Below are 118605 nucleotides of genomic sequence, written 5' to 3' on the forward strand. Positions count from 1 at the left end.
TCGAAGTTCGCAAATTGCGGGCATCTTTCTCTGTCACTCTAATTACGCCTTCATTGGAGTAAAAGAGAAAGATCCCCGTAATTTGCGAATTTCGAGTTTGCTGATCCGTTACTTTTGATGCCGACTTGACTGAAAGGAAATTTCGTACAAAACCGAAGTTTAACAGCGGTTCAGGGTCGCATCATGCTGTCTCTTTCTAATATATGGCACTATCCCTTTCGGTTATTTAGGGTTGTCAAAATTCAAGCCATTATCTTATCTGGTCATGCACGCAAAGGGACGTAAAGTTATGTCAACCCTAATAATTGCTCGGAGCAATGCTGGGCCGAACGGATCCAGGCGTGTCTCACTCCGCGATTTCGTCGCTTTGCTACAGGTAGCTAAAAGTACATCCGTTCAGCCCCAATTTTGGGGTTTGCCATAAGCCGCGCGTGGCGCTGTCGCCACCAAGCGGCCATATCTGTGCTGATCGTAACAGACGCGTTTTGTTAGAGAGTGAGTCTTCTCTACCTAGTACTATTATTTATTCTGTGACGGAGCGGAGTTTGCCCGAAGGGAGGAGTTTTGCACCCCTGTACGGTTACCATCAGTTTGTCACTGACATAAACGCCGTCGAGAACGTAATTTACTTTCTATACATCTCGCTCGCACTCGCATATTAGTGCAAACGGGATGTATAGAAAGTAAATTACGTTCTCGACGGCGTTTATGTCAGTGACAAACTGATGGTAACCGTACTGCTGTAGTAAACTGTTATTCTATGGAACTTGCTATCTATGTAAACAAAAGTCACTAGTAAAGTTCATAATTCAGAGACAATTTCAATATGGCGGTTTGTTTACATAGTTAGCAAGTTCCAGAGAAGGACACTTTAGCCGTGAAGTTATCAAATTGTGTAAATAAAACTAAGTGTTGTGAGAGTCTATTCATGTTTATTAATCATAACTTTGGTGTGTTTATTATACTACAAATAATGAGTACCTACTACGTATTATACAAATCGCAATAAACAAATGTGACTCGAATTCAAACAATGAACAACAATCAAGATAAACTACAAATTGTATTATTACATCCCTCTATGGAAAATTTGCTATAAAATTGTCTAGTTTTAACATTCAATATTACGGGTACATGGAACATGCAGCTAGCCATCTTGCAACTGTCAAATAACAACAGAATTACAGGGACTAAAAAACCGTCTTTGACTTTGACAATCCTAATTTTCAATCAAATCAAATTTATCAACTACCTTATTTCAATCAATTTTTCACTTCACTAGAGTTAATTTTTAGACTCAACGTGGAGTATTCGTATTGGAATTATTTAAAATGGAATATTACTTTCGAAAACTTATTCGATTATAAAAATAGTTATAAAATTATGACTCTGGGCAGTGTTAATTTGGATTTCGTACCTTATTTTTATATCTATCGGTTATACAATCCAGCAATTCACGTTAACATGAGCAAAAGTAAATTTTATCAGCCCTAGTATATCGCATACAACTTCGTCACACATAGGTCAGATCGGGTAAATGTGCCTTGTACATACATAGAAATAAAGAGTCGTGGTTAGCTAGGCGCTTAAACCATGGATTTTTACGAGAAAGGTAAGGAAAGTGCGCCTATAAGTGACAGTACCTCTTCATAAGATCTTCTCTATTCAAGTGTTTCTAAGGCAGACCTGACCTTAAGTGACAAGTGAAATGCTTGTGTATAAGCAGAAATACAATAAAATCTACTTTTACACAGCACTATATTTTATAGATCGATCAATTCCTAACAGTAAATGCAATTTAAAGTATCCACAAGATACATTCGACTTCGCAAGCAACAGTCACAAGTATTAATAAAGATTTACACATTCCAACAGAGATACTTTAATCAAGGAGTAATAAAGATTGTGCTCACTGTGCGAAGAAAGTTTTATTACCTAATTAATTGTTATTTTATAAATACGATAAGAATCCTTTGATATACATGCTTTATTTGACAATCTTGAGGCCAATTCGTCTCGAGGCCAATTTACATTTTGAAGTCATAATGATATCTACAGCGTGGCATAAAAGAGTAAAAATTAAAGAGTGGCAACACTGTAGTGTCGTCCCTTTCAAATCAATTTATATAAAGCTATGCGCGCACGAGCGACTTTGTCGCCGCAACTTTGTGTTTTGTCTCTGTCGCACTCAAGTGCCTAAAGATACAGAGTATAAATTATGTCATTTAGCTATGATTCGTGCGTGAATTTCGCTCGTACATTTATCTAATTTACGAGTGTTAGAGCGAGCGAGACGAACGGGCGAATGGCGACAAAATTACATTTGATTACAATTGCCAATTTGACGACATGAACGCTAGATGCAAGTCAAAGGATCCTTAACCTAAGTAAAATATCATAAAACGTTGTGCCAATTGTTAAACCACTACAATTAAATTCGATTGTTTACCGTAAATTATGGTTTAATACATTTCCAATGAGATCCTAGGAAGAAAGGTACGAGTAAACATTTTTTTTTAATAAGGTAAACGTACTGCTACTTGACGCGGTCCCAGTACATGTCATCTTGAAACTTAAGTCATTGTCAATAGAGGTGATAGCAAGGTGTCATCGTTTGGGCATTAGCATGTCGAGCACTAGTAAGTTTACCTTATAGGACAGAAATTCACAACTCACGAAATGTGGCTTTGATTTGAGCATATAACAGCGGCTTTATATATTTCAAAACATGTATAATGTTTAACTTACGATAATAGAATTGAATGACAAACATAGTAAATATTCCTAATAATTATAAAAACTTGTAAACAAGTAGGACATATTACCTATGTTACGTTTTTTACATAATTATCAATGGTGAAACATATTATAAAAAATCCTTTTAAAATTACTATGATAGATAACATCAAGGCAGTGGTAGGTATATGCATAAATTTAACATTGTTAACATCTATATTAATTCAAGAAAGGCATTTCCCGACCATTATAATAGTTAATCATATCTTGTTCAAATATCACGTTTTTTTAACATGATTCAAAATTAGTCGATATTCATAATAATGCCATAAGATTAGTTTTTCACATTCACGTTTCAATTAGAAACGAACTATACGACTAATAAAAGTACATAGATATTAATAAGAACTTTGTGTCAATAAATCTATAAAATGCCTTTGAATATTATGCGATAGGAATTGTCTTGTGAGAATTTACATTTCAGTCTTAAATACAATAAAAGTAATATTGGCTTTTATTAAATAATTTTAAAAGCGGTTGTATAAATGTGTAACGTATTTTTTTATCATAATAACAATAGGTCTAGGTTCACTTAAATGGTTTTACTTGAATGTATCGGTTGAACGGTACTTAAAATCTGTGCTTAAAATAGTAATAAATATTGCACACCCGAATGTGGTAACGAATTGTAAAAGTAATTCCAAGGCATCATACAGTAAGATAAGTAGAGTAACGTAAATATAAATAATACTTGTTTCTTAATTATCTACATACTTAAATAAGGTAAATGTCGCAGCGACACTGCCCCATTGTTACATTCAATTTCGTAGGTGAGAAACTGGGTTTTAATTTAGTGTCAAACATTGGGACGTTTACCTTATTTCTTAATTTAAAGTTTTTAAAAGCTGATTTACAAGATTGCCTCTGATGCTATACAATATTGTGACGGGTCATTAACCTTGCATGTGCGGGGTAAGGGATATGATTTCTCGAGAACTAATTTCATAGGCGAATTTGCTTTTAAAGCGTTTGTGCTAACCTATGAAATTCTGTCTAAGTTTTATGTACATGTCTCAAAAATATCGAGTTTTCGACGACGTCTATATCATTTATCTATTTTGTAGTTTATTACGATGTTACATCCTTCCATCGAAGATATAGTTTGTAAAGAAGTGATTGCTTGTATAGGTGTATATCTTAAGATCCGTTCAAACAACGAATGCTGCTACAATACTATACATGGTAAAAGGTTATTACAAAACGGTGTGGTTATAAAATATCCTATTCCTGCTTAATCTAACGCGGTTGGCTAGTGTAATCTACAATGCGCAATGCATAATTTATTGGATGATGGTAAAAATTCTCGGTTTCGAATAACTAACTAGTTTTACCTTCACTTCATGCAATATATTTAAAAATATGCTGTCATTGGGGAACCATGGCAAAAATGCATTTACCGCTTAGGTACTACATATTTAAACGATGACACACATAATTTTACCCAAATACATAACATTCAATTCTTCCTATTGTAAAATTTGGGACTAAGTATTGCACAAGAAAACTAAAATTATCTTGCACTAAATAATTTCTCTGTGATTTAATTTTGGATAGGAATCTCATTAACCAACTTAAATTTAAGGAGGAGGTTCTGTATTCGGTAGTGGCTACGAGTATTTTTTATTTATGTCGTGAGTAATTTAGTGCAGAAGTTGACAAGGTTCCCCAGACAGTGTTAGACCCTAAGCGTCCGTTCACACTGGCTGTACTACAGTATTGTACAGTCGCCATGAGATATATCGGATCGGCTAAGGCCCTCACAAATATCTGAACACGCCTCTATTGTCAGGGCGTTAGAGTGCGTGTTCAGATATTGTGAACAACTTTGCCGTTCCGATATATCTCATGGCGATTGTACAGTGGTCTCGGAATACTGTTTCCGTGTCAATGAAAACAGTGTGTGAACAAGTAACGCAGCTACACTACAGCAACGTAAATGCGCCGATGAGAAATCCCCTAATTTATTGTCGATTCATTCCCCACAGCAACATGCAAGGCTGGAATGTTGACCTCACGCCGCTAGCAGCGTCTTGATATTCTTCGGCGTCGTCTGATGATTCAGGTGTTTGGTTGTATACCTGAGGGCGTTCAGCAGAGGCTCTGCCTTGGCCGGGGTCTGCTGTTGTAGGAACTTGACGCAGCCTTTGACGTCAACTGAGGAGGAGCGGCAGAAAGCGCCGGATGGGTGGACCCAGTCGTAGAGGATGATTAGGCCTACCATGACGCGGAGTACTAGGAGCGAGGTTTCTTCGCGGCTGAACTGAGCTACGAGTTTTCTGGAAACGAGAGAGTTTGAGTTAAATTTGTGGGAAGGGCAGATGGTAGAAATTTTCTTGAAAACCGGGATCTACGAATGCTTAAGGCTAAAAGATTTTAAATTCTTTAGTTAGGTAGTCATTAGGAAAGCGCTATTTAGACGCAGATCGCCGAACTTTTCCTACAACGATACTCGCATGTTTCATACAACCATTCAAAGTTTTGAAACAGTCGATAGCGCCACGCTTCGCCGCAACTTTCAGTGTGTTCTCAGCTTTAGGATAAGTTTGTTTTAAAATTGCGTAAACACTAGTGTAATAAACTGCTCCAGGCTGTGTTTTTACGCTATACTGGAATTTACAGCACAATAAAACTATGTACTTATAACGGATTCAGGTCAGCGTATCCCGTACGTGAAGCAAGCGGAAGAATTGATAAGTTTGCTATGCAAAACACGTTCATTGGCCCTCAGTAAAAATACTCTTCAATCAAAGAAAATAATATAGTACACAGGTTTATAGCAGACACAGACAAGTCTTGTTATCGCAGAAAATAATATGGTTTTTATCTTAATTGTATATCGAATTAATTGTACTTATATTGGAAGCGATATTTTTCAATGTAAAGATTTTAAATGATAACAAGAACTGTCCAGGAAGGTTCTGGTTCATTGGAGCTTTTTGGTACATAGATAATTGTAAATATACCCACCTAACAAAGACTATCGGCCCGATTCGAACTTTAGGATACGTCAAATATACGATAGCTACGATATGGATATGGATTACGCAAGGATGGTTACGATATGGATGGTTATGTATGTATGTCAGTGTCAAATGTGACGTTTCTTCAAACAAAAACGTCACTTTTGACACTGACATCCATATCGTATCTAGCCTAAATATTTTACGTATCTTAAAGTTCGAATCGGGCAGTATAGTTTGTGCGGAAAGAGAAGAGTCGTGAAATGTATTGGGCCCCATACATTCCACGACTCTTCTTGTCTTCTCTTTCCGCACAAACTATATGTGTTGAAGTCTAGTGACTAGTTGATATACGGCACACTTTTCAAAATTACTAACGACACGTTGCGTTACGTTTTTTATTTACGAAGGCCCTTCCGGAAGTTTTCCGCGAAATTTTCAATGAGAGCTCTGAACGGGCAACCATATACCTACCTAATTTAAATTCAGGCATCAAATAAAGAAACGATTTTAATAAAGGAAGCGTACGTAATCTGATCGACGGTGTGACCCGTCAAGTACCACTGACTAGTTATACTCAATAGACAGATGTTTATTGGTCGTTCCCTACAATTGAATTACAAGTAGGTAGAACCACGCAGAACCTAATAATAGGATTAGAGGCCGTGACACAATTAAGATTTTCTTAATAACGGGCAATTTGTGAATTAGTTGTTTAATTTAATATCCTAATAGAATTACAGGAAAATCTAAATATGAAGTGCAAAGGAAAATACGAAAATAGATATTAATGAAGGAAGGAAGAGTCTGTATGGTCAGTATGTATATGGTTTTAACGGTAGTTATCATTTGACAGAAAACATTTATTATGTTTATATTTAGAGCAGTGAATCAAACTCGATTCAAGTGGTTTGCCTAGGAAACGAATTGATAAAAAGTCGCTGATAATAGCAGAGAGATCTGCAGAAATCCAAACATACCTAAGTAGATATTTGAAAGTACCTATCGAATGTAAGTATCTATCTACCTATTCACGAAGACTAGTTCTGTTGTGTGTGCTCATGTAAAACAGCCGTACCTAAAAGAAACCAAATGTCCCAAATAGCATCAGTATTTGTATGCTAGTTCAGAATCTTGTTTGAACTAGGGCAATGTCAGTCAAGCAAGCGCTAGTTGATGGAAGTCTTATAAAGAGCTTCACAGATCTTGCAACAAACCGCATGCGATTTTCGATACATTGCCGACAAATTCAATGTAGATATGTACTTATCAAAAATCGCATGTGATTTGTTTCAAAGTGAATGGAAGAGAACCAGACTTATATTAAAATATAGAATCTAGCACGAACCAGTCACCGAAACTACCAACTAGCATTATTATTCACAGCATACGGCGCATTGTCACTTTCAATGGCTGGTGCCCCGTAAGGAAGCGGACAATCATGCGAGGGGCGACGCGAAATGCGTCAGGAGTGTTTGATATTTGATGATTATCAAATTTATGGTGAATTGCCTTTAATAATTACATAAGTCTTCATTTAGACGTATTTTATGGCGGTATTCATAAACGTCTGTCAGATCTAACAAGCCGTTGATAATTGTTTCTTCCTCTCTCTATTCGTCATTTTGATATTGGAATTTGTGTAAAAAGTGATAAAATTAATAGAGGTCTGTTAAGTTTTATGAACAATGGGGTAACTATATAGAGTCTGTGCGAAGAAGAGTCGTAGAATGTATTGGATCCCATACATTTGACGACACTTCTCTTTCCGCACATACTCTAACATCGACCACTTTATCTGTGCGACCAGATTAAGCAAAAACCTCTTCTTTTTCCTTCCCGTTTGATCTATTTAACGCTTTTCCTAGTCCATGCTCCTCTTCTCATCAAGTTTCTCAAGGTATCAGAACCTAAGAGCAGTCTTACTTTATTTTCTTTGCCCTTCACATTTCACAGCGTCCATGGTATAATAATATACTCCGCCTGGTACTCCATTCCGAGATTCGCGTATGACCTAACTGACACGCGCCTACGTCATCATGCTGTTTACAGGTTCTCAAACTTTGAAATGTGGGAGAATTTTAACCAACGGTGAAAATTATTTTAACGGCATTCATTTTAAGTTATTCATGTAGAAACATAGTAAAATAAAACAAATCTAATGTATTAAATTAAACTTTATTTATCTATACAAGACAAACGTTTAAAAAACTAATTCACAGTTACACATTAATTACCAAGCTTACGACGTGAAAAGTTTGGAAAACACTGCGACTGCTGACACTGAGCGAGAAGGAAATAACAATTAACACGCGTTCGACAAGGATGACGGTCAGGGCATGAAGTTATCTAGATCCGAATTGTCAAATGTGCACAGCGCTATCCTGTGTTGCCAGTAGTATAAACAGAATTACCCGAAAGTCTGAAATTTCTTTCGTGAATCGGAAGATATTGCTAACGACTAATTAAAAATGACGTGTTATTGTAAAATTTAAGCTAAAATACATATAAATGAAAATTATAAAATTATAAAGAAATATTTTAACTTATTAACCATAGGTATAATGTACCCATGTAACATGTTATGTTGAAATAAAGTGGCAATGTTATTGTGACGTAGGCCCGTGTCACTCTGGGAATGGAAGACCATGTTTTATTAGACCATGACAGCGTCAACAAACGGACAAGGACTCTATAAATAAAGTTGAAATTTTCATAATGGAGTTTGGCGAGCTTATTTGAATAAAATAAATCTAAACTGTCAAGTAAGCACGAATTCCAGACAGCGGCACTTGTTCAGAGTTATATAATAAACAGAAGAAAAGAAAACCTTTTCGGACACAAAGGGCTTCAGTTGGAATCGGAACAAAACAAGAGCACACATTTTGAATAGTTTTGTTCAAATACCTACTTAGTGGTATAGTTGGGTAATTGATAATATGAGAGCTCATAGTCCTAAACGGTCAGCTTAAAAGATTTCAACTCTAAGTTGTGTAAGCCTTTGATATGATTTGCACTATAAACACATTGGTAGTCATAACTTTCTTCTCTTTAACTCTTTCTCGTCATACTTAATTCGCGATGTCAATAGAGCTCGGGGCGCGCAGTTTCGCACAAACAGACCACACGAATGACTACTAACTATAGTTGAAAAAAATAGGATGAGTGGCCATTGAAATTATATTTTCCTGGAATCGAGTCAATGGTTATAAAAACTCGTCCAATTAAAGCGATTACTTCAACACGTGATTCAGAAATCCACAAACAGCGAAGACAGGATTCCCGCAGGCTTATTTTTAGTTTGGCAAGGAAATGCCAAATGACATGAACATACGATACGGACGATTGAGACAAGGTATGAGTCAGCGGCAAACATACATTCAAAGTTAATCTTGACGAATAATTTAACGCCCAAATGATACCAAATCAAATTTATTGAAAACAGTAAATTCAATAAAGGCGCCTACGATATCAAGATGAACGTTGAATTGTATTGACGAGTATAACGTAAAGCGAAACGGCAAGAAACTTCGTCTAAAAGTTATTTCTAGGGAATTTATGAGCTCCAATGCTCCATAATGGTGGTTCTGCACGATCATTGCATAAGCAAAACGTAGACGGTTACACTAGATATACGTCTAGCATAGAAATGTTGTCTTTCTATTTCATTCTTGTTTAATGTTTCACTAGGTATTTATTACTTTTATATATACGTATTAATATAAATTACATCAATAAGGAAGGTCAAACAGGATAAGTTTATTATTAATTTATTAGGTTACGATTTAATTAGTCTTTGAAAGTGTCATCCATAAAAGACTGCCTCCGAATTACGACCGCCGGGACTTTGTTTTCGCTGCATGGTTTTTGGCACCGACCTACATCATATCAGTGACAGTAGAATTATCATAATGTGTTTGTGTTAAAGATAGCGGCTCGGGCATATCGATATTGCGGGCGAGAAACTCGATCCGGTGTAATAAATACGCCCTTGTCGAGGCAAATGCTTGTAAGCTTGTACTATATGCAGTTAGGAAATCAGGTTTGCAGGAGAAACCTGAGATTTATGCGCTATTGTTTGAGGAGCTGGTTTATACAGCGTAAGGCTGATTAAGATTATCCACTACATTTGTGCTGCATAACTAAGGATATGTATTTTGGCGTAGACCTGGGGGTTTAGCCAAGATGACAATCGTTGATAGAAAACGCCAATCGAAACTTAAATAATGTATGGAAATTGTCACATGACTTTTCGTAGCATCTGTCATCCCGATAATTTTCTTCTATTCGTTTGACGTTTATCAATGAATTATTGTTTTATAGTATAAAAGAGATCAAATGAAGCTAAATAGAGATAAAGAAGGGGAGTTGCGGATGCAACTATCTAGCCTAGCGGATAGCTTTGTTGGGATCTATCGCTGAGTTTTATCTGTAATGCTATACGATCTTAAGCCAGTTTACTCGGTGCGCGAGGTGTCAATATCGTGGGCGTCCAATTGGATGTAAATTTGAGCATATTATAGGACGACAACCTCGACACCGCGCATACCGGGTTCACAGACGGCTCAGCCAAACCAGTACAAATGCGATCTCCCATTACGCATATTTGTTACGGATATCGAGGTTCTCGTTACGCTGGCAACTGAAAATTTGAACAGACTGCGCTCGCGAACCCGATGGGTAACACGTACACGCGTCCTGACCGTGACCCATCAAGAGTAAATTGAAACCAAAGAGAAGTACTTAACTCCAGATTTTCTCACTTATATTGAGTACCTATAATGTTTCCTCCTAAACGTTAGCAACTTAGCACTTAGCAACATATCGAATGTGTAACTTAAAAATAAAATCTTAAACCACGCGTCATAAATCCAGTAAGTACTCAAAGCGTAGATTATACATTTGATATTTGAACCCATAAATTTTGTACAGAAAACTGACACTAGGAAATTTTTTGCAGCGTTAGATTTTAAGAGTAGATATGGCTAAGTACCTACTCGAAATTAAGGAGTAAAGTAAATGATACTTACGGGTTTTCTAACATCCTTAAGCAAACTTTAGCCATTGTGCTGACCGTCTCCGTAGTGTTTTCTAAATCCTGTTGATTGTCGTTCACAAACTGACTGGTAGCCTCTGACAACACTTTTAGCATGGGCGTGGCTTGAGCGTAGAAGAGCGACATGCGGTTTGCGATGTTGCACAAGTCTAACATTAAGTTTATATTGAACAGAAGACAGAGTCTGTTTCTATACTAAGCATTACTGTTCGTAAACAATAGTGATACTTACGGGTTTTCTAACATCCTTAAACACACTTTAGCCATTGTGCTGAGCGTTTCCGTAGTGTTTTCTAAATCCTGTTGATTGTCGTTCACAAACTGACTGGTAGCCTCTGACAACACTTTGAGCATGGGTGTGGCTTGAGCGTAGAAGAGCGACATGCGGTTTGCGATTTCTGCGCTGATGTTGGATTCGTCGGGGGGTAGGTCTGGGTTGATCAGGCCGCCTCGGGATACACTGCGGCGGTAGTAGCTGAAGTCGTTTTGGATCGCTGGCGTTTTCATCTGAGAGCAAAGAAAGGGTTTTGGTTATTGTATGAAAGAGTTATATATATTAGTCAAGATTTTTTTGTATGCAATGACTAGGAAGCAAACTGATCGCCTCACGATAAATGATGAAAGGTTCTTGAGGTTTTCAGACAGATAAGGACTATACAAACATGTCAATTGCCGGTTACCGATCTTCTAAAAATTGAAAAAGACGATGACTTTGTCAGTTTAAAGGACAAATGCACATCGCCCTTAACAAAGTAGTGAGTACACACAGACCTGAGTAAATAGTATAAGTAAATAAATTACTTCGATATCTATAACTTGTGTACAGGAGCAATGTTTAAAAAAATATATGCGACAATAACATATCTTCTTTACTTAAAAATACTAATACAAATATATGTCTGTGTGCCAGCTTTTTATTATCACGCCAGAAAACAAAAAACTAATATTTGTCAAACGCAATCTTTCGGTACACATCGTGCACATACAGATGTACAGTCACCTGCAATAATATGTTACTCTTTGAAGGTCGCAAAAATATGTGACACGCTCTTATGGCTCTACAAATAAGATAGTGTCAGATATTTTTGCGGCCTTCGTTGTGTAACATATTATTGCAGGTGACTGTACATACGTAAATGTTAGAGAGTACAACAATACAAAACAAGAATTCAATTGTGTTTCATCTCTCGGTGGATTAAAAATATTAATCTTTGTTTTTTCAAATAATAAATATTAATCATTACACATAGGTTTGTGTGTAGTTAGTCTAATGATTTGATCAATACATATGCATGGGTCGTAAGAGCGATGTTTTTGCTACTATACCGCTCTTAAATTAATATCGGACTTAACACAGCCTAACAAAATGTTGAGCACCTACCTATTTTTTATATCGGTATTTAATCGACCGACTACATTACATTATTACATTTATTACACTGGTAATTCCTAGACACAAGTGCTTTGAAACCTGATCTGGTCACACTCCTGATTATTAGGTATACATTCAAAGTTACAACACCATTGTATTGTAATCCAATATTTTAAAACCATATTTGTACACGTATTCGCTGGTTACTTTAATAATCGTGTGGGCTATACTGGATCAACTGGTCGGGGCCTTTCAGTGGGTGGACGTGGGCAGACTTGAATGATCGATTACATCGTGTATTGTAAACGTTTTATTGTTAACGAAAACATTGCCCTTGTAAATAATAAATGAAATACACAAAAATATAATCCTAATTTCAACGTATTTATCTGAGAGACTCGGGATAAAGTACCTTGATTATCTCATGTATAATGGTTAAACTTAGACATGAATCAAAATAATTGCCCATAGAACTAAAATAGTAATTCTAGCTATTGTCTGCTGACAAAATTTTTTTTCTTTAGCCTATTAGTGTGCCCCACTGCTGGGCAAAGGCCTTCCCTCTTTCCCGCCACTTATCTCTGTCTAATGCACGCTCGATCCCGCCACTCCACACAAAATATATCGAGGTTGCCCCGCCATCTCCGTTTGGGTCTTCCTCTGCCCCGAGATCCATCCTGTGGGATCCAGTCCGTGGATACTTTGGACCAGCGTTCTGGGTGAATTCGGCAGATGTGCCCTGCCCAGTCCCATTTCAGCTTTGCGGCCTTCATGCCCACATCCACAATGCCAGTTTTGGAACGCAGTTCGGTGTTTCTAATACGGTCAGTTGAAAAATATAAATATATAAATATACGGTACTTCTACTCTAAGGTTCGAAGGCAAGGTTGCTACACTTGTTACTTCTTATGAAGCCTTGTAAAACTAAATGTGTAAAAGTTAGAAACTAATAGAGTTAGACCAACAGAAGTCTGCAACGATGTTGATAGCACACGCAGTGCAAGTGACATTTATACGTCATAAATTCATAGAAGTTTGACGTTTAAAATAACACTTGCACTGCGTGTGCTATCAAAATCGTTGCAGACGTCTCTTGGTTCATCTCTAAATTATTTGGTAAACACACATTGATTGAATATAAACACAATTATTTACTTTAATGATGTAATCGACAATTCAATACAACATTATTGAATTAGAATATTTAGATGGATTGATTTGTTACGATACGAACTCGTAAACATTTATATTATTGTATTGTATTAGCCAACAAGCGTCTGCGATCACAAGACAAACATTACTCACCGAAACATGGCAAAGTAATAGTATTTTATACAATCGTGATATAATAGAGAGCTTTTCAGTCGAGTACCGTGTTTAGACAACGAAGCTTGCTGAGTTGTCTAAGTAAGGTACGAGATTGAAAAGCTTGATTATATCACTATTGTATACAATACTTTTACTACGCGTCAACAAAAATAATACTTAAAACTAGTATAATCATACAAACAAACCAAACCAAAAGCTAAGATACGCGATTTACGGGAACAGCCGCGATACCTTCATACTGGTACGCGCCCCGGCCGCCGCGTTGGTCAACGACACCTTCTCGTAACTCATGAGGCCCTGGTACTTGCTCCGCGCTAAATTCAATTAATAGATAGTTGTTTTCTCGATTTCGGCCACCGTAGCCTATGGAGACTAACAAGCAACGCTAAGTGGTTTTCGTAGTCAATGGATGTTGCTATTTTAAGGGTATCACATGCGCGTTTCTGACTTATGAAGCAATTGTTTCTACTATACAACCTAAAATGAATAATTATTTTGAGCTATGGTTTTGTTTCGTCCTCTTGATCGCGGCGAGCTGTGATTGGTCAATTTCATTATAGTTGACTAAACTGTATCGATATGAATATTATAGTTGAGTTGGGAGCCCATACATTAAAAATACCCAATTGCAGTTTGGTATAAGAAATCTTAATTCAAGAATTACAGTCGACGAGTAGAAAAACTATCATTAGCGAATTGTACCTCTAGAAAGTCGGCCTTCTGCTGACCTTGCATGCTTTAGTCACACTTATTATCCCATGAAAAATTCGATACCTAAGGTTTTTATAGGTTTTCTTTTGGCGGAAACACGTTTTGTTTACTTTGAAGGAACGCGCGGGTTTTCTGGGTTCCATTCGTAATTCATTGGCTTCGATGGATTGAGCTACGCTTGGTTAAATGTTTTTTCACATCACCTATTCGAAAAAGGGCTTTTTCTTCCCCGCTAGGAGTGATCAAAGTGGCACTTTTCTTTCCTGCTAGGAGGGATCAAACTTGTACTTTTCTGTTCTAGGACACGATTTTTTCTTTCTTGAATAACAATTTTTTTTTGGTCAAATAATACATATTTTCTTTTTCAATACGTGCCCGTCTGGAGCCTTTACCTATTTTAACACCTAAAATTCGTCGTCACTAAATTGATGGTGATAATTCATGTACTGTTTGTTTATGACGACCGGTCTGGCCTAGTGGATAGTGACCCTGTCTGCTAAACCGATGGTCCTGGGTTCGAATCCCAGTAAGGGCATTTATTTGTGTGATGAACACTAATATTTGTTCCTGAGTCATGGTTGTTTTCTATGTATATAAGTATGTATTTATCTATACAAGTATGTATATCGTCGCCTAGTACCCATAGTACAAGCTTTGCTTAGTTTGGGGCTAGGTTTGATCTGTGTAAGATGTCCCGTAATATTTATTATTTATTTATTTATTACAGTCTACCCTCTATCACACATTCTTTTTTTTAATCTAACTTGTAAATAGAAGGCATTCAAACTGATTGCAGAATAGATTGCCTTTGTTTCGTTTAACCCGCGAGTTAATCGAATCGAATCCGATAGTCTAGTATTGCATTTCGCATAGGAATGATGAAGATAGTATTTTCTAATAGGTTTCATGGCTACTGTAAATGTATTGTTTACAAAAAGTGACGTTTGATTGATTTGAATGACAAATTTCAAAATGAATGACAACTAATTATTACGGTAGCGAATACTATCGGCGACTATATATGTAATTAGGTTATAAGTTTGTCACTAAGATTCATTAGCGATGCCACTTACAACTTAACCAGGATTACAATCAAATGATAATTACTAAATTAGGTTAAAACTACAGAATGCCTAATTATTTTTTCGGTAAACTAATGCATATTTAAACCCGAATTCAAAGTAAGGCTTGCCTACCGTTCCTCAGTTTCGGAAGTTTGTTGAAAACAAAATATTTATTTTGGGCATACTGCCCCAGGCCCAGGGGGGTGATTTGAGGGAAAACTGCGAGCCCAACTGTAATGAGCAACTTGAGCAAGTTGAGTTTGATTTCTTACCTAGCAGTTAAAAAGTAGAATATATTAAGTAAAATAAAAAAGTGTGTGGTTATGATTACATATTATATATTTAGTACCCTATGATATGACCTATGTTATTCACATCACAACAGGCTTTACAGGCTATAATGCGAACATCTAAAATCTATATTTCGTTAATGTCTCTCTATCGCTCTTGTGTATACTAGTGATACCTAGAGTAGCATATACCGAAATTTCGATCTTCTAAAAGAAATAGACACATATATATGTTATCCGACATTATATACTAAACTCAAACAGAATTTTAACCTTACTCTAAACAGGAAATACGGCTTAATAATGTCGAAAAGAGCAATTTTCAAATGCTGGCAGATGCTTGTTTCCTCCTATCGTATGAGTCAGGGAGCAACGACTTCGTGGCAGGGTCAGATGGGCCCACGTTACTGATTGCCATTTGTTCAGATAACGTTCTAATGTGTAGGTATTTATAATAGAATTAAACATAAGGTGTGATTTATATGTAGGTGTCCGCAGTCCAACTTAGGGGCTGTCCATAAATTACGTCATCGATTTTTGACGATTTTTGACCCCCCCCTCCTATAATCATCCAAAAATCAGGGCTAGAAGGTTCTTGATATTTGGAGCAGCAATATGTTATAGCTAAGTTGCTAACCACACCTACTTTCTTTCTTTTTTTTAAGTAAAAGGGGTGCTATTTTGCGGACAATGGAGCGAGTATTTTTCATTGTCAGGTCCTCTAAACTATGTTAATTAAGTTAGGTAATTAGTCCCCATATTCTTTTTTTTTTTTTTTCATTTATTAAAGTTCTAAACAATTAAATGAATCGCAGAGTTTCATGTTTCTTAACTGCTAAGCCAAAAATGGCTTGTTTACAGCTAGAGTTCGGACTAAATGCACTACATAGGTATGTTATGAAATTGTACACATGTTACATTAAAGTTACGTTTTATAAAATATATTCATAATTCCTAGATGATAACAGGTATTTTTTTACATCTTTAGTTGATTCAGGATTGGATATTATGAAATAACTGGTATTTGAACGGCTATCAAAACTATCAAAAGTGATTTCACTTTCAAACGTTAATTTCGACAAATGATCTAATAGATTGACAGTCCTTTGTTATATTTACATAAATATTCAACGTCAATAATTTGTCAGTTTAGATATGGAGACGTATTAGTTATTATGATAAAAGTGAAATCGAAAAAGTATTGTAGGATGAAGGCTACATGTTTATATGTACCTATGTAATTTATTATCTATATGCATAGCATACTAACTATACATTACATATAACGTACCTGTATACGTATGTTCCTAAAGAGACATACATATATGTGCGTTGCCGTCGATTAATCTCGATTCTACATGACGAATGTAAATTCAACAACGAATATTCCAGAGATACACTACAATCAAGTTTCACTCGAGTGAATTCTAACAGTACCATTTGTAAACAACAGTAAATAGCCCCGTAAATAAGGATAATCAGCTCGTTCGCAGTCCTTTCGACATAAAGGATCCTACAATGCAAGCTTTATCGTAACTCATGACAATATTCAATGGTGTCACAGTCAGAAATATCGGAGCGGCCGACATGCTCACATTTCTCCGAACACGCGTCTATGCTCAAATCGGTAGAGTGCATGTTCAGAATATTTGAGCACCTTGGCCGCTTAAATATCTGATTTGAATTGCTGTTAAGTGAGGGTTGACTAGTAACAATACTTCTAAAAACTATAACTCTGATTTTGACCGCTCGTTTAGGCATTTTTACGTAAAAGTATAAAATACATAAAGAATAACTTTGACACCATGAAGGTACAATACAATAAAATGTACAATCATTATACCATAACGCGGTAATCTCAAATAGGTACCTACACGCATAAATACGATTATTCTGATGATGATGATTCTGATTCTGACATAACGTCAGTTTCTCTATCGTTTCTCGAATGGATTGTCAACATGCGTGACTTTGACAGCGCGATAACTCCCACTTTTTATTGTTGTGTCATTGTGTCATTCGATATCGGCAATGTGGTATAGGATGTATTTAATTTACGCAACGTAAACACGGTAGGGTGGCAGATATGCACGATAAATAGAGTATTTTATTACTTTGTTTGGGTTTACATTGCAATAAGCGACGGTCTCCGTTTTTAGCTTGGGCAATATATGCTTTCGTATGTCTATTTGGATGATTTTCTCTATAGGTCGCTTTTCTCAACCGATAGGTACTCGTGAAACTTTGTGAGCAAGTTTGACAATCATACAGATTTGGTTATCGATTAAGTTTTTTTTTCTAAAAGGTGGATGAGGTTCGCATAGGTATTTTAACTTTAAACATTAAACGTTTTTTAAATTATGAAACATAGTTATATAACTTTGTCGTAACTTAAATCTAAAACGCTTGGCGGAAAAAACGCGTACGGTCTAATGATTATCAGTAGTGTCCGGAGTAACGGTGGCAAATTTCACACAGAAGGTAATGGAGTCACCTAAGTATTTTTATGATTAAACAAATAACGATTAAATGATTAATTTTGTATAATAGTAGCAACTAATAATAAATTATCTTGCGAGCATACATAGGTAATATTTTATCAAAATATTAGTCACTACAAAAAATTACTAGACTAAGAAGTAATAATATGATATATTCTTTTCTAGGCCATTGAACTACAATCGAGGACTGGAAAATTATGTATATTATATCGATGGTGACATTTGTTAAGAGAAATTGAATAATAACCCAAAACATTTACGACATAACATTTGGATGTTCCTGAAATCGCGTTTTATAAAAATAAGTTCTAAGTACTTACTTCCAATTTACGAGTACCATACTAAGTACTTTAGGTAAATGAATAATTTATTTATTCAATCTTAAAAAAATAATTGTAAAAACGACTCCATTACCCTCTGTGTGAAATTTGCCACTGCTACTCCGGACACTAATTATCAGCTACCAAAGGACCCCCTTTAAGCCGACCACTGACTAACAGTCCGCCAGACGATATCGGCCGGTCAGTTGTTCGGAACTGTCAAATTTTTGTTCTACCTGACAGGCCGATATCGTCCGGCGGCCTGTTAGTCAGTGGTAGGCTTTACAGTCCCTGTACATTTTTTCGTCCTACAATTAACTATGTAATGTAAGTATACATTTAGGACTAGATTTAAGTAGAAGATTTCACAAGGCCGACTCAGGACTCAGCCGAGTGCGAAGTGCAAACATAATAGAAATCCAGGCCAGTCCATCTCTAGATGGCCACATTGTTTTAATACGAGCTTATTCTACACTCATGGGCCAATTCGAGGTTTAGTTATTCGATCTGTTTCCGATATGATACTGTTCTGTCAGTGTCAAAAGTGACGATTTGGGTTGAAGGAATATCACTTTTGACACTGACAGATCAGTATCACATCGGAAACAGATCGAATAACTAAAATTCGAATTGGCCTGCTAATACAGTCAGCAGCAGAAGTTGCTAAGCGGGCGAAGTGTTCAAAATTACTTTAACACGCTCTTTTCTCTTAACAATAAAGTCGCGTCAAGATCATTTTGAACACCTCGCCCGCTTAGTTGCTGTGCTGACTATGTTAGTTATGATGGGCTGGAATGGAATGTTACTTTCCTCTATATATTTGTTGATTTTGTCAAGTTGGAACTACGCACCTTGTATTCGTCGAACTTGAGCACAAACTCCAGTATTTCAGCGAACTGTTTGACGAGGGCCTGCTGCTGCTCGAGGTGCTGCGTCGGACTCATGGCGCCGCCGACCAGTGAGCCCAATAACCGCGGCACTACCTGAGGACAATCAATATTTACGTTAGGATTTTGTTTAAAGGACAGTCAGCAGCAGAAGTTGCTAAGCGGGCCAGGTGTTCAAAATTACCTTGACACGCTCTTATTCTCTTAACAATAAAGTCGCGTCAAGATCATTTTGAACACCTGGCCCCCTTAGCAACTTTTGCTGCTGACTGTACCATCACGCTCCGCGATTGTTGCGCCATTTAGGGTCCTAGCTAAATTGGTTGCTCAATACTTACGCTATAGAATTTCCAATTTAGCAAGACTCCTAAATGGCATAACAATCCCGTGTAGTAGGTAAAGGTAATCGTAATGATTTTATTGTAAACAACACAGGATCAGATAAAATTTACAGAATTTGACCTCAACAATGGCGAACTTATCCCTAAAAGGGATCTCTTCCAGCTAACTTTCGAGTAGATAAGTGGAAAAACGAATTAGATTTAATAGAAAGAAATAAAGAAACTAAACATGGGTGACATAAAGCTGAAGTAAGTATTTTTGGCCTTAAATACTATATAATATATTAGCTAAAATATTACAACAGCATTATCCATGTCTTTAGGCCTGTGCACACCAGCTGCGTGTGCGTGACGTGCACGTGCGCTTGTAGTATACAGATCCTTATGAGAGACGGCACACCGCTTGCGTGACGTGTTATGTGCGTATTAATGCGGCTCCAACATTTTAGCGCACGCGCACGTGCACGTCACGCACACGCAAGCCTGTGCACACCGCAAAGGCCTTTACTCTAAGTTTTGTTTTTTGTTATTGACACAATCACAGACTGCGGCCACAATCTGAATGGATACGACATAAAATCGCAAAAATATCTGGATCATCTGGACGCAGTGCTCCAAAGAATTGCAAAAAGTGCGATACGTCAGAAAACGACCTACATCGCCGTATTGGGTCAACTCGTTATCCTACGTGGGGTTCCGATTTGCCTCAAAAAGTCCGCATAGAGCTTTCATCACAGCGGAGGCTAATCCGCTTTTACGTAGCTTCCATTTTGTCTTACATTTCTTATTTTCATTTCGGAGGGTTCTTTGTGTTTAATGTGCGGTGTTTCGGATAGATTTGTATTTTTTGGCTGCCAAAAAAGCAAGGATTAACAGTGACTATTATGCTTCTTAACTTTAATTACGTTTTTGGGTGCGTTTTACATTAATCTTGACATTTGTTGTTTATGCAAGTATGATAAAAATTTACCTCGTAGTAGATGGTATTAGTATAGTATTCGATATGTAGGTACTTCTAAAAAACGTCGAAACACAAATTATCAACTTTTAATTTAATTGGCATTAAAAAAATTATAACTACAATTGGCGTTATTCATAGACGCGTCACTGGCCTTTAATGTCTAATTAGTACTGAAAGCAACACAGTAAATAACATAAATTTTGCAATACATCAAACAAAAACATCACCAATAGAGGTCGCTGTTTCACATCGAGAGGCGTCAAGTACTGTCTGACCCAGGACACTTATGCACTGACCTCAATTCTTTGAGTACATGTCAAGGGTATAAAACCTACAGAAAGTACAGAATACAGTACTTGGGAGAAAGCTGAAGTTTGTAAATTAATAAGGCTTCGTTTACATTGTGTGGAAGTAATACGTGACCGAGTTTGAACTTGAATCCAGCAAAGTAATTAAAAGTTTTGATATACTGGACAACGTAACCAAAATAAGATCAACATATCAGAAAGAGACGTGTGCTTTGCAACTTTTATAAGCATGAGGCCACGCCTTAGAGTCACCTCACCCCACACTAGCGTCTCCCGAGCGTCGCGTCGGCGTCTATTAGTCAACTCTATGGCTGCTGCTCGACGCAACGTTGGCGCAACTGCGCTGACTAGACGCCGACGCTCAAAAGACGCTAGTGTGGGGTAACCCTTGGCAAACATTTTGTAGCCCATTTTCAGGTGGTGGGGTTAGGGGTTGAATGAACTTCCATCAATCCTTTCCAAGTTAGTAAAGCCAAAGATATATGTAACTCCGTATAAGATAAATAAAGTCTAAGAAAAAAACGTGCCTCGGAAATCAAGAAAAAGTAATTCTCGAATAGATGGCGCCATTACCTTTGGCCTATTCTCGGCTAGATGGCGCTGACGACACCGTTTGATATTTAACAATTTTAACACATATCAGTGAAAGAACATGGGTCAGTATGGAACAATAAAAATTAATAAAAATCATTTATACGTATACATATTTTGATTAATCTATACATTTTCAATTTAATTTTAAGTTTTAATTGTGTGTCGATAGATGGCAGTAAATGTACCGTGACTACAAAATTTACTATGGCAATAGCCCTCTATACTATCTATTCTCTTTGGTAAAGCTTTACAATGCTTAGAACATCAAATAATTCAAATTATTCGAAGAATCTGATTTACGAATTTCATTTTCTAATCTTCAATGGTTTAGGGTGCTGTCTGCAAGCACCGTAAAATGGGTAGCTTTGAAATGCAGAAGCAATGCGATGAAGATTTTTGGTAGGTATTTTATACAATTCCTAAATAAAGGCACCTCATTTTACGGTATTTATTATGTATTTTTATACGTCATACACGTTAAAATATTTCTTATTTTAGTTACTTACAATACTACTAAATACGCCTCCAAGAATCATCTCGCGCAACTTACGCTAAGTGAAGTTTGGCAGGCTATTAAGCGAGATATAATAGAATCCGACCCCAGCGATCCCCGGCGAATAGACGCTAATAAAGAAATATTGCCATCGGCATTGACGCCACTTTGCTAACATTACTCGATGTTTGGAAGCTTTTACCCAACCATTATGCGGCAAATTTTTTTAAATACCATAATGATGGCATGGCGATGGCGACAACTGTTCAATTTAATTATTTGAAACTCCAAAGATGTCACATGCACGTTGCTAAGCTTTCATAGATATTAGGAGGTCTTCAGAAAAACGCGTTACGAGTACCTATACTAGTTAATTTCCTTTTTTTTCATTTAAAAATTTTTGGTTAGGTACTTTTAATGCTACGAAACTTTTTCTTTTTTTAAACAATAGTATGTACGATTTGTGTTGTTCATATAAAGTAAGTTTATTCACCACTACCACATAAAAACGCACAATTTGTATTACTATGTGTATCATTATATAAAAAGTGTAACGATGACGCGAGAAAGTTCTATTTACACAATTAATTCGCCCATAGTTATCGCAAACCGTATATCATTATCGTGTGTTTAATGTTTAATTATCTAGCAATAACATCAAACAATCCTCTTTTTGCTATACATAGAAACTGTTTGGTGAAAACTTCGCTGTGGAACGTTTATCAACAATGTCAGGAGTCAGGAAGCAATTGTAATTCAGTCACTTGGGCCGAACACATCCTGATTCTGGGCTATGAGAATGTGAAATAGGAAAAATGGAAGAGAATTGTCAAAATTGGGACAAAAAGTTATGTACCTACAACAAAAGTCTATGTGGTAAGTATATTACGTTTGTCAATAAAGGCATAGATAAACTCATTATCATCATTCTAGTAAAAATTAGACTTTTTACATGTATTATGAGTTATGGATGTTTTCTATGTATATAAGTATTTATATATATGTGTATATTACATATATCGTCGTCTAGTACCCCCAAATTGAGCCTTATTGAGCTTACTGTGGGACTAGGTCGATCTGTGTAAAATTGTCCTCTAATATTTATTTATTTATTTTATTTATTAGTAGCTACCCGACCCGACCACGACAACGAAAAGAGCAGTTTTAGTATCTATGTGGAAAGGTATGTTTGATTGAATACTTACTGTGTTCAGTGCAGCGTGAAAACTACTAATTGGTACTGAGCCAATTTTTGGAAAGAAGTGTCAATCGATTTGTCTACATGCCATGGATGATATAGTCCATATATCAACAATAACCCTCTGTCGAAAATCTAATACGAAAGAAATTCTTTCATGAAGTTACTGCTTTGAACATTGTAATTTTTTTTGACTTTCTAACACCCTTGCGTGTCCTCCTCCCCCTTTCCTCTGTGCAAATGAAAAATCTCCGATCTTTTACTGTCAAACTCCCATTGGTTGGATTCAATCTTCAATACAATTGTATGTTCCGAATAAGGATTCGCATCCTCGGGTCGAGAGTAACGAATCGAATGTAAGCAATTATGCCGACTGTTCCTGCCCGTAATGGGTCAAACGGTGATATCCTTTATCGGGAATTTATATCGCGCTGGGGACGACAATTATTGCTTGTTCGGGGGTTTCGCCATGCTAAATAAACCGTGTAAAAATTTATTGGTATTGGGTTATTAAATATGGTATGCATTAGCAGTTTTTACGTGATAAAAATAAATAGTAAATACTTTTGGACCATGTTGTCGATTGTGATGTTCTATAAGGATCGATCGATAAACTACATATCTGCTGAATCTTAGAAATAGAACACATATCTAGGAAAGAATAGATGAGAGCGGCCAGGGACCGACTTTTATTTTATATTACTGGCGGAGTCCCGAATTGGATATATATTTCTTAAAGATAGTTCGTAAAAGAATCCCAACACGAATAGGTACAGTATCTGCCTACTACTTGAAATTGAAATTGGTTAAAAAACAATGGTAACCCATTTATTATTACAGGATGTTAAATATTAGAAAAAAAAAGTCTTGCAGATCTGATCTGAATTCTGATATATTACCCAACACTTATTATTTTATAAAAAAAAATTACTTAGGCATTGAAGTGTTAACATTTCACTTTCTTTGTTTTCCATTTGGGCTTTTAACAGCGCCATTCTCAAAACTAACTCACCTTAAGTCCAGCTAATTTGTTATTATATGCCTCAAGTTGAAAATAACACACCCTTGACACGGTTTCCCTTTCATTCCCATTAATTAGGTGAGGACCCTATTACCACAGCCAAGGCATAAGTAAATACTGATTCTAGTAAAAATAAGACCTTTTAAATGTAACAGTATTGAAAAGTTAACCACGTGGCTGTGATACATCCGAAATAGGGAACATAATGAATAACGCTTTCCGTTATTTTGACAGTATCATGAAAATGAATTCATTTTGAATTAAGCGGACCGTGAGTCACGCTAACTGATATTGTAAGGGTTTTCCTTACGGTAGAAATTGTGGAAAAGATCTAAATGGGGCCCACTGATTATCAGTCCGCCGGACGATATCGGCCTGTCAGTTAAACGCATAATTTGACAGCTCCAAACAGCTGACAGGCTGATAATGTCCGGCGAACTGGTAATCTGTGGGCCCCTTAAATCAATTTTTACTTTAAACTTATGCGCCGTTCATGCCTTTTAGAAGCTTCATTCGTAATATCAATTACTCTGGAGAGCGTAATAAAATTGATTTATAATACGTCGTCGCGTTAAGTCGCGAGCAGTACGTTTAATAAATAAATTATTTTATAGCGTTCATAATGGTAAATAATTGTACAACTAGGTACAGTCAAAGAACAGCATGAGACCCTAAAGGGACCCTTGGACATTGCAAATTTTCTTCTTATCATTTAGAATGCGAATTTATAGTACTTACTGCAGTGGCGGCGCGTGGAATGTTTTGTTAGACAACTCGGAGCAAAAAAAAAAACCGGACAAGTGCGAGTCGCACTCGCCCACCGAGGGTTCCGTACTTTTTAGTATTTGTTGTTATAGCGGCAACAGAAATACATCATCTGCGAAAATTTCAACTGTATAGTTATCAAGGTTCGTGATATACAGCCTGGTGACAGACGGACGGACGGACAGCGGTGTCTTAGTAATAGGGTCCCGTTTTACCCTTTGGGTACGGAACCCTAAGGACACCTACCTACTTGTACTTATTTTTTCATGATAAGTGAAGGTAAAGTAAAGCGCTAGGTGTGTCCTTGGGTGCGTCCTTTTGCAGTTAGTGTATAACCAACCACCTTTGTCATACTTGTCATCACTGACGTCACGTAAACAGTGTATGTCGAGTATGACAAAAGCGGATTCCTACTCCTAACTAAAAACAAGGACTGACCTTGAAACACCTGCACGAACAATACGCAACACTTATACTTAAAACTCAAAATTTCACTGGTTTAGTCTTCATAATAGAATTAGGCACAAAACTAAGTAGAATACCATTAAAACCTATAAAACTCACAACATTAACAAGTCTTGGCAACAACCGGGACAACACTCCCGGTGTTGTCATAATATTATTTCATTTTCACCCACGTCTTCCAAAACCTATTACTACAAATTTTTAAACATATTCTTTGAAAAAACCCTCGTTATCAAATTACCTTAACTAAACTTGCGACTCCATAATATTCTTGGTTTGTAATAAAAAAAAAATTTAAAGCTTTTTTGAAAATTTGGTATTAATGATAGCAAAATACAATAAAATTTTACCCATTAATTCAATTCAGTGTTTTGGTATGGCAACATTAAACACGCGCGGATAGCGCCACTTGATTCAAAATTGTGAAACATTACACTCGAATATAAATCTTACCTCTTTGTATTTAAGGTTTAAATTCAAATGAAGCAGCAAGTTACTACACCGTTGTCGTTGTGTTGCGCCATTCGCGGACTTTGACTGTGTGCGTGCATTTTTCCAATATAAACCTTATGCTGTTACGTTTAAGGTTTTTATTCAAATGAATAACTCGATACAAAACCGTCTTACTTTCCAGCTTATTTAAGCGGACATTCTATAGCGAACTTTATGAGCGTGTGCGTGAGTTTTCGTATGTTTGTGGTGGCTCATGAATGAATGGGCAAGCTTAAACTTAGTCGCCGGCGTGCCCGCTATGATTAGTTGAAATTTAATCAATAGTGAAGCTTTATTAGTAAATCGTGTTATCAATTCCAAGGTAATACGTAGTCTTTTCATTAAGGATATATATGAAGCAATAAATTTTAGGCAAGTCGGTGGGAATCGGGTTGTATGAAGCCGCCGCCACGTACTTACTTTTAATTGTATAATTACATCCAACTGGGCGTAGTCTATCTGTATCTATGGCCTTTATCAAATTAATTATATTTTTATTTCGATGGTTTAAAGACCCTAATATTAAAAACCGGCCAAGTGCGAGTCGGACTCGCGCACGAAGGGTTCCGTACCATTACACAAAAAACTGCAAACAAATCACGTTTGTTGTATGGGAGCCCCACTCAAATATTTATTTTATTCTGTTATTAGTATTTGTTGTTATAGCGGCAACAGCAATACATCATCTGTGAAAATTTCAACTGTCTAGCTATCACGGTTCATGAGACAGACCTGGTGACAGACGGACGGACAGACGGAAAGCGAAGTCTTAGTAATAGGGTCCCGTTTTTAACTTTTTACCCTTTGGGTACGGAACCCTAAAAAGGCCAGACTAAAGCGAGGTAATACAGTCCCTACGGTTATTTAAAAGTGGCCCATCTTCAATAAACTAAATCACATTTATTTATACATTCGTGTGTCCTTCCATGGTTGTACTTTGCGAAGTACATTTTTACCGAAGCGCCCTATAAATAGGCCATACCCCCGCGGAGCGCACGTACCATCTTAATCCAATCGTGGCTGATCAGCAGGCCTATTATGGATCCATGTGACAAAATATCCGTCACTTTTTAACACCGCGCGACTGAAAGTGACGGATACCGTTTTATCACGCTGTCACGTAGACAAGAATGGCCATCATATCCGTACAGGACAGTATGGCCACATGATTCTCACTATATCATTACGGGGAAGCCAAGTTATAAGTAGGTATACGTAGTAAAGAGAGTGTGAAAAATGTAGGCAGGTATACTTAGCTGTTGTAGTGTTGCTTAGAAATTGAGTCTTAAGTGCGAGTTTTCACACCGTTATGAGCTTAAATTTGTATACATACCTCAATTGTATTATGTGCCTCGATAATTTGTCCGTGGTGTCGGAAAAATAATGGACATAATGGTCCAGGCAATTCTTTTGACGGGACGGGACTATATTATGAGCGTTATCTAGCCGAAACACCGAAACTAACTGCCTAATCGGGCCGTAATTTTCAAATTTCATTGAAATGCTAGTAAGTCTCGTTTAGTTCTAATATTCTTATTAATTTATTAAGCAATCAGCCTAAAATCTTATAGTGATAACAGTTTCAAGCCCCATGGGCTCCATATAGTAAGTTTTATAATATAAACATTAAATGTCTCTGCAGAGGTGTTTATGGGGCTGCCCCCCAACGGTACAGAAAACAGCAACTTTTTCAATCGGAACGTTTTATAGTCATCACCCATCATAAAAGACCCAACCCATATTTTACGAGTATGAGCTTTCAGTTCAATGAGACAAATAAAACCACTCTGACGAACAAGCGTAATTCACTCAATTTTAACAAGTAAATTAACTATAACTAGCGTTAATTTGATAAAAGCAGTGACATGGTAGTAATAAAGACAGACAATTTTAGTTTAATGCCTAACTATATGTTATAATTTTAGTTTAATAATCATGATCTGCTCTAATCAAGTGCTATTTAACGAAGTATCGGATGTTTATTAGTAAAGCTTTGATCTCTGCATAAAATCGTAACGCCATCGCTATCTCATGTAGTAGTAAAAATAAATAGCGTTACGCAGGGGTCTAAGCATCTAACAAAATATAGACCTTTTTAATGCATTTTATCACCTATGATGAGAACGCAAATTTATTCAATTGGTCCGTGAATTAGAATAAATACGACTGTGATATACCGTGTGGGGTCTTATAAATTAAACTGTAGGCTGTACGGTACGTTACCCCTCAAACTGACCAACATTTGTTCAACAAAATAACTTGTTTTTTGATTTTTAGTACACTTTAATGTTTATTCTAAGACGCGATGTATTGCCGAATTTTGTTATGATTAAAGCGTGACAAGCGACGTCAATTATAATGCGGCGTCCATTGAACATAATATTTCATTTGTATGAAAAATAGGAAGTATAAAGACTTCATAAAATATAAAAAGTTATTGAACAAAAGTGTCATCGTTTGAGGAGTACAATCTATGTTTTAATTATTTGCTCGTGTTATACATTTATAATCACCCCACCCGGTATACATACATCTATTTATTCACTTTAATCTTTCACTTTGGCAATTCTGTCAACTCCAGTCATTTAGCATATATATTATTTATGGGTTGTAGAAAAAGAAGAAGTGTCTGTTATTCAGTCTACCAGTTTTTATTAATCACTGGTCTCTAACAGAAGCTAATGGACGGCGGTCGATCATGCGTGCTTGAAGTACTGTAATCTTAATTACATGTTACAATGCTATGTGGTTTTATTGCGATGCTAACACAGTTAATTTATACATCAGTAGAGGTGATTAATAGAGCAATGCTTTGCCATAAACGGTAGGTGCTTAAAGCGTGTGTGTGCAGTCACCGTCAGATATATCGGAGCGGCCAAGGTGCTCACAAATATCTGAACACGACTCTATTGTCAAGGCGTTAGAGTGCGTGTTCAGATATTTTTGAGCATGTTGGCCGCTCCAAGATATCTGATGGCGACTGTATTTACTATTAACATCGAAAGGTGTACAATTTGTTTAACATCTGGAGTCTCGCGTAAGGCGTTAGTAATGTTCGCGTGGGCCTAAAGATCCGATAGAGTCTAGGTCGCGGAACGCCCGGCCTTGGCCCGGTCCTAATCTTAACGGAAACTATTTTTGGACCTATGTTGATACAACACATGTAAGTAGCAATACTATCAGTGGTTTTGCTGGCTTAATCGGGTATTATCTTAGAGCATTTAATAACCGGAGTCGCCTTTAAGAGTTTACCCCTCTGCCGAAAACGTTGCACAATTGTGCAAACTTTTGTATGGACTGACGTTTATCTGACATGGCTATTTGTACGTTACGTACAAATCATGTAAATAGCCATACATTTGACGTGCCCCTCCCCCGCAAAAATTGGCACACTGTTTTGTACAGAAAATGACAGCCATTGCGTCTCCAGTTACTTAATACTCAAAGGGTATTATAAAACAAGTTTATTTTGCAAGCAGTTGAAAGTTCAAAATGTGGAAAGTATCGCGTAAGGTGTTAGTAATATTCGCGTTGGTCTAAAGATCCGATAGACTCAAGGTTCCGGAACGCCCGGCCTTGACCCGGTCCGGGTTAACGGAAAACAATTTCCGGCAAAACGTATTCAAGTTGTAACTAGTTAATGATAAACACTGGTTATTAGAAAATTGAGAGGGTCTATTTCCATACATTATAAATATTATATACCGGGTGTGGCCTGTAATATGAGCAAAAAATTGAACTGTAGGCTGTACTCCTCATACTGACCAACATTTGATCAGCGACTTTTAAAAATAACTTGTGGTTTGATTTTTAATACACTCTAAAGTTTATTCTAAGACGCAATGTATTGCGAATTTTGTCATGTTTAAGGCGTGACAAGCAACGTCAATCACAATGATATGGCGTGGCGATGGCGTCCATTGAAGATAATATTTATTCTGTATGAAAAATAGGGAGTCCAAATATTCCATAATTTTTAAAAGTTGTTGAACAAAAGTGTCACCGTTTGAGGAGTACAATCTATGTTTTAATTATTTGCTCGTGTTACAGGCCACACCCGTATACATGCATACCTTTATAAAGAGTTCAGAGGATTCAAGAATAAGGCTAAATTAATTTTAACTCCTTCCCCAATTTATTGAAATTATAAGTTATGGTCTCTACAGTATTAAACTACGTAGTATAGCACATCGAGTATTAGGTATAGGAGTTAAATAAAACAATTATTCCATAATGTCGTTCAACTCGTTAATAGACAGACGTCGTTTTTTCCTTGGACTTGGTATGCATTGTTTACCAAATATTTGCCTTGAACTTGTGATTGGCTAACATACAAAACTTTCACCCATCATTTCATCCTCTTAGGCAACGATTTCAGGGATGAAAAAGGATATACGTGTAAAATAGGTCTCGCAAAGTGTTAACTAAATGAGGTTTTGGCGTTTAGAACATGTATTGTGTATATTTTTTTATGCATGGGGCTGTGCCGCTCTCGAACGCTATCTACAACAACAATGATGAACGTAATTTCGCACAAATTGAGAGTCTTTTATTTGCTCGTCTCTGATTTGAAGAAGGAAGAGTTCTCCATTGTTGGAATTCCTTACGGGCATCTCGCGATTAATTACATACGTGTGTTGTGTTGTGACTCTGTATGGATTGTGATTAATGTTATCTAGTAACTCTTAAGGGGCCCACAGATTATCAGTTCGCCGGACAATATCAGCCTGTCAGTTGTTCGGAGCTGTCAAATTTTGCGTTTAACTGACAGGCCGATATCGTCCGGCGGACTGGTAATCAGTGGGCCCCTTTAGACATTCTTGTACATATATATATATATATATCACACACTACAATGTCATCAATAGTCATCATTAATGTCAAATTTCTGTGAAAATATAGCGTTTAAACAATCTTTCACTATAATCTATTCAAATCGATGCAAACTTAGCTTAGACGGACTCTATATAATTTAACAGGAGTAGTGAAATATATATGACGTCTGACTTTCAATCCGGAGGTCGCGGGTTCAAATCCTGGCTCGTACCAATTAGGTTTTCGTAACATATGTACGAAATATCATTTGATATTTACCACTAGCTTTTCGGTGAGGGATAACAAAATAGGTATACACAAAAACGCTTAAAAATTAAAAGTTTAATTCGATTAATCTTATCTATTCACTTTGCTTGTATTAAGCCTGTCTGCATTCAGTCTCAAGTGTCCCGAGTGATGTGCAAACGTGCCTTGGCTGAGGACTCTTCAAAGCGAAGCTCAGAAAAGTGGCCAACATGACCTTTCCTTACGTAGCTAGGTGCACAACGTGTGATAATGTTTAGCACACGTTTAGAAGCAATATATGGAGTTTTTTTAATTAAATTTAAATTTAATGAATGTTATCTACTCGTACTTATCACACGTCATATTTGCTTTGTTGGTCTGCATTCAGTCTCAAGTGTCTCGAGCAGTATGCAAACGTGCCTTGGCTGAGGACTCTTCACAGCGAAGCTCAGAAAAGTGGCCAACATGACCTCTCCTTACAACGTGTGGTAATGTTTAGAACACGTTTAGAAGCAATATATGGAGTTTTTTAATAATATTAGGCATAGGTTAAGTAAGGGGCTAGTTTTCGAAAAGTATTAGACTATTGTTATTAGATGGAATTACACTAAAAATATTAGTGTAAATACAAGTAAATATGTCACAAACATATAACCAAAGTCAGAAACATTATATGTAAATAGGACCTTAAAACCAGTTAAAGTGGACGTAATTCAACGAAAATTATCCATAAGAAATTGTCTAAAGTCAAGACGACTTTTCTTTTAAACAGAAAAAAATAATATTTTATTTTATTGACATTTAGGTTGAACAAAGTATGTAATTGTATAAAAACACATCTACTAGTGGAGCAGTAGGTGATGCGCAAGACACTATTTGTTTCAGTAAGAATGCCACTAACGGCGGCAGAAAGGCAAGGCAGAGACGGCATAAACAAAAAAAAAACTTAATCCTGAGATGTACGAAATGTAATATATAAGAAATGAGCGAATTATCACGCGAAAAATGGCTAATTATTGATCTAACTCCCGATGAAAAGTACAATACTCGTGTGCTATGAGGAGGAGACTTAAGCAACAAATCTTAAGGCGCAAAAAGAAAAAAATATACAATTTCAAATAAACCCTAATAATTAACGGCAGGGGAGGCAAATAATGTATGTACTAAGATAATGTGTTATAATTAAATCTCAAAAAACTTTCGGTAAGCGAAGGAGACTTAAACACCGACTAGGTACCTACCTATGATTCATAAGTAATAAGACTAATAAGTAATAGTTAGGTATTACATGACACAGTAATGGAAATCATAACACCACAATAATGGTTACTGCTAATAAAATACACCAAGTCATGCACCATAGGAAAGGAATGACACATTTATAACGACCAACAAAGGAAATAATTAAATATAAAATAGTTGCTAGTTGCTAAGCTCATAATTATATACGCGTAACAGGAAATTGCATGTAAAAAACAAGGTGTTGTTTACACCATTATCTTATGCCGAACCTATATTAGTAATTCAACTCAATATTTAACCCTTCATTACGCAATATAGGTTAGCATAAGTTAAAAAAAAACATAACTTTTGTTTTGACCCTCTTTTGATTCTTTTGAATCATTGGGACAATTGAGCGTCAAGGAGGCTTGAACTCACTACCTTGGCTAATATGCGCTTTAAAGGGTTGAGTGTGAAGAAAAATATAGAAGTAACTATCTTTGTTTTAGTTATAATCATAATATGATATAGCTTCTGCCTGCGATTTGGTCTCCTTGGAATAATGATGATGATTGATGACTCATAAAAATAAAACTATCCTATGTCCTTCCGTTTAAGCTGAAAAGGTAACAGATAGACAGACAGGAACTTTCGCATTTATAATATTATATGGTAGGGATTCCTTATGCAGATCCAGGATAATCTTTTACTTATTAAATTAGCGAGCCAAGCTTTTACAAGACGCGACAAGAAAACAAGAAGTTAAGGTACTTGGCAGCCAACAAACAAACTTGCCCAAATTGAGGGGAACTCTTAAAGGAGCCCGTTTAAAGAAAGTCGTCTGCTGTGTTATCTTTACTCTCTCAATGTTTTTGTACGAGTAGATATATAAATATGTAGGTTGCTTGATCGAAGGAAACGATAGACATAGAAAGATCTTTTCACATCACCTATTCGAAAAAGGGCTTTTGCTTCCCCGTAAGGAGGGATCAAAGTGGCACTTTTCTTCCCTGCTAGGAGGGATCAAAGTTGTACTTTTCTGTTCTAGGACACGATTTTTTCTTTCTTGCATACTATTTTTTTTGGTTATATAATAATTATTTTGGGACATAACAATTTCCTCATAGTCTCGGGTGTTAACACTTGAATCCCTCATTACGCTCAGGATTCTATTGTAGAATCCATCGCTTCATTCACGATTCAATGTACGCCCTTGACGGAAATATATCATTTTGATCCCTTGTAACACAAACTACTATTTCAGCACGAAGCTTGGTAAATTTGTTTCCTTGTTCATATTCATAATCAATAATAACATTATTTATCTGTTTACAGGGTTACATCATCTATTGATGTTATTTTGATTATTAACTTTCTTTTTCCTTGGTTTCTTGATACTTAATTATTAGTGTTTCTTCTGTTGTGTTGTAATAAGTTCCCTTTTATAATTTACGATTAAATCATTAGTGGAAACTGTTTTGACTACTGTATTATTCATTTTAATGTATACTATGTTCAAAGTAAGCTGTTTATTATCCAATAGTATACATATACCTACTTGGTAAAAAATGGTAAAAATATAGGAAGGGTTGCACTGCGCACGTTATTTTTATGATCAATGTTGCTCGCTATATAAATTAGATCTGTGACATCAATTTTCCACTCCATCAGCTTAGTAACTCGGTTTGCTAAAATTGATTGATATAAAATTTCGCTTTTCGCCAACATCTCTTAGAAAATTCCATCGTATGTAACTTACGAAAGTTTTTGAATAACGATATATTGTCACTTACTAACTTAGAGCATTTAATAACCAGACTGTTTTGTACAGAAAATGACAGACAAGGCGTCTCCAGTTACTAAACGCTCTAAGCTTACTAACGCTAATCTTTCGATTTTTTTGCGAGTTGTAGGAAACGAGTTTTGGTTAGAAGACGAATCTTGCGCAAGAAAATAGTCGATCGCTACTCGCTATCTCGTTGCTGGTCGGACAGCTTTACACATACTTACTTAAAAAAAAATTCACAGATTTCGTGCCTCACGCGACTATCGAGCACATTGGAAATGAATCTACGGAATTCAAAAAATATTGTCGCTGAGCGACGAGAAAGTCTGGATAAGGAAAAAGTTACAAATAAAACTACAACGTTGAATGATAATTATTTTATTATTAGATTAACACAAGTAGAGTCAGACCAAGAATAGTCTGCAGCGGATTTGATAGCCCACGCAGTGAAAGTGTTATTTTAAACGTCAAACTTCTATGAAATTATGACGTATAAATGACACTTGCCCTGCGTGGGCTATCAAATCCGCTGCAGACTTTTTTTGGTCCGACTCTATCATGGACATAACATAACACATGTGAACAAACAAATTGCAAAATTTCCACACGCGTATCGAAGTTTGAATAATTGTCGCCGTGGCGCATAAGTATAGGTACATATTTCATTTTTCGATTAATAAGCAGGATATATTAATGTTCAAAGTACAAGAAAATTATTACACGGCAAATCCGTAGTCAACTCGAGAAGTGGTAGCCACATCGCCGTTATCGTCACTCGAGTCTTGATCGGCAGCGGCCCATTTGCTGCAAGATATGAAATTTTCTTGACAGCAGTTTGACGCAACGAGAGATGACCATAATAGCGTTTGTCTATGTTGCACCAAACCTGAGTTCCAATAGGTACTACCAGGGTTCAGCATCAGCTATCTTGGGTAATGCTCTACCATGTGATCATCATGACGAATCGGATGTCCAAAACAGCGCGTGCCTATGTTGCACCAAACCTGAGTTCCGCTAGGTACAACCAGGGTTCAGCATCAGCTCTATCTTGGGTACTACTCTCCTAAGTGCTCATCAAGACGAGTCGGATGACCAAAACAGCGTGTGCTTATGTTGCAACAAACCTGAGTTCCTTTAGGTACAGCCAGGGTTCAGCATCAGCTCTATCTTGGGTACTACTCTCCTAAGTGCTCATCGAGACGAGTCCGATGACCAAAACAGCGTGTGCTTATGTTGCATTAAACCCGAGCTCCACTAGGTACTGCCAGGGTTCATCTATCTCTATCTCTATCTCTATCTCTATCTCTATCTCTATCTCTATCTCTATCTCTATATCTATCTCTATCTCTATCTCTATCTCTACCTCTATTTCTACCTCTATCTCTATCTCTATCTCTACCTCTAACTCTACCTCTATCTCTATTTCTATTTCCACCACCACAAGAATGCATAGATTGTCGAATAGTGCGTTATCTACGCCCGTCTCAAACAGGATAGATAGAGTAGACCAAGAAAAATCTGCAGCGATTTTGATAGCCCACGCAGTGCAAGTGTTATTCTGCCGTCATAATCCCGATAATTCACAACAAACACCGATAACGAACTCTGCGAAACATGAAGTCATAAATGTCATGTGAAAAATGTCGTTCTGACTTTTTGACTATTTTAAGGTTAGGCTACAGGGCAAACCCTTAACCCGATCGTCTTTGTTTTAGGCTCAAATTGTAGCTGACTAAATTGTCCAGAGCCGTTTTTCTCAAATTTTTGATATCATTCTTCGTTTCCAAATTATCGAGCGCCAAAATCAAAAAATCGGAAAAAATTGAATTTTATTTTCACTATTTAGACCACAACTTTTTTCGTTTTTGACTTTCTCTAATAATTATTTTTGCACCTTACAGCTCTCGTGATTATGCGTCTTTTGAGCCTATTTTTTAATATCATATCTTCACAACTTTCCGAGATATAAGGGGATCGCACTTTTTCGTGAAATCGGACCCTATACTGGAGCGAACGAAAAGACATTTCCAATGTCAAAAATCTGAACATATTTATACACAGGCAGTCCGGAACAAATAGATGCAATGCAGAACAGGGTTACAGAGAGCAGAAAGCATGCATTGCCGGTGCAACGTCCTGCATGCACCATTAACTCTGTTCCACGCTGCAGACATCTGCTGCGCTATGACTAACTGTAGTGTGAAGTTTTGGAACTTATGTCTGTGAGATAAGAGTTATTATTGCATGATTTTCTGGGCCGGATGGATTACGGATCATTGTGATGTGATTCTGCTGTTAATTTATGGTTTCATCGGGATTTGTTGGGTCATTCAGGAAATATCTGTCCGATGTTTATCTCCAGAGAGTTGTATAAAATGATATTAGTAGGTACCTAGCTAAACAATTGGCGAGATTCGCATATATTCGTGAAATTGACTTCTAAGATCATGATAAGATCTGACTTATAAGTAAGGATATCTTTCTAAGTTCCGATTACAATGCTGTCCTAAAATTACTGCCTGAACTCCTAGTGGGAATTGTGTTAGGATGTAGGCTAAATTTACCATTTCATAATCTTATCTGTGTATTGTTACTGGCCTGTATCTGTTTTTTTCCCAATTAAGAAAAAAAAAATAACATATTTAGCAGCGTTCTTACGTTCAGCTGGCGGACATCGCAAAAGAAAGAAAAACTAAATATTAGGTATTCGTAATTTTCGCATAAGTGTATTAGACCGGATTATGTTTTTACCGTAATTATCTAACTGTCCGGGTGGTATCATTAATTTCCTCGAATCGTCGTAACTACAGTGTTGATTTGAATGATTATGTATGACTGTATGTACCTATTATTGCGTCAGTCATAGTGCGTCATAGGGTTTTAAAGTAATCAACCGAGGTTGTTCTTATTTTTAATTATTTTTACTATGTTTTACCATTTTTAATTGGATAAAACACTCGCTTTTAATGAATTAGAGCGTACTTATATTCCGCAAACACTATTAAAATGAATATTGCTCACTTTATACCACCTTTATCTTTACTACCGACGGCTATAGCCTATAACCCAGGTATGTATATGGAGCATTAACTCCAAATTACAGTAGCTATAAATCGTATAATTGCATTTATCAGTTTATCACCAAAGCACACCGGTGACCTAGGTCAGTTGGTAAACAAACTTGGTATGGGTGATGGGTGTGTCGTAATAGTTCCAATAAATACAAATTTTCTTGTCATTCAGTCTTTCGGTGCAATAACGTCAGCTGCTGTGTTTTGAATTCGTTTTCCATTTATCTCTTCCAAAAGGTTATGTATTGAACTCTCTTTTATAGGGTTCCGTACCCAAAGGGTAAAAACGGGACCCTATTACTAAGACTCCGCTGTCCGTCCGTCTGTTTGTCTGTCTGTCACCAGGCTGTATCTCATGAACCGTGATAGCTAGGCAGTAGAATTTTTTACAGATGATGTATTTCTGTTGCCGCTATAACAACAAATACTAAAAACAGAATATAATAAATATTTAAGTGGGGCTCCTATACAACAAACGTGATTTTTTTGCCGTTTTTTCGTAACGGTACGGAACCTCTCGTGCGCGAGTCCGACTCGCACTTGGCCGGTTTTTTTTAACTCACTTTGACATTCATCTACTAAACGCAGTATTTAGGCATTGCATTCACGGCCTGGCGTTTAATTCCGACAATGCCGCATTAATATTCTGCAGTGTGCCAAGTGCCAATTCGAATGAATGGTTAAGTTTGTGCTGGCACAAGGCACAAGTTAGGCGGAAACGTCTGCGCTAGGCGAGAACTTAGTGTCCTCAATAAGATGTACTAAGTAACAGTAAGTTGCTAAGCGGGGTGGTTAAAGTGAACAGTGTTCAACTTTAGAACAAGACCGTGTGCAGGGGGATAGCCAAGATAACAATCGTACATCGACTGACGCTAAACGAAAAGTAAAAATGTATTGGGATGACAGATGCTACGAAAAGCCACGTGTATTTCCACATTATTTAAGTTTCTATTGACGTTGTCTATTGGTTTTGGTTGTCATCTTGACATTTTGTACACCTCAATCCTTCTGCTGCTGACTGTAAAGTAGTATTAAAGTAAAATATAATAGTTGGCGTTCCGTGATGTTAAAATTTAAAGCGCTAGCTTACTTTGTAAATCGATATGTATCTTTAGCAGGCTGAAAAGTCGATTAACTTTAATAATTATATGCTGTCCTAAGATTAGGATCTAATTTATCTTATTTGTCGGTTCTATTAGAAATAAATGTTTGAATTAAACATAATTTACTCGCGAAGTTTATTTTTACGGCTTGTAATTATCTCAACATCCGTCACCCTAAGCACCAATTTGTTACCGCCTGCTAAGCTAGCAAGAAATCCATTTTCTTGACCAATCAATGAACGTAAAATTTGTACACACCATGGGCGGTACGGAAACCCTCAGATATTTATCAGCTCGGGCGATAAACTAAGTACTTATTGCGATCATGTGGCTAGAGCGGAGGCATCCGTCACTCGCCGTTGTCTAACGTGGCGGCGGATTTATCCATGGATAAGTGATAAAAGCGCGTCTATTACAAGCATACTAACTGAAGCTTTCTCAAATAAGTATGATATTGTCCTAGTGGTGCCTATAACTAGTGGGAATAACCACATTTATCTATGTGGGTGGCGTAGCGTCTGTCACTTTATGTCATAAGATATGAAGACATATGCTCGTTTGTATTATTTAATTGATTCGACGCGTGACGCCCGTATATGTAGGTATAAATATCATAGTGCATTAATTGAGATATGAGCTATTGTACATATAATTAATGTTCTAGTAACTAGCAGGTAATTAAATAAAGGAATTTACACTTTCTCTCAAATACAGATTTTACGTTAAAAAAGTATAACCTGGCTACGTTTTTTTAGGACAAAATGTAATAAATAAAGGTTGAACACGCCAAAAATGGGCCACATATTTCGACGCAGTTACATGCATCTTGTTCACAGGTTATCCGTGAACAAGATGCATGAAACTGCGTCGAAACATCGGGAGCTTCAGCAACGAAAACAATACAAAAGGTAATAACGGTTCCTATCCCGGTCGATAAAAGCCTAGTGAAACTAGGTGAATCATTCAAAAGTGTTCAACCTTTACCTGGAAGTCGGTTTAAAATATAGCTACTTATGTCAGTGCATTCTAGATATTAGCTTTAGACCACAATACTGGTTTGAAGTAAGACGAGTGCTCGCTTGGTTGGTAAGCGTTGGGAATTCAGTCCAGTTAGTTGGCAAGGAAACATTGTCGCTTTGACTCAAACAGTGTAACACAAACCGTGTAAACAGTCAAACTGTATCAGATCACTCAATTGTTAAGACTTGGGTTTCAGGTATTGTCACAATGTTGCTTGTTATATTTCGCCACGATCACAAATAAAATAATTGACCGAGCGAGTGTGACGTGCATATTTGACAACCCTATACATGATTCGTGACCTTCATCTGTCACATCGATCGGTTTTGTTAGACAGTGAGACTTCCGTAAGAAGTACCTATTATTATTTGAGGAGTGTCTTTTCAAAGGGGCTTATTTCTCTATGAAACACATGCAAAAATAAGTCCCTTTGAAACGTCACTCCTCATTTATGCTATGATATCAAGCTCGGTATCGAGACGCTTCAATGTTATACAAAGTCTGCTTCTACAATGTTTATTTTGTTTTCGCTATCGAGTGTTGTGGAGAAAAAGTATTTTATTTTTCTTAGAACTTTGGAAAATAGCGTAAATTATGTAAGGTTGTGCTAGTTCAAGTTTTTTATTGATTATGCTAGAGATAATAAATACCTACATCGGTCATCTGTATACGATACCTACATTGGTAAGTAAGTAAGTAAACACTTTATTGTACAAAAAGTAAGGAATATTGGTTACATCAGATAAAACATACATGTGTAGTACAAAGGCGAACTTATCCCTAAGAGGGATCTCTTCCAGTTAACCTATATCTTGGTTATACAAATACGTGTAGTAATCTCTAAAAAATATAATAAAGATCATACCACCCCTTTGGGGGGGCAATATATGATGTCTAGGGATCAAATATTTCTTGGCAATTTGAAAAGAGTATGCAATACAAACCATTGCTATCATTTTAATTTTTTATATTGATCTCAAACATGGGTAAGCTCTGATAGTCTGTTAGCTAATAATTCTTTTCCACGAAGTACTTTGATGTGGACAGTGGTTAAGTAGCAAGTTACATCAACAAAGAATCAAAGGGCACTCCTACACCGAACGTGCCTATTTGCCTAAGCCAAACATCTCCAAAACTGTTACGTTATGCCACAGACGGCACTGTATGCACAAGCATTACTCATATATTCAGCCTCGGCATAAAAGAAAGAAGTAACATCATTATGTCGGATGAAATCATTCATTTTAATCACGGATCCACCCAAGCTTTTTTATCACGGCTTATGATAAATTTATGCGCAATCATGGCCCGTCCCAGTCAGTTTTCAACCGTGGTCTTATTGAAACACTAATTATTTAGGGGTTTTGTATTAAGATGACAAAAGTTTTTGGGGAAGCTTTGCTTGTGACAGCTTCTAAATTAGAATCTTATGCTGCATGTATTAAGGATGATATTTTTATCTAAGCTTTAGAGAAAGAGCTTTGTGAAGGCTCGTCAGATAAAACAAAGTTGGGACGCTGGTAAGTAATCTAGATGGATGCTTAGGTCAGTTTAAATCATAATTCTTCGACCATGGTAATATAGATGTTACAAAATACATATTATAAATAGTTTCACATGGGCCCTGGTAGGGAAAGGAAAGATAAATTAATACTATATAAATTACTGAAATCTTAATTAAGTAGCTGTTTATTATACACTCTCTAATTACTCGTATTTCATATTATATAGGTAATTAGTTTATCTAAACAAGAGATTTAGGTGACTAATGCTGGGCAAAACAACAATCATTAGTTGTTAGACTCTTTGTTCTATTTTCTAGAGATCTAGCAAAGTATTGATTATTAGAGTATTGATTGATTATTATATAAAAGTTCGTTACTAACTTGTTAACGAAAGCTCCTAACTTTCAGAAGCACTAGGGAAAAGCACATATATTATTTCTTTGTGTTAAGTAAACTTAGTGTAGGTACAAACAAACACAATAAGCAATTCCATCCATGGGCGGGTTGGACGTGGAATCATTACTCAATATAACGATTTTGCAAAGTTCGTACATTGATAAGAATGACAAAGCAACACACTAAATTACCTGCCATTTCTTGACAGATATGATTATGCAGTTGGCATCAACTGCAGCTACAAATTCCGACGTTGCATTCACGATGAATAATGGCAGTTGCACGAGGACCATTTATGACGGCGACCTTGCAAGCCTTTCTTGAGAACTATTTCGCAGTCCTGGACTAAAACGTCATATGTTCTTATACAGCTGGAATAAGTTTTGTACGTTTTGGTTTTGGTGTAGTTCTGAAGAACGTGGCACCTGCCAATTCATGCAGCAGCTGTTATTCAACCAGTTCGACAATTAAACGTTATCCTGCTATTTATAGGTTCACAGAGAAGTCCAAAAGGCAGGTGTAAAGTTCCTGTCGAGAATGTTTTTACTTATAGTTGTCGTGTTACTCGTGTTTTAACATCTGAACGTTTCATCCTTTACTCTAAATCTGTGAGTTCATTGATGAGATTAGGTCGTAATATCTGTTAAAAAAGTAATATCACTTAAAAAACTCTTTATTTTCTATGAACTTTTAAGACAAAATCTTATATGGAAGCTAAATAAATAAACATTTTACTGGTAAGAATTAATTAGCCAACTGGTAACACTCAGGTAAGAATGAATTGAAGCATAGTTAAACAGGAAAGAAAAAACGAACGAGACGAGCTAAAAAATAAACTAGAAATGGCGCCGGTTGATGTATGCAGATGACTTTTTTTAATGGCCCTCTGTATTTCCTTTATGCACTTCATGGCACTTTATAATCCGCTTTTAAGTGCATTCTCCTGTGCCTTTTTCCGTTTAATTTGGCACACGGCTGAGCACGTAGCTGGCACGCAAAACGACAGCGCGGAATCGGGATAGCGGGCGAAAATCTAGCTTTAGATCGCCGGGCAGTAAATAAGGTATTATAGCTAGCTGTATGTTCACATTGCTTAACAAACGCATGCGAGTTCAATGCTCAGCTACACCAGTATGCTGCGATCTGGAACAACTAAGGCCCACTTACACTATTCCACTAACCCGGGGTTAACCGGTTAAACAGTTAACCCAGTGTCAAATTGTACTGGTAACCATGGTAACTTCAGGTTTAACCGGTTAACCCCGGAATGGTGCTAGTGACCCTAAGGGGCATTCGGGCATAGGTATAAGAAATTTTGATCAGGAGGCGCAGACAAATGACAATCGTACATCGTCAAACGCGAAACGAAAAGAAAAATATGTCCGAGTGAACAGATGGAATGACAGAACGGGATGACAGATGCTGCGAAAATCACGTGACTATTTATATAAATTATTTAGCATCTGAGGCTTCTGGCTTAGCCGGTGTGATGTGACGCTGACATAGTGCACCGACTCGCCGCCGCTTAGGCTGAATCACCAGAGTCATGCGAGCTCCCATGCAGTGCTATTTTGCCTCAACTTCGCCTCCCCCTCGTAGTCTCTTCTTCCTAGTCCTTGCTGCAGGATCTGCTGGCTGAAGCTACCCCAAGTATCAGCATCAGTGACTATTTCCATACATTATTTAAGTTTCGATTGGCATTTTCTACCAACGACTGTCAACTTGGCTAGCTTGGCTTCATGGCCTGGCCATAGAATGTCATGGTTCGGAAGAATTAAGATCTTTATGTCAACGACGATGACGGAATTCAGGCATTAAATTGAAGACCCATAAACATGCAAAACTAAGTTCATTTAGGACCGGCGGGTATTATAAAATATTAGTAGACCGAGTGCGAACCGAAAAGCATTTGTAATAACACCCTTAGCTGTTGAGCTATGCGGTCGAGAGCAAAAAGGCAACAGAGTATGGGCTTTACATGTAGGTACTTACGGTCTTTATCAGCAGCTGCGTAATATGGTCTGTTGGGACGATCACATTGCGAAAGGCGCACTGCGCACATGCCACAGCATTTCCAAAAGGTCTTATAAACAGTTAGTTTTAATAGTACTTGAGACTAATTTGGTTGCACTGGATCGGGATGGGCCTGTATATTTAATAGCTAAACAGGGCAAGTCATGCCATTCTCTAGTATTGTGAAACGGTTTATTGCGATTGCGACATTTTCAAAGAGAACATAAGGTTTATGGTTTAACTTTATAGGATTATTTGGTGGTTCTTGATGTTATTAGAAAACATGAAATGAATTGGTTAGCTTACTTGTATAAATGTAAATAAATGACCTACAAACAGCAACGCTCTTAACTGTTTATCAGTGGACCTTAGGCCTTTTGTAATAAGGTCCACCGATGAACAATTGGACAGTTAACAGTGTGGGCGATGGTACCTACTTGTTTCTTGCATGCATATTGCTAGGTATAAAATAAAAGTTGCTAGAATACATGAGAAATGCATCTAACTGACAACATGAACCAACAAATAATTTGTATTAGTGTCATAACCTCATAACTCAACATTTCCATGTCAAAATAACATAGCAGTACGTCCGTCATCACGCCGAATTTATGTTGCTCGATATAAGTTAAACTAATATTTAATACTAGACGGGCCCGCAGCTCCGCTCGCGTAAATGAAATAAAGAGTTTGTCTTATGTTTAGTTAAATACCGACATTATTATGTATCCCTGCCAGGGTTTATAACTGTGATAAGGATTTCTTATTTCTCAAGTAGGTAGCCGTTATTTGGATAACTTAATTCGAAAATTTCTTATAACGTACGTAGGTATTTATTTAAAACTTGTTTTAACATAAAATGATTACTTATTGTTGTAAGCCTAGTTGCAGAAACGTTCATTAGATTACTTATTTTCCGCTTTAAGCCACGAATATGGACGACCACCACCCATAAATCGCCTTTTCATACAAACGTAGGTAGTCCCCATTTCCCTTTCTGGATCTTAACATTACTACGGCTAAGGTGACGCAACGATCCAAAGGACTCACCTGTACGGTTACCATAAGTTTGTCACTGACATAAACGCCGTCGAGAACGTAATTTACTTTCTATACATCCCGTTTGCACTAATATGCGAGTGCGAGCGAGATGTATAGAAAGTAAATAACGTTCTCGACGGCGTTTATGTCAGTGACAAACTGATGGTAACCGTACAGATCACGTCATGTTTCTTGCGATCTTGCGATAGCTCTCGCCATCGGGCGTCTCCCATTTTGTTGTCCCAAGTACGCTCGTCTCCCATTCTATAACTTTGTATTTTTGGCTCATCTCGGCAGCCCTTTCCCTGGACGAATGACAATGTTTGCCGAGCCATGAAAATCAATCTGAATAATAATAACTCATAAAGAAATTTAAAACAATAAAATACAAATTATTAACACGATAACCATACGATAATATTAATTTGATTGATATGTCATAAATGGCATAATTCACTCGTATGGGCTATGGACTAAGGTTGAGGTTGGCAGCACTTTTTATTTTACTTCGTGTAAATAACTCAGAAATACCTGTATACCAACATGACAAACATAATTTAGTTTACTTTAACTTACGGATTATTTGGTCTAATCTGTAGCACCGCCAAACGAAAGCAACCGAGAGTTCCCGAGAAATGGTCGAAGTCGTAAAATGAAGATTGATATGAAAATTTCTTTTCCTTATTGTAAATTAAATACGCATCGAAAGCGATAGTTTTTATGTTCTAGTTTTATTCTCATATGTAGATAATAGATTTAAACAGTTTTTTCTTATCATACGTGCGTTGTATTCGAGATACGTGTCAAAAACTTTTTTAGAAATTTGTAAGGCACCATCTCTCTTCTTCGCTCGTTTTTTATCCCGTTCTGGTTTTTCAATTTTATATATATGATTGCGCCATGAACAATTGAACACACCTAGGTCCATTATACTGCGCTTCATGCAAAGCACCGTGAAGTTAATTAGGTAATTACCTATAATATGCATCTGCATTTATGTAATTAAAAAATGAGAATTTTTCAGTTAGTTCCGGTGGCGTAACTTTTTATGTTAATGTTGTTATAAAATAGTAATTAAACCTCACCCACTTGATGTAATTGTGTGATTATCATAATATATTCAGTCTAGCCGCTCACATGATTGATATTTTTCAGTGACCTGTATTATTATGTGAAAATAAGGGTGACAGCTTGCAACTACAGTTGCATAAAGCATGTGAGTGGATAGAAGCCGTAAGGACTAAATCAATTTGTATCGCTCGCTGGCAGGACGTGAATTCTTTTCCTTCCCTTTGTACCTATCAAGCCAGAAACTTATGGACCGCACTAGGTACGATTACAAACTGCACTCGTATCCACATTAACTGGGTTAACTGACATTTGCATGATATAATGAGATTACCGCCTTACAGTATAAATCTTATAATTGGCTCCACGTGTTTTCATTTATATTTTTCCATAAATATACCTGTTTTATTTCAAAGCTGCTCTCTACAGTCAATTTTCACTCTAATACTTGGAAATGAGTGGAAGCGGTCGCCCACGACGTCTTTTTAAAGGAATTTCCTCCCACGGGCCTGCTGTAGATTTAGCTCCCTGCCGAGGTTTTCCAGACAGTTTTAATAAAGGAGTTCTTCAAAAAAAGAGAGTAAGTACAGCTTTTTTAAATGTAGTACAGTCAAAGAATCTAATACAGTACGTTTGTCAAAGTGACAATCAATATGAGAGCGCAAGGGACCTCATTCTATTGTCACTGCATGTGACAAAGTACGAAATGGTACTGAAATTAAATGCCTTGACCGTGCTAGGAGTTAAAAGTGTCCAAGTTTGACAGTTGCCACCAAAGTATCAAAAAACCGCGTGACAGTAAGGGGTGAATCCAAGCTAATTACGTATCGAAGAACTGTCATCGGGTTTCATTCACGACATTGTTACGTTTAAGTACATAATAATGGTTTGACGCTACACTATGAACGGGTCATTGTTCGCGTTTCTTTGATGTGTCGGCACCTACGTATTATGCGTAGCGAATTATGTGCAACAAACATCGCGTCGATGAAAACGCGATCATTAATAGTATTTTATGCAACCGTTGTTTAAGAGAGGTCAAAAAAGGCGAGTGGCGTGAGTAACAATTTGAGGCGAAGCCGAAAATTGTTAATAAAGACGCCACGAGTATTTTTTGACTCAGTTAAACAACGTTTCATACAATACTTTTTCTACGACCAAGCACTTACTTTGAAATAAAATTGTAAATTTAACAAATATTTTAAATTCATAAAGTAGCAAAAATGGAGGGTACGGGCGGGAAAACAATGAATGAACGAATGAAATTTAAAAAAAAAATGTCTATGGTTCACTTATTTGTCAGAGATGACATTTAAAATACGGGTGGCAACACTGTATTTCATTCAATATTTTTTAAGTGGTCATTACACGAAGTATCGTAAAATCGCCAAAAAGATACTGCGTGTATGCACGAATTCTTTTTTGGGGAATAGACTAAAGACTTGTCTTGACAACTATAAGGTAGGGTTTTAAATGTTTGTGCACGACCCTTTAAATGACAAATAAAAGTACGGGAGTAGAAAAAAACTTTAAACTATTAAGTTTCATGGGCGAATTTGCCTTTTGCAATATCTACATATGTAGTTACAAAGTTATTCAATTCATCGTTATCATATCGGACAGGTATACAAACTCTATTTATTGATATAAATCAATAAGAAGGAAATATTATGGGATCATACACAAATCGATCTAGTCCCACAGCAAAATCTATAATGCTTGATATGAGTAAAAAGAATTGATGCATTGTAAAAAATGGAACTTATACCTAAAGTCTACTTTTTTATTCGGTAGACTAACATGACATTTCATAGTATGAAATGACAGACGATGTTCATACTGTCAAATGTCATTTCAGTCTACCGAATAAAAAAATAAACTTTACCTTAATGAACGAAGTACTCAAGTGACTCAAACGAAGTCAAATGTAATCAAGCGAATTAGGTTACATTACATATACAATCAGTCAGTTCGCGTCTATAAATAGGAAACAGTTGATATGCGTACCCCGATAGCAAATTAATTGTATCAATAATTCTCATATCAATAATTCAATAACTAAATTGATGGATCCGTTGCCCCCAAAGGAAGTATATACGTCATTCAAACAATTCTCACGCGATCTATTCGAGTTGTGATCATTTTATTGGATGATTGTCACATGCATTTAAAGCGTGAAGAGATTGCCGGTTTATTACGGGTTGCAATCCGCTTTCCGTCGGATGTGCAGTGTTAGGATTAAATACTTAAGTACCTAAGTTTTTTTGTAAAAAAAATTTTTTTGATTTTTAGTTTTTATTGCGGAGTGTACTTTTCTTCCAACAGTCACTTAATACTCATCGATACAATTCTAACAAACCCAAACAAAATGCGTGTTATTTTATTTTGTCATAGGGTTTCTTTTACCACCTCCGGTGTCCATCATGAGATCAGCTCGATTGTACCATAATATTGCATTGTCACCCAACTTACATAATGTATGCGAAGTTTCCGCTTAATCGAATAATGGGAAGCGAGCCTAATTTAGCTTGCAAGATTAGACCCGAACAAACATATTACAAACAAACATTGCAAGTTAAATAAAAGCTTGTAATTAGACACATACGTTAGCGATTAACGAGATGGTTAAACTGATGAGATTCATACGCTTGGCTGAACGCTGAACACTTGCAACAGTCAAAGAGAGAAATGAGAAATTAGATAGTTTGTAGTTAGCGTATCGTTGTCGAGATTGCATGAGATGCTTGGAATTCTAAATAATATTGAGATGGACAGAGTTCTCAAATATGCAGATTGTGGACGTGACTCACTTCAGTCCAGACTTGGGATACGTTACACTGATTCAAGTCAAATGTTGCCTTCAAAAGTCGATAGCACTATGTACCTAACATGCACTAAACCTACTTGTACCATTAACCATGTTGTTGTAACATTATGTTGACAATTTTTTTTTATATAAGAGACAATCGAGCAGACAATTCGTCTGATTTTTTTACTGAAAGGCATTGTAACCATCTTCATTAAGAATGTAATGGCCTAGGTAGTAATAAAAGGGCAGTAGAGACCTGAAGCGTAGATTGCAGTAATTGGATAAATACTCCTCAATTGCAACCTTTCTTCCTGGTCATTGTCAGAACAAAAGGTTAACTTGTACTAATTTTAGCTCAAGTTATTTTCGAAACTACATTTTAGGATTAGTAGCATAAAACGAATAATTTTTACGTAATTCCTATTTACGTATGTCTACATAAGTATTATAAACCATGTTTATTGTGTAGAGCGCCTACTTCATAATAAATAAGTTTTCCTCAGTAGGGAGTTTATGTCAATTTCATTGGAAAGCTTCCAATCATAGACTAGGAATCCTCTAGACCGAGTTTAGAGCAATTATTTCATGCAACCGATGCTGCCAAAAATGCGGGGGTGCGCGGGACGAGGTGAGCGAGATCCCGTGCCGTGATTGGTCCGTTCAAACGACGAACGAGTTCACGGACGTCACACAAAGACACTTTCGACTCGAACATGGAGTAAATTTACCGTATGCGTGGCAGAGGGGGTAGCACGACTATGCTCAGTCTGGAGGATATTTTGTCTGTGCTTCCAATTGCCCATAGTCTAAAGCAGGCCACTGATGAGCCTTCCAAATGGATGCCGTTACAATGGATTCATCCAAATGGACGGCATCCTAATATTAAACATTGTACGTTTTTGACATTCACGGACCGATTTTGGATTGCAGCCACGCTATTTGGACTGTTGGAAGGCTCGTCAGTGGCCACCTTAATAAAACATGGTCTTCTCTTCCCAGAGTGACACAAGCCTACGTCACAATAACATGACTGCTTTATATAGCGCTATCGCATATTATCATAGTTATAGCGCTGTCGCATAATGACGTCGGCTTGTGTCAGTCACGTGACCACGAAAAGACCGGAAGAGAGTACCAGGAGGAGTATACCATGCAATTGCCTGTTTTCTGACTGTCTGGCAAATAAAATTTTTTGGAAGTACAACGTAGGCATATATACATTTTATGGCGTTAAAACACAGTAAACAAGTCTCTTCTCATCACCTATCTTGTTGTTTAATGTATGATTAACGTGAAAATTGCGGAAACGAGGTCAACAAAGATTATCGTCATCATCAGAGCATGTGTATAAGACAAGTGACAGACGGACGAGTATGATTGATAATATTATATCGCATTCAGTTGTTTTATATAACTTTTTCTGGAATACTTTTGTATACAACATAACATAAGGTATGTATATAGAACCGCGTAGATTCCCTGATTAACCGAAAATAATAGGTTCTGGTCCTACGGCCACGGCTAAAGGCCCTATGATATTTAAGTAAATCAAAAAATCAAAATCAAAAATATACTTTATTCATGTAGGCCTAGCAACAAGCTCTTATGAATCGTAATTAATCTTAATCTAATTATCAGAGCAATTTATTGATGTTAATATTATTCCATAATAAAATTGGATTATTATACATATCAAATTTAATACTAAGAATTTCACAAAAGAATCGTCAAACATTAAAAAGATTGTATAAAAAAATACTAGTCTAGAATTTCTAGAATAAAATCTAAATGTCAAAAAAAAGCATAAGTAACAAAAGAAGTAGATAGTATTACATCGGAATATCCATTTCCTCATCAATAATCAAATGTACCTAATAAATAAATAATCATTTCGAATAACAATTAATCCCACGTTGTAATATCATTCATGTAGTCTTGTGTGGTATAATAAGCTTTAGAAATAAGTTTACGCTTTACATAATTCTTAAATTTATTAATAGATAATTCAGTAATATGGTTTGGAAGTTTATTATAAAATCTTACACAATTACCCATGAATGATTTTTTAATTTTATGGAGCCGAGTGAAGGGCACTGCGAGCTTATGTTTATTTCTAGTATTAATATTATGAATTTCACAATTTTTCCTAAAATTTACAATATTTTTATGTACATACAGAATATTCTCATAAATGTATTGACAGTGCACTGTCATTATGTCAATTTCCTTAAATTTATCTCTAAGTGAGTCTCTATGGTTCATTTTGTATATTGCTCGAATAGCCCTCTTCTGCAGAACAAAAATGGTATTTATCTCTGAAGCACCGCCCCACAGTAAAATACCATATGCCATAATGCTATGGAAGTAACTAAAATATACTAATCGAGCTGTTTTCACGTCAGTTAACTGACGGATTTTGCTCACTGCAAAAGCTGCAGAGCTCAGTCTATTCGAAAGAGTAGCAATATGGGGACCCCACTGGAGTTTAGAATCTAAAGTTATACCAAGAAAAACTGTACTATCAACTAATTCCAATTCCTCATCCTTCACAATGACACTTGTTTGCACATGCCTTACGTTACTACTAGTGACAAACTTAATACATTTAGTCTTTTTCTCATTTAACAATAAATTATTAACATTGAACCAATTTACTACTTTTGAAATGGCATTGTTTACATCATTGTAAGCTTGTTGCTGTCGTTTGACTTTGAAAATAAGTGAGGTGTCGTCTGCAAACAATACTATATCATGGTGGGTCTTAACAAGGAATGGCAAGTCATTTATGTAGATAAGGAACAGGAAAGGCCCCAATATTGACCCCTGTGGTACACCCATAGAGACCAATGACCCAGGTGATCGCTGTCCATTCACATCGACCCTTTGTATTCTACCATTTAAGTAGGACTTAAGTAAATTCAGTGCCGATCCTCTAACTCCGTAATAATGAAGTTTCCTGATTAATGTTTCATGACAAACACAGTCGAAGGCCTTAGATAAATCACAGAAGACACCTAAAGCATCTCGTGACTCCTCCCAGGCATCGAAAATATGCTTAATTAGCTCAACACCGGCATCGGTTGTTGAGCGACCCCGTGTAAAACCAAACTGCTTATTATACATCAAATTATTAACGTTAAAATGTCGTACTAATTGAGAAAGAACTAATTTTTCAAAAATCTTGCTAAATGTTGGTAGCACAGATATCGGTCTAAAGTTAGTGGGGTCAGAGCTGCTACCAGATTTAAATAAAGGAATTACTTTACTATGTTTCATTAGATCAGGAAACTCGCCGCAATCAACACTGTTGTTAAATATAACTACCAAGTCAGGCGCTACAATTTCAACTAAGGATTTGACAGCATGGACAGAGACTCCCCAGAGGTCATTAGTTTTTTTGACATTAATTGATTTAAACGCCTTTATTACATCTGAGGTACAAACATGTTCAAAATGAAGGTCTCCACAACACTCTGGAGCGTTATGTTTTAATAATGTAACAGCAGATGAGGGTGATGAATTTAAATCCTTAGTTGTGGATACTGGTACCTCGGTGAAAAATTTTTCAAATTCTGTAGCTACTTCTAAATTGGAATCTATAATTTTGTTATCAATGTTTAGTTTAAGCTCTTTAATTGTGTGTTTAGAGCGACCAGTCTCCACATTTATAACTTTCCAGGTTGCTTTAACAATGTCGGAACTACTTTTTATTTTCTGACTTAGATAATTTCGCTTAGCTATATGACAATCTACTTTAAACTTCTTCGAATACTCCTTCACATGTTCTTTAAATTCATCACTCTGATTAAACCGCCGTTCCTCATATAAGGCATACAGTTCACGTCTTCTTTGATGTAAGTCCGCAGTAGCCCACTCACTAAAAACTGATGCACCACTAACTACGACCGATTTTGAGGTGAATATCGCATTATAATGATCCATAAAAGTGTGAAAGAATGAATTATACATACTATTAGGACTCATATCGGAAGACAAAAAGGGTAGCGCCTGAACTAAACTTAGCTTCATTCTTTCCACGCGGTCCGAGGTTACTGGTATGTATGTCATCATCATCATCATCATATCAGCCAGAGGACGTCCACTGCTGGACATAGGCCTCCCCCAAAGAGTGCCACAACCTTGCGCCAACCGCATCCAGCGGACTCCTGCGACCTTAACCAGGTTGTCAGTCCACCTTGTGGGGGGTCTACCCCCACAAGGTACTAACAAGGTACTAAGGTTTAACTATGTAATTAAGTATATCAAATTGATCATCGAACATAATCTTGATCTTCCAGGCAAGGTTATTTTTTTATATAAAGACAGGTAATATTTTTGACATTTTTTTTGCCGACACTATAATATTACTACCAATGTTTTTAGGTACATGTGGACTATTAAATTAAATGGCTATAAATGTTCAGATCTTGGAATATTAAAAATGACTGACACGTTTTGTTTTTGACTTGAGCTCTTTAGGATGAATCGGCATTTACCAATAGTGTTGCTATTTCAGAAGACAAGAACAAAACATGATGTAAAATAATGCGTATGTATACATACGTATAAAATCTAATAACAATTCAAAAGACAGATGTGATGGAGTTTCTTTTTTATTTATATTATAATTATGTGATACAATTTTTTTATTATAATACCTACTAGTAAATATTGTAAGATTTGTAAGCGGTATTTTAATTTAAAAAAATCATGTAAACAGCGATCATTCGAAATCAAATTTGTGGCCATCTCGCCATAACACGCAAGATCCAGACTATTCCAAACTAGCCATAGGCAAAATTTTAGAAAAAAAAAACGTTTGTAGCAGGTAGACAAGGAATGGAGATGGAGCCCAAAATAATGGCGCCCATTGTAACGGTCGGCCGGCAAACAGTGAGGGTTTTAGCACTTTGTTTTTTTTTAACTAGCGTCAATTTCAAGAAGCAGTGACGTTCTAAATATATTCGGGTGTGGACAATTTTTTTTAATAATATGCAGATGTGCATTACGTGCAAGTTGCGGAAAGTTTCCAAAAAGTTGGAAACATTCTCGGAAATTCCAGAAGAATTTTACAGGAAACAAAGGAACTTTCATTTTGTAAATGGAACATTTCGTTTTCCCTACAAAAACATGAGATTTCTCCCAAAATTTTCCATGTGGAAACTTCGCTAGTTTGGAAACTTATCCACTGTAAAGAGGCAACTAACGATTTTCGATGTTCAAGGTGAGCCCAGATATTTACAGTTCAGATATTTATTGCCATTATCTGCATGATAACCAGGCGGCTTAGCACGGTCGCGTTTTTATCCCTTGTCACCATGCCTGTCACGTTCTAACAAGTATGTAAGTGCGAAAGGGACGCGCATAGTGATAGTCGATAAAAATGGAACCGTGCTGAGCCCGCAGACCTTCAAAGGTCGATCGATAGGATATTTTAATCGGACCTTTACCGAGACTCTTCACGGTGAGATACGCACAACGCTTGCTTGACTTTGCTATTAATAATGGCTTGGTAATAAGATACCGTAAATATTTCATGATGCACATAATTTTTGTTTTCTCTCTGTTATTATTTATCGTATGGCATATGTACATGTCACTGGATTACAATGTCAAAGTTAAGGTTTCGTTAAAATTTCGCCCTTCCCAGGTACGCAACTGCTTCATCTGACAGGTTCTTAAAGGGTCTGTTGTTCGTGCAGTTCATAGTGATTGTCACCAATAAATGTTTTTATTCTTTAATCTATTTTATAAATTGCCTACCATTTGGTTGGGTTGAAAAAAAAACAGCGATTATCGGCGAAAATAAAATGAAACAAAATATGAAATCAATCATACCTGTTTAATTTTTTACGAAAAACGCCGGAGATGCTTATGGTGTAAAATGGGAATTACATGAACAAAACACGCTAAAAAGCGACAGTTAAGCAGGTGTCGCTTGCTCGCTTGTGTTTCCACAATTGTTGTTAATTTCTGCTTATGTATTATAGGTCTTATGGCTGAGATGATGATGATTATAAGTATCGCCTGGAAGGTCGAAAGTACAGTGAGGGCATTTCTTTCGCAAATGTTTCGGATAAACTTTCGGATAAAAGAAGACGATTAGAACCTAACTTTGAGCTACAGATAGGTACCTAAAACTTTTTCAAACTGTATTTTATACTCCAGTATATAGTATAAGTAGACAGGTATTTAGTAAATGTAATTGATCTACTTAATGTTTCAATTATGTAACTTGGTTGCAAAATAAGTATACCTAGGCAAGAGAAGAAGAGATAATTTGATATAATGATTTAATTTTCCGTTAAGTAGTTTCATACAGCATTTACTGCTTTGGTACATAACACACAAGTCACACAACACATAAGTATGATAGAGTAAGAGTATGCATAGTCCTTAGTTTCCGACCGAAGCTGGATTTTTTGCCGAAACCGAACCTTCGGCCAAAATAAGATTTTTGTGCCAAAATCTGCCGTAACCAAACTTCGGTCGGACACTACCGACAAAATAGCTGCGGCGCGGCCGAAAGGTTCATCAGTTTTTAGCCGAAATCGAACATTCGGCCGAAACATAATCTACCGAAAGCTAAACCGAAACTTCGTCATCAACGATTTCGTTGCTGGTGACCCTAATGGCTCATTGTGATTCCTTGGGCCCTCATATGGCGGGTCAGGCCTTTGCTCTTGAAGATCCTGTGACACTTGTGCTTGTGACAGTAGTTGCCCTATCGCATTGTATGTGTATGTACACATACAAGATAGAGTGTGTACATTGTGTTAAGAATCTTTTGTTTGGTTGTGTTATCTGTGAAAGAACTTATCACTTGACAGAATGTAATCAAACTGATAAGCAAACTCGTGATAAGATATGGCTCATGAAAAGGATGCATACTTTAATAACTATGCTATTTTATTTATTTACACATTAGAAATAATTAAGTAAGTATAAGTCGGAAACAGACTTTCAGTGTTAATGAAGTTGGCAACAGGCGGTCCTATCGCTAATTAATAAAGTTTATAATGATGTTTATATTATCTAAATGATAATGATTAGTAAGGTTCCGCTAGCAAATATTCCACGATTCATAATAAAAGACAACTGTTATATCCTCAGGTAAAAAAGTTTGGAGTTTGCTCTAGAACACCACTGTCCCTTATCAGTTCCGACTAATTATGGCAACCCTAGTTATATAGATATAATGTTTTAAGACAAAAAAAAGAACAGTTAATTATCCACTTGTGGGATAACTATCAGTTTTTTTTATATTTTAATTTGATTTTTTTTTAAAGGAGATGGTTCACTGTTTATTTTGTATTAAGCAAAAAACCTGCTATCATGAACCACAATTTTAGAAATAAATGAAAAATGGATATAACTCATACAGGCAGTGGATATTTACATTTCTTGTTCATTTTTAACATTGATTTTACTTCACATAATATTTTCATCCATTACCAACCATAGTAAGAATCTCGGGTTAGGTAATACACAACTAACACAACTAATACAATACTAACACTCAGCAACAGCAAGAACTTATTTACTATGTCACGACTTTGAATGCAACAAGGAGGCGAGGGTATTCATTGTTTTTTTAAAGTGTACATGTATGTATGAAGACTCCTTAAGACTATTGTATATAAAATTTAACATAGATGCCTACATAAAAACTTTTAAAGAACAAGTTATTAAAACCATTCATTACCATGATTCAGACCCAATCTTACCAGCTTCACCGGCCAGTAGTAAAAAGGTTTTATCTTTATATATGTATTAATTGGTAACTTACCCGCTGTAGCTCCACAGAGTGGTTGTAGCATCGCAGCAGCTTATCCACCAGCGGTTTGACCGCGCGCCAGGCTCGCTCCTGAGATATCCGCGACGGATCCGCTATAGCCTCTCGTATCTCCTTCCCAGCCCCCTTATAACACTGTATCTCCTCCAAAATCTTCTCAGACTCCAACAAAACTCTCTGAACTTCCTCGTACACTTCCTTCTCTGTTTCCGTGGGCGCAGCGTTCTCGAAATCCAAAAAGATATCGTAGCGCGGCGACGAACAACAATTCGAGTCGTCACGGGCCAAAAGACTCAACAACTTCCCCATTTTTGTTTATATAAAAATAATTCACTGTACTATTAAATATTACTCATCAGTGGCAAAGGTATCATCGCCTATGATAACTGTCTTGGAAGAGCACTTCTGTTTGAAAATTATACACTTTTATTCTTTGTTTTATTATGTAACGTTTTTATACAAAATTCACCGTCCTTCGATTTATTAAAATATATTTAACACGCCCAAATACTACGCGAACACAGCACACAGCGACCCAGCCCAGCCCGACTGCGACAAACGAAACCACCGTCCTCAGACAGAAGGCAGGGCGAAGTGTCAACTGTCAATTGTTTGTCAAACCGACATTTTCGCCAGTGTTGTCAGCAATTCTTTTTAATGCCCTCTCCACATTTGTGCTATCACGCCGGGATGATTTGGCAAGTGACAGCGAGCACCTCTTTGTAATCTAATCTTGAATTATATTAATACTACTTACTAGCACTTACTAGAACCCAAATTTTCCATTTTTATCATGTGACAGATAAGCGTGGACAGTACGTAACGTAATGTTATAGCCGTAACACACTACCGCACCGCACCAAAGTCAAGAAGAATATATCTCTTTCACGCTCTCACTTATGTACGTTAGTACTATTTATTATACTGTGCTTATGGTTTCGGCGCACCAAGTCCGCGTTGCGGTGCGGTAGTGTGTTACGGCTTTTGTTTCGCAAGTTCTCTTTAACCAGTTTAACCCGACACAAAAAATGGAAAACAAAGCGCGAAGGCATGAATAATGCGCGAATTCAATTAAATCTCACACTTCGCGTATTTAATACACTATTTTAGAATGCGCTGTCTTAAAAAACTTGTATCCTTAATTTAAAAGAATGTCTAAAAAAATTGCACTGTCAATAGTGTCAATGTGAATTGCCTTGTTTTGTTATTTGAATACTTGACTCACTTGAGTACGATTTGAGTTTCTTTCTTTCTTTCTTCACTCGACTTTGGTAATATAAGAATTCATAAGTGATCAAAAAGTGTAGTGTAGGTGTTCAGAGAAAGGATGGCAGAAGAAGCAACACGAAATTTAAGTACAAGTGATGTTTCACAAATCAGTCAAATTTTAATCTTAGCCGTTGCTTCATAAAACAAAATGTTTCATACGACCCGGGTAATGTTTCCTATAAGACTCGCAAATCCGGACTCGCTAATCCCAAGATCGCTATAATCCGGATTGTTGGGGGGACCGGGAGTGCACTACATTAAAAAATGGGCTAATGAAAACAATTCAATATTCAGGAAATTTTGTTTCTTCCCTGACAAAGAGACTGTGCCTTCCAAATGAAGTGGCAAAATATCAAGCGAAAGAGTTTAACTGAGTTTTGTACTGGTTAGTTTTACTAATTTCTGTAGTTTCTTTAAGTAATAATTATGTTAATACATCGTAACTAGCAAAACATTTACTATGTTGTAATTAGATAGGTATGTTAAAATAATGAATGATGGAAAGGAAAGTGAAAAGTTATTTTACCATATTTATTTATCATCATAAGTGTATTACATCGACACATTGCCATTAAACATATGAATTTAATTTACAAATAAGATTTTCTTTTCTACATACATAATATTTACAAAATCCTTATCATTTTACATTTAGCTACACAGATTCCGTCGTTAAGCAAGTCCGTGAGCAAATTGAGGTATATAACTTAATTCTATCCCCGTAAGTAGGTGTGTACATTCGTAACATTAATCTAATAAAATTATTGTTGAGATAATTTATGTCTCAGATTAACTATTTTCGTGTTTTAAGCAGTTGTGTTGTATATAGTAAGAAATTATTACTGTTATTATTGGCTTAATTAACTTCTTGAGGCCTTAGTGGCAAAGAGAATAAAATGTAGACCCCTGAGAATTAAGGGGGGGGGGGGGGGGACCAGACAATTGCCAACAATGGTAACTTTGCTGGTTTCCAACCATATAGAATAGAAGATAGTTTACCACCATATTTAATTGTTCTCCAGCCAAGATCATGGTAACCTTGCACCCTCAGAAGCTTGGTTAATCACTGTGTGGCTGTCCATTTTGTGAATTTTGTAACAAACACACATTTCATCTACCTACAGCCAATAAACCATGATAATTTCCAACTAGTGATCTGACTGTCATTTTGTATTAGTAAATCTAAGGCATATATTATTTCAAGCCCCTGTAAAAGTATGAAATAATTAGGAGAAAAGTGGACAGAGAATGATACTGCTTTTTTAAACAGCTGTCCGACCGATGGCAATATGCGAAAAGCGAAAAGTGATGGTTTTTCATAGCAAGTGTTTTTTTTTTAATTTTTATAGTACCAAAGATTAATATATACACCTCTTTTTATGACACGGAAATTCCGATCGCTAGTCACTTCCTCGCCACTGGTAGGTCAGCTGCCTGTAGATGGGGTGGCAAGCCCATGAAATATCATAATTTTCGATTTGATTTTCTAATATTAAGTAATTGTGTTGTGTAATCCTTTAGCAATGGCACTAGTCTCAAGTTCAGAACTCTTAACATTGCTATATGTATGGTTAACTACTCAATAAAATTAAGTTTGCTCAATAGAAAATCAAATAGAAAATATTACACACCGGCTTCTACCTCACAATAAGGTTAAAATTAAATTCTACTCTTAAAAAAGATTTTCTAAGAAATTTACAAATATCTTAATGATCATATATTTTTTAAAGATCAGTCTAACATTCGATAAAAATTTACAACTTTAATGTCTAACATATTATAGTTATATTTATTAAGGCTACGGCCTTAGCAGGCCTCGTTCTCTTTTTGCGAATTACTGTCACTATTATGAACTTATATAGTTCCTTTTTTTAGCATTTGAAAAAAGGTAAACAATCTTGACATGTCTTTTTATTGAAAAACACTTTTGAAAAACAAGGCACGGCAATTATGTAACAATTATGAATCATATACGATTATTTACATTCCTTTGCTTTCATAAGTAATAGTTACTGATTTTTAAAAAGCGTTTTTCAATTAAAAGACACGTCAAGATCGCGTAGACTTTTTTGAATGCTAAAAAAACGAACCATAGTACCTATGAAAGTTTGACGGGAGTATTACATTATGTAGGCATGATTTACTAATTATAATATAATAATATATACGTTTATCTTCTTGCAGGGTACATTTTAAAACAATTCTTTATTTATTACGTGTACGAACTCAGCCTTTTAAATATCAGAAATGGTACTTGATCGTAATTTTTCAAATATTAACATCTATTGAGTGGATAATAGTGGTTTGTTATTGGTATTTGCCTCATTTGCCCAAATATATGTCTTGCATCTCTTTCCTTTAAATAGCAACCGAAAGTGACGCAAGATATAAGGTCGACCAATGGTCAGCTCAGAGGGTTGCTGATAGCATAGAGAAAAAAATACATAGAGTGCTCACTCCATACAAGTTTTAGTACCAAAACGACTAGCGGTACTGATAATTCCGTTACTCGATGCTAGATGACGACTTCGAAAATAATAGTCGTTTTGGTATCAAAACTGTTGTATGGACTGAGCACTCTATTCTTACTATATTTCTCTATGCTGATAGTAGGTACACTTGGGTATAGAAACATAGATTAGATTTCTACTCTTATGTTTATGAAGCCGAGCCGTAAATGATGTAATCTTAAGTGCAGTATAAAATATGAAGTATCGCTCTTATTCTCTTAACAATAAAGTCGCGTCAACATTATTTTGAACACCTGGCCCGCTTAGCAACTTCTGCTGCTGACTGTACCGATGATCCTAGTGAACTCCAAAATAAATAAGTTAAATTAATTTCATCATATATTACAGACGATTTATGCTGTATCACCGGAGATACATTTTTTGGTGGCTATTTAGTAAGGACATAATATACATTGATAGTTTAGACTCGTGCATGATAATTGATTAATGACCTAATACAAAATGACATGATAGAGATCTCGCGGAGAATGTGTTTCTATTAGTACTTATGTACTTCAATTCACTTCTAAATCTTGTAAGTAAACACTAATTAATCTTAGGCCATTATCACACTCATTATGGTAACTCGTTAATCTACAAGTAGGTAAAGTAGGCAAGAGGATATTTTCTTATTTAAGCTGTTTTAATAATGCCAGATACTAAATGATAGTTCCATTGCCCCAATTTGTTCGATTGATCTGTAATTTTAGTACATAATTGGCACAAAACCAGGTATATCGTCATTTAGTATGTGTATAAAAACAGAATTTTAAACAGCGCGGCGACGTGAACGGGTTATGAGATTTCCGTATACCTGGATATTATACTTTTCTGGGTCACCTATACCAGGAAAACGTGTCATCTTACGGCAGTCTCCAATATGTGCACAGCTTTATTTGTCTGACAGAGTAATGAGAATGTTGTGTGGGAATGTGGAATAGTCATATTTTTGTAATTAACGAGTTTCTGTCCCAAGTAAATGAAAGTCGAAACAAATAAGTAACATAATAATCAGACATCGTAAATTTTATAGCATTTTAGGTGCAGCGGAGTGGTGTTAACGGAATTGGTATAAACAATTTCAACCCTAATGATTAATGAGCGTTAATTACGTTAATTAATATTAACTGAAATGGTAAATTAAGGTTAATACCTTAATTTACCATTTCAGTTGGAATTATCTATTATATCTATACCAATTCCGTTAACACCACTCCGCTGCACCAAAAATGCTAGAAATTTACGATGTCTGGTAATAATAGTTTCAAATACATTAAACATTGAATTAAACGAAGTGCTCAAGTATACCCGACAAGAGAACGTGTATTTTTTATGATATAGGAGGCAAATGCCTGATGGTAAGAAATTACCCGCGCCCATGGACACATGAGGGCAAGTGCGTTGCCGGCATTTAAGATGGGAGTACGGTCTTTTCTTGAAGGTTTTCATGTCGGTCCAGAAATGCCAAGTATATCTTTGAGCGCTTCATCATGACATATATTATTGTAACAAAACTGACTGTACGTTACAATCGTAGTGAAGACATTTCATTAGACGTAAAAGGGCCATTCTTTATTTATTTCGTCGATTTATTTTGTCAGATTTTGATAAAAATTGGTAGACCTAGGTTTGAAGTTTGAACAGCTTCTCATTCTGGTCAGAATAAACACTAAATCCCAATTTGGGACGAAAAAAAATGTGTAAAATTCCGTTGAGTTACGAAAACCCCATACGTTTTAAATATATTAAGAACAGGTCACTCACGTATTTTAAGTCGAAAAACGCTCGACATGTTTCACTTCGTACCGAGAGTGTCATCAGGAGCTTGCGTTGACGGTGACGGACCGGCGCAGACTGCGGGCGCCCGATGTCTCGGCGCGGGCGCCGGTGGCGGCAGTAGGGGGCGAGAAACTACCCTCGTTTATGGCATTATTGTCAAATGATGGGTTGCACACAACACTCACTACGTCATTCGCTAATAGCCCCGTTCTTAATATATTTAATGCGTCTGTGTCTCACGGAAGTTTTGTTCCCATACGTTTTCGTAACTCAGTGGAGGATTTTGTAGGACTACATACGGTGAAATTGCGCTTATGTTGTACAGAATTGGGAACTCTGTCTACCAAATTTAATCAAAAAATGAGAAAAAAAAAAAGCAAACAAATTAAAAAATAGCCCAAAAACGATTAAGTACCTACACAGTTCGTGTACACAACAATAAATAGAATACAAATAACATCTATAATATCTACAGACTAAGTTATCGTCTTAAATTATTTGGTGTAAAGATCCGTCTTAGGTCTAGTAAAAATTCAGCAATCACCCTTCTCTTGTAGCACTCTTTTGACAAATTAACTTTTAAGTAAATAGCATGTAACTATAATATAATTTATTCGTAGATGGATTATAACCATACATCGCACTCGAGGAGGCATTTTGCGGGCACGTCCGCAACGTAACGTTTGCAAAAAAATTAATCAATTTTCGAGTCGTCAGGGTAAGGTATTTGTACTTAGTATTTGTAACCTGGTATTTAAACATAATGACGCATGATTATGATTTGTCGAATCATGATTCCTATAACAGTTTCTACAAGTCTTTTTGGTAAGGTTTAATAATTAAAAAAATAGGAAATATATTTGTACCGTTACCATAAAAAAATACTGTCATAAGGGACCATCATTCAAAGCGAGAGATATAACAAATTAAAAATCATGCGTCATTATGATTATTTAATACTTTGGTATTTACCAGGTTACAATGTACAAGTACCTTACTCTGACGACTCGAAAATTGATTCATTTTTTATGCAAAATGTTACTAACTGACGTGCTCGCAAAATGCCTCCTCGAGTGCTGTGTATGATTATCAGACATAGTAAATTTTATAGCATTTTCGGTGCAGCGGAGTGGTGTTAACGGAATTGGTATCAACAATTTCAGCCCTAATGATTAATTAGCGTTAATTACGTTAATATTAACCTTAATTTACCATTTCAGTTGGAATTATTGGCGTTGACGACCGGTCTGGCCTAGTGGGTAGTGACCCTGCCTGTGAAGCCGATGGTCCTGGGTTCGAATCCCAGTAAGGGCATTTATTTGTGTGATGACACAGATATTTGTTCCTGAGTCATGGTTGTTTTCTATGTATTTAAGTATTTATATATAATATATCGTTGTCTGAGTACCCACAACACAAGCCTTTTTGAGCTTACTGTGGGACTTGGTCAATCTCTGTAAGAATGTCCTATAATATAATTATCTATACCAATTCCGTTAACACTACTCCGCTGCACCAAAAATGCTATAAAATTTACAATGTCTGATGATTATAACGAGTACACTTTTAATAAGTAATCATTTAGCAGTTTATTTGCGTGGTAGCGGCATTCAAATTTTTCCTTTTTTCGATGTTATTTTGAAATTACTCACAACGCGTCTTGCTTGCTTGCGACATGTTCAACATGTGTTAGTGTTGGAGAAATGCTCTTACAGTAATTTCACATTAAGATATTTATTTACCTCCTGAGACCCAGAAGCAATTGTTTTGTTTTTGAAGTTGGAACCCTTAGTTATACAGAGGTCACTTCTGATTTAATAATTTGTTATCTAATGTTTTGATACTACCTTGACGATATCTAACGCTGATTGGTGCTCGTGAGATACACTGAGTCGTGTTAAGATCGGATCATAACGAAATCGAAACGTATCTACCCGTTAGCCGGTTAGCCGTTATAGCCAATCGAAAAGCAAAATATGAATCGTCCCGTGGTCATTTCCCATCATCTACTTATTCGATTGACATTAATGATTGATCGGGCCCAGAGGTATTTCCCATTCTTTTGCTTTTACTTATTCGACCGATAGAAAGGGGCCAAACTTCGATTTTAAATGTCTGCGGTTATAACTTATAGCCCTGTCCCCGCCTTTATCAAGTTACATCTGCTTTATATTGTTTTTATTTGGATAATGCATAATGTTGTCTTTGGATTGCAACTCGTTCAATGTTGATTTAATTTTCCTATCCTATTTGTATAGGTTTATTTTATCGTCATCGTGGGTTTATGCAATTCTAGCATATTAGAGTTTAAACATAGTAAGATGCATAAATCTTTCAGAATTTCGCAACGCCGGGGCGGACTAGGTAATAAATTCCATTATGCTAGTTTCGCGCGCTTAATACCTATTCTAACAATATACAAAATGTTTGGTGTTTCGTGATGTTAACCCTATCTAGAATATTACAAACATACACCCAAGCATCCATTTAATGTACCTACGAGAATTAAAAATTTACAAAATTACCAGTATAGATTCAGCGTAGTTTCTTTGTCTTATAGAACTATAAAATCCTTAAACAATAGAATTCAACCTCTTACGAATTGGGAGTCGATTTACAGTAGGCATTAGCTGGATGGTTTTGGATGTAACCTACCTTCTGAAATAGCATAAAATGCTTTAATGAAAATGCATGAAAAAATGCGACTAAACAGTTAGTATATTGTGAATTATCATACAACTTATATACAAATGCATTCAAGTTTAGGCCAGCAAGATACGGTACGTTTCATTCAATATTTTAAGTAACAGTTACCTAAAATATTACCGGAAATACGAAGTCTATTTAAGTAAATGATAAGCTCTAACCCGTAAGCCTACGTAAATTCCATTATGATGCTAAACGTAGTTTTCATAGGCGCAAATTGCGATAATGTAGGTGCGATTATTAAAACAGAGAAATGCCGATACTTTCCCGATCATACAATACCTACATTAGATTAGACCGATAAAATTTAGGGTTTAGGTTTCATATAGTCTTATAATGTTACGCTTATGCCTTGTAATGTAAGCTACCAACTTCAAAGGCGGCTACCTGCCTAAACGTGGTGCTTTAAGCAACAGCTTAACTTGCTTATTGCCTATCCGATACTGTGCTTATAACGTATTTATCGGAAGCACTTCATAGCAGACACCAGCAGGAACAGCGATGTGTGCCGCTCGGCCGACGAGTGCACTGGCTGTGAGCGGCAACACCTATTGCACGTAGCGAACGAACCATTGACACGAGTTTCTCGATATGTCATTAATAAGGGGGGGAGGGGGGTAATGGCTGGTTCCACATAACTTAGATAAGTTATTAGTTACACCCGATAGCTAGCAGGATAACCAGCAGGAACTTTTCAATGATGAGATCAGAGACGGTCGACTAGTGCGCTTGCGTTATGCGATAATGCGTGTTGTACGTCGTGTCGGTGGTCCGCTTGACATTTCATAAAATAAGGGGACATGGCTGGCTTCACGTAACTTATCGGAAGTACTTCATAGCAGAGACGAGTAAGAACTTCTCGATAAACAGATCAGAGTCGAGGGCAGCGATGTGTGCCGCTCGGCCGACCAGTGCGCTAGCGGTGTGGGGTAACGCGTGCTGAACGTCGTATCGGACCACGGACACGGAGGATGCGCGCGATGCTAGTGGAGAGACCATGTTGTGTACCTGGGGATTAAACAAGAAAGTATAATAAATAAATACTTACAATAATTTTATTACTAATTGTACAATGCACAATGATTGAATTAATTTGTTGTGTCAATGGGAATGGGTACATATAATCGGGTATAGATTGGCATAGCGAAGGGGCAATGGCCTAAACCCTCTTGTGAGAGAAGGCTGGTAACCAGCGGTGTGGAGTATAGACTGATCCGATATGCTTGGTGTAGCTGACTACGTTTGCTGAGCCGGTAGAGAAAATTATAAACCCTCAAGGAGTGAAGTTAATCTTACCATTTCTCTATAAGCTTGTCCTAACAACGAGGTATCCTTCGCGGCCGCCTTACAAAGCTCAAGGCGAGCTGAATGCAGAGGTACGTAACGGTCCTGCCCCGATCCGCAGAGTAGAATGTGCTTGAACTGATGCAACTGACTTCGCTCGCTCAGACGGTAGAGGAATGAGCGCCGCGGGTCGGACGCATCACGTAGTGATAGTTGGAGGAGGGAGCCGGACTTTTTCCATTTTTGCATGAACCACATGCCTAGGAAGAAAAAATAAGTCTTTGGTATTTGTCAAGAAAGTTTATGTGATATAACTAAACAATTTAAAATATTTATTACCGTCTCGACTATTTGTAATAATAATAAATACAAATACTGTTCCTACTGTAGATATTCATATCTGTAACTGAAATAAATATCTTACCTGCATTGACTAATCCACTGGAATTGTACAGCGTCCCAAGATGAGGTCCGCTCAAAGACAAGAAAGTATGTAGTTTGCCAAGAAATGGCTTCATTTGCGGCCTCGCCAGGGCGGACCTGATAATAATTGTGCCTAACGAGTGGCCTACGAAGCTTATTCGAGCTGGCTCGTTAGAGTTTTGTATGTGTGTAATAATTTCTTGAACCAGCCTGGAAAGGAAAATTTTGGTTAACGATGCAGTCTCTATATTATTTACATCTAAAAGATTTTTCAGGAAGATTTCAAGTTGGAGAATCGGCTAATGTCTAAGGACATTACCTGTCTGTCATGGTGTCGAAATCAGAGAAGGTATCTCCTTGATTACGCTCCGACATAAGGAAGTCTAATCTGGCTCCAGGTAAACCTAACTCTAGGTATGTCTTCACTAAGCGTAGGTCTGCTGCATTACCGTCTAGACCATGCACGCAGATAATTAAATGCAGCCCTGGAATGTAACAAACATGTATCAATCCGCAAGAGTAAAAAAAATAATAGCAAAGCCAATCCAACATGGGATCAAAGTTACAAAAAAACTGGCAGTTACATGGCGTTACGCTCTTTATTGCGGACCAAGTCAAAAGCACAATAGAATTTCAAGACGTATAAAATGAATTTAGAGAAGTTTACCTTCTGGATTAAACATCCTGTATTCGTCACTGATATGGAAATACGGCAGAGATCCCTCGACGGGCAACGTGTAGTCAGAGTAGATAGCACCTGGATACTTCACGCTCTGTCTAAACTCTTCTCTGCACTTCACGAAGAGGCGCTCTGACTCGGCCAATCCGAAGATGCTGACGAAGTTGCTCTCCCGTTGTTCTGAATTTAAATTCGAAGATAATAATTAAGGCGAAGAAAGCAAGAAATGGAATAAAAACAGGTGCCCTTTAATCTTAAAGTACTATAAGGACCGTTTTTTATTGTGTTACTCTACATCATAAGTACATTTACTCCTTAGGTGCAACAATATTTGTGCTTTAAAGTGATGATCTATGTTTTGACATGAAAAGCAGGCAGCGCTGCTTGAGAGCTAAATTAATAGTGTTAGTGCAATAAAGCGTACCTTTGTTATTTCCATTCTCGTTTCTAGAGGCTAATTCGCCAGTACTCTGGCTTTTATTCAGTGTGCCACCCGAAGAAGTACCATTCGAGGTGACCGATTGCAGAGGTCTAAGTTTTCGGCGCTCTCTAATACCTGACGCGAAGCCGAAAAGATTAATTAGTAGCAGAAGCACATGAAATACACAAACATGGTATTTACAGAAATATTTATAATTACAATAATACCTTCACAAACGTGGTATAATGGATTATCTAATTCGAGGGTTGAGGGTTGGACTGATTGTTTTCGAGGCGTTTTAGAAGGAGTAGAGGATTTGCTGCTCTGTCTGCTTAATTTTGGAGACTTGGTTGTCGGTGGGTCCTGAAAACATATTGATATTAATTTGAGGTCAATGATGTATTCTTTACTCAAAGTACTTATTTAAAATAAGTATGTGTTGCAAATACATACATACTATGATTGGCCTTACCTTAAATTCGTCAGGAGGGGGTGGGGCATCTCTAAACTGCTGGGGTGGAGGTAAATGCTCGTAATCATTTTCAGCCTGAAAATGGGCGAGATCAATTTCAGACCTAGCTCTGTTATGATATTTCTGAACAGCTGCAGCCGCCCCGTTTGATTTCTTGTGGCTTTTGCAATTACGATCAACTGTAAGACTTCTAATTTCGGCCGCTATCAATTTTTCAGTGTATTCAATTCGGTCTTTTAATACTTTTTTCACTTTTGGATTTGACTTCACTGGTTCCTGTGACAACTTTGGCGATATCTCCTTTCGCAAATATGGATGTAAGTTGTCACTAATTGTTTGTGATTTCTTTACCATCCCTTCATTTGATGTTTTAGGCGTGCAATTGTAAGTTTTTCCTTGAATAGCACTAAAAGAATTATGTCTTTGGTTAATTTTACCCACGTTAGTTGGCATTTGCTGAAAACAACTGGCCGTACAAGTGTCTGAGTTACAACCAGCGTCTATTCCATTACTATGCATAAGCTTGTTATATTCGCATTGGCTATCCGTGCAAATTGAGTCACTACAAATTGTGCATTCTTCGCACACTTCTTTATCACAGCATTCAATTTTTTCATTAGGATTAGCCTGTGCTACTTTAACTGCTAATTTTAAAAGCCTTTCTCTAAGTTGATCACCGTTAAGGACTGTTCTTTTGAAGTCGCTGATAGTTTCACTTTCAACTTTTCTACCATCAACTTCATCATTAGAAACCTTAGAGCCAGTTGAACTCACAGGAGGAGGGAAATTTTGGTTTAATTGACAACTAGCGTTATCTGGAGTTGAAGGTCCAGAACTACGCCCACTAGATACCCATCCGCTCTGTTCACTTAAGCTTGAAGTCGAGTTGCTTCTGCTTCTCTTTTCTTCTTTATTAGAAAAGTTTTCAGGTGGTAATATTTTAAAGTCTTTGTCAGCGATATCAAGTGGCGGTGATTCAAAAGCTGGAGGTGGGGCTAAATTTGGTAATGATTCAGATCCAAACGTATTATTAATATTTGGTTCATCCAATACAGAAGCAGCACTTCTGCAGTGACGCAAAAGTTCGGGACCATGATCTAAACTGTAGGGTACACTTGCTGACGATTCCAATCTTCTTAGTTCAAACGGTATACTATCGCTGCTGGAAGATGACGCGGCTTCAGACATTAGTTGGGTCATCTTCTCAGAAGGTTTATGTTTCGAACGTTTTTCTGGTTTTCCACTAGATCTACCACTTTTCGGCGTGGCTATACCGGACTTGGGTGTTTGTCGTCCTGATTTTGGAGTTGCTAAACCAGATCTGGGAGTAATGGCCCCTGATTTAGGAGTCGCTTTACCTGATCGTGGCGTTCCTCGATCAGACTTCGGCGTGCTGCGATCCGATTTGCACTGTCGGTCTGACTTAGCACTGTCCCTTGATCTAATAGAATGATGACTGTTCAAAGAATCTCGACTTGAATTCACTTTTGAGTTTTCTTTCGTGCCATGATTCAGTTTTGATTCTTTAGACCGGCTCTTCTTATGCCTCACTGATGGCATTGTTGAATGCGGTGTTGACGGTGGGGTTTTCGAGTAGGTCGATTTTGAAGTCCCGTCACTGCTTCTGTCTAATGTCATTACAAATCCGCTATCGTCACTACTTTTACTCGATTTCTTCTGGTAGTTCTGAATTAAACTACCGGTATTGAAATCGTAGCTCCAGTCGCCTTTTTGCAGGTAATAGTTTAATTCATGTCGCAGTTGATTCCTAGCCGCTTCGATATCAATTTGCGGGTTCTCCATATTTTGATGAAAGACATGAGTAGAGTTAGATCTATGAACATGTTTGTTAGAAACTAAGCTAGTCTGATCAGTCACTTGGTTTTTTCCACTAACCGGTGGATATGAATTACGTGGAGGCAACATAGGACGGGGTAAATTTACACTATAGCCTCTTTGAAATTCTAAAGGATTACGAATTATATTATTCACTTGCGGAGTACCCTGATTACCGAAAGTATAACCGTAAACTTGGTTAGGATTCGTTCGACCGTCGTACTTATATCCTACGTTATGAAATACTTCATTGTTTATTCCATGAGGTGGTTGTATATTTGGATTAAATGGATTTTTGTACTTTTCTCTGAATTCGCTTATGTTTCTCCTGTAATCGTCTCCTTTGGATCCACATCTAGTTGTGGTGTTGGTGGGATAAGCGGTGGTGGTGACGCTACGCGGTAATGTGGTAGGTTTGATTTGCTGTGGCGGTAGATACGATTTGGGAGGATAGTTTACAGAGGTATTGGAGCTATTTCGTACGTTTTTCGCAAGCATTTGTTGCGAATTATTAAGTGGTGTCATTTGTGCGACTCTCAACTGATCTAGTGACTTGCTATGTCTAGCGGGGAGTGTACTGACGCCGCTGGTGATTTCATGTTTCTGATGGAACACTTCATTTGTCTCACTCGGATCTTTTCCTTGTCGCGACGTGTGGTTATTTTTGGTTACATCTAAAAGAGTGGAAGCGGAGTATCTTGACATTTGTTGTCCCTGTTGAATGGAACAAGAGGCAAAAGCGTTGTTAGGCGGTAGTTGGATCTCGCTTATTTGATTATTCTGCACGATGTATCTATTACGTCCAGTGATTTCTACTTTGGGTGTTTTATTAATTTCGAGCACAGCTTGTTTCACTAAGTTCCTCTTGGGGGATCCACTGGCTGATTTTTGGGGGGTAATGGTGAGCGTGGCTTGTACGACACTGGAACCAGCGCTACTAGACTTGGGTGATTTGAACTGCGGCTCCAGGACATCCATGATTGCCTTGGGTAGAGTGAGCGTAACTCGAGATGCCTCGGATGAAGGCCTTCGTGAATCCATCAGCGAGGAGACACTACAACCACAGTCTTCACTTAGTGGATCTGTGCACAAAAATGGATCTGAAATAGAAACGTACAATTCTGATATCGGCAGAGAGCAAAATCTATATCCTGTTTTATACCTGAATGTAATGGGTTCAGAAAAATATCAGAGTACTCTGAAGACTGATTCTCACAGTATATGATGGTGATGTTTTTTTTACTATGACTGCTTAAATTAGATATGCAAAGAAAACTTACCACTTCCAGATTTACTCGCATTCGAATTTAAAAATGAACGTCTTCTTGCAAACTCTGCGGTGTCCTGGTATCTGTAATTAAAAATATAACATTAATTTATTTCATATTTGATTCTTCATCAGACTGAGTGCGACTCCCAATAAGATCACAATAACTGAACGGCCAAATAGGTGTGTAAGAATTCTAAAATGTTTGTATAGTCAGCAAAAAGTGGTTTACCACTTTTCGACTCTATCAATCAAATGATAGAGTCGAAAAGTGGTAAACCACTTTCTTGGCTGACCGTACCTATACATAACAGTTTTAACAGCCAACATTTGGTTTTCGATTAATTTATTACCAAGGTCCACATTGATCTTAATACCTACCGAGTCTAATCACAGTTAGACTTCTGAGTTTAGATCTAATGAGTGGGTAGCTCCTTCGAATTTCAGAGGTTACTTTTTTTGACTTACCGGTCTTCAAAAATGATGGGCATGATATGTGGATCGCCATCCAATGCAATACAATGCACGGGGAGCGGCGGCAGCAAAGCTAGATAGCGGCTCCGACGCGCCGCCTCACCCACGCTCTGGTAGGATTGGTAGTTGCTATCGTAGCAGCCCGCCAGCGAGTGTCGCGGGTTGTCCAGCACGAAGAAGCATTCCGAGAAGCGTTTGATGCTGGAATGGTGGAATGGTATTAATTGGCGGTTTGGGCCTGTTCAAAGGTTTTCACCACGAATTTTTTCGTTTTTTTTGCAGGTTGGTGCTTATGCGTTATATTCGTCGCCCAACTGGAGATGACGCGATTAATTGGTTGTAGTGCAAGGCCATTTACACTACAGCCAACAGTTAGAAATCACTGGGGTGTAAACGCAGCAGAGTTTGCTTAATTATTAACCTGACTATAGTAGCGAGCGAAAGACAAGATAATAAGTGTACGTAACATATTCATAAAATAGACTATATAAAAAATCGCATCGAGTGGCAATCAAGTCATCGTCCATAGTTGCTGGTAATACGCTTACCGGAGTGCATGGTGGCGCGCGGCGAGCGCATGATGCACGTGGGGCCGGTCGGAGGTGTGGTGTAAGAACGCGCGCCAGCGCAACGTAACTTCCGCGCATAATCGCGCGATGTCATGCGCTGCGCCCATCGCCCATTCCTCTTCTTCACCCGCTTCCGACTTCTGAAAGGAAGAGAAAAATAGATAATGGTCTAAGGTTGTGAGAACAGGGGGCCGATTTTTGAATTTCGAGCGTTCGATTTCGTCACTCGAAAATCGGTGGAAAACAGCGAAATGGTAATTTTTGAAATACGAGCGATAGAAATTAGGAATCGAGTGGTATTGACTACTCGTTTTCAATTCTATTAGTAGAATTTAAATGCCGGGTACCGGAGATATTATTGAACGAAATACACGAAATCGAGCGGTCGAAATTTAAAAATCGGCCCTCAGATTAAGTGCTTCATCAGCGGTAATTCGACTCTAGATTAATTTCAAACTTTGGTTGCCACTTACAATATTCAATTGTAGGAATAGGGTCACGAAGTCAAGCTTTCATTTATTGGAATTCGGTTGTTAGGCATAGCCATGTACAAATTGCAGAACATTCCCAAAAAGCGGAAACGTTCTCGAGAATGTTCTCAGAACATTCTGCAACATGGAAATTTATTGTTTCGCCATCTTGGATTTTTTCCAAAATTTTTTTTTTGTCATAGGAATCTAGAGGCCTCTATCTCCCGCCATGCCAAATCTCAACGCACTCGGACCAACTTGAAAAAAAAAAAAAAGTCGGCCATTTTTTTGGTCGAGCACCCCCCACCTAGGTCTGACCGTTTGGCCGGGTCGTCATACATTTTTCTGACCGGAAGCGGTAGACCAAAAGTCGGAATTTTCTGGTGGTAAGGATACTACACCTAAACTATCGTGAATATTCATGGTATAAACTACGATAAATAAATAAATTCTCGTTCTCGAGAACATTCTCAGAAGTTACCGAGAAATTCTCATGTGGAAAGTTTTGCAACTTTGGAAAGTTCTCGTGCGTGCATTGCTAGTCAGGCACTAGGAATCATATTGTTTACTTAGTGCCGCAGGTTCTTGTATTCGTTATTTTACTTGAGCAAAAATTGGTGCTATGCTACATGCAAAAAACATCAAAGAATATCTGTACTAACGAATATCCTACACGAGTGTCTGTCCGTTTCAGACGTTTCAGTAATGGATAATTTGAGTAAGCGATAATTTGACTACTTGCCGATATTAAGTACGAAATCTAATATCAGTGAGCAAGCAATTATTGCTTACTGACATAAGGTATCGTATTATTCGTATTCGTATCAAATTTTATGGCTTGCTCTTTTCCCTCTAATATTTCATAAGACAGAACCTTAATTACCTTGCCAATGTCGCTGAGGTCTTTGATACGCTGGGCCACTTCACCGACGATGGAGTTGGACGATGACTCCTCAGGAGTTAGCAGGGCACCAGTGGAGCCACAAATGGTCAGCGCGTTCTGGAGCCCTTCCAAGGAACCGAGCAGAATGCCGCACACTTCCGCGTGGACTTGTCTGGACATAAAAAAATGAGACTGCTTAGTCTTTGTCTACATCCTTTTATATTTCAATATCCACCTAATAAACTGACTAGTATCGGTTTCAACCTCCTAAAGACTGGGTTTCACAATTTGCCTACTTATTTAGAATTTTAGGTGTTCAAAGGACGCTGCGCTCAAAAACCCACATCCCACATTGCTAACGAAGGCGAAAAAGCTGCTCGGCTCAAATGGGGTTAGGCCGGACACGTCTACCGCATGCATCCGGATAGTGGAGCTAGCATAGCCACCAAGTGGATGCCGGAAGAGGGGCGTGTGTGGGACCTTCCTTAACAACCGGCTCGAGGAGGCACTAAACTGTGATCGAGGAAATCAAGGGGAGAGGTTTTTGCCCAGCAGTGGGACACTCGGATCGGCGAATAATAAGAAGATTATCCTGTAAAATTTACAAAGATTCATAACTTAAGTAATTGGGGCGTATGTCGGAACAACCAGAACGCCGGTTGATAATACTATACACACATTACATACATTATATTTATTAATTGTCTTCGGAAACCACAGGAAATTCACTAAACCTAGACATAGACATCACATTAAATCTATCTATTACTGGAGTGGACCGATAATGAACACATTTGAAGACCGCAAAAAGTCAGTGCACTGCGTGGGGGATAACCTCATTTCCCAGTTTTCACACACATTGTTGAAAATATGCAGTTTGACACAAAAATACCCGAGTCACTGAGAAAATCTGCATTTTTGCCCAGTCAACACTCATTACGAGTATATTTACCTGGCGTGTGCAATCTTGCTGGAATTTCCGCCGGCACATTTGGCACTCGAGCCAAACAGCATGTTCTCTAAGCTCCCTGACGAGGTGAAGTTTGACCCGGCATTCTTCATTAGCTTGCCCCATTGTTTGCTTGAGCGAGGAGTACTGAAACGAAAACACATTATTTTAACAAAAAATCTTTATGTACAAACATAACATTTTTTCAACACTTTTTCCAGAATTTTTTTTGAGAACGTTTGTCTCATTATGAAACTGATTAAGTTCTGGAGTCGGTAATACCTAGTAATAGTTGAATAAATATTTTGTAGGTAATGACAGCGATGGAGGCAAGCAAGCCGTATCCGGCCGTATGCTTTGTATTGTATTCCACATTCCAAAAATTTTGCTATGTCCTTCGTTCTGTCCGTCTGTGCGAATTTTGGTAATTCTCTTACACGTAAAGTGAGCATGATATTTTTTGCTTTAAGGCCATGGTATATATCAATAAATAGATTGTTTTTTTCACCCAATATTTAAACTGCTTTCTTATAAAATAAAACATAATATATGCTGGCACTGATTCTATTAATTCGAAATATATTCGGTTAAAATAAATAGCTTACCAGCTTTGAACATAATGCATGATGCTTTTCCTTCATGACCAGACATGCAAATAGGTAATAAATTAGCCTCCTTTTCCGACAAGTAGGAACCTATGCTGCATACAGATCACTTAAAGGTACCTACCAGATGAAGATTTCATTTATGTTAATTATTATGTAGGTAAGCTACAATTTGTAAACATTCTCGTACAGTATAAGACAACTTGAGGTCATCCATCATACATTGGCGCTCGTATACTAATTTAGTAAGTACTTATTAGATATGTGATGTATAAATGCAGATACATGTACATACCTACGCTACTTATAAAACAAAACAGTAAGTTTCTTACGGTGACGAATTGAATAAGCGCTCGTTACTCACTTGATGTAAGGCTGATGCAATGCGACTAAGCTGGTATGGATGGTGATAGAAACGGCTGAGAGATGGAAGTAGTCGAACAGCACGGGAAGGTGGTAGTGCAGGCCTTGCGCCGGTTGGAAGTGCAGCTTCAGCACTCGGCAGGAGACAGGAGCTAGTGTGCTGGACTGGGCGCCTTCGCTGCACCAGAGTTCTACGCCGAGGCTCCATTCTGCACGCTCCAGGGAATCTTTTAGGTTACGGCTGTCAACTGAAATAAAAAAGTTTCCGTTTATGGCATAGGTAGACTATGAATACTAAGTGTACAGGACATGGACGGCCCGTGAAGCTGCCAACACGCCGATGAGACTGGCGTTGGCGCGGCAGAGCGGAATGAGTCCGTGTCGCTTTTGCCGAGGTTTAAAAGTGCAATAACGGCAACTTACCAAGCAAATGCGCTCTAAAATGCACGATGTCCCGCAGTGTGACCTCCTCGTTCCTGTACATTATCTGGAAGGCACGTGACGCTGCCAGCCCACCAATGAGACTGGCGTTGGCGGCGGGCCGGCCAGTGCGCGCGGCACCATTGCCGCTCGAGACCGACGCCTCGATGTGGACTGGGATCTTCGGCGACACGCGGAGGCCCACGCGGACTTGGTACAACCTGGAAATTAAGAAATACTGGTTAGAGATCGTATATCGAATTACGGGGACTAAAGGACGTAGTCCTCCCCAAGGATCTCCATAACGACCAGTCGTGAGCTGCTCTCACATTGTGAGTTTCAGAACTCTTCAAGATACATAGCTCATTTTCGGTATATAATACATATAACTTATTCATTTATGCCCCGATTACACAATATTTATAAAACCTTTCGCAGTTATGATTGATTTACTCAATGCGGGAGGAATTTATCGTGTAAAAGGCTCTGCCTATTAACAATCAGGCCCACCAAGACACCGTGTAGCGTTATCGATTCACTGACGATGAATAAGTCGAATACAATACATCGGATTCATGCAGTCTTTTGTTCTCTCTCGTGTATGGGTAGTAACATAATGAGGGGAGGTTTTGCGTATCCGAAGTAAGCGATAAAGCGATATCCACCTGTGAAAATTAAGGCAAATCTCCTTAGTCTTTGACAGCCTATTTATTTTAGTTGATACCTTATTGTTTGTGACCCTTTTTGGGAGGGATTACTCTGAAATTGTCAAGCATTTGAACGGTTCGGAGATCGTATTTATTAGAGTAACAACCTATAACACCATACTTAAACACTGTAACCTCAAATCTAACTCCCCTATAGAAGTTAAGAAACTCCTATTCAAATATTTGACCTCTCTAAATTATGCCGAGACTGAAGATATTTTAGATAATGCACTTTAGTTTTAATATTCTGCAATATGTTTGTGCAACTATTTAGTTTTAAACTATTAAGTAAGTTTATTTGTATGTACCTATTTAACCTAGTTCTGTTAGCTAATTTGTACATGGTTCCCCGCGATACAGACAAAGCCTAGTGCGGAGACCCCTGACATATTCTGTAACCTGTATTCTTGAAAATACATAAATGCTTTTTTATTTGACTTTTTTTACTCAGACATTTACTGAAACGACCGAAACCAAATGAAAACTCGTACAAAAATGTAGCACCAATTCAATTATTCCGATTCCTCGATTGGCATCAGGAAACACGGCAAATACCACTAATAGATGGTAGTCTCCCGGGAAATCAAGTGCAGCGGCGTGTCAAGAGCGCCGCGATGAAATGCACCGTGCATAATTTATTTCTGCAGAAATGCAGCTACCCCCCGCTTGCCGAAATTGGAAATTTCGCTACCGCATAATCTGACAGGCGGCGTTCCTGACGAGCCGGTTTGAAAACGTTTACTTAATAAGCTCTTGTTTCCTTCATGCTTACCTATAGAATGTCTTAAATGAAAACTTTTATAAAAACTACCAAGGTACCAAGTGGCACACCAGTCAAGTTCCTTGGCCGTACCTACACCTAACTCTTTACAGTTTTGTAATTCATCTTGAACCCTACTTAATATCAAAAGTATTGTGGAATATATGCTCGACCTGCTGAGATTTCCTTACGAAAACCAATCAGAAATTAACTGCTTTATCTGTATCTCGTGACGTTGTGATGACACATTCTCACAAAGCAAAGTTTCGTGCACATGACTTCGATCGCTACACCCTCACAACAATACTGTGCAACTAGTTGTCTCAGAACTCAGAAACTCTTGGAGCGTCAAATTTACTTCCACTTGCCGACTCCGAACAAGACTAACTTGGTAGTGCCTTTCCGGTGCCTATAAGTTTACGAGAGTCGTACTGTAACTTGTAACGTGCTTGTAACAGTTGTAACAGTTATGAGCCCGTATAAACTTTAGAGGCATTTTGATGACCGCCTTAGCCTAGTAGACAGTTAACCTGCCTATGAAACAGACGGACCTTAAATGAGTAAATAAAATAAATATTATAGGACATTTTTACACAAATTGACTAAGCCCCACGGTAAGCTCCAGAAGGCTTGTGTTATGGGTACTCAGACAACGATATATGTAATATATAAATACTTAAATACATAGAAAACAACCAGGCCGCGTAGCCAAGATGCCAATCGCTCACGCTCCGTAGCGATCGAAACGCTGTCGCACTAATATGGAAGAGAGTTAGAGAGACATATTAAAGCTTTTCGTTGTCGAAGCGATAGCGATTGTAACCTTGGCTAGGCCGGCAGGACTCAGAAACAAATATCTGTGTCATCACACAAATAAATGCTCTTACCGGGATTCGAACCCGGGACCATCGGCTTCATAGGCAATGTCACTACCCACTAGGCCAGACCGGTCGTCAAATGTGCAAATACCTCAATTTTATTGAAGTGTCAGTGCTGCGAAGAAGAGGGTGATGCGAGAAACTTGTGTTATTATGCTTTTTTAGATATGTTTAATTGGAAAAGCTTTCACCAAAATGTACAGAGGACGCGAAGAAACAAACGGATAAATCCCAAAGAACTAATCGACCCGAATAACAAAACAGGACAACTCCAAAGTCAAATCCACGACCCCTGAATGACCGATATAGTGGCACCACCTTGACGAATATCGGAACACGCACTCTAATGCCTGCATAATAGAGGCGTGTTCAGATATTTCTGAGCACCTTGGCCGCTCCGATATATCTGATGGTGATTGTACATAGGTACATCGTCAAGGTGGTGCCACTATATCGGTCATTCAGGGTTCGTGGATTTGACTTTGGAGTTGTCCTGTTTTGTTATTCGGGTCGATTATTTCTTTGTGGTTTAACCTTTGTACCTAAGTATAAACTTAACAATAGTAGTTACTTAGATACATATTAAATCCCCTGCTGAACGATGCAGATCCATTTTAATGATATTAAAAGATGACATTTCAAGATAAAAGGTAATAGGTACCTACCTACATGTTGCTTCTCAACAAAGACGATACGAAAAAAAATCTGCCCTTAGTCTTTTTGATATCCGAAAATGGTAGTTACTGTAGATCCACTAGGGGGTGAAAATGAGGTTTAATATTTTCGACTTTTACGCCGACGAAGTCGTAGGCGGAGGCTAGTTTGAACAAAATAGGATTAGGTCAAACAAGCAAAAAATATTAAACACGACGGAAACTCATAATTTTCATATGTTAAGACCGGTTATATTCGCCCCACGTGTTTAATGTTAAGACGGATTACGCTGTCGGGGCAAACCGGGGCTTATACAGGATGACCTATTTGCTATTTCTATATAGGTCTGTGTTGTATATTTGAGCCGTTAGTTAGTGTAGGTATCGCTTTACAGGGTGTGTATGAGTGAATTGCAAAAAAAATTACATAGTTAAGCACCTGTAATTAGTCTAAAGTTAATTGATTCTATTGTGATACCACAGTTAAGCCATTCCTATTTAAGTTAGATGCTTGAAAGTGTGTTAGCGTATGCTGAAGACTTATATGTGTACGAATTAAGTACAATAAATACAATACAATACAATTTACATAGTTACTTTTCGTAACACAAATGAATCAATTAAGTTAAGACTAATCATGCACAGCTTCTTAACTGCGCTTAATTACGCACAATTTTTTTGCAATTCACTCGTAAGGTAAATGGGGTAGTGAGTCTTCATACTAATCATGCCAGAAAAATATGTTCACACACGATTTTTCCGCTTTTGATTATTTCGGTATGTCACTTCTATAAATTCGTATGTGGCTTTTGCATGTGGCACCAAAATTGTGAAAGTTTTCGTCACATTGACAGTCGCATATCTAGCGAGATAGGTCAGTGATTCGCGTCTATTTCAATCGGCTGACGGTCGTCAACCTTTGGCAGACACCGTCTCGTCTGTTGACAACCAAAACTTAAACTAACATAACAACCATATATCCAAACCCCACTATCAATGTTTCAGTTCATTGAAAATAAGGGATGGAAAAACTGCATACCTTAAATTCGCCTTTATACGTAACTTCGCCTTAAACTAGAATTAAATCATAACTCCATTATAAATTGTATCATAATAGGCGTTTCGTAATTCAACTAGGTATTTTCAAAATGTATTTTACTCTAATAGAACTATAATTAAAAAATATACTTAAGTATAATAGTTATAATAGATGAAGTTGGGGGCTTAGGTTATTGTAGACTTTATTAAACTTTAAAATTATTTTTACGTAGCTCTCTTTATTCAATGTTTATATAATTTTGTGTAAAAATACTTTTTTACTATATACTTACATAATAATTAGTTACCAACGGTGAAGTTAGGGTTATCTACGGTAGATACTTAAATAAAGAAAAACTGGACTGGACACGTCAACACGAAAATTTTCCGAAATATAAAACCTTTATTTTGAATAATAAACTTTTCAAACCAATGCGGGCCGTGAGTTTGGTTTGCCGCACCTCGGTGCTGTTGGCCACTACAAAGCAAAACGAACTGTCATCGGTGTCGTGCTATCCTGTCTGGATTTATTTTATTGGACACGGAAATGATTTACGGCCCGATTCGAACTTTACTTTGACGTATGTCAAATATTACGGCTAGATACGATATGGATTAGATATGTCAGTGTCAAAAGGTACGTTTTTGTTTGAAGAAACGTCACATTTGACACTGACATATCTAATCCATATCGTATCTAGCCGTAATGTTTTTGACTTAGCTTAAAGTTCGAATTGGCAGTTAGGGAGTTGTAGAAATTTGGTAGGGTCCGTCTAAGCTAAAGGGGCCCAGACTCTGGGCCCCTTTAGCTTAGACGGACGCTAGTTTGCAATAACTCTCACACTTTAAGGGGCCCACTGATGACCAGTCCCAGGTGATGGGGCCCAGAGATTATCAGTTCGCCGGACAATATCTGTCAAATTTTGCTTTTAGCTGACAGGCCAATATCGTCCGGCGGACTGGTCATCAGTGGGCCCCTTAAAGTGTGAGAGTTATTGCAAACTAGCTTCTGCCCGCGACTTTGCCTGCTTGGAATAATGAAGAGAATGATTGATGAAACTATACTGTCTATCCGGGCCTCGAACTATCTCCATGTTAAGTTTCATCTGAATCGGTTCAGCGGTTTAAGAGTGAAGAGGTATTGAATTTAACAGACGGACAGAGTTACTTTTATTTTATTTATTTATAATATTAGTAGAATTTGGCTTTAGTATATCGACCTACAAGCCACCCTTAACTATCTTCATATACTTACTTAATAAATTGTTCTATATTAAATTAATACATTATCGACGTATACCTAATAGGTAGGTACAATAGAGCATAGACGGACAACAAACGCTGTCACCGCCCCGCCTACTTGATATAGGTCGAGAGGGTCAGGTAAATATACTTATGACTGCTTACAGTGATACTATAATTATAAACATAGATAATATGAGTTTCAAGACGTCGGAGATTATGTTTTGGGGACGCGTTGCACTATCGAATATTAGTAAGTGTCTAAGTGATAGCTGAAAAATGGACGCAAAAATTGGTAAACAGTTCTCGCGTAGTATTGGCCTTTAATAAAACTATTGACATTTGATTACCCCATTATATTCGAAATACTAACGTCTTCTCTTTTTCTTAATCAATAGTGATTTTGAGTCAAACGAACATAAAAGTTGTTCGTTTTTCGAAATAAAGTAACTCTAGGTAAATAGGTACTCTTTTTTCACATAAAAAGTTAGTAAATAAGCCCATAGGGACTAAATATAGATTTATTTGAATATAATAAAAGGTCATAAAGATCGGTTACCTGTGGTTACCTGTAAGAAATGAAAATATGTACAGATGTAGTGCGTAATTGTTTTCTTTCGTATTTTCTCGGAAACGTTTGTATTTGTCGTGCTACTTCAGTACTTTTTGTACTTAGACTGATTGAAACAGCAAAACACGTTCGTACGTTTCCGTGAAAACACGAAGGAAAACAATTATTCACTATACATCTGTATGATGTTAATGGTAGGTATGTCGGTCCGAGTCTGACGTATTACCTACGATAAATTTCAAGTCCAATTAAGCGGCTTACCTACATAATACGGTATTCATTATAATCATTATCATCAATCTTGAATTCAGTAAGGTCACTGACCTCGCCACCTATAAGGGTTAAGTCGATTTTCTGTTTTTGTATTCCTTAGCCTAAAATTACAAGGAAGATGTTTTGGATATAATTGAGAATAGCTAGGAGATTTTGAACTATAGTTGGGTGGTTTTATGAATCATGTTTAGTAAGTTTGTTTAATTTTCTTCTGCCCCGATCTTCATCTGATTGAATAAAATCTTCCATTCTATCTATCATAAAAAAATTCCTGAAAACTATTAATAGTAGGAGATGTCGCCTATTCGTCCATACGTGTGAACCAGTGATGAATAATACATTATTTGTTATGTTTAATTCATGGCGGCCTGTTATTGTTTTTCCTGGTTCGATGTAGTCATTATTGGATAGTTAATAGTAACAGTCACTAATTAAATTAGTAGTTAGCGCTTCGTCACTCTCTACTATTAAATGAATAAATGTTTGTTTGTATATTTGTATAGGTATGTGTGCTAGAAAGCCGGCTACTTTATCGATCGGTATGTCACGTGCAGGAAAGAAACCCAATTATTTTCTATGAAAACTCATATTATCTGTATTTTCTTTCACAATGCAAAAAAACATTTTTCATTGTAAGTTGACTACGTTTATGTAGAGATAGAGTGCTCACATACGTAAATTTTAAAATTTCTTCAACGTAGTACTGACAGTATAATCACGCTTCGTGATTGTTGAGCCATTTAGGGTTCTAGCTAAATTGCACATTCCATACCTAGGGTATGGACAACCATTTCAGCTAAGATCCTAAATGGCTTAACATTCACGCGATGGTACAACCTCGCCGTAAAATAAAACAGAGAATTCTAATTTTAACGCAGAAAACAATATATTTGTTTTCTTTGAAATTGGGTCACAAAACCAAAGCGTAGGCGCATAGTTCGGGTTTCACAAGGGTATAGTTGAGAAGTGATTTTATTAAGTTGTTGAAATACAGTAAACATTGTAAAAATAGCGCGCTGTGACACATGACGGTCGCTGTTGATATGGTTCAATAAACTCGTGTGGAAATGAATAAAAAAATAGTCTGTTTTTCTGTGTGAATTATTTAAAGTGTCATCTATGGAACTTGCTAACCATGTAAACAAACCGCCATATTAAAATTGTCTCTGAATGATGAATTAACTAGTAACTTTTGTTTACATAGTTAGCAAGTTCCATAGAATGACACTTTACTAATTTAAGATATTAACAAATTATTGCAAGTAATTGCTTCTCAATTTAACAGGTGAACAGTGTGTCAAATAGGTACATTTCTTAGGAATTATTTGGTAACTAGGAACTATGTTTAAATGTTTATACTTTATAATATAAAAAAATAATGATTACAAAGAATAGGTAAAGCTTAATGCAATGTTTTATATCGTAAAAGCTATTTAGGTACTCTGACTAGCTGAGACCAAACCAAAAAAAATCACCAAGCCACGGTCTTAATATGAAATACAGCACGACCTTGTCTCTAAAAAACCAGTGTCTACCAAAGTTTTACGGAATCAAATAAGCATGACTTTGTGAAACTTGCTAACTTTCCGGGTGCGACTTATTTTTTTTTGCGCCCATATCATACCGCAGCTTCCATCACGGCGATGACTTGTCGCAATCTCATAGCTTTCTATTGTTTTGTCTCCGAATTGAACCTTATTTTACACGCCGTAAGATTACTTTTACTTTGAAAATATAAAGGGAGATACGACCTTTAAGCGGTATTGGATAACATCGAGTTTACGGTACCGCAGCATGTTTTTACGATAATACTTTATGGGCTGTATTTCATAAGAGCCTATCCTCCTTGATGGCTGGCCTGCTAATCCATGCGAACGTCACCCATCGCGTTTTAAACGAATTAAGGGGCCCCTTTACAATATAAAGTGATCCTTTACAAAATTAGGCATTGTCAAATATGACATAATTCATAGTAAACGGGAGGCGTATTCTGAATGTAATAACGGGTTATGAATTTGATCTGGATTTGTTACAGATACATCTGGAATTACATCTGGCAGTGTCTAAAGTGACGTTTCTTGTTAAAAAAGTGTAACTGTTGACTATCAGGCCTATTCGGATTTCGAGATAATCACAAGATCTAGAGACGATTTAGAGATCAACTAGATCTACATTAGATATCAACTAGATGTGACTTAGATATCTAAGTCATAACTTGTCTAAATCGTTCAAGAGGACCTCCAGAATCGCGGAAACGTCAAATTTGACATATCTATCTTACAAATATTTTTAATTTATCCATATCGTAACTTGTTGAAATCTAGTAGAAATCTAATTCATTTTCCGAATCGAGCCGTATGACTTGATTTTTGAAAACTATATCAAAAATGCGGTGGTGGCCGAGTGGATATGACGCCCGACTTTCAATCCGGAGGTCGCGGGTTCAAATCCTGGCTCGCACCAATGAGTTTTTCGGAACTTATGTACAAAATCTCATTTCATATTTACCACTAGCTTTTCGGTGAAGGAAAACGTCGTGAGGAAACCTGCATACATTTGCGAAGAAATTCAAAGGTGTATGTGAAGTCCCTAATCAGCATTGGGCTAGCGTGGGGACTATAGCCGTAGGACGTGGGACGTATATGGGTTGAGTTAGTTTTTTTGTTTTTTTTTTTTAGATCAAATTTATAACCTAAGTATATTAAAATAAAAGAATATGCTTCCGGGTCATGCAGAGGTGAAGATATAATTACCTAAGCCTTTTTTGTACCCAATATTAGTTAAATGAACAAATGTGAAACCCTGGTGAAACAAATATCTAAAATTAGTAAATTCCAATTTAAGTATGTTGTGGTTTTGAATTGGTTTTGATATGACCATGCACCAATCAGCTTAAGTAATCGTCAAAATCGTATCAAACTATACAAAATAAATAAAAAAAAATCTATCTAAATAGTATCTAAACAGTAAAATCTGAATTGGGCTCCTAATCACGACACACATTGTATAAAAACCAAAATAAAATATTTCGCTTCATACCGGAAAAACAACATTTACAGTACGTCATTATATGTAACTATTAAAAATTAAAGATATCTTATTGATACGGTTTAACACCTCCTGGCACTGACTAAAATAGCCGACTTGGTTAAAACCTTAAAACATAACATCTCAAAACATTTTGTAGTAGAAGAATTGCATTGCGGACTTGCAGCTTTTTACATGTAATGTTTTTGAGGGGATCTTTAATTTTCTGGAAAAGGTAAACGTACTGGTGCTCGGCGCGGTCCCATCAGTACATTGTCATCTTGAAACTTCAGCCATTTTCAGAAGTGATTGTCAATAGAGGTGACAGCAAGGTGTCATCTATTGGGCATTACCATGTCGAGTACCTACTAGTACGTTTACCTTATCTACTTATAGTACTTATGCCTGAAAATAAACGTGTCGCCTTTTATATATGATTTTCAGCCTCTCTTTTAAGATATTTTACTTGGTAGTACTAAATTAAATCGATTTTAGAGTTTAGTTTAGTCTGAATGACCTTCGTGTTTAAGTGGCGGTAAATTGTTGAAAGACCTTTAAATAAATTATTCGTAAAGGAAGCTCGCATGCAATGCATGATGTACGAGTACCCATACAACCATTTCCAGTCGCCGTTACGACGCGGTGTTGACACATCTTGTGTCGACACCGTCTGTTTCGGTCACAATTCCAGTCGCAGAGTCGTCGCCGTGTCGACACAGTTACCAGAAATGGGGAAGGGTCGACACATGACACAAAGTGACATAAAGTGTGGTCGCCGTGTGCACACATTGTTTCGGGTTTGCGACTACTTTATGCCAAAATCATTCGTTCATTCGTTCATTTTGTTCCTGTCAAATGGAAACTGTCAGATGGAAAAATACTTAAATAAAAATAAGTGACATTAATACGCCATCTCTTAAACGGATTACAAGACGTAATTATATATTGTTTGCATTTATATTACAATATGACTTAAATTATTATGGGGAATTAAACTGCTCGAGTGATTTGATAAACTAAGTGTAATATAATCAACGCGCCACCACATTGTTTTAGTTTAGCCGGAAATGAAATTGTTTACTTCTCAGTGCCTGTGTTCATAACTATATTATTTGAAGCATTTTTAGTACTTCGATGCGTATACTATACTTTAATAACAGAAATAACGCTTTACATACTACGAAACTTGTTAATTATGATGTATAAATATGGTTTAAGGCTGAGAAATATTGCAGTCACAAAGTAGTTGCAATGTTTCGACTTTGTGTCGACTCTGTGTTGACACATGACACGCGCTGTCAAAAGTAATAACAAAGTTACTGGTATGTTACTGGATTTGCAAAATGGCTCCTTGTGTTGATTTGTTTTCAGATATTCTCAAAGTGTAAAAATGCCGTGGTCAGAGATGGGCATTAATCGATTAACTGTTTATTCGACTTCGAATGGAATAAAAAAAGTTAATTCTCAAATTTTAATCGCGATTAGTTTAGTCGACCTAACATAGATTGAAATTGAATTAATCTGAATATTAATCGAATAAATTATCGATTAAATCTCGATTGAAAGTTGACAGGGGGCCATTTTTGTACGTAAAAATAATAGAAATGTCTTGCATGCAGATGGTAGCAAAACACTTTGTCATAAAAGTCGAGATGGGTGTCGATATATAGGTTTTAGGGAGTGCCGATTTCGAAAATAATGACCATTTTGGAATCCGAAATGGCGGCCATGCACTGTGTCATAAAAGTCGTCATCGATGTCGTTTTATACGTTTTAGGGGGCCTCAATTTTGAAAATGATGACCATTTTGGAATCCAAAATGGCGGCCATGCACTATGCCATAAAAGTCGTCATGGGTGTCGTTTTATAGGTTTTAGGGGGCGCAGATTTCGAAAATGATAACTATTTTGGATTCCAAGATGGCGGCCATGCACTATGTCATAAAAGTCGTCATGGATGTCGTTTTATAGGTTTTAGGGGGCCCCGATTTAGAAAATGATGACCATTTTGAAATCCAAAATGGCGGCCATGCACTATGTCATAAAAGTCGTCATGGGTGTCGTTTTATAGGTTTTGGGGGGCGCAGATTTAGAAAATGATAACCATTTTGGATTCCAAAATGGCGGCCATGCACTATGTCATAAAAGTCGTCATGGGTGTCGTTTTATAGGTTTTAGGGGGCGCAGATTTCGAAAATGATGACCATTTTGGATTCCAAGATGGCGGCCATGCACTATGTCATAAAAGTCGTCATGTATGTCGTTTTATAGGTTTTAGGGGGCCCCGCTTTCGAAAATGATGACCATTTTGGAATCCAAAATGGCGGCCATGCACTATGTCATAAAAGTCGTCATGGATGTCGTTTTATAGGTTTTGGGGGGCGCAGATTTCGAAAATGACAACATTTTCAATTTAAAAATGGCGGCAATGCACTATGTCATAAAAGTCGTCATGGATATCGTTTTATAGGTTTTAGGGGGCGCAGATTTCGAAAATGATAACTATTTTGGATTCCAAGATGGCGGCCATGCACTATGTCATAAAAGTCGTCATGGATGTCGTTTTATAGGTTTTAGGGGGCGCAGATTTCGAAAATGATGACGATTTTGGATTCCACTTTTATGACAAAATACGTAGCCGCCATCTTGGATTATAAAATGATCATCGTTTTCGAATTCTGCACTCCCTAAAACCTATAAATCGACATCCGTGACGACGCAAGTTATCTTTATTTTCAGATCTAACAAATTGCTACAGAATACAAAGGACAAAAAAGAAGCGAGGAGGTAATGAAACAAGCAAAAATACAGATGATTCCTCGACGCAATTGGGTGATTCTTAAATTGTGTCCAGATTTTTTTTGTCATAAAAGTTTATATTTTTCACATATTACTCTCACAAGTTCCGTGACATTTCGACCTTGTAATTTTTTAAGTAAATGTTTTGTTTATCTATGAGGATCTCACTAGAATAGTATAATCAAGGTATGTTTATATTTGATGAATGAAATAGTAACGCAAAAAAAATATATATTTGTGTCTTATATTCCTGCCGAAGACTTTTATTTTACCTTTTCCTTCTACACAAGTTTGGCCAAGTAATAAGAATTTAGGGCTCTCAATTTTATTTTGACTTCTACAACAGTAAAGCTACGAGGCCATGTTTGGTATCGTTTTCGTATAAATTCGCAGTACCAAATTTAGTTAAGGTATCACATTGACACCATTCCGAAGTAAAAACATATAAACTTATTAAAATACTTTCTTTTAAACTCCTCTTCACGCTTAAACTGCTGAACAGTTTTAATTTAAATTTGGTACACATATATTTTGAGTCCCGAGACAGGATATAATAAGTTATCTCAAAAATCATCCTTTAAAGGTGTGAAATGAGGTGTAGGGGGGAATTCAGAATTGACTTCTTGAAGTTAATACTGTTTAAGTTTAGGTTTGAAGTCATGTTTTTTCATCATTTTTAACTAAATCAAAGATGTAGACCATCCCAAATTTCATATAAATCGGTTCAGCGGTTATTGATTTCCCGTACAAATTTCCACGCCACTTTTCACACCTTCAAAAGATGATTTTGGTTATAAGATCTATCCTATGTCCTGTTCCGGGACGCAAACTATTTCTATACCAAATTTCAACGAAATCGGTTCAGCGGTTAAGCGTCAAGAAGAGTTTCAAAAAAACCGGCCAAGTGCGAGTCGGACTCGCGTATTAAGGGTTCCGTACATTAAGTCCGACTCGCGCTTGACTGCACATTTCTAATAGGTTTTCCTGTCATCTATAGGTAAAGAACTATTTTGTGTATTCAGACGGACATACATACAGACGCACGAGTGATCCTATAAGGGTTCCGTTTTTTCCTTTTGAGGTACGGAACCCTAAAAAGATTTATTTTTATTTTGTGGAATGGTGTCAATGTGATATCTTAAATGGATTCAGCACCCCAGATTTATACGAAAACGATACCAAACACGGCCTAGCACCTTCACTGATATAGATATATCAAGATAAAATTGAGAGCCCTAAATAAACTTTCAAGAGCGGATATCTCAAAAACTATTCAACATTTCGAAAAAATTGACTGAATAAACTTGTAACAAATTAAATTAACTTTCATTTTGTATAAGTGGCCATGTCGCTGAGATGCATAGTTTCCGAGATATAATCGAAAAACGGGAAAATGGGACCTTCAAAGCCCCCTCTCTCCCCCCCGCTCAAGGGCTACGGCCGGGGACTTTTGATATGTTCACCTCCTAACTTGTCAAACCGAGTTACGGAGTCAAAAATTGTGTTCCGAGCATTTCCCTCTACAACTTTTGGAGCATTCGTTGCCTGACCTAAGTAGCTTATTGAATTTCTTTAAAAACTTTTCTGTAAAAGGTTGACGGGTGTTGGGTGTTTATATGGTTTCGGTCGATTATTATCATTTGCATTGCCCATGATGACTTACTAGAATTACGAGCACACGAGACACTAATAGTAGTTTGACAAACCTTGGTTTTCAAGAGGTATTTTATATTGACATTTGCTGTCACAAATTTGCTGTCAGATTTAGTCGCAAACCGCACGCAAAGTGCACACAAATGTGTCGACACCTTGTTACGGAAAAGTGTAGACACGGCGACGACACTTTGTTTCGAAACAATTCTAGACACATTGTGTGGACTCTGTTACGACACATCTGACATTTAGTTACCACTTTGTGATTCTGCGACTGGAATGGTTATATGGGTAGCATGCAACCAAAGTAATTAACCTTAGGTATTAGGTACCAACTCGTAAAAAGCTTTATATTAATATTAATTCTAACGGTTATCGTTTTACTGTTCCTATTATTTTGAGACATTTTTTTAAAATTAGACAGCTCCGAACAACTGACAGGCTGATATCGTCCGGCGAACTGGTAATCTGTGGGCCCCTTAATAAGTCAGGCTTTACACCGATTACACATAGTCTAAAGGTAGGTGCCAAACTATAATACCTTCATGTTATAGGTGGTATTTCTTTTTAATCGATGCATAGGTGTAACATCTGTATGGTCGAGCTGCATTGTACTTACATCATACAATTCGTATTTGGATATTTTGGGTTAAACATATTTAGTGAGAACTCATTTTGAAACACCTAAAAACTATCGATCGATTTTAGGCCATACCTATAAGTCACAACCAAAACACTACACACACACTACACTGAACTAACTTTAGAGAGGCAATTTTGGTGCTCTGTGTGTATGTGTCAATGTGACCCATTCACATATTCCGTTCATTCAACAACAGAAGGGTCTATAATGAGACCAGTCTCATTTTAGTCCCTTCTGTTGCGTGGGATAGATACCTACAAAAAGGGCATTTTGTTTAACGTAAATGTCAATTAAAAGTCCCAGCCGTCCCTACCTTCATTTTGTATGATCAGTATAAAAACGAAATGTTAAATAGCTTAGATTTATAAAATCCGATGTCATTATTTTTGATTATTACCTATGCTCGTAAGTCGGTACCTACTTTTTTGATTAACTCTCTGTTTCCACTGCCCAAGGGTTATGTGGAAGAGATCGCTCTTCAGCATTAAGATCGCCCTTTGTTTGCCTCCAACATCAATCAATCGTTTTTTCCTTAAGTTTTACGTTTTATTAACGGTTAAATTATGGGCCCCGGTCAATAAAGAGTATTCTACCTAAGTATAAATTGTATTTTATCAGGTACCAAGCATACTTGTAATGATAAATAGGTACCTAACCTGTGCATGGAAATGGATAAAAAAGTGGCACACACATCTTGTTTTCGTAATATGTATGTATACAGGGCTCGGAACCGGTTTTGTTTTTAAATCCCAAAATAGCCTAATATTTTTAATAATTGTATGCTCTTTCCGTAGGAATGAATCATGTATTTAGGGTAACGACTTCATATTATTAGATTGACCCATCAAAAATGAAATAATAAACCAAAGAACGAAAAAGAACGTAATAATACAGGTATTTTTTGTATGAAGAAAAGAACCGGTTCCGAACCTTGTATGTATAAGTTAATTCATGGGTAGATAGGGTACATGGTTACGTTGTAGATTTTCAAAGCGAGTTAGCTTTACGAGTAATCACCTTATCGAATCGCTTTGAAAAAACCGTAAAACTAGACTTGACAATATTGCGGATAGCAGCTCAGGCTCGTCGCAAATCCTAGTTAGACAGCTCAGGTCCGGGGGCGAGGGATCTCGTAAACAATACCCGGTCCCACAAAACTCCCTAACTAGTCCCGACAGTTCCATATCATAACATGCACTAAGGACCCCTCTGACACTTGTTTATTACTAGTTATGTAACTGCCGAACTAGGTTAACAGATAATGTGGTCTACGTAGTTTACCCCGTGTTTTTTCATGAGTTATTGATTCGGTCTAGATAATAGTCACTGCCAAGGTGTTCGATTAATTTCTTAGTAAGCTGTTGCTGCTAAGTTTGTAGCGCATTATCTTGATTTCAATGTAATGTAACTAGGACCTTTCAGGGCTAATTAAGTTGATATTAAGATGATAATAATGTGTTTTGTAAAGGTCTAGGTTGGAATTACATTACCTGCTAGTGCTACTATAGATAGTTGTAATTTAGTGTCCTGAAAAGGTTAAAGGTTGTATTCAGTTTTTAACTTGATTTTCAGTCATTCCTGTCCTGTACGTTCCGTATAGTTGCTTAGGTATACTTAGGAATGAAAATGGGGGTTTAAAATCATCCTCACCCTCTCTGAAAGAGGTCGACATTGTAGAACTTGTAGAGTTCCACGGAGAACTCGAAGGTGGCCTGCAGGTCGCTCATGGTGGGGAGTGGAAGGCGCGGGCGCGGGCGGCGCGGCGCGCCATGTCGCGGCCGCTAGCACCGCATCCGGGCCCGCTCGGGCGTCAACACATCCACTGACAACACCCAACACAGCACACACGTCACGGGCGCGGCCCGGCCTCACGCGAAAATAACAAGCGCGAGCCGGCTGCGACGGCCGAGCGGCACTCAGTGCGGGAGCCAGAAATTCATTTTTAATAGTGGGAAGGACGCATGCGCGGAGCGTGCAGACCGCGCCGCCGCGCCGGGCCTGCAGTGCCGCTCGGGCCCGGCTTCGGTCTCGCAGGTGCCGCGCTAATCCATCTAGGTACAAGACTTGTTATGAGCGCTTGCGGGCTTAACCCGCCCTTTCGTAATGTAACCTTTACCGATGTTTTATGAATACCTGTCTATAACACTGCGACCTTTATTGCGAGCTTTGATGTTTCACGGGCCGCAAAAGTCCGTCGTTGGGATTTGCTCGCGTGGATATTTTCAGCTGTTTCCACGTGTCGGGATATTTTTAGATCAACACTTTCCCGCCCACGTAGAAATCAAATGTTATACACCGGCGAAGTAGTTTAGTAAACCTTGATGATGTTAGTAAATATGGGTACATAATAGTACCTATTTTAATCTTAGTTTACAGTCATAAGGCAAAAACTTTATTAAACAATTTAAATCGGTTAAATGTTAAGCAAATGTGAACACATTCGAGAATAATACATGTTGAATGCATCAATGTGATATTGAAAACTATCACGCATTATTGTAAATGAACGTTTGTTTCTGGATTCTGAATAAAAAAAATACCCCATACAAAAATATCAGAAGTTTCCAAAATTATCATAAGTGGAAATTGCGCATTTTTGAAACTTAGGCCCATCAGTACCTGTACCTCCCAGTAAATAAGTACCTATACAGAAAATGATCTTGTTATGTCTGACCACTCTGTGGGGTGAATATGTACACTATGTAGGCCATACTGAACAACGTACTATGACGCCGGCCCCGAAATCGCAAAAAAATCTGCTGTTCCATTGAAATCATCGACATGATTTGCCAAAACGTAGACATGCCAACCTTATAGTAAAAGTTGTTCAGTATGACCTACATATTCACCACTCCAGAGTATGGTCAGACATAACAAAACGACTGTACATATTACAGTGAAACCTGGATAAGTGAGACTTCAAGGGACGAGCAGATTTGTCTCACTTAAAGAGGTATTCCACTTACCCAGGCTCTCAGTTAGCCAGGTACAAATAAATTTCTGTCTCAAAACAGAGGGTTCCATTAATAGAGGTGAGGTATTTCAGTTATAGAGGTGGTTAATAAGGTATTTTGTAAATATCTTAAAAAATAAATAAGGTAAAATAATCCTTGTCCCTAAATATTTTTAAAGTCTGTTTAAATATTTATTTGAATTTATTTTGAGTGATTCTCCAAAGGATATATATTTTAAAGTCAAATTAAATTTGATACGGACTTCATTGCGTCTTAGAAAGAAAAGAATAAATGAAAATTTGTTTATTCGTGTTACTTATCAAGATTTCAGCTTTTCGTTTCGATAGTTTTAACTACATATAAAACTAAATCTAACTTGAAGTCGTTTCGACACAATTAAGCAATTGCGGAATTTGTGGATAGACTAAAAGTAAGTAAGAATACGGAAATTGATAAATAGAGTCCAAGTTAGAGAGGTCGTAGATTGACTTTATCTCCAGTAAGTTTACTTGATTGAATTGATTATGTTTACAAAAAAAATAAATAGAGGGTTTTTTATTTCTTGTCTCAAATGTATGAATCTTGTATTTGTAAATCTACCTTTAATGTAGTTTAGTCATGTAAGCCTGACCTGTAATTTATATTATAAATAAAATATGAGTAATGAGTAATGAGTACAGAGGTCAATTCCTATAAAATTCTAAAAAACAATTAGGAAAATGTAATCTTATAAATATAGTCTCAGTAAAAGAGGTAAAATACATTCTCTGTCTCAATTATAGAGGTAAATGTGACTATAAAATCACAACAACTACTCCCGGTTATAGAGGTTCGTTTTATCTCACTAACAGAGGTAATTCAGTGCTAAAAGTGTCGGGACCGCACCATGAGTCCCAGCTATAGAGGTTTCTCACTTATCCAGGTCCCACTTAACCAGGTTACACTGTATATACCATATACCTACCAAATATAAAAGTTGCGAAGCTCTCGTACGATAGATACGCGGAACTATCGAAGCAATTTCCTGCCAAGGGGTAAACAGCCTCGTCACCCCTCCGATTTGCGTAATCCTCAATATAAGACCGGTTATAAATGTACTTACCTATCGCCCACAGCTCCATCTAATAATAGAAAACAATAAGAGGGGGTATCGGCGAATTTTGTTATTAATCAACATCCGTAATATTTAGAAATATCATAGGTCAGGAATTTAATATTTTAGAAAGTAGGACTCGTGTGTATCTGGCATGTTATGATCATAAATTGAATGAATCATTCTTTTGTTTTTTAGCGTCACTACATCTAGATGTAGATAGAGTTAGATGTAGATGTAGTGACGGTGACGCTAAAAAAATGGAAATGTATGTAAAAAATATGTGTAATTGTGTAGGTATGTGTAACCTACATTTAGAAACTACATAATCTACCTATTGGCTATTACATTACTGAAACGATCAGTACCGTCTTTATCATAGGGGCACACGGGGCCCAGGGCCGCCATCCTCAGGAGGCCCCGAAGGACACACAGCAGCAGTATATTTGATTACCCATAATAAATAGAAAATCATAGTAGAAAATGTTTGTTTAATTCGCTTTCTTTACTTTCCAAAAGGGCCCCAAATTCTTATGTGCCCAGGGGCGCCAGCATAGTTTAAGACGGCGGTAACGATATCATGCAATTTTCAATAGAGTTCCGGTTTAAAGATATTTATTTCTCATAAGAAATTAAATTTCACTTACACGAGAAATATATATGTATAACTGACTTAATATTATTTGAATTTATAAACAGTGAGCTCGGACACGGGTACATACCAGTTTGGGTAGCATTAATATTAATCAGCATGCAGCAGGCACATCACTATTTATTAACATAATATATAACGTCACTTATTGACACTAAATATAGTTTTCAATACTTAATAACTTAGTAAGAATAAATGCAGTGATTAGGTTTTAATTACTGTTACATTACGGTAACACAGAATTCGTCACAATTATTCATCTATCTTACTACCTACCTTTTAACGCGTTTAAATCAATAAAAATACATTTTTTTACAAAACGAGCTAAAAGAACACATCTCCACTGACAAGGTATTTAGCAACACAAAGATTGACCAAAAACGTGAATACTCGTCATACGCCTTAAGATTAGAAGCAGAAATAACTAAGTGGTCAAGTTGTTCAAAATGGCCTAAACCAGTGTTGGCCGTTACGGTTTAAGGTTCAATTTATAATGGTTAATCGCCAACATTTTCAATTCGCATTAACATTCGGCCAACACTGGCCTAAACACATCCTTATAGTTAAGAGAATAATAACCGTGTCGCACAAAATACCTCGCCCGCTTAGCCACTTCTGCTGTAGAATTGTAGATAGTCTATCTATACTTAGAAACATGTAGCCAAAACTGAATCTGAAAGAACAATGAAACTTCAATGCCCCAAAGTTGGGTGGAAAGGTCACAGGTCATGATCCGAAAGGTCGATACAGAGCGTCAGTCGGCAGAGTAGCCTGAATTTTCATTGCATACTAAGTCGACTATTACTTATTCTGTGGTCGAGTGTTGTAGAGAGAGTGTATACCATGACCTGGAGGCCAATATGAGATCTCTATTAGGTAGTAAACCCTGTTGTCAATGTTGAATGTAATTCATTGAAAATAAGGGCTGATTTAGACGGCGCGCGAACTCGCATGCGATTTTAGTTACATTGCGGACTGTTGGTTACGTCCAATTTAGCCAACCGATAAAAAACCGCAATGTAATTAAACTCGTATGTGAGTTCGCGCACCGTCTAAATGAGCCTTAATGCTAGTTTAGGCAAAGCCCTCTCGCGCATGGGAGTAGGCCTGTGCCCAGCAGTGGGAAGTATATAGGCTTAAATTATTAGGGTAAATTAATAAAATAAATAATGAACTGTTTATAACCAACATCTAATTTTACGTGGCTTTAGCTATATAATGTCGTCTTATATGTATAAAACTTGCAAAAAAGAAAGGAATATTAAAATAATATTCCAAATTACCAATGTTCAACAAAGCCTGGCTCATTCCAACTGCTTACCAAGTGCTGGAACGGCATTCAAACTTATAAATGAATTATATTTTAATGGATGACTTACTCGTGAATCTTCTGAAAATTTAGCAAATTTCTCAGGAAATTTGCACAGTTTTGGAAACTTTCCGTTCCCACATTAAAAAAAGGCTCAGTTTTGAGAACCTTCCGTCACCACATAAGGAAGTAGTCAGGACCTAACACTTCGTTAACGCATTACAGGTCTAATTCATGTTAAACTAACCCGAAACATCGACTCGGCAACCGATTGCAATGCACGGCTGCTTGCCAGTAGTTCGTGGTTGTACAAAGTAACGGCGACAATGGCGCGCGACGACAATACGGCTACGGCAGCTTACTATTCTTGTACTATACCGAGCATTCGTCTTTATCGAGAAATCCAGGGAACTCTTTAAGTCCCTACTAATATTGTAAATGCGAAAGTAATTCTATTTGTCAGTCTGCCTGTCTGTCTGCCATAACAATTTTCATCTAAAATTGTTCAGAGGTTTAAGCGTGAAGAGGTAACAGACAGACAGAGAGGCGAGAGACACAGTTTCGTATTTATAATATTAGCAGGGATTGCCAATCCTGCAATAGTCTGAAAATATGCCTACGGCTGCGCCTAATTGCCATCACTCATTGTTTGTGCCAGTAATTTTTACTTATTGCTTGCTAAACAACTTACCTAAGTACTTGACGTGTAAAAGTGCCCTTGTGGCCTATTCGCCAAATAAAATGTTTGAGTTTGTTTGACTTGGAGTTAGAAAGCAGACACATATTTTTGTGGATGAGCTGGGATGTTGCGGATGCAGATTTTTTGACATCCGCGGATGCGGATGCGGATGCGGATATTTAAAGCCTCACATCCGCGGATACGGATGCGGATGCGGATGTCAAGATTTGGTACTTAAAAAACGTCAAATATTACATTTTTAGCATTTTTTATTTAAAATAACGAAACGTTTAGTAGTTGAGCAAGAATATAGGTGCGTTTTATTTAATAAACAGTAACTTGGCCGACTTTTCGGGATCTAGACGATTTCGTTATATAATGACGAAATTACTTAGCACTTACGCCGCCGGCGCCGCCGCTAATACGTTCCTGTTACCGACTTGGTCGACATCCGCATCATGCGGATGCTCCGCATCAATTTTATGCGGATTCGGATGCAGATGCGGTTGTTGAAAATAATGCGGATGTTCCGCGGATGCGGATGCGGATGCGAATATCCGCAACACAGCGCTGGCTTTGCCAGCAACATGCTGAGTTGTGACCCTTTTATGGCATTTTTCAATAAATATATATTTGTCAACATGTTTTTGTCATCTGTGTTTGTTTGTCATAAATAAATGTATTTCTATTCTATTCAACATCCCTGAATGAGACGTGTGGCGAATGCTCCGTAGTCGATGGAATATGGCCTACACTCAGCATATTGCTGCGGCAAAAGAACAAAATGTTCCGTGGAACGTGATTTATGCCACCTACAGGATACAGAGTGATTCATGAGACGTAAGCAGGACTAAGCCTACACAATCAGTAAATATTAATGAATCGTTCACGATCATATTTAAGTATAACAATCACCCTTTTTTCTGTTGTTAAACTTTTTTGTAAGGAAAAATTTCATTACCTAAAATCATGGACACTCTACAACATTTAATTAACAAAGATAAAACCTCTATAACTGTTATGAAAGCACTTTCATTATGAAGAAAATAAAATGTCACACTTGAGTGTTCAGGTTCCGAAAAAACCACATCCGTAACGGATGTAACATCCCTAGTCGGTAGTGACCCTGCCTACGAAGCAGGTCCTGGGTTCGAATCCTGGTAAGGGTATTTATTTGTGTGTTTATCACAAATATTTGTTCCTGAGTTATGGATGTTTTCTGTATATAAGTATTTGTATATGTCGGACCCTGACACCAGAAAGACGTATTGCAGCGTTATAGTTCATTATTTTAGACGCCTGTATAAAATCGATTAGCAATGTTGAGCTACGTATTATTTGGTTGTAACAAAATAAATAAAGTTGTGTAGAGAGTAACTCCGTCTATTGGCGCATTGTTGAAATAAAGTTGCGTAGAGAGTAACGCCATCTATTGGCGTGTTGTTGAACTGAGATGACAGGTAGAAGGCTTTGGAACGTCGAGAGGTTTCTCTCGAGTGAGCGTAGGCACGAGTTGGCGTTTTTGTCGGTATGTTGGTAGACTGGTCGAGCAGGTTTGCCAACTTGACTGAGGCGGGAGCGGAGAGGCTCCGCCGCTGGTAGTTCTTCTTGATCGGACCGCGCTAGAGATCGGACGTACTCGTTAGCCAACCTCGTGCCTAACTCGCTACGTTCCTGAAGGTTTATACCTGAAGGATTATTCTGATAGCTTATAGAATCCCGCGTTCTTTAACCATTTAGCTAAGTGTTTTATTTCAAGCGTTATTTTGATTTCTTATGTTTCATTAGAAGCTTATTACTTTTGTGAAATAAAGAAATGATGTGTTATGTGTTGTTTTAACTTGTTTTGATAAGATTTGTCCCTCTGAGTTTGTTGCCGGTCCCATATAGGGCTAAATCTTCTCAGGTCAGATATGTAGGATTGAAGCCGGCCTAGTTTGACTTGAATAAAGATTTAAACGGTTTCTTTTTACTTTCATATCGCTCCCTTGAGTTAAAAATAGCACTTAGTTCTTTTAAACATTTAGTACTGAAGTATAGTAGGCACTAGTATGGTTAACGAGTCCTAATGTTTATTTCATGCACTGGTAGCAATGGTAGCATACTGGTTTAGCTGTGAAGTAATACATTATCGTACTACCCCCACGCGCCCACCGCCTTTAGGACCATCGTAATTCGACATATATATATGTATATTATATGATCTGTGTAAAATTGTCCTATAATATTTATTTATTTATATATATCGTCGTCTAGTACCCACAACATAAGCTTTATTGAGCTTACTGTGGGACTAGGCCGATCTGTGTAAAATTGTCCTATAATGTTTAAGTATTTATTTATTTTATTTATCCCTGGTACCTATCCCTTAGGAGAAACGGGGAATAATCTCAGTAGTTCAAAGTAATAAATTCGTGGTAGACGATAGTGGGAAAATATTATTTTTTCCCTGGGGACTATGGATCAGTGGTGGTTCCACCAAACGAATAACCTTATATCATAATCGTATAATCCCACATACATTCATGTGACATCATGTTTGTGACGCTCTTGATTCCCTTGAGGCCCTGAGATGACGTCATGACGCCTACCTTTGGCATAACACTATAGCATGTTCTATTTTAGGACCAGATCTGGGAGTAAAAATATACGTAGCTCCTTTCTGAATTCTTATAAGTGAATTTCCAGTTATGTATTCTAAATTTAGAAGCATTGAATTCATAAGAATTCAATGCTTCTAAATTTATATTATTATAAAAGTACTTTTGCTATATTTGAACTCCATCAAGGTTTTCTATTATAATGAAATAATTATGCTCACGATAAAAAAGCAGAAAAGTTGTTATAAGAGCTAGATGTTAATATTTAATGTTTTCTGTTCTCTTAAACTTATTACCTCTCTCTTTATTATCATGTAAAATATCTCTAAAATATGAATATTTTTCATTAATTATGATAAAACTTAGAAGAATGTAAATGGCAATATAAAATGCCACCGTTTTATTTTATACTCTTCATCAGCAGTCTTATTTCATAAAATAACTTTTCTAGAGAAAATGTACGAATTAAGCACTAGTAGCACTATAACCAAAAAAATGCTTAACTAATTCGCTGGAAAAAGAGGCTTAATTCTCTGGAATTAGATTAAATGATGTGATCAATATTCCTTTCTTTTCGTACAATAAAGTGTTTACTTGCTTAATGATTTCTTTGTATCAAAAATGTTACCTATTGTATAATGCTTTACCAGGGGTCGGCAAACTTGAGAACAAGAGCCTACAGCAGTAGAAATCGCCAGTTTTAGGAATGTCAAAGAGCCGCTAACGGTGTTTCAGTGTTTTAAAAGAACAGAAGATGTAATTTTTTTAGTCGCTTGCAGAGCCGCATTCGTACCCCTAAAGAGCCGCAAGCGGCTCGCGGGCCGAGGTTTGCCGACCCCTGTGCTTTATAAATAAATTAAACATGGTTAAAAATTGCAACGGTAACCTCTAGGTTCCTGTATACAAAAAACACAAGACCTACGCTACAAGTATTACCTACAGTATTTCCATGGTATAATAATATACTCCGCCTGGTACTCCATTCCCGTCTTTTCTAGGTCACCTAACTGACACGGGCTTACGTCATCATGCGACAGCGCTATATGATAATATGCGATAGCGCTATATATAGCGGCCATGTTGTTGTGACGTAGCCCCGTGTCACTCTGGGAATGGAAGACCATGTTTTATTAGACTATGAGTATTTCTACCCACGTTCGGAACACGCCGCGCGCCGCGGTACATAAACAGTGCGAATGAATATTTACCAGCGCAGCCTGCTATTTACTCTACCTACTGTTTTTTTATACCACGCCGTTGGTGGCAAACAAGCATATAATCCTAATAAGGCCTAGTTTCCCCTCTGGGTTGGAAGGTCAGATGGCATTCGCTTTCGTAAAAACTAGTGCCTACGTCAACTCTTGGGATCAGTTGTCAAACTGACCCTAGGCTCCCATGAGCCGTGGCAAAATGCTGGGATAACGAGAGGAAGAAGAGGAGAGGTATAACCAAATGTAGTTTGCCGGTCAAAGGGTAATTATGTCATGAATACAAGTCGAATTTGCTTCCCGGGCCATAACTTCCACTTGTAACTTTTTATCTTCAGCCTCTTCCGGTCAGGTATTTGCATGGCATTTGAATTTGAATGGCCACTCTCTCACGCTCGGTGCTTTCAGCTAATTATGCAGTACATTAATTGCAAATTAGACAGGAGTATTAATAAGGATGACTCATGTCGTGTTAGAACGGTCTGGTCCGGGCCGAGACTTCCGACACTTCGTTTCCTACGTGATTGGTGAACACGTGATGCTTTTTATAAAAAACTGAAGTGTCGAACGCCTCGGCCCGCACCCGGACTAATGTGCGTCATCCAGCATCCTTTATTAGCGTGAAATTATACTCGTACATGTTAATATGTATGTCAAATGGATAATTTTCATACACTAATTCGAGAAAACAAGACATGATCTATCGGATTGTATTTAAAATAAATAAATAAATAAATATTAGGGGAAATCTTACACAGATCAAACCTAGCCCCAAACTAAGCAAAGTTTGTACTATGGGTACTAGGCGACGATATACATACTTGTATAGATAAATACATACTTATATACATAGAAAACAACCATGACTCAGGAACAAATATTAGTGTTCATCACACAAATAAATGCCCTTACTGGGATTCGAACCCAGGACCATCGGCTTAGCAGACAGGGTCACTATCCACTAGGCCAGACCGGTCGTCAAAAATTGTGTTTGGATTGTAATTACTAGCGCGTAGTTGTTGTACTTTCTTGATAGAGGAAAACATCTGTTGTTTATCACATTAACCTTTTCGACGCCGTGTCAAACACAAAAGCTGTCACGCTGACGCCACGTCACCGAAGTGTCAAAATTGAAATTGAACTTTATGCATATGCACGTAGCTCTATGTTGCTCTGTGGTTTGTGACCGATTAATCAGTCTTTGGCGTTGAACCTGCGGTGCGGACATGTCGGTCATTGGCGTCCAAAAGGTTAACGACCACATTTTTGTGAACCTCAAATATTTAAAGAGCATACATAGAACAGAAAAACAAACAAAAGTTAAGTATGTATAAGATTAACAGCAGCAGCAACATTTAACTTGTCTCGATTTTAATTTGATTTGATACCTTATAATATAACTAGCTGTGCCCGCGGCTCCGCCCGCGTGTAATTCGGTCTGTGTCAGTAAGCGGCTAATTTCTAATCCTAATTTCTCTTCTTCTCCCCTGGAGGCGGAACTTGAAGTAAATTTGAGATATGGATATGCTAGAGGACTGAAGTCCAGATAAAATATTTTACAATTAGGTACCACTAAATAAAACTACACTCCAAAATCAATAGTTTTATTCGCCCTAATTCAAATTTTACACGTGATTTAAACTTAGAGAATATAACCAAACGGAGTGGTCATTAACAGGCGTTCCCCTCTGTCGAAAATAGGCGGCCAATGGTCAACCGACGTTTATCTGACATGGCTATGTTTACGTTACGTAGGTACACATTTGATGTGCCCCTCCCCCGCAAAAAACGCCAGACTATTTTGTACCGAAAATTATAGACATGGCGTCTCCGTTGGTTATATTCTCTAAGGATTTAAACGACAGAGTAGTAGGTGAATATTGGACGATACAGTAAGGTATACGCGCGCGAGCGAAAGCGAAGCGGCCTGCCTGGCTAGAGCGCCACTTACCGTGGTCTTCTTCAGACTCCTGAGGAAGACCACGTGCCCCTTGTAACCTCAATGCGTTGCGAAACTTTCGCGAATGATTCGATTTTTTTCGGGAAGGCATGGTAATGCGTATAAAATGCGAGTCCCAAATCGTTTGACTCCGCAAACGACCAGTCGGCCGGATTAAGATATTTTGATGCCCTAAGTATTTCTAGACCATGGTGCCCCCTCTCCTTAGGGTCATCAAGATTACATTGAATTTTTTTGGTAAATTGAGTGACGTTCATTGCTGCATTTCAGCTGAAAATGGAAATCAGTCACATCATTTTATCACGAAAATTGACAGTGCCGCAGCAGTAACGTTACAACAGAGTAATGCTGCTGCAGTCCTCACCCGAATGTCACCTTTATTATATCTTAGAAAGTAAATGAAAACGCGAGCGAAGCGAGCGCGAAATTTTTTCGATATAAACGCAATTTGACAGACAGTTGTAGATTTTTACTTTTAGTATGGAAATCAGTCACATCATTTTATCACGAAAATTGACAGTGCTACAGCAGTAACGTTGCAACAGAGTAATGCTGCTGCAGTTCCCACCCGAATGTCACCTTTATCATATCTTAGAAAGTTATTGAAAACGCGAGCGAAGCGAGCGCGAAAATTTTTCGATATAAAAAAACGCAATTTGATAGACAGTTGTGCATTTTTACTTTCAGTATGGAAATCAGTCACATCATTATATCACGAAAATTGAATGTCACCTTTATCATATGTTAGAAAGTTATTGTAATCGCGAGCGAAGCGAGCACGAAAATTTTTCGATATAAAAAACGCATTTTGATAGACAGTTGTACATTTTTACTTTTAGTATGGAGATCAGTCATATCATTTTATCACGAAAATTGACAGTGCCGCAGCAGTAACGTTGCATCAGAGTACCTAATGCTGCTGCAATCGCCACCCGAATGTCACCTTTATCATATCTTAGAAAATTATTGAAAACGCGAGCGAAGCGAGCGCGACAATTTATCGATATAAAAAAACGCAATTCGATAAAAAGTTGTACATTTTTACTTTCAGTATGGAAATCAGTCACATCATTATATCACGAAAATTGAATGTCACCTTTATCATATGTTAGAAAGTTATTGTAATCGCGAGCGAAGCGAGCACGAAAATTTTTCGATATAAAAAACGCATTTTGATAGACAGTTGTACATTTTTACTTTTAGTATGGAGATCAGTCATATCATTTTATCACGAAAATTGACAGTGCCGCAGCAGTAACGTTGCATCAGAGTACCTAATGCTGCTGCAATCGCCACCCGAATGTCACCTTTATCATATCTTAGAAAATTATTGAAAACGCGAGCGAAGCGAGCGCGACAATTTATCGATATAAAAAAACGCAATTCGATAAAAAGTTGTACATTTTTACTTTCAGTATGGAAATCAGTCACATCATTATATCACGAAAATTGAATGTCACCTTTATCATATGTTAGAAAGTTATTGTAATCGCGAGCGAAGCGAGCACGAAAATTTTTCGATATAAAAAACGCATTTTGATAGACAGTTGTACATTTTTACTTTTAGTATGGAGATCAGTCATATCATTTTATCACGAAAATTGACAGTGCCGCAGCAGTAACGTTGCATCAGAGTACCTAATGCTGCTGCAATCGCCACCCGAATGTCACCTTTATCATATCTTAGAAAGTTATTGAAAACGCGAGCGAAGCGAGCCCGACAATTTTTCGATATAAAAAAACGCAATTTGATAGACAGTTGTACATTTTTACTTTTAGTATGGAAATCAGTCACATCATTATATCACGAAAATTGAATGTCACCTTTATCATATGTTAGAAAGTTATTGTAATCGCGAGCGAAGCGAGCACGAACATTTTTCGATATAAAAAACGCATTTTGATAGACAGTTGTACATTTTTACTTTTAGTATGGAGATCAGTCATATCATTTTATCACGAAAATTGACAGTGCCGCAGCAGTAACGTTGCATCAGAGTACCTAATGCTGCTGCAGTCGCCACCCGAATGTCACCTTTATCATATCTTAGAAAATTATTGAAAACGCGAGCGAAGCGAGCGCGACAATTTATCGATATAAAAAAACGCAATTCGATAAAAAGTTGTACATTTTTACTTTCAGTATGGAAATCAGTCACATCATTATATCACGAAAATTGAATGTCACCTTTATCATATGTTAGAAAGTTATTGTAATCGCGAGCGAAGCGAGCACGAAAATTTTTCGATATAAAAAACGCATTTTGATAGACAGTTGTACATTTTTACTTTTAGTATGGAGATCAGTCATATCATTTTATCACGAAAATTGACAGTGCCGCAGCAGTAACGTTGCATCAGAGTACCTAATGCTGCTGCAATCGCCACCCGAATGTCACCTTTATCATATCTTAGAAAGTTATTGAAAACGCGAGCGAAGCGAGCCCGACAATTTTTCGATATAAAAAAACGCAATTTGATAGACAGTTGTACATTTTTACTTTCAGTATGGAAATCAGTCACATCATTATATCACGAAAATTGAATGTCACCTTTATCATATGTTAGAAAGTTATTGTAATCGCGAGCGAAGCGAGCACGAAAATTTTTCGATATAAAAAACGCATTTTGATAGACAGTTGTACATTTTTACTTTTAGTATGGAGATCAGTCATATCATTTTATCACGAAAATTGACAGTGCCGCAGCAGTAACGTTGCATCAGAGTACCTAATGCTGCTGCAATCGCCACCCGAATGTCACCTTTATCATATCTTAGAAAGTTATTGAAAACGCGAGCGAAGCGAGCCCGACAATTTTTCGATATAAAAAAACGCAATTTGATAGACAGTTGTACATTTTTACTTTTAGTGTGGAGATCAGTCATATCATTTTATCACGAAAATTGACAGTGCCGCAGCAGTGACGTTGCAACAGAGTACCAGATGCTGCTGCAATCGCCACCCGAATGTCACCTTTATCATATCTTAGAAAGTTATTGCAAGCGCGAGCGAAGCGAGCGCGACAATTTTTCGATATAAAAAAACGCAATTTGATAGACAGTTGTACATTTTTACTATTAGTGTGGAAATCAGTCACATCATTTTATCACGAAACTTGACAGTGCTGCAGCAGTAACGTTGCAACAGAGTACCTAATGCTGCTGCAGTCGCCACCCGAATGTCACCTGTATCATAAACACCATAGAATGTCATTGAAAACGCGAGCGAAGCGAGCGCGAAATTTTTTCGATAATTTTTGGTGCCCCCTAGACATGGTGCCCTAAGCAAGTGCTTATTTTGCTAAAAAAGGTTAATCCGGCAGCCGGCACTGCAAATGACAGAGGTCAATGTTTTTTTTTCAAAGTACCCACCTTCGTGGCCATTATTAAGTGATGAAGTGAGTATGAATACGATTTGATATGGATGCGATATAATTACGATTAGGTATAATTCATGACGGAGAAAATAAATAATTTTAAATAATTTTATGCAATTATACGCGTGTTGATATGTGTGTTTACTTTACCACTACGTAACTATATAAACTCACTTTTAGTTTTCTTGGTTACTTAATGTTTACTCAGCTCCCCAAAAGATGGCACTGTGCAATGAGGGGCAATTAATTTACTGTTGTTTAATTTTGTTGTATTATTAAATCAACACAATTATTCAATTAAATTTGTTGATATCCGTACGATTGATTGAAATTTTAGAAGAGGGGTCTTCTAAACTTAGAGTTAATTTGGCAAAATCCTTCCTCGGTGGCTTATTTATGTCACATCGTATTAAATTCAGCGCCATCTGTTACCAGGGTACTCTATAGTGATAGCACATATTTGAAAAAAGTTTGCCCCTCCTTCCTAAGTGGCGCCATACGATTCAGGGGCAAACTTAAGTCAATCGATTGTTGTGGCTACCCCCCCTTTTAGGGGTTGAATTTTTATAGCCTATAACCTGGCCGGTGATTTTCTCGACGGATTAGTAAAGTTTTCATCAAAATCCGTTCAGCCGTTTTCACGTGATGCGCGTTCAAATAAACAGACAAACAGATAAACAGATAAACAGACAAACAGACAAAAAATCTAAAAACTGTTGGAACGTGTTCTGTTATCAATTCTAAGTATCCCCAGCCAACTTTTTTTCAAATATCTTCCATGTACAGACTTTCAACCCTCTTCAGCTTTATTATATGTATAGATGCACCTCGGATAACGATTGCGCGAGATGCAATGCAAGTACATATAATAATAAGTTGAATACATTTAATGTACAAATTCAAATACGCCTCCGAAAGCCTTCCCACTACTCAGTAGGTAGGTAGGTACTCACACCGCAACCTCGTATCTTTCCTTACATTTGTTTAAGAAATCGACTGTATAGTAAAAGCGCTATGGTTGCCTTTTATATGTAAAATTAAAGAGAATACGATAAAAATAATATAACAAGCGCTTTTTGTTGACGGAGGAAGCCGCAGTGGCACTACGTCCGCGATAAAAATGATTTAGTTAAGTTACAATATATAATAGAGAGAAAGTTTTGCAGTTATTTTATTTTGAACGTGCTTTTTCGCAGATCAAGTTTTAAAAGGAACACTCCAGTTTAGAGTTTAGGTACAAATCGGATAGGTTTATGTGTCCCGTTTTTTACGGTAACCACTATTAATGTAGTCACTAAATGAAAAATTCCATATACATATGTACCTAGTATTTCGACCTGTTTAGGTAGATTTTTCTTGAGTGGGGTAATAAAATGTCGACGATAAAAAAAAACCCTTGCATTAGTTATCTCGAAATTTAATTTCATAAGTTAACTAAGGGAAAACATCAAATTATCTTATTAAATATTTTGATTACTACTAGGTATATACATATGAATTATAAACTGAAATATATTTCATATATAAAAGATAAACTGACGAAGCCAGTTTGAGCCTGGCCCTGAGCTGGGTGCCTAGGTGACAATCGCTTGCGCTACGATAACGAAACGCTTCGTGTCTCTCTGTCACTCTTCCATATTAGTGCGACAGTGACCGTTGCATTTCATTCGCTGCGGAGCGTAAACGATTGGTATGTTGGGTACGCACCCAGGGCACGGGAAGCTTAAGTCACTTCGTACTACGGCGTAGCACGGCGTAGCGCGTAAATTGCTAGTTTTATGACGTTACCATAACGTAACCCGTTCAATGCTTATACTAAGCTCGTAGTGTTACGTTGCCTGAGCAAGACTTTCCCGTTATTCACTAAGGGAAAGTATTTTTTCTTCAAAATTTAACTTTAATCACACCTTGCCTCGTTTTATACCTATAAAAATATAAACATAATTTTGTCGTAGCTTGCATTTTTCATGACAATACAGTAATGAAAATTTGCTAGATCTATTTGCAAGCTCATTTTTATTTTCCATTTGATTAAATAAAGCTTGATAAAAAAACAAACCAAATTATTTTATTTTGAAAATTGTTTATAATGAATTAGGGGAGCAGTTGTTTTCCATTACTTGTTTTCTCTGAATGAATTAGTAATAATTATTTCTGATTTATTAAATATTTTGTTTATTAATTATTGACTCTATTTTTATTTATGCTTCGAAATCTGCAACGTCTATATTGTGTTTTATTCGAAATAACAAAAGAGGAACTGCCGTACGTATCCTTACATATTCTTCGTACCTAGAACTAGAACGCCTAGACCTAAGCAACCTAGCGCTAAGTTTGCTCTCGAAATTCATCCCCACGCCTCGCCACTTAGGGCTCCGTTGGCCTGTAGTTGCATGCAGGTATAGCAGGCTTAAGGGGAATAGTGCGCCATTACCTGCGACCTAAAAAGCGAGGCGAGGCGTTGCCATCACACTTCGGGATACATTTCGCACTTCGCTCTCGTGCATGGGCGATTCTCTTGTCTACTTTAAATATTGATTGAATATTTTTAATTTGCATTTGAAAGATAAACAGACATTTTTTTTATAATAGTTATCAAGCTAATTTTACGGTTGAAGTCACTTATTTTTAGTCAGCCGCTCGACATGTTTCGGAGAGCTAGGTCTCCATTTTAAAGCACATGTGAGCAGCAGCGGTGACAGCGCCAGTGACAAAAAATATGAGAGTTATATCGCAAAATTAGTTTATTTCATGTTAGTAAGATTAACGACGGTAACGACACACACATAACTACACGACACCACGACGACATGAGTCGAACGACGAGTGTTAGGTAAGTGTATCATTTTTCACGCGATTTCACCACAGTCAACGATTTTGTAGACGTAGTTGAGAATCTTGGGACTTTAAATTTATATGACTCCCTTGGTCTGGCTCTTGTCTTGTAACTTGAAAGAGTAACATTTGCCAGAATCATTTTCATCGTTGTTAGGTATCATAGAGGGGTGGAGTGGTGTGATGACCTCCCCGAGCGGGAGACAGGGGGAAGTTTGGGTGGGCTCCGGCCTGCCCAAAGGTCCGTCTGTCACCCCCGGTCCATCCTGGGCAACGTCACTAGCGACTGGCATTCGTGCCTCTTTCTAGTGGCGGCTAACATCCACACTGGTGTTGTCAGTAGGTGTAGGTTACTACTGACGACCTATACATAACCTACCTGTGCTAGGACCTGCACAGTAGAGCGCCGTACGCAAGGATGACGGGATCCTGGGGATTGAGCCATTGCCAACCCGCGTGGTAACACGTCTGCTTCGGCCCTAATTTCGGGCAAAACGGTAGCCCGGGCTACTAGCCACAGTCCGGGAAATGGTCAAGTGAGGAACCGTAGGTGGGCTCACGGCGAGAAGTGAGAGGGCCGCAGAGGCAGTTTCGGCTGCTGATGCGGTGGTGAAAGGCCATGCTGAGGAAGTGCGTTTAGGTGAATCGGGCGGAGGGCGTCTGACCTGGACGACCCTACGTCCCACCTTCACACATTTCCGATGTCGCGCAACTAGCCAACTTCTCACTTCTATACCCGAGTCGGTGTCCTAACGACTGAAAGCACCTTTTATATGTGTGTGTAAGCGTTCCCAAGGTGTGGGCCCTTGTAGGGTGGGAGCCGATGAGGATGAAGTTAATCGTTACGAACTATGGATACCAGGTCTAACGAAAAACCCCAAGCTGATCCAGCAGCGTCCATCGCTAATGGTGAAGCCACACAGGCGAGACAAGCTGTTCCAGTGACAGTGCGTCAGACCGAAACCCCGGCCCGTCCGCAACCCAGTTCATCTGGGGAGCAGACCGGCCCAAACCCCTTCCAGGACTGGCAGGTAGTGGACCGAAGGTCCAAGAAGCGACCCCCTGCTGGGAAGCCTCACCCTGCCAGACCTGTGAATTCTTCTTCCTCTAACCCACCCCCCCCTGTTAAACGTCAAGGTGGGGTGGCTAAGAAGAAGAAGAAAAACAAGAACCAGAGGCGTGCAGCTCGTCTAGCGCGAGAGCAGCAACTGGACAACACACCAACACCGACACACTCTGCAACCGGTGTGGGTGTGCAGGCTTCCCAGAAGCCGGCACCCAAACCGGCGCCGAACAAGCAGGTTGCTGCTGCCAGGCCTCCGCCGAAGGGAAAAGGTTCCACCCTACCCCCTAAGGCTGGAACGTCGGGCGACAGCCCTACGGGTTCGGCCGCAGATCCCTCCAAACGACGACCTGGTAAGCTCGCACGAGCCGCTGCTAAAAGGATGCGAGATGAGTCCTTCTCCCCGCAAGGAGACAACAAAAAGCAGCGACTAGTGAGCCCAAGCCAACCGTTGTCGTACGCACAAGCAGCGGCATCTGACCTGACGATCGTCATTACTGACGCGAAGTCGGGGAAGATCACCGCTGACCACTCCAACGCCATCCTCCGCGGGTTGCACCAAGCAATCGTGGAGGAGGCGAGGAGAAACCTCGTAGGAGCCAGGCCACCCAAATTCAAGGGCAAGCCCATCTTCGCTGAGGGGCAGCTGAGGGTCTTCGCAGAAGACGAATACTCGGCCGCCTGGTCTCAGCGATGTGTCCAGGCCCTAACCCTGCCAGACATCTCCCTTAAGGCGGTTCGCCAGTCGGAGATGGCAAGGAGAATTAAGTGCGGGCTCCTAATACCCAACATTAATAACTCGTCCTGGGAAGACGTCCGTCAGGCAGCTGACGGACTAAGGTACCAGAACGAATGGGCCAAGGTCGGGTCTTGGTCCATTATACAAATACTACGGCAAGACCAGGGGTGGTTTGTCGAGTTCACAATCCCCGAAGACCTCGTCCCCGCCTTCATGGAGAGGGGGAGATCCCTGAACTGTGGGGTGGGCAATGTCTACCTCAGGTTCAGGGGTCCCGGAGGCAAATACCTGGACCAGCCTCCCACCCTGCAAGGTTCCACCCTAAGGGTAACGGGAGTACAGGTCCCCAACGAACAGGCCGCGGGCACCTCCGAGCAGAGCAAGTCTGTCTCCGGGGAGAAAGTTGCCCCCCTGCCTCTACCCAAGCCGACGATACCCGAACTCTCGGAGGATGAGCTCCTTGGCACTGGTGAGGGACCAGCCGGGTCATCATCCGAGGGTGAGGACTTGTCGGCTTGGATAGTGTCGGGGTTGGCCGACATGTTCAAGGAGGGAGGGGAGATGCAAGATGCCGCCCCCACCACCGACAACATGGACACCAACTAGTGTCATCCAAGCAAACCTCCAGCACAGCGTGGCCGCTACGGCCCAACTCAGACGCTGCCTGGTAGGTTTGCCAACAGCCGTTGCCCTCCTACAAGAACCATGGGCGGGCAATGGATACATACGCGGGCTGTCCGACACGAAAGGTAAGCTCTACTACTCCACGGTACATGCCGTCCCTAGGGCATGTATCCTAACTACTAACAATATTATTGCACAACCGCTCACTGAATTCTGTTCCAGAGACCTGTGTGCGATTAAACTACAAGTTCCACTGCCAACAGGCTGTCGCGACCTAGTCCTCGCCTCGGCGTACATGCCCGGAGAGGACGAGCCACCGCCTGCCGAACTACAACGACTGGTCAGCCACTGCGAGAGATCAGGCCTCGCAATAATCATCGGGGCCGACTCCAACGCACACCACCCACTGTGGGGAATGGAGACCAGCAACAACAGAGGTAAGACACTTGTTGAATATCTTGTGACTACTAATCTAAACATTCTAAATATAGGCGCTGAACCAACATTTGTAAACAAACGATGCAGGACGATTATCGACCTGACTCTGGCTTCGGAGGAGGTCAGTGAACTAATTATGGGATGGCAAGTCTCCCAGGAGGCCTCCTGCTCAGACCATAGATGGATTCGCTTCAATCTACTAGCATCTAGAGACACACCAACCGCCCGGAGGAATCCCAGGAAAACGGACCGAGCCACTTTTAGGAAGGTCCTAGGGGAAAGCCTTGACCGGCTTCCACCGAGGGATGACCTTCGGGAACCGGCTCAGATAGAACAGCAGGTAAATATCTTAACTGATACCCTCGTAGACAGCTACCACAAGGCGTGCCCCTTAAAACCACCGGCAAAGACTGCCATAAAGGGTCACCAGTGGTGGGGCCCAGAACTGGAGAGACTCCGGGGGAAAACCAGAAGACTCTTCAACAGGGCCATGAACACAACGGCTGAGGTGGACTGGGATAACTACTACGAAGCCAAGGCCAGGTACAAAAAGAGATTGCGGTACTGGAGATCCCTGTCATGGAGGAACTTCTGCAGCAGCATTGAAACACTTGACCACGCCAACCGGGTAAGGAAAACCTTAGCGCACAAGCCCACATCACAATTGGGCTCACTGCGTAAACCCGATGGCACATACACATCTAGCCCTGCAGAGACCCAACGCCTTCTCCTGGTAACTCACTTTCCAGGATGCGTAAGTCTCGCCGATGCAGATCAGCAGGACGAGGAATACAGTACAACGGACAACAACTGGCAAATGGCGCACAGAGTCGTCACCGCTGAGAAACTCAGGTGGGCCATAGACAGCTTCCATCCCTTCAAGGCGGCTGGTCCGGATGGGATCTTCCCCGCTCTCCTACAGTGGGGTCTAGGACTCATCCAGGAAACCCTGACCGACATCATGGCAGCCTGCCTAGCCTGGGGGTACGTGCCCAGGAGATGGAGAGATGTAAATGTGGTATTCATACCTAAACCAGGTAAGAACGACTACACAGCTGCCAAATCCTTTAGGCCCATCAGTCTCACATCATTCCTGCTGAAGACCTTGGAAAAACTGTGCGACAGGGACCTGAGGGACCGAGCGCTAAAGAACATACCGATGCACAACAACCAGCACGCGTACAGCTCAGGTAAATCTACGGAGTCGGCTCTACACATGGTTGTAAGCCGCATTGAGAGGGCCATCCACGGCAAAGAAATGTGCCTCGGCACTTTCATTGACATAGAGGGCGCTTTTGACAAGACTCACTTTTCCAGTATAGGGAACGCCTTGGAAAGCCACGGCGCTGAACCCGGACTAGTAAAGTGGATCATGAACATGCTAAATCAAAGGACAATAAGGTATGTAGGTGAACCGCAGGCCGTAGCGGCGGTGCGAGGATGCCCTCAAGGGGGAGTTCTGTCACCTCTGTTGTGGAACCTAGTAGTCAACAACCTCATAACCAAACTGAACGAGGAACACTTCTACACAATAGGCTACGCTGATGATCTGGCAATATTAATATCGGGTAAATTTGCCAGTACAGTATGCGACCTCACCCAGGCAGCTCTTCGGATCGTAGAACGCTGGTGTAGAGATTTTGACCTATCAGTTAACCCCACCAAAACAGAAATGGTAATGTTCACCAATAAAAGGGCACTTGGCAACTTTACCAGACCAACACTTTTCCAGACTGAGCTACAGCTGACCGATGAAGTTAAGTACTTAGGGCTAACGCTCGACAGTAAACTCAACTGGAACAATCACATCAACAAACGCATAGACAAGGCGGGAGTAGTCTTCTGGCAGTGCAGAAGGATGATTGGTAGGAGGTGGGGACTCAACCCGAAAATTACCCTTTGGCTCTATAAGACTATAATCCGCCCCCTACTCTGTTACGGTGCTCTGGTTTGGTGGCCAAGAACAAACCTAGGCAACGTACGAGACAAGCTACAAAGACTCCAGAGGCTCGCATGCTCGGCCACCACTGGCTGCACGAGGTCCACTCCGACTGCAGCCATGGAGGTCATGCTAAACCTTTCACCGCTGCACCTACACATACAACAAGAGGCCAGTCTCTCAGCGGTAAGGTTACGAACCCTCAATATATGGTCTAACACCACAGGAGCTCTTCACACAGCATGCCTGGAAAAAGTATACAGCGAATTTCCAGTGCTCATGGCGGGCACGGATCGAATTCACAAACAAGCCATCTTTGACAAAAGGTACAAAATACAATTATTTGAGGACGACAACTACGAAGGACTCAATCCCCGGGAGCTGAGAATCTTCACTGATGGGTCCAAAACAGACAGCGGATCAGGCTCTGGAACCTTTTCAGAAGACCTGAACATGTCAATCACCACTCCGCTAGGAGCCCATAACTCGGTATTCCAGGCTGAGTGCATGGGCATCATTAACGCGGCGGCTGCCATCACTGCAAGGAAGGTAGTAGGATCCTCCATCCGCATACTCTCCGACAGTAGAGCAGTCTTAATGGCCCTAAAAAGCCATATAGTCACATCCAAACTTATACACGAATGCCACGAACGACTAATGGAGGTATGTCAGAACAATAAGATCACCTTACAATGGATCAAAGGACACAGTGGATCCCGAGGTAACGACGCCGCGGACGAGCTCGCCAGACAAGGATCGGGTGCGGGGGCGATTGGCCCGGAACCGATCCTCCCGATACCGTTTAGTAAGGTACGCTCAATGCTGCTGGCACGTACAGGGAAACTACACACAGAACACTGGCTAAACCAAACTGGATGCAGACAGGCCAAGCAAGCCATGCCGAGCATGAACGGTAAGCTCACAAGGGCGCTCCTTCAACTAGGAAAGGTTCGACTGAGTATGGTAACCAGTGTCATAACAGGTCATGGACTTTTTAACAAACATCTTTTTATAACAGGTGTCACAGACAGTCCCCTATGCCGTGGATGCATGGAGGAAGAAGAAACAGCCTCTCACGTGGTGTTGGAATGCAGCGGATTGGCCCCATACAGGGCAAAACATCTCGGATCCCCGAGTGACCTCCCCGAGGTCCTACTCAACATCAAAGGTCTGATAGGATTCCTCGAGGAGCTGGGCTGGCAAGACTAGTCCACCCCCTATCACGCAAAATAGGCGCAAGACGTCGAGTTGCGGAAAATCGCCCGAACTACAATACAATACAATAGGTATCATAGATTTCTAGAGTAAACCGTTTAATTAAATTGGTTGCGGGATAAGGTGCTTTGGTTTGGGGTGACTACGAAAACGGGGAAATTATGAAAATCACTATTATCTACTAAACTAGAAGCACTTTCTATTGTAGCAACAGTAAGCAAGATGCTATGAAGTGCTTTCTAATTAATGTAGATATTAGCGATTTTAAAAATTAGCCCGTTGTCGAAGTTATCCCAATGTATAAGGATACATTACATACATATGTAAGGACATAAAAAGGTTGAAAAGGGAAGAATCCTTCATATCACTTCGACGGAACCGTCGATTGATAAATGACGCGCGGTCCCAATGACACACTCGCCCGCTTTTGTACTGCTTGTATCGGTTTCCAGGTACCTACATGAAAACTGCATGGCTATAAATAGAGTCGTCAAGGGTGTTTGCTATATATATTAATTTCATTATTTATTTTGCAAAATAAATTTAAAAAAATACTCGTAAGGTGGTGGTACTGGTGCTCGACGTAGTTGAGAACTTAACCCCCAGAACATGTAATCTTGAAACTTAAGTCATTGTCAATAGAGGTGACAGCAAGGTGTCATCTATTGGGCATTAGCATGTCGAGCACTAGTACCACCACCTTAATGTGTCTCGGGACAAGAGAAACAGTATGAATCCCCTATACAAGTGTTTCTTTTGTACCAGCGTATCTCTTACCCCATTTAACCTTAATGGGTTTTATTTCTGCTGGAACTGGAAATAATGGTACTGCTAAGTAAACAAACTTCACATTTTGCTTAGTAGGTATTGTATTCATGTCATTTGTACTTATTATTTTTTGAGCAACAAAGTTCGAATGAATCTAAGTGTAAGTAGCTAGCCAATAAATATTATCTTGACATAAGTAGGTACAACAGACCTGTGAAACCGAAATAGACTTGCAAAATTCCCTTAAACCTACGAAACAACCGAAAAACCGTGAACAAAGCACAAACGAAGTACAAAATGAGTGTGCATTCGGTTGTAATGTAGCAGCAAACTGGGCTTCGCCACGTAGCCGATCGCGAGACTTCCTGCAGCTTATCTTGCTTTATGAGCGGCCAGATTAACAATACTTAAGTATAGGGGCCGATTCTAGTTAAGCCATGTGATATAGTTTTAATTTTGTTTTGACGCGACATTGACACGGCTTGCAATGCACCTTAAGGATGACTCACGCTAGACCAGGCCGTGCCCGGGCCGAGGCGTCTGACATGTCATTTCCTATGACGGCATATCGGTGATCACGTGGTGTTTTCCATAGAAAAAGAAGCTCCGGAATAGGGAATGCAATAACCGGACAAACTTCATAACCGGTTTCGGTTACGGTTATGCCCGAAAAATAACCGAATATCGGTTATAATCGGTTACGGTTATTATCGACGAAAAATTATAAATTTACAATGAAGTAATTAAAAAACTACAAAAATCTTTATTTTAGTACCTACAGTATTAGGGAATGTGAGTAAAAGTCTTCGTTTTTTAATAAAACACCAAATACAGTAAAAGTAAAACATGACCTTGGACGTGATACAATATTCAATAAAAATGTTTCATAAATAAGGGAAGTAAATTTTGTATATTTTTGTTATTAATGACAAAAATTATAGTCACAGCCAAAAATGGCAGGATTTTGTAGCCATTAGATGATAAAAACATACAATTTAAGTCATAAATAAATAACCGAAAATAACCGTAACCAGTTATTCGAGTTTCCAATATTTGGTTATGAAATTTTGTCAAAATAATCGGTTATAACCGAATATTTCGGTTACGGTTATAACCGATTTGCATTCCCTACTCCGGAAGCTCCGGCCCGGCCACGGCCCGGTCTAATGTGAGCTTCGAGCAACACGGAAGGGAGGCGGCATTCGCACTATTTCCCCTCTGCCTAGGTATAGGATCAACTGATCTAGCGCGGGTAATAAAACTAGTTGCGCTCGGATTTTTCACTAGACCGAGTCCAGACGCGCGCGTGAACACAGCAGCAGAAAAAATGCCTAATTTCTATGTTTTTTGTTGTAAAAAGAGGTCGGGGACATCAAATTTACAAAAGGAAGGTGTTACATTTCACATGTAATATTTTTTTACATATCATACGTTTAATTACTTTTAAACACAATTATTATATTTTAGTCTCATGCAATTGTTGGATTTATCGATTTTGCTCGCCCAGTACAAATTGCGGATCGGTCGAGCGACAAATCCGACTTCTCATCTCTCAGAATACAATAAAATTCTTCAACGAAAACGTGTTAGTGTGCGTGTTGTGACACTTGTGACTCGACCGTACACAAAAAGAGATCGAGGTTTGCAAGATTTGTCTTTGACGTGTGTCATTTTCTATGTATTTGTGTCGTCATTACAGATTGGATTTTGTATGTAAGTGTGTGAGAAGTGCGACTGTGTGCACCTTTCCCCCCGCGAAAAATGGCAGAAAGATTTGTACGGTAAGATATCGCTTGGGCCCCTCCCTTCCGATGTGTCGGAAGCCGGTGTTGCTCGAAGAACGTGAGTCATCCTTTACGCGCACATCGACTTGTAGCTATAGTATTTTTCAAACTGGAAGGGTACGATGAAAGATGTTAATTCAATACAATTTTGCGACATTTGGCATTTTTAGGTTATAAATTGTATGGAGATGACATTTATCATCGTACCCTTCCAGTTTGAAAAATACTATAAACTCGTATAAAGCAAGTTTTATTTGCCCTCGCACAGACGCACGTCAAATCAAAATTGCTCGCGTTTGGCCGGGTATGCTAATAATAAATAAATAATAAAATAAAAATAAAAATAAAAATTATTTATTTTCAGACAATTACAGTCCATAGCTGTTAGTATATTAACTTACAGGCTATGTTACGTTACATTACAATACACTAAGTTACATAAATGAAGTTATACAGCTTACATAGGTAGGTACTTAATAAATGGCTGATTATTGTGGCCGATCTACCGGCTTGCATGTTTGTGAACATGTAATGCGATATATCGTCCCAAAATACCAGAATCAAACCGCTCGGCTATCATTTTCAGGATCCCGTTGGTGCTCCCACGTATACGGTGTACTACTGATGCAATATTTTTGCGCATAATGGCATAAAAATCATCTACATGCGCGTCCGCAAACATGCCAGAAGCACTACAGTATCGCGGGAGCCTCACCAGGGCCCTGAAAATGTTGTTATACTGGACCCTCAGAGAGTCAAAGGATTTCTGCTTAAAATTAGCCCACAGGCCGCAAGTATAAAAACATTGGCAATATGCACGGAATAAAGTAATTTTGACCTCCGTGCTACACTTAGCGAACCTGTGCGCCAACATACCGCCACGAACCGACAACGCCCTCCTCTCCCTCTCCATGTCCATGTCATCTTTTAAATCCTCTGTCACTATGTGACCTAGGTACTTGAAGTGGGTAACACGGTTTAAAGCAGTTCCGTTTAACATAATAGGAGGCACATTCGCCGGACCCTTATTTCTACCTTTAATTACCATAAACTCGCTTTTAATTTCATTATACTTTAAACCATGTTGTACCGCGTATTCTTGGCATACTTCCAATAATTTACGTATACCAGCCACCGACGGACTCAGCAGCGCCATGTCATCAGCGTAACTGATATTATTAACACTTGTGTTATCGATTCTACATCCGACATGCATGCTGCTGAGTCTGCCGATCAACTGGTCCATATATATATTAAAAAGTCTAGGCGAGGTTAACCCACCTTGTCTTACACCACAATTGAGAGTATATGGATCAGAAAAGGCATTGGCCCATTTAATTACATTAATTTGAGTTTTATACCAGTGTGATAATATACCTATCAGTTCATGCGGTATACCTATCTCTTTTAACTTAGCCCAAAGCCACGAGTGCCACGACTCGTGCGAGCGTGACCATTCAGCGTGAGAGTTTGTCGAGGTCGTATCAAAACAAGATGAAAACCTAAACAAATTGTTAAATCACAATCGTCTCGATAGTCGACTCTCTGCTTTTCCTTAATACAAGAAAATTAGGGAGAGTAGAGCATTATTACGCTTAACTTAAACGGAGAAGTGATAAGATAGTAGAAGACGATTAGGAAAATGCAAACAATTGTAGAGGAGGCGAAGACAAATATGTATAGGTGCAGTAACCTTTGTAACCAAGAGTGATTGTAGTTTCAACAACCATTACTTTTATTTTAAAATTGCCACAGTAGGGAAGGATTGATCCTTGAGATCACAGCTCTCTAAATTTTACCTGTACGCGAGTATATTTGACTTATATGGGCATTTTCAGAAAAAAGTGTGCCGTCCGCTTTTATTCAAGAAATTAACATTTTGTGGGTTATTTCTACTCAGAGCCTCGAGTACTTTTTGACAGTTTTCACAAA

At 38.2% G+C, this 118605-nt stretch overlaps 2 protein-coding genes and 1 long non-coding RNA gene across 4 annotated transcripts; all 3 read right to left on the reverse strand.

The window, feature by feature from the left end:
• Positions 1–3912: 3912 nt before the first annotated feature.
• LOC134795704 (CYFIP-related Rac1 interactor B) lies at positions 3913–56406 on the reverse strand. Its single transcript, XM_063767640.1, has 4 exons — positions 55808–56406; positions 19251–19382; positions 11045–11319; positions 3913–5072 (listed from the first exon to the last, which is right to left on the reverse strand). Exons 1-4 carry the CDS (start codon positions 56120–56122, stop codon positions 4808–4810), a joined length of 987 nt encoding a protein of 328 aa, XP_063623710.1. The 5' UTR covers positions 56123–56406; the 3' UTR covers positions 3913–4807.
• Positions 56407–57599: 1193 nt separating this feature from the next.
• On the reverse strand, positions 57600–60678 carry LOC134795742 (uncharacterized). The gene is made up of 2 exons (XR_010144842.1): positions 59702–60678; positions 57600–59490 (listed from the first exon to the last, which is right to left on the reverse strand). It is a non-coding gene; the product is annotated as an uncharacterized LOC134795742 (long non-coding RNA).
• A 4218-nt stretch (positions 60679–64896) lies between these two features.
• Positions 64897–91769, reverse strand: LOC134795646 (uncharacterized). Of its 2 annotated transcripts, XM_063767548.1 has the most exons (17): positions 91086–91769; positions 75196–75413; positions 74774–75020; positions 74410–74439; positions 73808–73951; positions 72856–73027; positions 71482–71642; positions 70928–71134; positions 70473–70543; positions 67357–70292; positions 67112–67247; positions 66888–67019; positions 66452–66643; positions 66104–66269; positions 65786–65994; positions 65374–65621; positions 64897–65085 (listed from the first exon to the last, which is right to left on the reverse strand). In XM_063767548.1, exons 1-17 carry the CDS (start codon positions 91160–91162, stop codon positions 64897–64899), a joined length of 5535 nt encoding a protein of 1844 aa, XP_063623618.1. In that variant the 5' UTR covers positions 91163–91769. The 2 variants fall into 2 exon arrangements, with proteins under 2 accessions (XP_063623618.1, XP_063623619.1); XM_063767549.1 differs by lacking the exon at positions 74410–74439.
• Between the last annotated feature and the right edge of the window lie 26836 nt (positions 91770–118605).

Source organism: Cydia splendana, chromosome 12 (genome assembly GCF_910591565.1).
Source record: "Cydia splendana chromosome 12, ilCydSple1.2, whole genome shotgun sequence".
Taxonomy (NCBI): domain Eukaryota; kingdom Metazoa; phylum Arthropoda; class Insecta; order Lepidoptera; family Tortricidae; genus Cydia; species Cydia splendana.

Bases quoted from the DNA above. Each gene is read 5' to 3' on its own strand.
- LOC134795704 (XM_063767640.1), bottom strand. From the start codon at position 56,122: ATGGGGAAGTTGTTGAGTCTTTTGGCCCGTGACGACTCGAATTGTTGT. The intron at 19,383-55,807 runs GTAAGTTACCAA...GATTGTCCTCAG, and splicing joins ACTCTGTGGAGCTACAGCGG to GTAGTGCCGCGGTTATTGGG. The intron at 5,073-11,044 runs GTAAGTATCACT...TCTCGTTTCCAG, and splicing joins TTAAGGATGTTAGAAAACCC to AAAACTCGTAGCTCAGTTCA.
- LOC134795646 (XM_063767548.1), bottom strand. From the start codon at position 91,162: ATGAGCGACCTGCAGGCCACCTTCGAGTTCTCCGTGGAACTCTACAAG. The intron at 73,952-74,409 runs GTAAGCTATTTA...TTTTCGTTTCAG, and splicing joins ATGCATTATGTTCAAAGCTG to TACTCCTCGCTCAAGCAAAC. The intron at 65,995-66,103 runs GTAATGTCCTTA...TTTCCTTTCCAG, and splicing joins TTCGACACCATGACAGACAG to GCTGGTTCAAGAAATTATTA.